The sequence below is a fragment of the Peromyscus maniculatus genome, chromosome 19, assembly GCF_049852395.1.
Source record: "Peromyscus maniculatus bairdii isolate BWxNUB_F1_BW_parent chromosome 19, HU_Pman_BW_mat_3.1, whole genome shotgun sequence".
Taxonomy (NCBI): domain Eukaryota; kingdom Metazoa; phylum Chordata; class Mammalia; order Rodentia; family Cricetidae; genus Peromyscus; species Peromyscus maniculatus.
The window spans coordinates 48,845,808-48,989,986 of NC_134870.1; the positions used below are offsets into that span (position 1 = coordinate 48,845,808).

Sequence of the window (144,179 nt, forward strand, 5' to 3'; positions counted from 1 at the left end):
TTGTTTGTCTGGGTTTTTTGTTTTGTTTTGTTTTGTTTTCTGATAATCTGGGTACAAGGGACAAGAACAATAGGAAAATACTGACAGTTAGTGTCAAGTCACTTCTCTGTGTGCAGAAGAATTCAAACTAAGAATTTGCACATTGGGTATGGTGGTACACACCTTTAGTCCCAGTACTTGGAAGCAAAGGCAGGCAGACCTCTAGGAGTTCCAGGATAGCCTGGTCCACCTGAGTTCCATGCCAGCCAAGATTACATAGTAAGAACCATGTCAACAAAACAAAAGAAATGTTAACTCCATATGGTGGGCTCACACCTTTAATTCCAGCACTTGGGTGGCAGAGGTAAGAGGATCTCTGTGAGTTCAAGGCCAGCCTGGTCTACACAGTAAAACCCTGTCTTTAAAAAAAAAAAAAAAAAAAAAAAACAGCACAAAAGAAACTATGGGATCATGGGATCATGCCAATTGAAAAATGAGCCTGGGCAGTTAGGAAGCAAGGCAGATGAATCTCTGAGTTCGAGGCCAGCCTGGTCTACAGAACAAGCTCCAGAACAGCTAAGGGCATGCTAAGAAACCCTCTGTCAAAAAACCAATCCCCTCCACATCAAAAAAAGAAAATGGTCTTTTGAGGAAATTGGACAGCTGGCTTCTCTGTTCCTGGTTTCTCTGAAGGACAGATAAACAGCTCAGTTTCGGCTTGGTAGATCTTTTGAGGCAGTGATTCCATTTGGACTTTTAGCCTCATGGGCTGGGGTCTACTTGGAAGAGCTTAGCACACAACAATGCCCTTCTGTGATTTTTCCTGTGTCAACCAAAGCTAGAAAGTAAAGATTGGTTCATCATGCCCATGAGTCATTTTCCGTATGATGGAAGGTGCCAAAACTGATAAAATTCACATTGAGTAAATACTAAAAGTGATAAACAAAATAATAATAATAGTAGTAAAAGCCAAAACAAACAGTATAAAGTGTGTTATTTGGAGGGGGGCAGTGTTACCTTCAGAAAATGTGTTTTGCTAGTAATTTATATATTGAATATGAGTAAGTAGCCTATCTTAATATGGGATTTCACCCATTTTATCTGTAGTTTAAATGGTAAGTTCTAAGAAACTTATAGGAAAGAATACTACCCATTATCATTGTCCTTGTACCCTTGGGGTAGAAATAAAAATGTTTCCTGATCCTTTCAGAGCATGGAGATTGGCCTCAGGTTTATAACAATAAGTTCTTCTTGTGGCTAAAGAAATGAAGCCATCATTTCGGCTGCAAATGACTTTTATAACAGTTTTAATAAGTTCTTATTTTAATCAAGCCTTTGTTTGTCTTCCTGAAGAAGAAAGCAGAGCTTCCTGACAAGACAAAGAATTGATGGGTCTGAAGGGCCAGGGCTGTTGGAGTAGAAATTGTCCTCACGAGCCTGACTGGACTATGAGGGCCCTGGCCTCTCCATGGATCAATCCTTTGGTAGCTTTGTGACATGGCAGTATTGTTGACAGTAAAGAACAGATAGCAGGACCACACTGAAGGAAGTAGGTCACCAGGGTGTGTGTCCTGGAGGCTGTCACCTCTCTGCTTCCTCCACTGCCACACGTCTCTACAGTCACGAAGTTCTGCCCGACGCATGGGTCTGAGCGACCACAGATCGATCCCTCCACAACCACAAGGAAAGCTTATCTTTCCTCTCTTGAAGTTGATATTTTCCAGATAGTTGTTCACAGCAACACGGAGTGTAATGAATAAAGAGGGAATGGAAGGAAGTGCCTTTAATTGAAATAAGAAAGATAGGGAAGCAGGGTGGGGTGCTAAAAAAAAAAAAAAAAAAAAAAAAAAAAAAAAAGCCTTTAATCCCAGCACTTGGGAGGCAGAGCCAGGCGGATCTCTGTGAGTTCGAGGCCAGCCTGGTCTACAAAGCGAGTTCCAGGAAAGGTGCAAAGCTACACAGAGAAGCCCTGTCTCGACAAACCAAAAAAAAAAAAAAAAAAAAAAAGAGTTCACTGCGGCTGCCTGGTACTTCTTATAACATAATTCGACTTTGGCCTGGGTCCCAGCATCGGTCTGCCTTGGCTCCGGCTCTCATTCTTTCCAGGAGAGAAAGAGAGTTTGCCTGGACTTGGAGCCTGGTTGCTTCGTTCTCTCAAGCCCACGACATCCTTCTAGATCAAGCCTCTATGTGCTCACATTAGAGATCATCAGTCACCTCTTCCTGACTTCTCATCTTGTAAATATTTGGCTTTGTCCCAGAGAGCCTGAAAAGACCAGTTGTTCAAGTTGAGAGGACAAAGTTTTCACACTATTCATCTAAGGAGAGGAAATGAGGTGCTAGGGAACAAATAATCACGAAACTAAAAGTACTCAGCAGATTCCTTAAGAGCACACCGAGCAAGGGGCGATATGTTAGTGTCAGTGGTTTTTCAAATTCTGAAAACAAAGTTTCCTAAATTTTAAAGTAACATAATCCCAAACTTGACACAGGCTACCCTTTTAATATATGCCTTGAAATTATAAAGTATGAAGTTAGCTGTCACATTTATTTGAATCATACAGTTAACCACTGTAGGCAGATTTTTCTGTCCCACCTGCCAGCTTACAAATAGCCACATGGAGATTTGTTATTGACTATGAAAGCCTGGCCCATAGCTTAGATTTGTTTCTAACTAGCTCTTATAACCTAAATTAACCCATGTCTTTAAATCTATGTTCTTTTACTTGGCTTGGTCACCTTTACTTTGTAAAGCCCATGCTGCTTGCTCTGCATCCCCTGGTGTCTCTGCCCTTCTACTTCCCAGCCTCCCCTCTGCCTGGAAATCCTGCCCAGCTATTGGCCATTCAGCTTCTTATTAAACCAATCAGAATGACACATCTTCACAGTGTACAAAAAGATGATTCCACAACAACCACTGTGATCATTCAATCTAACTGACTCCTCCTTAACACTTCAATTATCTTGGTAGTTAAAAAAAAAAAAAAAAAAAAAAAAAAAGAATGCCTCTTGTCCTGAATTACCCAGGTAATTATGATTGAATTCCCAGGCTCTTGTCTTTTCATCATAAACGATGTTTTAATTTGGATTGTCACTCTCTTTGATGACATCCTAAGGTTCAACTTCTTTCCTGGGAGACAGAGAAAAGTTAAGGAAGATTTCTGGGACTTGGGGGGTATGTGTGTCTCAGTGGGTAAACCTTCTACTGTACAAGCATGAGGATCTAAATTTGGAGCTCCAGAATCTAAGTCAAAGCTAAGGGTGGTCGTGTATTGATGGCCCTAGAGCTGAGGGAATACAGACAGAAGGATCCCAGAAATGCACTCCCCAACCAGCCTAGCCAAATTAGGTACAATGAAAGAGCTTGCCTCATAAAATACAGCAGAGAGTGATAAAGGAAGATGTTTGACATCAATCTCTGGCCTTTACATGCACATAGGCAAGTGCACCTGAGCACATACATACATAACCCCCCCCCATACACACACATACACACCTTGTATTATAACATCTGAAAATAAATCAGAAACCAATTCCATGTCCATAAACACAGAATTTTAAAGTAATCTCTATTCTCCTGTATGTCAACAGAATTCTAGTTCTCTAAAATGAAATAACGTAATCAAATGAAGATGTGACCGGTTTTAAAATAATCTAATCATGTATTTAGTTGGAAATTGAGATCACTTATGATAAATATTTCCCAGGGTTGTCAGACTAGTTCTTTCTCTTGCATTCTACCAGCTGGTTTGCAAGCTAGCTGGCTGCTGACTGTATTTTTATTCGAGTCTCCTGAAGGATCAGTAAAGAGTTCTCAGCTCTGGAATTCACTTCCTTGGTGGTCCCACCCACTAATTATGAATTTACTATTCTTCAGGGAATGGCATTAAATGTTTTCTTCTTTGGGCAAATCAGTCTCAGAATTCAAATTGGAATGAGATTTCCATATCAACTAACTAACTAAAATATGCTTTAAATCATTTTTATGGGTTAAGGATGTAGCATAATAAAGTACTTGCCTAGTATGTATGAGGCCATAGATAGGTTCTCAATACCCAGCTCTAGTTCAACAAAATGCAATAGAAAGAAAAACCTTGGCATTTTTGTGAGAAACATATAGCATGTAACTTTAGCAATTAGTAAATAATTTTAATGCATTCATACATACTTCTTACATATTTGTCTAGCAATTACTACTTCAAAAGAAAGAATTACATTATACTACACTATATGTTTATATTCCAACACACTCATACATCTCAGACTTTTTTTTTTTGTCTCAAGTAATCATTTGCCCAAAGAGTAAATCAATCTGGGTGTGTTGTTTTCAACATCCAATCTCCACACTTGGGAGGATGGAGCAGGAGGATTGCCACAAGTTCAAGGCCTGTATCGGGTACATAATGAGTTCAAGGCTAGGCCTGGACTACAGAATGAAGCTCTGTCTGTCTGGGAAAAAAAATCAACTAAACAAACAACAAAAAACCTCATATTATCAAGTTAGGCAAAAGACAGTATAGGCAATTTATATACTTCAAGGAAGTACATCCCTGCTATAAGCAATACAACCTCATATCCAAACTATGTAAGTCGATTTGACCCTCTATCACACATACCATGAACTAGGTAGCTCTTAAAGAATGTAGAACTATTTCTCAAAGCTCTGGATGTTGGAAGTCCAAAATGATATATCAACACGGTGAGGGCCCTTTTCTGAGTTGTAGACAGACACTTTTTACATCTTCACATGGTGAAAAGAGGGCTAGCTGGCTTTCTGGCCTCTTCTTGTGAGCTCACTAATCCCTTCATGAAGAATTGACCTCCCAAAGGCTTGACTTTTGAACACCAGTGCTAAAAATTAACGTTTCAACACATGAATTGTGCAAAGACTGAAATGCAGTCAATCCCACAAATCTTCTGACCCATCTTTACCATATTAAGATTTTGCTTGTTCTGTTCCTCTACAGAAACATGAAGAAGACCCAGCACTATCAAATTGCAAAACTGTGATGCATGTTGACAAGATGCATTTTTCCCACTGACCCCTAGTGCCCCGCTGAATGCCAAGCATTTATAAATGACTGGTACTGAGGGAATTGCAAATGCAGACAGAACTCTCTGTTTCTCCTCTAATGGTCAAGAAGCCAAATGAAGCAAAGAGGATGTAGGTAAAAGAAAAAACAAAAACAAATAACCAAGCCTTGAATGACATACCCCAGAATGTCATTCACAAGAAGACAGACAGAAACTAGGAAAGGTAAAGAATAAATCTTAACAGATGTTAAGATTTGTAATTGTAATTGTCCTTAAATTATTTAGGACAACTACAATGGATTCTAAGTCTGTAATAAATTGGTTTGGATGAATTAGACTGAGAATATAACTGAGCATGAGCAAACGGTGATGACCCAGCAAGGCATGAAGAGATGTGGATCCAGTACAAGGCAGGCTGGCTGAGATCTAGTATGTTAGTCAATGTTAGGACAAAAATTCACCATAACTTCTCATCCGCTATTAGTGTCAATGAAGAAAGACCAGTGTCCAAGAATCAAAAATGAAAGCAAGTATTTATGGGGTCTTGAGCGCAGAGCACAGCTGGATGACCTTAGTTGTCTCATAGCAGCCTAAGCATTTTCTCATGGTACTCCAGATTGACACACAGATGAAACTTCAGACACTTGAGATTCAACAGATGCAGAACAACTTCTTCTGAGATCCTCCCTTATCTGACTAGAGGCAAAAACTTCTGGAAGTAAGGCTGCCATAAATCTTGTTGGAGAGAATGTTACTGACCAGGAAGCAGAAAAGACCACTGACACCTGTAAAAACAAACACCATCCCAAATCTTGCCTCTCCTTTGTTCTCCCTCCCTCTTCTATCAAATTGTGTGTAGAAATCTCCATCCTTTGCTAACTGGAGACTCCTAGTTTTCTCTGTGTTCCTACCCAGGAAAACAAACAAACATTTATTATTATTATTATTATTATTATATTATATATTATTATATTATATTATATTATATTATTATTATTGACTTATCTTTTTCACATTTAAATTATAACTTTGGGGCTAGGGAGCGGCTGTCATTAATGTGTGAATCAAGCCTGCACAGCTGGAGGACCTGAATTCAGAGCCCCAGCTTCCCAGGAAAGTGAGTGGTAACTGCCTGTGATTCCAGTGCTGAGGAAGTGGCCCCTTGACTCCTTGGAGCTCAAAGACAAGCCAAAGCTAGTCAAATTGATAAACCACAGGCTTAATGAGAGACCCTGTCTCAAAAAAACGAAGGCAGAGAGCAAAAGGAAAAAAAAAATCTGATGTTGACCTCTGGCCTCTACATCATGTGCTCATGTGTGCACACACATACAAACCTGTAAATTCCCACCTGGACAATGTTACACAATAAATACTTTAATTAATTAAATCGCTACTCCTAAGTAGTGAACCTGAGGGTGGAGGAAACATATTTCCTCCCTTACAAACCCTATGAGAGAAGTAATCTAATCTCCAATACTGACATAAGAAAAGTTAGAGTCAAATTCAGGAAACTTGCCCACTTCACTGAAGCAGTGTGAGGATTCACTATGCTGCCCTAGAGTCTATGCTACACTACATCAGTAAATTATTCATACTGGGTCTAGAAGCTGCAGTCGCTCATGCAAACTGTCAGATAATTCAGGCATGTCAATATTTGTTTCTTTCTTGCTGGGGATGAACCAATGACCAGTATGATAGGCAGTCACTCTTCTACTGAGTCCCACACCACTTCCAGTCTCAAACTTCAGATCATTTCACTCTTTGGATTTTTTTTTTTTTTTTTTTGAGACATGGTCTCTCTATGTAGCCCTGGCTGTCCTGGAACTCATAGAGATTTACTTGCCTCTGCCTCCTGAGTGCTGGAATTAAAATTGTACATCACCATGTCCAATCCAAACTTCAGATTTTAAAGGTAATCTCTACAGAGCTGGGGTTGTAACTTAGCAATAGAGTATATACATGCTTAGCATGCAAGAGTTTCTGGGTTTAATTCCGGTGCAATGCCCTCCCATCCCTGAGGAAAGTACACACACACACACACACACACACACACACACACACGCACGCACGCACGCACGCACGCACGCGCGCACACACACAACCATAACATAAACAAAAACAAGCAATCCTTACACTTACTATCAGATGTGTCAATTCTGAATGCTTTTGTTCATACTAGGCAGGGCCACTATTTATTTGGGTGACTGCAAAGTTCACTCGAATTATTTAGTTAAAAAAGCAAAGATAAATGAAGCATTTAACTTTATTTCACTTCCTGCAGAAACCGGTTTCTAAGGTTGACATGTGTTCTCACTGGGAAAAAATTCTTTACATACAACTGAAAAACTGACTCAAGATGAAAGAATCCACCATGAGTAAGATTCACAGTTTATCACAAGCCAGTGATGAGGGAGTTTAAGTGAAGAGAGACAAGACTGAGAACAAACTGAGGCCATTGCCTCCTTTGTATTTCCAAGCATCTCTGCAGAGGGAGAAGCAGCCCGGGTGTGCCTATTCTTAGCAGCTCTGAGGAAGGGAACTAGCCAGGGTTGTGCAGAATCAACCGTGGCAAAGAGAAGGATTAACGAGGAAGGTCCTGGGGGTGGAAAGTGAGCTGCAGGTTCAAAGTTCAATCCTGGCGTATGAAGCGACTAGAAGAGCTTCACAGAGCTGACTGTGGAAGAAGCCAGGCTATGTGAGAACACATGTGTCAGAGAGAGTGGGTGTGCATATGAATACAGGAACTACTTTGTCTTTAAAAGCCCACAAAATAGGACCGAGGGTACAGAATAGTGGTAGAGTACTTGTCTAATATAAGTGAGACCCTGGGTTCCATTCCCAGTACTGAAAAAGAAAGTGAAAAAAAATCCACAAAATGATATACATACTTCCAAATGGTAACGTATGGATGTCCATTTGAATATGTTTAGAAAAAAAAAAAGCTGGAGAGATGCAGTTTTTTTTGTCAACTGGACACAAGCTAGAAGTCATCTGGGAAGAGGAATCTTCACTTGAGAAAACACCTCCATTGGATTGGCCTGTAGACAAACCTGTGGGGCATTTTCTTGATGAATGATGGATGTTGGAGGGCCCAGCCCATTGTGGGTAGCGCCACTCCCGGGCAGGTGGACCTCAGTTGTATAAGAAGGCAGGCTGAGCAGGCCATGGGGAGCAAGCCAATTAGCAGCGTTCCTCAATGGCCTCTGCTTTGGTTCCCATCTCCAGGTTTCTGCTTGAGTCCCTGCCCTGAATTCTCTTCACAATGGACTATACGCTGTAAAGATGAATAAAGCCTTTCCTCCCCAAGCTGCTTTTGGTCATGATGCTTCTCACAGCAATAGAAAGCAAACCAGGGCAGGTATCACGGAAATAAAGACCACCCAAATGAGAATAACCAGAGGCTATTTCTCTCAGGCTTGTCTTACAAGGGAATCGGGAATCGTTACTTATGCTTGGCAGAGACTCAAAAGCAGGCAGGGGAGGGTTCCATGTCAGGAGGCTTTATAATAAAAGAAGAAAAGTTTGAGTACACTCCAATTCAAATGTCTATTTGAATATGTTTAGAAAAAAATATATTCAGATGGGAGTTCATATTTGACTTTCTTCTTGGGTCTCTGAGGGAGTTGAAGCCTAGATAGTTATAGTTTTCCTTGTTGACAAATTCAGAAATTCAGAAAAGAAATTCCCTAAAGAGGTGTGAAGTGTATAAGTTTGAAAGACATCAAAAGATAGCTTTCAGTTGGTAATACAAGTTAGGATAAAATACGAATTAGGCACAACACTTTGGATTCACCAAAATAGGATAGATAATGGAGTATTTTCTCTGAATTTATCAAATGTTTGTGGACTAGACATTGTTAATGTAATTCTTGGCTGTATATATTGTATATACTTATTGTATGTTTTTCTTATATTAGTTATAACCTTCTTTTATTATTTTAGACAACAAAGGGAAAATGTGGTGATATGTTGTTTACCCTAATAAAATTTGCCCAAAGATCAGACAACAGAACAAGCCACTAAATTAAACATAGAGACCAGGCAGTGGATCTCTGTGAGTTCAAAGCCACCCTGGACTACATGAGATTGACTCAGTCTAGGACAGAAAGCAGAGCCAGGCAGTGGTGGCATACACCTTTAATCCCAGGAAGTGATGGCTGTGGGGAGAAAGGTATATAAGGCGTGAGGAGACAGGAACTAAGGGCTTTTCAGCAGAAGCGTCCCTTTCAGCTAGGAACTCTTTCGGTGGAGCTCTTTGAGGCTGAGGAGTTGGTGAGGTAAGAGGTGGCGGCTGTGGCTTGCTCTGCTTTTCTGATCTTTCAGCTTTTACCCCCAATATCTAGTTCCAGGTTTTTATTATAAGACCATTTAGCAATCCGTGTTACCCTCTGGTACCCAACATAACATGAATCTTAAAAGGTCTTTTAATAAAAAAAAAAAAAAAAAACCCTGAACCAGATATTGTGGTAAATGCTGAAAGATCAGAGAGACAAAGGAACAAGCCATAGCCACCACCTCTTACATCACCAGCTCCTCAGCCTGAAAAATCGTCTAGCCGAAAGGGGTTCCTCAGCTGTTTCCTCATACCTTATACACCTTTCTCCACCCTGCCATATTACTTTCTGGGTTTAAAGGCGTGTGTGCTTCCCAAGCAAAGGCATGAGATCTCAAGTGCTGGGATTAAAGGTGTGCGCCACCAGTGTCTGGCCTCTATGTTTAATCTAGTGGCTTGTTCTGTTCTCTGATCTTCAGGCAAATTTTATTAGGGTACACAATATATCACCACAGTTACATTGGGGAAGAGGTTATGCTTTTGTTTCCACAGGAAACAAAAGGCTGTGAATTTGTTCTAGGTTAACATGGATCATGTTTGATTGGGGGAGATCTCCTGAATCTTGACAGATGATATATATCAACAAAGGTTACAGCTGGTCTTCCCAGGACTTGGCCATTATCTCAAATTTTCTCTCTGGGACCCTAAAGATACCTTCACCCACAGACAAAAGGAAGAAGTCTAGAGAACATGACTCCCACATTCGAAGAGGTGGCGTGGGTGGTCTTTGATTATTTGGTGGGTTACGGATGTTTGTTATCATTTAGGGGAATATAGACTAAAAAGACAACTATTAATCTCAGATACTTTGCATTGGCATGGATTTTGGTATATTGATACAAATCTAAAGTTATTTTCATTACACTGTATATATGTTTCTACTCTTGTTTGGGGTATTGTGCTTATGCAGCTCACTTAAAAATGCAATTTTTATAATTAATTAAAAAAAATTTATAAATAATTAAAAAGTGAGGTTAGTGGCTAATCTATAATAATCAAGCTTGTAGTCACATTAGGTATGTTTTCAAGGTTAAACATGTATATTTTAGACAGACAGATGGTTTTCAAGTACTTCAAAGATCTATAGAATATGGCATTTAAGATGTTTAATAACCTAAGGTTTATCATGACAATGAGACACAGCTGCTCCTGGCAGCACCAATTTACTTCATAAAAAGATGATGGGCATCAAAGAAACTCCATATGGAGTTTACTTTCAATGTGGCAAGGCTAGCCATTTGGGCAAGAAACTGTTCTTGCCTTGACTGTTGACAGTATGCTGTACAGACTGGACAAGTGGAGCATAGGAAAAAGTGACTGTTGAACTTTGCCAAGACAAGGTAGACAAGTCCTTTGAGATTCTTGCTTCACAAAAGAGTCTGCCAGATACTCTCCAGGGCACAGAGGAAAGAGACTAACCAACTTTGCCAATACAAGGCAAGACAGTCCTTCAAATTTCCTGCTTCACTGAAAAGTCTGCCAGATATTCTAGGCCTGAAGGCCAAAGATCAATGCCCCAATGTTGCAAAAGAACTTTGGGTAACTGTCCAGGCAGCCAGATGTCTCTGTTGTTAGAAAATATTACATCCTTCTGGGGTCTTTGATGGAGTTAAGGACTAAATACTTAGAGTTATGGTTTTCCTTAGTTATGATAGACAGGAAATTAGGTATAAAACTTTGGAATCACTAAGACAAGATAGATAATGGAGTATTTTCTCTGAATTTGCTAAATATAAATGGTCTGAATATTGTAAATGTAATTCTTACTTGATAACTGATTTTGTTGTTTATAGTTTTACTATGTTAAAGTTAAAATCTTTCATTTTTATTTAGACAAAAGGGGGGATGTTGTGGAATATTAGTTTAAGGTTTGTTACATTTGTATATGCTGTAGAATATTTGTTTAGATGCAAAGATGTGTTACAGTCTTTTATGTTGCATTTGTTAAACTCTGTAAAGCTACGTTACTTTGCCTGCCTAAAATACCTGATTGGTTTAATAAAGAGCTGAACAGCCAATAGCTAGGCAGAAGAAATGATAGGAGGAGGCTGGCAGGTAGAGAGAATAAATAGGAGGAGAAATCTAGGGAAGAGGGCAAAGAGTGAGAAAAGGAGAAAAAGAGAAGGATGCCAGGAGCCAGCTACCCAGCCAGCCAGCCAGCCATGGAGTAAGAAGAAAAGAAAGGTATATAGAAGAAAGAAAGGTTAAAAGCACAGAGGCAAAATGTAGTTAAAGAGAAACATGATAATTTAAGTTAGAAAATCTGGCTAGAAACAAGACAAGCTAAGGCCAGGAATTCATAAGTAAGAATAAGTCTCCATGTATTTATTTGAGAGCTAGGTGGTGGGCCCCCAAAGAGTTAATTTAAAAAAAAAACTACACATTTGCATATTTCAGTATGCACCAAAGTGATCTTAGTAGTTACCAATGACTAGGTAGGAAGGTGTAAGATCCACAAAGGCTAAATTCATGATTTTTTATTCTTAATGTTTTACTTACATAATTTTGTGAGATTCTTGAATAGTGTGGCAGAAAAAAAATGGTAGTTGCCTTTTCTATGGTCAACATGGTCATGTCCTTATTTTACAGTTAGAGAAACTAAGGCACCAAGAAGGTGACCTGTCCAGACACCACTGATAAACAGCAAGCAGAGCTGAGTTCCAAGAATACTCTGTCCTACTCACTGCTACTCAACCTGACATGTTATGGCCTATAGAAATACAGTCATGCCAACCATGAAAATGAGGATGCCATTTGGACTACACAGAACGTTGAGCAGAAGCCATGCTGGGCTACCACACTATCAACACCTACCTGTTGGTAAGTTATAGTGTAGAAATGGCTGTTGCCCTGGGCAAACTGATTTACCCAAAGTTGCATGGAAATCCTTCATGAATGAGAGGGAGTCAGAGTTTTGAATTCCCCACAGGGGAGCTTTGGCTTTTCAAAGAGAGCCTTTCTTCTTTAACTCTGTGTGTGTGTGTGTGTGTGTGTGTGTGTGTGTGTGTGTGTGTGTGTGTGTGTGTAAACAGTGCTGGAACCTTCTGCATACTAAGGATGCACTCTATCACTGGATACAGTTACAGGTAATGACAACGTAGGAGAGTGGGGAACTTCTGTGCATCTTTTAGAGAATTCCTTTCAGGAGATCATCCATCACCCATATTGCTGATGACATGCTGTTTTCAGTTTCAAATCTGGGAAATGCAGAAAAAAAAAACCCATCCCCTGGGTATTTGGAGAAGTTATAAACAGGCTGATTCTCTTCATGTGTTCACACAACTAGCCTCAATTATTTACTTTGCAAATTAAGAGCCTCTTAAAGTACTGTGTTTGTCTATGGCTTGTGGAGTAGAAAACAGTAGGGCTATCCTCTTTTATTTTTAAAAATCTTTCATTGGAATATGGCACTGTGATGATGTTTGTTCTTGAGACAGGATCTTCTCTCTTAGACCAAGCTGATGAGGAACTCAAAATGCTCTTGGACAGGAGGAATGCTGAGGGTTACAAGTGTGTGCAGCCACACAATGCTAAATGCACAACTTTTATTTGAAACTTCCAAGTTGTTGGTGGTTGTGCACACACACACACACACACACACACACACACACACACACACACACGAGCACACATTTTAAAATGTGCTTGTTCTTGAACAGAGATGGTGTTGCTGCACAAATTTAGTTTTTGTTCCTTTTGATGCTATATGGATATGGTCAGGGTCCAGAATAACCCCCTAAATATGGTTGTTTGGGTCACAATGAGTGATCTGTTGTAGAAACAGGATTGCTCTGTAGTTCTCTTATCTGTATTAAGACCAAACCGAGAAAGGAAATGAAATTGCTTCCTTTCCCAACACAAATCCCATTTCCCATCTCCTTTGGAAATTGTCTAGCTCCAGATAATCCCTATCTCAAGCTTATGCCTGTGTCCCAGGTTCAGATTCCAATCTTTTTACAAACTTCTAATTCCTCTCAATGTCTACTTACAGTCCCTCCAAACTCTCTACATACAAAAAGATACATAAGTTTTTGAATGATGTTGACTACATGCTAATCACATCCCTGTGATTTTCCTCTTTTTGTAAACCAATAAATATGTTAAACCACCCCCCCCTCACCTTCACCTCCGGACCATGTGTGGTGGTGAGAGACTGGGAGTTGGATTCCCTGATAGGCAGACAGACAGAGAGGGAAAATGACTGAATAATAAAGACGGTGGACTTCCAAGATGGCTTCTTCCTCACCCTCCTGAACTGAGACAAAAGCCTGGAGTTTTAAAACAAAGGCCCTGTGGGCTTTTTCTCCTGCCTGTGGAGCCTCTACTGATGGAATGGTACAACAAGGTTGAGGCCAGATCATGACATGTGTACACAAGAATTGTGAGTCAACCATCCGTCCTGTTTTTCTTCAAACTGACAAACCCGAAATTAGGGAGGAAAGAGGCTTCAGAGAGTCCGGCCTTAGACTCTCTGTACTGGGGAGGGTCTTTTGATCTTGTGTGCTTGCCGACACTGAGATGCTATAAAGCTGATAACGGTGCCTGGGGGGCTTCTCCTTTGCCTCTAAGTTGTAACCCTTGGGTCACAGTGTTCAAAGTTAGCCAGTTGTTCATCCTGGCTCTTGACTAACAGGTCTGAAACTCTACCTGTACTTTTAACCATTTGAGCAGGCAGGAAACCCTGGGCCATGCTCTTCCATTGTGTTCCAAGGAAAAAGCAGCCCAACTTCCCACGTTTTCTGAGTTCACTTTGAGATACTCGCTCACCTTTTTTTTTTTTTTCCCAACAGGGACTCACTATATAGCTTAAAGCTCACTATAGGCTGGCCTCAAATTTACAGATATCCATCTTGCCTCTGCCTCCTGAATGCTAGGGTTAGAAGTATGAACCACCACACCCAGTCAACCCTCACACTTTTAAAAGACATCTTAAGCGTTTTTAGAAGGAAAGTTGATTAAAAACAGTTTAACCCAACAATACTATCGACCTAATGTTTATTGTCTGAGAAATTCTGTTCACACAAATTATAAGAATCTCACAGATGAAAATGTGACCTTGTTTTGAGAAAAATATTATATTGAGATAAACTCTCCAATAAAACTCAGCATCAGTTACTATTGATTGTGTTATGTTACAGAGTGGATATAACAAAGGCTGCCTGTAGCCTGAATCAGAGCTATCTGCTCCACAGGTTAATGGATTTCCAGGACTCATAGCTGGAAGAATGTGGTGGTTTCTGTTCATAATCTAGTTCTTAGATAATAGTCACATTCTACTTCCAAAGAGATGGGTAGCTGTGCTGCATTCATTGTATTATACTGAGTTACAGGACATATGTGTTGAGTCATAGGAAAATTGTTTTTGAAAAAGAAAACCAAAAAGGAGAGGATATGAAAGTGGGAAGGAGACATATTAGGGTGTGTCTGAGAGGAGTGGGTATGGGGAGTTGGGGTGGACATGATCAATGCAAACATGTGTGAAATTGTCAAAGAACAAATCAAAGATTTTTTTTTTTAAGAGAAGAGAAGCTATCGTGACTCAGAGCTCTGGGAAATGCCTGGGACAGCACAACAGCCCTCTGGCCAGGGCATGCACAGTGGAGGCCAGTAACCTACAGCCCATGGGCCAAATCTGGCCCTCAAACTGCTTTTGTAGGGCCTGCAAGCTCAGAATGGGTTTTACATTTTCAAGGGACACAACAACAAAAATCAAAGATGCTCACCTAAGAGGCCGCCTATTATCTGTCTGTCTCTCTGCAGAAGAATGTCACGCCTGCTCCCTGTCATTTGGTCACGGCGATGGAAAGTCCTGAGATTTTATCTTACAAGCTAACGAGATGCGTCGCTGCAGTTTCAAGGGTCTAGCAGGAGAGAGAAGAGTCCAGGGTCAGCAACTATGGACTAGTTTCCAGGCAGAGCAGCCGTCTGCTGCAGTTACTTAAATGCAGACTCCCAAAGAGGGACATGGAGAGATCCATGAGACAGACACCTGCTTGCACAGAAGGAAAGGAATCCTGAGCTCAGAGACTCTGAAGCATTCATAAAGGGCCATCAACACACCTGCTTTGTACCAGCAGGGAGATCTTATCTGTCTCCTGGGGCTTTGGCCTACACATTTAAGAACAGATAGTTTGGACTACCAGTCAGGTCTGTTTGTGAGACATACAGAAGCCCATGAGGAGATGGAGAAATGTAGCGATCTTAGTTTCTTTTCTGGTTGCTGTGATTAAAATATCAAGATATAAGCACTTGAAGGGAGAAGGAGTTTATTTCAGTTCACAGTTTAAGAGTTATGCCAGAGAAGTCGAAGTGGCAACAGCTTAAAGCTGCTGGTCACGTGGCATCCGCCATCAAGGAAGATAGTGATGGATGCTGTGCTCAGTTCATAGTCTCCATTTTCAGAAAAAATAATGAAAAATTCCTAGGTTGGAGAAAGAGGGTTAAACCCTGTAAGCAGAATTCTTAATAGACTGTCTTAAGAAGTGTTATAATTACCATCTAATTTCTAGAAGCAGAATAGGATAAGCAGTTTTCTCAAAGCATTATAAATAGAAGAGTATCTGTAAAAACTGAGACAGTTTTTAAAATTCTATTGTTTTTCAACTCTATATACAGCATTTAATTAAATGTTTAATGAGTTTTCTTTTATTGAAAACAATAAGCATTTTAAATGTAGATCATCTTTTGACATAAAATAGGAGGTGGGCACCAGAATTCTCTTATTCTAATATGAAAGGATTCGGTCCAAATGTCATCATGCTGCTACCCGTACAATGCTGGAGAGGCCAGGTCACTCTGACGGTGACAGCCAACCAAGACTGCTCTGTACTTTTCAGTTCCCAGCCCGCTGAAGCAGAGCTGCAGAAAGAGTTTGATGTTTCATTAGTTAATCTTACTTGGTCATTTGTAAACAGCTTCACAACACATAGGAAACAAGAACATATTAATAAACTAAGAAAGACTCGCATGGTTGGCTGCTCTCTATGATCCCTTAGTGTTACTATTTTGATTTGTCCAGTGTTTTTCGGTGGGTTAAACTTGAAGTCATTTTTGCCGAGAACTAAGTGGGGGCTAGGTACACATGGAGTGTGTCACCCAGATTGTTTTTATATAGTAAAATACCAACTCATTTAGACACCTTAGTGTTTTGTTTAGATTATATTTCAAGTATTCTATGAAACTGACATAGGGTTTTTGTTTGTTTTAAGGCAAAGCCTCAATAGGCTGGCCCCAAACTTGCTTCAATCCATTGGCCTCTGCCTTTCACAAGCTGGGGTCACAGGTTTGAACCACCAAACTCAAACCATAGACAGGTCCAGATGAATCTGCTTAATTTCATTCCAGCAAGCCAATAGTTAGCTGTGGATAAAGTGAGTACTTCTGGCCCGTGATATGATGTCTTCAGTAAGGTGAGGGCTGTTGGTTAGAAGGGAAGCTGGACAGGGTATTCTTATTTTGACCAGATAATGTTTGATAATATTTTTTGTAATAAAATTTTGCTATCTATTGGCTTTTCTGGTGCTTAAAGGAAGGAAGCAAAAGTTGCTTAAATGTTGAATATATTTTTGTTTTGATGACTCGAACTCACAACACTCATGCATCTGCAGGGTTTCTTTCTAGGAATGTTCTCACAGACCTTGAAAAAGTCGGAGGACTAATTTATAATTCAATTCATGTCATTATTACATGACGACTCATAAAACTGGCTTCTAAGCGATTTGAATGTTATATGTAACTGAAATAATAAAAAGAATATTAACAAGTACAAAAAGGTTACAAAACAAAATGTGAAAAAATTAACTTCGAAATTAGAAAAATATTTGCCATAAAAAAGAAGCAAACTTAAAAAGCTAGTTTCTTTAATTTACCAGTTTTACAAATCACTAAGAGAGAAAACAAGAACAATGTAATGTTCTGAGGAGAAACACGAAGCATACAATACAAGCATTCATGCTGTCTGAGGATTAGGATAGTAAAACTGAGAAAATGATAATCTTCTGGGAGTAAAGGAAAGGTATGATCTTGAAGGGACACACTTGGACTTTGGGACACCTGGAAATATGTCTCAAGGCTATATGGTGACTTACATAGGTTTTTTTTATATATAATTTTAATCAAAATGCACATTCATGTTGAAACACTTCTCTGTTTATATGTTTTGCATGTCATAAAAAATAGCCCAGTGCAGCGGAACATACCGTAACCTGCCCACCAGGGAGAAAAGGTAAGACAATCCAGAGCTCAAGGTTGTCTGGGCTACATAGTGAAACCATATTGCAAGAACATCAACAAAACCAAGATAAAATAGGGGAGAGAATATAGTTCAAAAGCAGCATATGGATCTAGCACATTCAAGGCCTTGGCTCAATCTCCAACAGCACTAAACAGCTTCCCCAATAATATCAAAACAAAAACCCGACAAAATACAAAAGTAAAATAAAAAACAAACAAACAAAAACCTATACTAACCACTCAATGAACATACTATAGTCAAAGACCTGTAGACTAGTAGTCTACAATTCCAAGAACTGTCTTATGCTGGTGTATGGAGTCATGCATAAGCTTGCAGGAAGAATCCCAAGGTTTACACATTAATAATCCAAAAATAAAGCATAGAGAGGCTAAATATGGAACCATGTGCAAATCACCACAGCAAAGGCACACTCTAGTCCCAAGAAGAGGGGTTATATTTAGATTAGAAGATAGAATTTCTAATTCCTCTTTCAGGACTAGATTTCTAATATTCATTCCTAAATTAGACACAGGACAATCTTTTTCAAGGACATTACATTTCATGATAAATTTATCTCATAAATTGTCAAGTTCTCTAATTAATCATACTAATATAGTCTATCATAATAATTATGTTGAACAATGAACTGAAAATATATTTATAACTATAAAGTGAAAATATGCACCTAACATTTTATAATAATTTGTCCTGATGGAATGTGTGTGTGTGTGTGTGTGTGTGTGTGTGTTGTGTGTGTGTTGTGTGTGTGGTGTGTGTGTGTGTGTGTGTGTGTGTGTGTGTGTGTGTGGTGTGTGTATGCATGAATTGTAAACTTTCCTTCCTTCTCCTTTTCTACCACCAGGACCATGTATCTAGCCTGCACCTAAAGGACCTGGGAGTTGAAAAGTATAAGCACATGGATCTGGTAGTATAAGCCTGTGATCCCAGCTACTTATGAGGCCAAAATAGGAAAACCATAAGTTCAAGGCCATCTGTGCTGTATGAGAAGTTCGAGGGCAACCTAGACAACTTGGAGACCCTATCTTAAACTAAAACCAGGCAAACAAATAAAGGACTATGGACTTAGCTGAGTGGCAGAAACCTTCCTAGCTGGTGTGCTCATAGAGTCAACCCCCAGAAAACAGAGGAAAAGGAAAAGGCACAAATATGTGAAGTAGCCATCAGCATATGAAAAAGCGCCTCTAAAATCATGCTCCTTATGCAAAGGTATAAAGAACTGTGGTGGTAATCTAATTGTACTGAATTATTATTTTGATTGTATGTTAATAAATAAAGTTGTCTGGGGGTCAGAGCTATTAGAGCCATAGCAAGAGTGTGGCGGTGGTGGCACACGCCTTTAATCCCATAAGATCTCTGTGTGTTCAGGGATACAGTCAGCATTGGAGACATATGCCTTTAAGACCTAGGGGGCTGTACATTCAGACAGTGACGAGGCAGTCATGTGTTTGGGTTTACAACCAATGAGAAGGCAGAACAACATACTATAAAAAAACAAACCGACAGGAAGTAGGTCTCTTTTCGCGAAGCTGGGACAGCAGGAGGAAGGGTGAGATTTTAGCTCTGAGCTCTGACTTCTCGGCTCTCTCTTTTACATTGTTTCTGTGTTTCTTATTTAATAAGACGGTTGGTTACATCTACAAAGAACTGTATATAGTACTCCTGATAGGAAAGGAGAGGAACAAAATGTTTAGAATTCTTACCCTCCTGCGCGCACACACACGCACACAAGTCTTGAGGAGAAGCCTTAGAAAACGTTAGCTATATCTTTTTCACTTTACAGTTGTAAGCACATTTTCAATTCCATATTCATCATAATTATCATTTTGACAATAAACATTTAAACATTAAGCAAATGTGTCCTAACCCCTTAAAACAGGTTTTTACCGGCAGGACTCCACATTGTAGAAGGATCCCAGAAATCTGTGTGCTTTGCTGGCCATATGACTGCCAGGTAACTTCTAATGCATGTGTGCTCACATAAACACCTCAACAACAAAAAAAATGAAAATCCCATTTTCTCAATCTGCTATGTAAAGTGTTGAGGCAAGTGGGGGATGTGCTGGGGGAGGGGCTGGGGTAGGGGTGGGGGCAATTGTTCTCTACTCTGTAGTTCCCCCTTCTCCCGGGTTGCTATTTTCCAACCTGGTGAAAAGGAGGCCTGGCCTCCTTCAGAGAGCCGGTTCTGGATTGACTGTTGTCTGAGGAGAATGTCAGCCCTGAAATCTGAGCTGAGTCTACTCTTACAGCAAAACATAAAAGTCTAAAGACTCAAAATATGTTCTGTGGATTGTTACATTATTGCTGTGTATTAAAATAAAAATCACTCCAATAATAGGGGGTAAAAAGCAAAACTTTATATATACACACACACATATATAATTTATTTATAATTATATGCTCTTCTGACTCATTTTATTCATATGATTTTTGACAGCAAAGGATTTTTCCAAGCATTCAAAAGCAGCCAAAACCTACTGATCTCACTAACAACTGAAGGTTAACAGCATGATAAGTAAAAACTACAATGTAAGAAACAAACTAGAGAAAACCAATTGAGTGTAAGGTTTGTAGCCAGAATCCATAAAAATCAAAAAAGCACTGCATATATGCTGATTCTTGGTTGCAAGCCAACAGTGTTTAATTAAAACGGGCTAAATCGCTGGATGGATATTGCTGCAGGAAAGCTAAGAAGAAAGAGCCAGGTGCGAAGGGGACAAGAGAAGCCGTTCTAGAAGGTCTTGCAGGGACAGCTGTGCAGTCCTCCGAATGCTGTCACCAGAACCAGATGGGCAGTCCCTGGAAGCAGACTGAGACAGAGACGGGAGGAGAGAGGGGAGGAGAGAGCTTTCTGGGTCTCAGGCTATGTATCTCAAAAGAAAATGGCAAGGCAGGATTTGCAGAGGGTCAGTCTAAAAGTAGGAGGGTGCTGAGGCCTCAGCCACTCCCATCCGCTGCTCTTTGCTGGATCCTTTTACAGTTGTCCCAGGCAGCCAAGGCTTTTGTATTCTCAGCCAGCCTGTCAGTCACCCACAGTGGACTACCCCGGGCGCAGCAGTTCACTAATGAGGAGGCAGGGAGTTAGGACGAGGTAACAGTTATAGCAAATTGACTTATTTTCTTATTTTTGCATCATACCACCCGGACTTCAGAACATGAAAGAGCCAGGCTGGCACATTTTGGTGATGTGCTCACAATTTGGCTGGAGCAGGCAAGGTCCTAATTTTGTTTTTCCAAAACTGTACACAGAGGCAATCATCCACCCTAATAAATAAGTGTGTGAGTATGTGGGGGAGGGGGGTATTTAAACAAAAATAAGGATCAAAAAGCATTTCTATGTCCATATCAAGACAGGATGGAAGGCAGACTTTCAGGACCCAGAAAATGTCTACTGCAGGTGTCAGCAGGCGACTCAAAGGTAAAGGCAGACAAATGACTACTAAAGGCTGTTCTTTGGGGGAGGGGTGGTTCCTGAGACCAAGTCTCACTCTGTTGTCCTGAATGGCCCTGAACTCTGAAGACCCCACCTCACTTGAGTAGCTGAAACTCAGGTATGCACCACTTCGGGGTGGGAGTCAGGCTAATAAACTTTAAAGAGTACATCTTTAGACTACTAAATCTGAGATTAAATTATCTTTCGGTGATGAGGTCGCCATGGGCTGAGGAGGGGGTCCTCTCCAGACATTATAAAGTAGCAGAAAACAGAAGACAGATACAATGCCGACAGAGTGACAGACAATCTGTTTTTGCACTGTGTGTCAAGTTTTAGAATGTACACATCCTATAATTCTATTTCTAGGAATTTATCCTTAGGGAAAATCAATCAGGGAGAAAGTTATAAAAGCCCAAAGTGGAGTCTGCCTGAGGCAGAAGGATCATTTGAACCTAGGACTTTGAGAGACATCTGGCCAAAAAAGGCAGGCATAAAGAAATAGGGCAGGCAGGGCACGCACACAAAGGCATTACATGCAACTTTTCTTCATATTATTTACAAAGAAAATAAATGTTCAAACATGACAGATTTAGTGGATCCAAATGATGCAATATTATGAAGCCGGCAGAAAGCATGCAATTGTAAGACATTCAGGTTTCCACGTGGAAAAGTGACCATTTCATCGGCAAATTTTAAAAACTAGAAAAACGTATAAGAAGTTTTATTTTTTAAATATCAAAACCAAAAGGTGTTACATTTAGGTGACATTATTGCAAGTATTACTTTCATTTTGTTTTCCTATGTCTATTTTATAACTATATTGTGGGCTAAAGAAAGAGTTTAGCAGTAGAGTACCTGCCTACCATGCACGAAGCTGTGGGTTCAATTCCCAGCACTGCAAAGCACAGTGCAAATGTCACCCTGTATCATGTTTATAATTGTAAAATGATAAGTAACAAATGCCTAATTACTTGGGATCTTAAATGAAATGCCATATATATATATATATAATTTAAGATATATACATATATATTCTATAATTTCATATTTTAGAAACTGATTATAATAAAGGTGGATTTTTTAAAATTTATTTTAGTGCATTGGTGTTTTGCCTTCATATATGTCTGTATGAGGGTGTCGGATCCCCTAGAACTGAAGTTACAGACATCTGTGAGCTGCCATGTGGGGTGCTGGGTGTTAGGATTTCAGGCAAATGCCTAACCAGCACCCAGGGTCTTATGGCAGTATGTCACGTAATCTATGCGCATGTGCTGCATGGCTGCATAAGCCTGTATACGCATGTGCATGCTTTAGGATCTACACCACCACCACCCCTGTCCCCCCCCCCCCACATACACACCTTTAAAGGCAAGCTCCACCCATTCCTCGCTCTCTTTCCCACCGCTCCTCCCAGAGGCAGGCAGGCAGGCCTTTGCACCTCTCCCTTTTAATCCCTCCCTCTCTTTCTCCCTTCTTCTCGCCTCAACTGTTGTCTCCCCCTTTCATAAACCCTCCACGTGAGCCCTGTGGCATGGTGTGTCTGTCTGCTCTCGCCCGCCCACTGTTTTGTAACAACACTGGGAATTGAACCTGAGAATAATATCCTGGTCCACAGGCTGAGAGAGAATTGACACAGGGCCTGGACTGGGCTTTTGAGACCTCAAAGCCCACCTCCAATGACCACACATTTGCTCCAACAAGGTCACACCCCCCAGTCCTTCTAAGCCTATCAACGAGCTCCACTCCCTGGTGACTAAGCATTCAAATCTATGAGCCTCTGGGGAGCATTCTTATTCCAATGGCTACACTCTGGCTTACCTAAAACTTACCATCCTTCAGTGTCAGCCTCCTGAACAACTAGGATTTTTACCCACGTGCCAACACTCCACACGCAGCTTGCGGTGGATGTTTTCTTTGAGACAGGCTCTCATGCCATAGCTAGCTGAGTCTGTCCTGGAACTGCATCGTATAAGCTAGCCTGGTGCTTGTGGCAGTTCACTTCAGCTTCCCAAGTGGAAGAGTTAGATGTGATTCTTCATGGTGAGCTTGCAAGGTTTTTTTTTTTTTTTTTTTTTTTTTTGGTTTTTTGAGACAGGGTTTCTCTGTGTAGCTTTGTGCCTTTCCTGGAGCTCACTTGGTAGCCCAGGCTGGCCTCGAACTCACAGAGATCCGCCTGGCTCTGCCTCCCGAGTGCTGGGATTAAAGGCGTGCGCCACCAACGCCCGGCTGAGCTTGCAAGGTTTTTTGACCAATTGAAGAGTTGATACTCAGGGACATACTGGAAGTCAGCTGATATAGTTGTTTTGTTTCCTGCTTCCCATTTTTCCACGTAGCCGATTGAACCTAGGGCCTTATGGATGCTGGGCAAACCCTTTACCACCAAGCTACAACATCCACCCAAGAGCCCACTAATGGAATTTACGTGTGTGTGTGTGTGTGTGTGTGTGTGTGTGTGTCCACATATATGTCACAGTGCATGAATGTAGGCCAGAGAACAAATTGCAGGAGTCAGTGTTCTTTTTCTACTTTATGGGTTTTAGGGCTTGATCAGGTCAGTAGGGTTGGTGACAAACTGTCTCTATGCACTCTGCCATCTCCCTGTCCAAGATGAGCTTAATATTAAATGAAAACAGTTACTTGAACTATAAAAGCTTTACAATCATTTGGCTTGCATTTTAAAAACTGGAATATCAAACCTAATAGTTTTGCCTTACGTTTAATGAAACATTAAATTACTTGGAAAATGCAGAAGCAAATGATAAAAAAAAAAAAATCACTTGCTTAGAAACTGTGTTCCATAAGGACACACAGGAGAAATTCAGAAAATAAAACTGGAAATGAGGTGGGGTTTTTTTTGTTGTTTTTTTGTTTTTGTTTTTGTTTTGTTTACCGTAATATTTGAACACAGTAAGAAAGAAAAAAATATGAATTGTTTGTTCTAATAACTTGCGTTAGCCACGAGGAAGAAGACCCTATTAAAGATATACTGAAGTGACTTACATATTCAATGGTTAAAAAACCCAATGTGTTTTAGTGTGTTACTACAGACAAAAGTCATCCCTTTGAAGTATTAAATGTAGAATTTTTGTTTTGTTTCCAGACAGGGTCTTACTGTGCAGCTGTCCTGGAACTCGCTCTGTAGAGCAGGCTGGCTTGGACCTCATAGGGACCCACCTGTCTCTGCCTCCTGAGTGCTGGGATTAAAAGCGTGTGCCACTATGTCAAGCTAAAAATCTTGTTTATTATTTTTGAATGTTTTATCCATTTATTTATTATTTTTATGTGCATATGTGTTTTGTCTGTATATATGTCTGTACACCACATGCATGAAATGCACAGCGGAGGCCAGAGAGTAAATCTGATCTCCTGGGACTGGAAAAACAGACAGTCGTGAGCTGCCCTGTGGGTGCTGGGAATTGAACCCAGGTCCTCTGGAAGAGCATCCCAGGTGCCCTTAATTGTTGAGCCATCTCTCCAAGTCAAATTCTTCTTCTTCTTTTTTTTTTTTTTTTTTTTTTTGGTTTTTTCGAGACAGTGTTTCTCTGTGTAGCTTTGCGCCTTTCCTGGGACTCACTTGGTAGCCCAGGCTGGCCTTGAACTCACAGAGATCCGCCTGGCTCTGCCTCCCAAGTGCTGGGATTAAAGGCGTGCGCCACCACCGCCCGGCTCTTTTTTATTTATTTATTTTTACTTCTTCATTCATCTATTTAGACAGGGTCTCTCTCTACATAGCCCTGGCTATCTTGGAACTCACTGTATAGAGAGGGTTGACTTCTGACTCAACAGAGATCTGTCTGCCTCTGCCCCCCAGTGCGGGGATTAAAGGCTTGTGCCTTCATGCCCAGCGTTTTTTTTTTAAAGGTAAGTGCTTACTCATACCCATTTAAGATCCTTTCCAAGGTCTGAAGTTGTAACTTAGTGGTAGAACGCTTGTCAAGCATAGGTCAGGACCTGTGCTTGAGCTCCAGCATTTAAAAGAAAAATACTTTCCACATCTTAAAACATTTATAAAAATATATCTGAATTGCATGTATGGCTTTTTGAAAGTGACAAATGGATTAATCATTAAGGAATGCACTAGAAGATTAAACTATTAAAGATTTTTCTCATTAATGTTGACAGACATGTAGGTATGCAGCTCAGTGAGGGAATGTATTACATTATTCAGTCCATAAAGCACGGGAAAGGGTAAAGTAGTTATTAAGAGGTGTGCGTTTTGGAGAAGTCTGGCCGAACTAGAGGCTGTACCTCTACTGACTAGCTTTCATAGTACTATGATGGACTCTGCATTCTACCAGAGGAGAAAGGTAATCACCAGTCCAGCTACAAATGCTGTGACCCACAATCGTGACTTGCTTGCGACATATCTTGGTGCGGTAAGAGTACAAACGTTGTGGAAGTAACCAACCACTCTCTGGATTTAAGGCCCACTCCAGGAGACAGAATCCATGCTGGGGTAGACAAGAGTCTGAACCTGGATAGGCCACGGGCCTAGGGGAAAAACCAAAAATGACTGTTCTGCTCAGAGAACATAGTAACACAATGAATCCTAGTGACATTCTGCTGTACACATAGATCAGACCTCACTTAGCCATCACCGGAGAAACTTCTTCAGTAGATGGGAACTCTATAGGGACCCGCCACTTGGCAATGTGCAGAGTGTGAGAGACTTTGGAGCACTCAGTCCTTATGGGATGTCTCCGTCAAATCCCTCCCCTCAAGGATCATGAAACACTACAAAAGAGGAGGCAGGAAGATTGAAAGACCCAGTGGGTATGGAAGACACCAAGGAAACAGTGCCTTCCAGACACAGCAGGACTAAAACACAGGAACTCATAGAGACCATGGCAGCATGCACAGGTTTCAGCTAGATGGGGTCCCATGGCTGAGAGGGAGAAGTTGCCATGAGCTCCCATCCCTAACCCAGAAGCTATTGCAATTGATTCCCACTGATGAAGGAAAAATTAGTTTTCTCCAATGGAGTCTCAATGAGTATATTAACCACTCTTTAGAGCAGGCACCATGCATAGGAGTATTCGGCCAACACAAAAAGAACTCAATGGTATTTTTGTAGACTTTTTTTTTCCTTCTTCTCATTTTACTTTGTTTAGGCATTTTTTTTTTCAGTCATGTAGTCTTTGGTCTTTTGTTTGTATATTTTGGTTTCTGGTTTTGTATGGTTGGTTGTGTGGTTTTGTGTGTGTGTGTGTATGTGTGTGTGTGTTTCTTGTTTATTTTTAAAGAGAGAGGAGAGAGAGAGAAAGGGTGTGGAGTTGGGTAGATGGAGAGGTGAGGAAGATCTGAAAGGAATTGGGCTGGGGAGAAACATGATCAGAATATATTGTATGAGAATTTTTTAAATTATAATACATTAAAGATTTTTATCATTTTAAAAAAGAGGTTCATGTTTGCACTGTGAAAGAAGGGAACCAACTCCCACAAGTTGTCCTCTGACCTCATAATGCATGCACACCTCATACATACATACCCACACACCTATGAAAAATAAATGCAATTTAAAATTTATTACAGGTGTTGTAAGTGTCAATGTATGTATTATAACTGTTTTTGAAACTCTAGTACAATTCAGGGAATGTGGTTTATTCTGCAGTACATTAGATTCTATAGTGTAGTGCAATTATATATTAGGCCTCTGTAAGTGTATTAGTACCCATTAAGCTCTGTTTTGTTTTAAGTCAAGGTCTCACTGTGTTTGCCAGGTAGTCCTTGAACTCAATCCTTTGGCCTCAGAGTCAGCACCTATTAGTCTTAAAGAGAATAGTGAAAAGATTTGAAAATGGTCTGAAAGAAAATAAAGAATCATGTACAATGTGGATGCTGCTTGAACTTCCACATGAAGTAGCTGAATAATGACAGTTATGAACTGCTTTTAAAAATTCATTACAAAAATTTTATTACCAGAATTCACAAACAAAAAATGCATCAAAACAGCATTTATGTTGTAATAAAAAAAATGCTTAAATACCCCTGAAAAGCAAAAGGAAAAAACTAAAGAGACCCCCTCTCCCACCATGTTATGAGATATTTGAATATACTGTTTAAAAAGATATGTCACTGTGATTGGTTTAATAAAAAGCTAAACAGCCAATAGCTACACGGGGAGACTAGGCAAGACTTCCACACAGAGAAGAAGTAGGAAGAGGAATCTACTTCAGAGAGAGACAGAGACTGAGTAAAAGAGAGAAGAGAGAGAGAGAGAGAGAGAGAGAGAGAGAGAGAGAGAGAGAGAGAGAGAGAGAGAGAGAGAAGGAGACACAGAAGAAGCAGGATGGGCTGTGTGTGACAGAATGTAGATTAATATAAATGGATTAATTTAAGTTATAAGAGCTAGTGGGACAAGCCTAAGCTAAAGCCAAGTTTTCATAATTAATAATAAGTCTCCATGTCATTATTTGGGAGCTGGCTGGTGGGACAGAGAAAGCCTCATTATACCCTCACACACAGAGAGACCAAAGACATCACTTAAAAGACTTACTTCATGGCCATTTCTCTGATTAAAATATCAACTAATTTTTGTTGTTGTTTTGTTTTGTTCTGTTTTGTGTGTATCTCTGGCTGTCCTGGAACTCTCTTTGTAGACCAGGCTGGCCTTGAGCTCAGAGACCTGCCTACCTCTGCCTCCTGGGTGCTGGGATTAAAGGTGTGGGCCACTAGGCCTAGCTTTGAATTTACAATTTGGATAAGAGCAACATAAAATTAAAAAAAAAAAAAAAAAAAAAAAAAAACGGGGCTGGGAAGATAGATCAGTACAGTGTGTACCCCATAAGCGTGAAGGCCTGCATTTGATCCCTAGCACCCATGTAAAAGGCCAGGCATGATGGAGTGATTTGTTATCCCCGTTGGGTGGGGTGGGGTGGAGACAGGCAAATCCCTGGGGTCTGCTGGCCAGCCAGCATGGTCTAATCAATGAACCCAAGGGCCCAGTTAAGAGACTCTCTCAAAAAACAAGTTAGACCGCTCCTGAGAAAGGACAGCTGAGGTTGTACCATTACACACACACACACACACACACACACACACACACACACACACACACACAGAGAGAGACAGAGACAGAGACAGAGACAGAGACAGAGACAGAGACAGACAGACAGACAGAGAAACACGCACACAGAGGCACATAGATAGATAGATGATAGATAGACAGACGGACAGATGGATAGCATTGGGTTATCCATTATATATTTTAAAAGGGATAACTTATAAACATGAATTTAAATATTGTGCTTTGAAAATGGATAATAAGGTTTGGATTAATGTTGAATACGGACTTGAAAATATTTACAATATTTTTAAAGAAAGAAGAATGTGAATAGGACTTAGGGAAGAAAACAAAATAACAAGTACAGCATGAACAAGCTTCTCTAGGGCAACTGCTTGCTTTTTTCCATGATAGGATAATCACTTTCTTTCTCAAGGGAAATACTGTTGACTTCATCCGTGTGCTTAATGCCAGCTAGTGAAAACGGAGAACCACAAGCAGGTAGAATGGCAGTTTGTCTAACTGAACTCACTGGCTTGGGGTGTGCGTGCATGTGTGTGTGTGTTTGTGTGGGTGGGTGCATGCTTTTGTGTGTGTGTGTGTGTGTGTGTGTGTGTGTGTGTGTGTGTTTGTGGGTGCATGCTTTTGTGTGTGTGTGTCTGTGTCTGTGTGTGTGCATGTGTGTATGATTTTAAAGGTTCCACATTAAGTGAGGTGGTAGCTCATACTTTTAACCCTAGCACTTAGGAGGCTGAGGCAGGAGAACTGAGTGTACCTCTGAGGACAACTTGACCTATGGAGTGAGTTCCAGGCCAGCCTGGGCTCCCGTGAAACCCAGTCTCAAAACCAGACCACTGACAGGTTCCACGTGGTTTTGAATCTCACTTATTCTCACACTGCAGATGCAGAGCTATAGAGTCTAACCAGAATTTATGCCTCCAGTTAGAGTACCTTAGTGTTCTAGCTTCCTTTCCTCAGCTGGGATAAAAACAGTCTCACCAAAAGCGACTTAGGGAGCAAAGGGTTCATTTGATTTAGACTTCCCAGTCATAATCCATTGAGAGAAGTCAGGACGAGGAACTCAAGCCAGGGGCAAGACAGTAAGACTGCTTGTTATTTCGTGCAGCATTAACTCCCACCAGGGAAGGTAATGCTCGGCTAAGTTTTCTTACACAGCCAAGCACCATACTGCTCACAGTGGGCTGGACCCTCTGTATCAATTAGGCATCAAGACAATGCCCTACAGACATGCTTATAGGCTAATCTGATCTAGGTAATTCTTCAAGTGGGGTTCTTTCTTTCTAGGTGACTCTAGGTTGTAGCAAGTTGACAATAAAAACTAACCAGGACACTTAACATTTGTAAAGTGAGAAGTTTGATATAACAACCTAAGACCTATCTAGCCTCCAAGTCTAATTGCATTTGGTACAAACTGCTAAATTTGTTGATACTACATTGGCCTGGGTCTGGGCTATTAGCCAAAGGTGGATAAACTAACAAAATAGTGCAACGTCCTCCTCTATGTCACTGAAGATGAATCTGTTTTTATGGCCAGTCCCTTAGTTGGCACCTGGCAAATCTGACAGCCACATGACTGACAGTTAACTAAGGGAGACACCCCCCCCCAGCCCTGTGCCCCCACCCCACACATGGAGGCCCAAATTACTCAGGGTCAGAGAATCTGAGCTTGCTTTACCCAGCAGACCTGCATAAGGGGATGATTTGACCATGGGCATGGTTGCCAGGTGTTTGGAAGAGTCTGCACTTGGCTGTACAGTGTGCTTTCATCTAACAGGGGGAGGTCTTTTGCCCCTCCCCTTGGCATTATTATAAATAGCCCTTTTGAATAAACTTCTGGGCCGGTAGATTTTGATCCAGGTCCTCCCAAAGCTATCCTGTGTTTCTGTCTGTCTCGTCTCTACTGTCCTCCTATCTAAAAGGTTCTTATTCCTCTCTCCTCATAGGAACCCTTGAAAAGGTGGGAGCTGGCCTCCCCACACCCCCCCACACAGTGTTTCTACATGTTTCATGTGCATATTTCGATTGTTTCTCCTGGAACTATACCAACTCCCATTCCCCTGGCCAATACTGTTACATAATTCAATATATTCAACTCTTCTCTGTCCTGCTTCCAAATGACTTTAGCTGGTTTTCTTCTCATCTTTTAGGTCCCTTATTCCTCCTGCCTTTTCTATCCTTAGTCGTTGAGTTTTGGAATTACTCATTTCTCTACTGAACTAAGCTTTTCATATATAATATGAGGTTAATGGCATTTTATTCCTCACAGTATTGTGCCATTAAGATTATGGTGTAAAGAATTTAGTACGGTATCCCAGACATACATTCTTCTAAAGTCGTGCTACTCCTCCTCAAGTAGGTTGATGAAGGCCTGCGTTCTATTGTTGATTCTTCCTCCTCCACTCTGTTGAGAGGCTTGTCATGTGCCCCTGTATATCTCTGGAAACCCAGTCATGGTTTCATGGGGCTTTTAGAAAAAAGACAGTCTCATCCTCTGCCACTCTTGCCTCTCTGATGCTTTTTATCAAACAGACTTCAAGGTCCCTGGGCCATGTTCACTCCAGGAGGGCTCTGGTCCACACTGTTTCCCTTGTTTGAAATACTCTGAGCTAGTTGACTTCTGGGCATCTTTCAGATTTCTTCTGAAAAGTCACTTCCTCCCAAGTCTGGCTGCTCTCTTTTGCATTCTCTGTTAGCACTTCAGTTTGCAGCACAGGCTTGCACAAGTGATTATTTACAATTCCCATATATTTATTTTTGACATCTCTAAGCTCCCGTTAGATGTCTCACTCAAACCTATTCCTTTCCTTCTGTTTTCATCTCAGAAACTCCATTATTGTTTCAGTTGCTTGGGCCAAGAGCCTTGGATTCTCATTTCACACTCACGGTTTCTATCTGCAAATGCTACCGCTTCCCCGACCAACCACTTACTGCCCCACCCCACCACTTACCCCACTTTCTACTACTAACCACCATGGCCAAAGCCACACTGTCCACTTGGGGATTGTTCTAGTACACTTTCACACATCTTGATCTTTCTCTGCCACTGACCTCCCTGCCTACAGAGCAATTACATTGGTCCTCTGTGTTGGCTACCTAGAGCGACACATGTGTTGTTGGGTAATTTTGACTGATCACTGTAGAATGTATGTACTCAAACCTACACGGTACATAGTTTACACCATACATGCACGATGCGGGCATAGCCAGTTTCTCTTAGGCAACAAAACTTGCACAACCTTAGCGATCTGAACACTGCATGCTTAATATAATGCTACGTGTGTATCCAAACAGAAAAAAGTACACTAACATAGGGATATGGATTTTTCAGCTCCGTCATGACATTAAGTGACAGGTTTCCTGAACCATCACTAAGCTGGACATGATTTCTGTATGTAAGATGTTCTTCCTTCCTGGAACTCTTCAGGGATTCGACAGCTGCTATGGACTAAACTGTGCAGCCCAAGCATTTGTAGTTGAAGATACCTCCACCCCCACCCCCATATGATTGAATTGGAAAGGAGGTTTTTCAACAGTTACCTTAAGGCTAAATGAGCTCATGGGGATGAAGCTGGGGTCAATACCATGTGCCTTTATGAGAAAAGGGGGCAGCAGCAGACGGGTCGCTCCACTGTGTAAGGCCGAAGCGAGGAGGCAGCTGTCTGTCATCAGAGTCCTCACCTGAACCTAAGCATGCCAGGACCCCGATCTCAGACTCAGAGAACCCCAGAACTATGAACAAAAAAAAGTATTTTCTGTTGCTTAAGCCATCCAGTCTGTGGTATTTTACTACGGAAGCCTGAACTGCCATTCCACTCAGAGTAAAAGCCAAAGTATATCCAACAGCCAGAGGCTTGACGCATTCCCCATGTCCTCAAACACTGACCGCCATTGCCTTTGATTCTTCCCGCCCCTTAAGTTCCAGTCAGAGTGCCCTGCATGCAATTCCATGCCAGGCCTACTCCCACTTAGGGGGCCTTTGCTTTCTCTCTTTAGATCGGTCCAAAATATTTGCATAATATTCTTTCTCGCTCAAAGGTCGCCTCGATGGTGTCATCCTAAGGAAGATTTACCATGCCAATCCCATCCCCTATAACCCTTTCCCTTAGCATTTGCTTCTGATAGACAGGCGTTGCATCTTATCTCTTTACCTTAACCATTCTCAAAATGCCCATGAGATGGATTTAGCTCTTTTTCACGGATTTTCCTGAGAGCACAGGGAAGCTCATAGCAGGTGTTTCAACATTTGTTCAACAAATTAATGTTGCATTCTAACAGCCATAAATTAGCTTTAGGCTGAAAGGCTCAATACAGAGCTGTTACTAGGACAGCGTTCCCTAGTAGAAAAATTATACTGCTTGAAAGAACACGTGATTTTTCTGGCCTCTTCTGGTTTTCCGTTAATACTAGGAAAGTTCAAGGGGGTTTTAGAAGCCCCGAGTGCAAGAGCCAAGATCTGTGCTTTTTGATTTCCATCTTTAAAATACAGATAATGGTAATAAGCTGATAAATTGTCAAGGGCAATTAAGATCGCAGCTGAAGGTTTTTAAAACTTTGGCTGCGTTTTCCATCTTTTCGTTTTTGCAAACCAAGGCTCTGAGGTCTTTGATACTTTGATCTCGCTTAAAGTATTCGGCAAGAGGTGGTGTTTATTCCTACAATTCTCTAAGCATGGAGTAAACACATAACATAGCAGACAATGAGCCCAGGAAACTACTTGCAGTGACTCACTTTCTCTTAGGGCTTTGGAGAGGTGGTAAGTTAAAGGCGAATACTGAGACTAAGACAGGTGTCCCTCCTTTACATTTTCGGAGAAATCAAGCCTGCAGAGCAGGAGTGGCTTTTTGTGTCCAACCTGAGGAATTCTTCCCCACCGCAGCCAAACGGAAAACCCCCTTGAAATTGTAGCATCGGTTGCTGCCGTCACTTTATTCCGAGAGAGCTGCGTTTCCTAACAGCGAAGTTAAAAATTGTCTTCCAACCTCGGAACGAGGTTCCCTGGCCACCTTCAAACCCCGGCTTTTTAAAGAAAAAAAAAAAAAAATCAAGGTGTCACTCCAGCGTGGACACACCCACCGCATCGCGGCTGGAATTACTCTTTGGTTATGCAAATCTAAAACGCGGGCGCCGGGTACCCGAGACCAGCTGGGCGCTCGCCCGCCCGGAATGCGCGAGCGCGCTCACAGGCCCCCGCCGGGAGCGCGCACGGCCAGCGCCTCCGGAAGCGCGCGCGCGCGCGGGGTCCAACAGGAAAGCCCCCCAGCATCACCCCCGCAGCCAAAAGCGCCGCGGGCCTGGGTACCACGCGCCCTCAGGGAAACCGCCCACAGGCCCGGGCGGCAGCATCTCGCGAGATCTTGCCTGGCTCGCCCCAAGTACTGCGAGTTTAGAACTTAAAAAAAAAAAAAAACAAGCAAAAAAGCGAAAGGAGTCCGCAGAGCCGGTGCTGCCGGGGGTGGGGGGCGAGCATCAGCGGCGGCGGCGGCTGGCACCGGGGCCCGGGCGAGCGGGCGGGCGCACGGAGGAGAAGGTGGAGCGGGCAGCGGCAGCGGCGGCGGCGGAAGGGGCGGCGGTGCGCAGGTCGGCGGCGCGGAGGCGCGTGCGGCCGCGCCTGCTCGCTGCGCCGCGGAGGCCGGGCGCTCTCCAGGGTCGGCGCTGCGAGGCTGGCCCGGCGCAGGGCTCGGGGCGGGCCGAGGGGGCGGGCTGAGCGGCCCCGCCTCCCGCGTGCTGCACCGAGCGCCGCGGCCCCGCCGCGCCTTTAAACCGCGGGCCGGCCGCGCTCGCGGGCACTCGGCGGCTGGCGGCGAGCGTGCCGCGCGCCGGCTAGTGGCAGCAGCGGCGACAGCGGCAGCGGCGGCAGCAGCAGCAGCAGCGGCGCTGCGACTCTCGCATCCGGCTCCTTAAACGGGATCGCGGGGCCAAAGGACCCGAGCCGCGCTGTTGGCAAGCGTTCACCGGCTCGCTCCGCAGGTTTTCCCCCCCGAGCGTCGGGCGGCGATGGAGCCCCGGCCCGCGGCGCCCTCGTCTGGCGCACCGAGGCCCGCCCGGGATGGGGACGCGCCGCTGGCTGCCGCCGCCGCCGCCGCTGGGGTGGACCTGCCCGGCACTGCCGTGCCCTCCGGTCGAGAGGATGCTCCGGCTGGGAGTCAGGCCGGCGGGGTGCGCGGAGAGGGAGCCGCGGCGGGGGGCGATGGGCTGGGCAGACCTCTGGGGCCCACCCCCAGCCAGAGCCGCTTCCAGGTGGACCTGGTTTCCGAGAACGCCGGGCGGGCCGCGGCGGCGGCGGCGGCAGCGGCTGCGGCTGCAGCCGGGGCGGCGGACAAGGGGACCCCGGCGGCCGGGAAAGCCGGTGGTGAGAGCGGCACTGCCAAGGGCAGCGAGGAAGCCAAGGGCCGCTTCCGCGTGAACTTCGTGGACCCGGCTGCCTCGTCGTCCGCGGACGACAGCCTGTCGGATGCGGCGGGGGTCGGAGGCGACGGGCCCAACGTGAGCTTCCAGAACGGCGGGGACACGGTGCTGAGCGAAGGCAGCAGCTTGCACTCGGGCGGCGGCAGTGGACACCATCAGCAGTACTACTATGACACCCACACCAACACCTACTACCTGCGCACCTTCGGCCACAACACCATGGACGCGGTGCCCAGGATCGACCACTATCGGCACACGGCTGCGCAACTGGGCGAGAAGCTGCTCCGGCCCAGCCTGGCAGAGCTCCACGATGAGCTGGAAAAGGTGAGCTCGCCCAGACCCTCCTCCCTTCCCATGCCCTGGTGCGTGCTGGCCTCAGGATGCAGCCGCTGACTCTCCCTGGTGAGGTGGCAGCACTGGACCCGAGGAGCGACTCGCTGGCATCTCTGGATTCAGCTGTCAAGTGTGGAATTGCAGCGGAATGTAACTTAATCCTTCAAAAGTTTGCAGCGGGTTAGGCTGGTTACGCGATACAGCAGAGGCAGCACTTAGCAGCCTTTCCCATCCAGTTATATGGCTTGTGTGCCCTGTCTTTTTTCACCCCGTCTTGACAGTGTGTCACCTCTCTGAGTTACGCATGTGTTTATAGAGCTCAGAGAAAGGAGTGTGGAGGAGGTTTAGAAGAGGTTCTCTCTTGGGACAGGGTGGAGAGAACCTACTACCATCTGGGTCCTTTTTAGATTGTAGTGTATGGCTTATGTATATCCATTAGGGATCCAGAGTGGAAAGGTTGGTGTTTGAAGGAAAATCCTAATAGCATGTATTTGTAGTCTATTAATTATTAAAGCCCAGTTTTTGCAATCTTGAGTATGCAGAGGACTATAGAAATCTTTGGTTCTTTTCTTCCTTTTTTTTTTTTTTTTTTAAAGATAGGGTCTCTGTGTATAGCCCTAATTGTCCTAGAGCTTGCTATATTGCCAGGCTGGCCTTGAACTCACAGAGATCCACCTGCTTCTGCTTTCCAGCACTAGGATTAATTTGCCAACATGCCTGGAGACTATAGAAATCTCAGATCTTGGGAAAAGTTGTGCCTGATAAGAGCATGACCCTGTTTGTTTGTTTGTTTGTAATGTACACTTTTTGAAAGAGGGCTCCGTCATTGCTGGGTGGTGATAGAGAGATGGCTCAGAAGCGAAGAACACTTGTTGCTCTTGGGGCGAACAGGGAGGGTTCAGTTTGCAGCACCCACATCCTGTAACTCCACTTCCAGGGAAATTCTATGCCTTCTGACCTTGGTAGGCACCAAGCATGCATGTGGTGTATGTCCAGGCATGCAGGCAAAACATGCATACACATAGAATATTTACAAGAGGGTTGTATTTCTAAAAAATGGCGTGGATGAGTCTTTAGAGAAAAAAGGAAACACAGGAATTTTATTTTATTTTCTTCCCCTTGAGGATGTCCAGAAAAATAGTCTGGAGTCTTTTTGTGCAAGCCTTTTCCTTTATAAACAGAAAACCCTTCTCGTACATTCTTACTGGCTTTTCCTTCTGTTTTTTATGGCCTCATAAGGCTTTTATTTCCTCAGGGTTCAGATAATTATTTGAAGATAACATTGATGCTTTTGAGAGCTGATTAATATTTAACTTTTTTATGAGTCGAATTACTTGACATCTGCCTCAGCAAGTCTATAATGGAATTTTATGACTTCAGAGTTGGTACCACACAGGTCGAGAGGATCAGTGTGAAGAAGTTTATGTGATTTGTTTTGACTGTGATGGTTTGATCTCATACATTCGTGTCTTCTAAGATTGCACTTGTCCTAGTGTTTGATAAAGTAACTATCACCGTTTGAAGTAAGTGCGTAGGTCCCAACCCTTACAAGCTTATGGATTGTTTAAAAGATTGGCGTCATTTAGCCTTAGATAATACTACTTCCCTTCTGTTGTTGTATTTTGTCATATCAGAAGCTAAACACTTCCTGAAACATTTATTCACAGTTAGGTTTTTTTTTTTTCCTTCATATCCATTCTTTTTTTCTTTATAGGCTCAAGTAGAAATGGAGTTGATGAACAATATTTTATTGGAGCATTTTTAGTATTCATAATTTTTATACAAACACATTTCAGATTTATTTCAGTAAAGCCAAATTTAGCAGTATACCTATAAGTTGTAGAATTTAAATTGAAAGGTGTCACATTTTTGAAAATTTTTGTTGTTCTCATTTTGTGAGTAATAGTACACTTCAAGTCCCCTAAGGCTGAGTTTGGTTTGTGTGTGGCTTGTAGCTTGGGTTCTGGTGTTTTTGCCCAGTTTAGAGCATCTAAAAAATAGACAGATTATCGGTTATGTGGTAGTTGAAAAAGTCACCTGATCCCTCAACCTCAGCTTCCTCAGCTTTCAAGATTATTGTAAAAATTAAAGAAGAAATGCAACAGATATAATGGACCATGGCCGTGCTAAGTTCTTGGAATATTGCTATTGTGGTTCTTATTTTATCTTGCATTGACTCCTCAAGGTACAAGGCTAAACTCCTCAGATTTCAGTTTTAGACTCTCTTAATTACATCACCAGATGCATAAGTTTATAAAATGCTCGATTCAGAGTCGCAATTGTGCAATGAGTATCGTAATGAATTCTTCAGTTTTATCTTCCATAGCACATGCTAGAGAGATGCTATTCACTGAGGTGGGCCCCCGGCCTCTACTCAAATTCCGTATAGCGACCAGAAGTCCTTGATGGTGTTAACTAACTAATTAGCAAATATGAAGATAATTGCAGCAAGTGGGTTAAATACCTGCCATGTTGAATAGTACAGAAATGCTGCTCGGTACTGTAGGAGGCGCAGGCAAAGGTGTAACACACATGACGACGGGGTTCTCTGACTGGATCTCCACAAGTTGTTCCTCATCCATAGTGATTGACAGAAACTTGAGTGCTGTTAGCCCTTAGTTAATAATGATACCTAGAATTTCTGTGATGCTCTCGTATTTGATTGTCATATGCTGTGTGTGCTCTGGTGGCCGAGTGCTGTACTATCCATGAAGTGTCTAAGGCAGGTCTAAGGAACGGGTGCTCAGGATGATGGCAGATGAGAGGGAGATGAGAGGGGAGATGCTCTGCAAACTTCCTGGGAAAAGGACGAGGCCGTCTTTTGGTCCCTGGCCTTTTCAGACTGTCTCCCCAAACATCCAACTGCAGGAGAATAAATAATACCCTTGCTGTGTTAGGGGCCCTTCTAGAAAGAAGGCTGGTGGCTCTCCAGTTAGGAGCTGTTGGCTGGGTAAGGGTGACAACTGTCGTCCACAGTGCTCTGGAACTCTGGGATGATGGATGGTGAGTGAGGGGCAAGTCAGATGCTGTGTCTGCTTGCACAGACATAAAACAAATGAAAGTTATTACTAACATAACAAATAATAGTTTGTTTTTTCCAGTGCAATGAAAGGAAACATCACCAATCAGGATATAAAAACCCACTTTTAACTGGGCTTTGGGAGGAAATAAATGTGGCATTGAGGCTGAGACCTGAATGATAAGTCGATGGGTAGAATGACATTCCAGAACAAAGACTGTATTTATAAAGGTAGTGAGGAGAAAAGTGCTATGTTCATGTAGCAAACATTGAAGGCCAGAATATTTTACTGTAAATGTAGTGGGAAGCTGTTGAGGGATTCTGTGTGATAGAGTACACGGTCTCTTTTATTTGAACATCTTTGCTGGCCCTAGAAGGTGTTCTAAGGTGTGACTGGAAATGAAATCTTAAACTGTTGGCCTGACTTAGAAATTCTAAGGATTTGTACAGAACAGATTAGAAATGAGAAAGGCCAACTCCCAGGTTTTGGACTTGAGTAATTGAATAGTGGGCTGGGGTTCTGCTCCCTGACTTGGAAAAGACGGAAAGTGGAATGGATTTGGTGTGATGAGGAGATTTCTAGTTGTATTCTTTGTAAGACACCTTACTCTGAGAGTCACGGAGTGTGGCAGAAAGTTTGTGTGCGTGCGTGTGTGTAAGTGGAGGAAGTACCTTAGTTATGAGTGAACGTTTGGGTTGATCAAGGAACAGAAAGCATGGTCCAGGATTGGGCCTGGAGGACATCTAAAGTTGTGATGGGGACCTTTAGTAGCCTGGAAAGCAGTATCCTGGAAGGGCAGAAAAGAGTTTAAAGAAGGCAGACACGAAACTAAGCCAGGCACAGTGGCGCCTGCTGCAGCTCTGGGAGGTTGAGGCAGGAGCACCTTTTGGGGAAAGGCCAGCAGCCATGGCTGTTTAGATGGTTCTAGGCCAGACTGAGTTAAATAGCGAAACTCTCTCAAAGGGGTAGAAGCTCTAAAAATGGATGTTAGGAGTTGATTTTAAAAAACTTGCCCCCCCCCATCAAAGTATCGATTTCTCCTATAGGAAGAAATAGAAATTGGAGTATGAAAAAGAAGATGGATGTTAAAGGTTTAACACGTGCGATTGGGAACACAGTTACCAAGTGTGGGGTGGTAAACAGTCTGCTGCTGCTGGACTCAGCATCAGCATCCTCGTCCTCATCAATCACCATATTTTGTAACTACAGTTAGAACCATAGGAAAGTGTTTGGATGGAGCGGAGCTACCACTGTGATGGCACACACTGTAGTCTGCAAGTGTGTGTCAACCTCAGGTATTGTTCATCGGAAGCCATTTACCTGGGCTGACCTAGGCTCACAGATGAGGCTCAAGGCTAGCTGGCCACTGAGCCCCTGCTCTGGGATTACAAGCATAGGCTTGCACACCTAACTGTTTTACTGACTAAGCCAGACTTCACCCCACCTGTTCTTTTCCTCTTTTAAAAATAACATCACCTTTGCAGTTGTTTTTAGACCCAGGTTTAGAATCATTTTGCTAGTGTTATGAAGTCATGGGATGCCATTGCCTTTCTTTGTCATTAATAAAAGGGGAAGGGAATAAGGAAGCAGCAGGAGTTTACCACTGAGCTTTTTTTTTTTTTTCATTTAATTCCTAAAAAGTCTTTTACACATTTCCTAGTAATAAAATGGTCTCATAGAAACTGAAAATGGTTTATTAGCCATTTAAACTATAGAGCTAGACTTTATACTTGCTTCCCTGTCTGATGCTAGAATATTTTCCAGGGTCTTTCTCTGTATCACATATCTCGGCTATCTCTCAGACCTGCTGTAAGATGCTGGAGCTGCTGGAAAGGAGACTTCGCCATCATCACTTGAGCCTGCTGACATCCTGAGAATAAGGAGGGAGGATGCTCTAGATGATGCAATTGTTAATTAATCCTTCACCAGAATCAGAGCTTTTGGTCTCATTAATTTTCATACAGTGATTAGGTACTTAGAACAGATCTGTTCACTGGATGTATCAGGGCTGGCAGTTCCTGTCACTTAACAAGGGCTTTAAGTAAAACACTGAACAATTGCGGTATTGCCTCTAACACTGAGCTGCTTCTACACCCTGGTAATTATTTCAGGATATAGCTTGGTTCCTTGAAAGTCAACCTGAAAGAACAAGAATAGGTCACAGCTTGGGTGGTATCTGTGAATAGTTTCCAGATGTGAGTAAAAGTGTGACCCTGATAAACATTTGCATATAGCAAAGTCAGATTTCAGTTTTGCTGGGGCCCCAACTTGCTAAATCCATGTTACTGGCTACTGTAGTCTGGCTTCCGTATTCATTCTCCAAGTAGATGTAGCTAGCAACTGACTACCAAACAAAGATAAATTTGGGAATCTAAAATGAGGCAAAGGAAAAAAATCTGTACATTACTAGTCAAATTTGAGGCAGTATCTATGTATATTTATGGTCATGCCTATCCTGTGAAACTAGAACCTGAGAGATACAAGTTGAATTTCTTGGTTCTCAGATTTGGTATTTTTGCTTGCAGTGACTTTTCCTTGTAGTTCGCATATGTTTGGGAAGTTCATAATACCAGTTGAGTTAGTTCCTTGCTGAGTGACATGGGCATACATGCAGTTATCCACCAAATCCTTACTGAACATCAGCAGCATCACTTTCCTAAGTGTGGGGGATATAGCAGCAGCCAGTAAGCAAAATAAAGCCACAGGACTTTCTAGTTGCAGGAGACAATATGCAAATAGGTCAGATGTACTACTGTGAAGGAACTAAAGCAGGAAGAGAAATTGGTGGCCCAGTTGCCGTTTTAGAGTAGTTGGGGGGCGGTCTTAATTAATAAAAGACACTAGCCAAGAGGAAAGGGATCACCCCATGCAAATACCAGGATGACTGCTCTAGACTCAGAATTGGCAGGTGTCTGAGACTGAGGTGGGAGTGTGACTGGTGTGACTTAGAGACCAGGGAGGTCAAGACTGACGTGAGAAGACAGTGACAGAAGAAGGTAGAGGTTGGTGTTGAACCCTGTGGAACGAGACAAAGACTTGGGGTTTTACTCTGAGTAGCATAGCGGAGACATTGGGGGGGGGGGCTTTGAGCTCAGCTTTGATGGGATTACACTTAGGACTTAAAACTATGACTGATTACCATGTGGAGAATATGCTATAGGGCTTAAGGGTGGGAGTCAGGACAGCAGAAGCCGAACATGATTTTTACAAAGGTAAGCTGTTTGGTAGGACAGAGGTTCAGATGCAAGTGTGGTTTTTTTTTTTGTTGTTGTTGTTTCAAGATTTATTTATTATGTGTACAGTGTTCTGCTTGCCTGCCAGAAGAGGGTGTCAGATCTCATTACAGATGGTTGTGAGCTACCATGTGGTTGCTGGGAATTGAACTCAGGACCTCTGCAAGAACAGCCGGTGCTCTTAACCACTGAGCTGTCTCTCCAGCCCCCAGATGCAAGTGTTATTAAGGGAGGATTATAGGGCCTTTGCTGGAGTTTGGATGAAATGTATATGGAAAGAGAAACATTGTGGTTTTTAGAATGGAATTACTATTTATGGAGGCAGGCAAGCACTGGGAAGAGCAGGGTTAGGTGGATTCAGATGGATATAATTCTGTAAATCTGTTCTGCAGTGGGGCAAATCCTAGAAAATGGCAGCTACTAATTAATTAGAACTTGAACAGTGTCACATTGTAGCTGTTTGTAAGACTTTCCCCCTCTGAAGAAAAGGCACCGAGGTTCTCAGATGTGTACCATGCATGGGGCTAGTGGTACTTGCTCTACTAGGTATAGTGAATTATTCAGCTGAAATGGAGGAATCGTGAGAGAATACTTCCCTTGCCTTTGTCATGGTCAGATCAATGGTAAATCAACAATGCATTGCTGCACTCTTCGTTTTTTAACATACAGCTTTATAAAAACTGAGGCCAGAATAACTCCGTTTAGAAATGCGTTCTCCCATTTAACGTTACATCCCTTCCTTGAGAACTTCGTGTCATAGGAGCAAGCTACCAACACATAGTGTTTTCCTTTAAGATGGCTTTCATCCACACTTGATAGTTTTGCAGATGTAGCCTTGGTGGAGAGGTTCTCTCTGAGCCCTTTGAGGACACTCTTCCATTGCCTCTGGCCTCCATTGTTGCTGGGAAGAAGACAGCCAACAGCAGAGGGTGGGAAACATCTCTAGGACTGAAGGTTTTCTCATGACCTTTAACCTCCCGCAGTTTGTAGCGACGGGTACTTTCCTCTGTGTGTGTCTTTTCTAGGTTTTTTAGTTTCTTGCATCTGTAAATTAGTTATTTTATCTATTTTCTCTTTTCTGTCATCTCCACTCTGACCTGAAGTCCATTCAGTGAAATTTATCACTTCAAATATTGTGCTTTTCTTTAGAATATACCAACATCTAGGATTTCTGAAGTTTCCAATGAAGCTTTCATTTCTCTTTTGGATGCTGTTGGTAATCAGATTTACCTTTGACTTCTTTTATAGTCATTTTGAAGTGTTTGTGTCCTGAAAAGAACATTTGGTTCCTGCCACAAACACTTGAATGGGGAACATTTTCTCGTTTGTACATCTACTAATTTGAGGAGATAATACATTGTGATGACCTTGAATTGTTATTTTTAATATTTTTAATATTCTGGAATCGATTTCCCTTTTCTTTGTTGAGACAGTGTCTCACTGTGTATTTTACACTGGCCTGGGATGTATTATGCCGCGCAGGCTAGGCTTACAGGTGTGTTCCGCCTTGCTGGGCGCAGACTGTGCACTAACTGCTATCTCTGTTCTATACCTGCCTCTGCCAACAGCTGTTGTTTGGCCCCCGGCCAGCTCAGATATGGGGACCTACCCTTACTGTTATTCTTCTTTTTCTAGAAATTCAAGTGAATTTCCCAGTTCCTCTGCTCATTTGGGGCTCTGTTCTGATATTTCAGACTGGTGTGGCTTCTCTGTTACCAGTGTAAGCCACAGCCAGTTTGAGAAGATGAGTGGAAAAGAAGCAGACTCCTGCTTTCTCTAGTGCAGGTCCATCGGTCTGTTTCCGTCTGCTCTGTACCGTCTTCCTCTTTCTCTGGGTTCTTGTCCGTGAACAAGTGGGCAGTTCTTGACCATTGGATAAGTCTGGATCATCCCACTTAATACATCTTCAGAAAAAGGATAAGTCATCTCTGACTCTGAGTTCTGAACTGAAAATGGGAGAGATGACAGAAGATAGCATCCAATCCTGAGAGAATCCCATGGAACACCCAGTGCAGTCTGTCCACTCCTGGGTTTCCATGCAGATTGCTTTTCAGTGTTGACTTGGTTCTGATCTGCTTATTAGGTTTCTCCAGGTTCTTCTTAATTTTGGGCTTTAGAAATAAAAGTTGCACAGGGCTACTGCTTCTTGTTAACAGAAGGTGTATGTTTCCTGGGAATTTTATTTAAAAATATTTCAAGCTCTTTGTTGACATTCGCTAGTTGTGTGGGATTTGAAGTAACGCCTGTGTTATTATTTGTGAAACATTCTTTTGTAACTCAGTCTTGAAGTTTTGGTAAAGAACATGCAGAGCTAGTTCTAGTACTGAATTCTTTGACTTGGGTCAGCAGTTCTGACTTGGTTCATTGTGAAGTCACATGGTCACACTGACCACTTTTATCTGTGGCACTTGAGTTTTGAGCTTGCATTAATGCCACTGGATATTAATAGAGCATTGTTAACTGAAGAAAATTGGATTTGTGTAAAACAATACTTTGTTTTGAAAGCGTAGTCTGTGTGGGGAGCATTACACTGAATACACCAATCACCGACGGCACGGATAGGAAGTCTTGGTGGCTTTGGGATGATACAATTAGCTAGTACTTGCTAAAAAAATCAGAACAAGGATTAGATAAGCCCTTCACTTTGGCATCTAAGTTTGCATATATTATATATATAATATATGCTACATATACATGCATATATACAATATTTTATATTTTAAATGCTAAGTAAGCTGTTTTAATGTAACATTTTGGCTTAGACTTAGCAGCTGCTATTAAATGGCATGAGAACTATTGCTGTTTTAAGGATTTTTATCAGTATTTTAACTCAATTATTTTTAAGATTTAAATAGCTTTTTGATGAACATTCACATTTTTAATATATTAGTTTGGATTTATTTAAAGCAATAATAACCCAGTACTCAGAGGCTGTGAGTTCAAGGCCAGCTCAAGCTTTCATGATGAAATCCTGAGACACAACTTGAAAATAATAACAGCTTTTCCCTTTTGAAGTTATTTTTTTAGCTGGTATGAGAGCTTTTATGTTGTATAAAATCATCACATTTTTCATTTTGTCTTTTCAAACATGTGATAGGTATCCCATCTCACAGGTGTGGAGACCAAACTCAGGGGTTAATTGTAGAGGTCATGAGTAGCAGCGCTAGGATTTGAACAGAGCTGACTGGAGAGTTAACCCTTTCACTTCAGGGTATTATTTCAAGGTATCATTTAGAGAACAGATTTACCATAAAAGCTTAATGTTGGCTTAACTCTATTTTAGTTAAAATGACAGGAAAAGTGTCTGTTTCAGACATTCTGGAAGAGTTGAGGTGAGTGCGTGGATCATAAAATTTGAATACTGTCCTTAAAGAGGACTGCCGCATATGATGTATGCCATGAAGGAGCTACAAAAGCATCTGTAGGGTGGGACTGACCCAGTCAGTGAGGCTGGGTTTACTCTAGGGTTTGGGTTGAGAAAGTGCTAGGTCCCTTTAAGATAAACTGTAAGCAGGGAAGTTCAAGCTGAAAGTCCCTTAGGAGAAATAGTTTAAAACCAACTTTTCAGATTGGGAGTGGTGGCATGGGCCTTTAATCCCTGTACTCCAGACACGGACACATGCACAGCTCGGAGTTCAAGGCCAGCCCACTCTACCTAGTGAGACCACTTCTCGTTAAACAAACAAAAACCTAACTTATCAGTTAAATATTTGATTTGAACTTGCAATAATTTTCTAATTTGAAACATAAGAATTGGCAGGGGAGGAGTGTCAAAGAAAATTAGAATTAGAGCTGCCTTGGGTTAGAAAAATATGAGGACTTTCTTTGCTTTGTACATGTTGTGTGTGTGTGATTTTTATGTTCACTTCTGCTTGTCTCACTGGGCAGTAAACTCTGAAGACACTGACAAAAATTCAAAGTCATGGTTTTGTAGACTTGACTAGAGAAAGTCTCAAAGTTAATATTTCCCTTCATTCCTAAAAAGAAAGTGTGTGTGCTCAATAGAAAAAGTGAGAATTTCCCTCCTGTTAGCAGTCTAATGTTTATCTTTAATCATGTCAGATATTATTTATTAAAAAAAATTGACAAATTCAAAGAATTCAGTGTGGATACTTTATTTTCCCAGCCTTCTGGGAAAGGCACGGACACGTTGGGCCCCGGGGCCAGGCTTGTGATGGGAAAGTGTGCGAGGGACTAGGAATACAGTGTGACCAGGAACAGTGATTGGAAGGAGGTAGCAGGTTTGAGTGGCTCGTTACAGCCCAGACACTGAGTGACTGGCCAATTGGACCGACCTCCACCTACCAAAATAGCCTCCACATAAACTTGGAAAGTTAACGCACACGCCTGTTTCCTGCTACACTTTTGATGTCCCTTCCTGAATGGAATACATCTGGACAGATAACAGTTCCATCTCTGAAGGTGCTGGGATGCAGCTGTCTGCAGTCATTGTGTCTTGTTGCTTAGTGGTAAAACAACAGCAACAACAAAAACCTGTGTCTTGCTGTGTGAGGCACAGAAGATCTAGTGTTTACCACAGGAAACCTGAGGTGCTTTGGGTTGGAGTCTCTGCCAGAGTCTGCTCCCCAGATTTGGAAGAGCCAGATTATTCCTCAGCCTAGAAGCCAGCTTTTACCACTGTTGAAGTCTTGGAACACTAATGGGGAAAGCCGCTGATTCCCACTGTCCTTTCCAGGAGCTTGGGGGTTGGAGGCTGTAGTGGAGGACTTGAGAAACAGATGGGGTTGTGTAGAGCTGGGAAGCCAGCACAGTTCACTACTTTGCCTTTTCCATCTTGTTCTTACTTGGTGCACGAGTTTTAACTTGTGATATCATTTAAAGCTTAACTCAAGAAAGGATCATTTTGTTTTATTTATGTGTATGCCTCTTTACTGTTAGAGTTTTTTTGTTTTGTTTTGTTTTTTTGGTGATTTACAGTTGCCTGAAGTGTTTATCATTCAGATAGTTTGATCTCCAGAATAATCTGCAAAGGGATAACCTGAATAAGGGTATGGTTTTGACTTCGAAATTTCTTTTTTTCCTCCATTATAGGTACTATCCTGTATTCATCCATCTCCTGAGTGTTCTGTTCTCCATTTTTGTCTCTGTTCAAGTTTCTTTGCTGCCTCTTTAAGTTACTGTTTATAAACTTTGATTTACCATATAAAAGGGCATCAATAAAATTGTGACCATAATCGAGACTTATTTCATGGATAAAGCATGAGAAAGGCGTTCAGTGTAATAATTCCCTTGTCATCTTTTATTAGGGGAAGGGGGTATTGAATTTATCTGTCACGTCAGGACAATGCACCATATGCTTCCCAGTACATATAATTTTGACTTAGTGAAAAACTAAAAACCTTCTATATCCAACTTCCTTACTAGAATTTTTCATCTCTAATAAACAGCCATCCTTATGTATTTGCTCAGTGAATGCCCTTTATGGCCTCCCTACTCACTATGGAAAGTGATACATTAGTTTATGGTTCATTTTTCATAGAGGATGCTGAAAGGAAAACTTGTTCCTCTTAAATAAGTATCTCTTTGCCTAAAAGCAGGCTTGTTTGTTGTCCACAAAACCGATCAAGGATTGATCATTGTGTATTTCGGCTGTGGTCATCTGCGAGCGGAGGGGAGAGTACTGGGTGTCCTGCTTTTGATCCTCCTCATTAGATGAGCCAGAGCTTCTAAGCAGGCGTAGCATGAGCAGAACTGACCAGCGCCAGTACCTGTAGTCCAGGAAGCTGCTTCTTCGCTCACTTAGGGTCAGCTGGGTAAACTTTCTCCTTCTGAAGAGTTGCCAGGGATTGAAAAGGCAGGTCACCTAAGGACAATTCTCCCACTGATTGCTGATTAAAAAAAAATACCAAAGTCTAGCTATCGATTTGACTTAAGAACTGTCACACATGAAATATGACATTGACACTTCAATTATAGTTTTATAATCATGGTGTGTCAGCTCAGTAGCCAAAATAGACAACTCACCTGCTTTATATATGCCTGTGTATTAGCTAGAGAGCCCACAGCCTTCCAGGATATGGTGTTGGTGGACAGGAATTATCTCCATTTAGATGAGGAAACCAGTTCTCCGAGAGGGGTTGTAATATGAAAAGTAAAGTGGGGGTATTATTGAAAAAAAGGCATGTAGTTTATTGTTGACAGAGCTAAATATTTACTGGAGGCTGCATTGAATATGGAAAGGGTCCTAGTGAGTAGAAGGCTATTGAAAAAAAAAAGCTAGTCTCTATTGAAAAAAAAAATCACACTTTTCAGCAGGCTGGGAGGTACCTAGCATGGTGACTGATAGTGTGTTAATATCTGTGTGCCCAATGAATGAGTGAGTGAGAGGGTATGGTTATTATTTATGCCCAGAAACTGCTTTTGCAAGTGCAAAATCTGCACAGGGTGGAAGAACCTGAGTTACTGGGACTGATTCTTGTTGCACGTTGGCACCATTAAGTTAGGGACTGGCCCTTTCCCTGCTTAAGAGGTATTGATATTTGGGTGGCTTTAAATTACTCTGGAGATAATGCTGTGGTAGCTTCCCGAGCCCCAAAGAGACACTTGGATACAGCTTCGCCCCACTGTTCTTTAAGACAACCCAAACACCCTCTTTCCAAGTTACAAAAGTATACAGTTTATTATCTTTGCCTAAAGTCACCAAGTATACTTTGTACAAAAAGCACAATAAATTTGTACTAAAAATGAATCTATGCTAATAAACATTGCCTGAAATCTGATTTAATAGTGTTCCCACTGTACTAAGGGGCTGTTCTCCTCAGTCTTAATGCCTTCTCTGGTGCAGGGAGGGGGCATGAGACAGAAATAGTTTTGGTGGATGAACGTGGTTACACATTTCTATAATCCAGCACATGGGAGGCTTCAGTAGAGGGATGGTTGAGTTTGACCATTTGAACTTGAGGACCAGAGTCCCCCTTCCAACCAGGCATGGTGACATGTCTGTGATACTCATGCTCCTTAAACAGGTGAGATGGGAGGCAGAGACAGTCCCTGGAGGCTTGTGAGCCAGCTAGGTGCTTCCTGTGAAGTAGCAAACAAAGGGACCCTGTCTCAAGCAAGGCAGAAGCCAGGGACCAGCATCCAGATACCCCAGTTCGTCCTTTGACTTTTATCCATGGTTGAAGGGGAGCTTTGAATCCTCAAGAAAAACAAAAGACAGCACCCAGTCTATAAAAAATTCTTCCTTTTTCTACTTCCCACAAAGAAATAATAACCATGGGACCTAGAATTCTTCCATTCTCGTATTTTCTCTGTCCTTAGAAAAACACTCACCTGCCCATGTTTTCTCTGTTTCTGTTTCCATGCAGTCACCCACTGACATCCCTGGCCCCTCTTCTAAGTGCCATTCATGAAATTGAAGCTGCCTGATCTACTCTTTTGTTTCCTGGTCCCTCCTTCTGCACACTCCATTTGTATCTTTTCCAGTTTCCCTTTAGACAGAATCTTGCTTTGTAGCCCAGGCTGGACTTACATTAATAATCTTCCTGTAACCTGAGTACTAGAATTACAGGCATGCTGACATATTATTTTTTAGTTTAATATGATTCACTAGTAGGTCTGTTTCTTTTATGAGGAATCCTTCCTGTTACAGTTGGTGTAACTTACGTATGTCTTCCATTATTTACTGTCTCTCCCTCTCTTCTGAGTTTATTTCCATTGCAACCCCAAACTCAGAATCACAGTGCTACTTCTTTGAGAGCTTTATTTCCTAGAATAATGCTAAATTAATTTTGTCTACCTCATTAATCTTCCATTAAGTAGTTTTTACTTTTACTTACTATTGTGGAAAAAGTAGTAAGTATTGAACATTGTTATTTTTGTACCTTTGTCTTTGCCTAAATACGTAAATTTGTATTTGAATTTTTATTTGTTAGGTTTTTATGTAATTTTTTTGAGGTGGATAGAGTGTCAATCTTGAGAGTTTCCTTGTTCTTGGAAACCCATACATTAGACAACTGTAAGCTGAGGATGTTGCTCAGTAGTAGTAGAGTTGGATACCCAATATCACCAAAATAAACTCTGGTTTCTTTTTATTTCAGGAAATTTAGTTCCCACCCCAGTTTCATCACACTTAAGTCCATTTATTCAGCCACCAATAGCACACTTATTTGATTAACTTTTGATGTTTGGTTGCAACATCAAACATTAGGGTTGGTCTTCTAGCCTTGGGGGAGCTCAATGTACATGTCTCAGACTCATAGCAACCTTCCCATGTCATCCTCGTGAATGCTGAGGTTATAGGTATGCACCATTGCCTCAAGCTTTAGATGTATTTTGGAGATTAATAATAAAACTTTTTAAAGGAGATTTGCTAGAGGATGATTGCAAAGGTAATTTTTTGTTTTCTGTGATCAAATCATTAGTTTTCTAAAGTAATATTTCATATAAACTAGAAAATACTTGCTTCTTGAACGGTCATCCACAGTGTTCACACTGTGGTACAAACAAGTGTAATTGCCAGCTCTTCAGCTTTGATCTGAAATTCTGATAAGCACCCACAGCAAAAATTTTAGGATGCCTGCATACTTTTGCATTGTTCAAAAGACACCCACATTGCTGTTTAGCCTTGGGAAAAGTAGCTGATTAGGGACATACATATTCAGTTTCTTATAACAGAGATGGAATGAGATGCCTTTTCTGTGTATATCATAGACTTTCTATTGCAGTGTGAAAACTAAGGATTTTTTGCTTAAAGATTAATACGTTGACAGGCTTGTTTCTCCTTGTGGGTTTATCTGACTAATTGAGCAGCTGAGGGGATTGGTGAAATCTGGATGAAGAGTCTCTGTTTACTGTTTGGAATCAGCATTGACCCTCTGCTGTGTAGGAAACATTGAACAATGGGGTAAAGCCTGACTGGGGTTGTGATGCCTTGACATCTGGTCAGGTTGAAGAAAAAGCTATTTCTACACATTTCTGTTAAGGTTAATGACTGCTTGTTGCCATGTTTACACCAGCTTCTACATAAAGAGGAGAACAATAATAGGCAAGTGAAGATTGGATGAGAATCAATTTGGCTCTGGTGACACATAACTTTCCATAACTCTTTTCTTTTAATTATAATATTCAGAAGTTCAGATGTTGAAGCACTAAAATCAGTTTTAAAAATTGGACTTTGTACATATAAAGATTTAGTGCTCAAAATATAGCTGTGCTTTATTCCCTGGTGGTGAGAGTATGGATTAAGAACCATGGTGATGGTGGGAAGGATGTATCTTTAGACTTAGAGCATCTATCTTCCATGCCATTTCCTTTTATCCTTCATGTTTTCATTAAGTCTTTGTAATACTAGTTTGGAGATGTCATACCTTGTGTCCCAATAAGGACTGAACAGGTAGTGAGAACTATTGAGAACAGAAAGTAGAGAATAAAAAAATAGAGTTACAGAATTAGACATGAAACTTTACCTAAGAAAGACAGAATAATATGGAGAAAGCACTGTGGTCTCTGCAGAAGTCATTAGAATTGAATGACTAAGAGCATGTAGAGTCAGTATAGAGATGGGGTGCTGAATGAATCTTAGGAAATTCGGGAATCTTCTGTATTGGTTGATGTGGTAGTACACACCTTTAATCCCAGCACTCAGGAGACAGAAGCAGATGGACCTCTGAGTTCTGGCCTTGAACTCCCAGTCCTTAGTGTCCTGAGAGTATTGGGATTATAGGCCCATCTTACCATATGCCTAGCAACAGCTCTGAATTTATTGACCCATCTAGATTAACCCTGGCAGGCAGTAGTCACTGCATACTTCAGATACCACCAGAGTATAAAAACATTATTCTTTTCATTATTAGTTCAGACTGGATTGTGCTATGTTGCCTTATTGGTGTCCAGATTTTGAACTCAAATAATCAGTCTCTGCCTTCTGAGTCTCAGAATATAAGTTTGTACCACTAGGCCCATTTAAAAAGTTGGGATCATTAAAATGGGTTTATGTCAGAGTGACACCTAATTTTAGGTTTCCTTTTACTTTATTGCTTTGATTTTTTTTCCCTAAGGAAAAATATTAAGGGACTTATTTTTATATTGAAATACTTTAGTCAGGTTATTTAGCAAGAAAGGCTTATTTATTAGCTCACAGTTGTGAGTGCTGAAAGCCCAGATGGCATGTTGTAGGCCTTGGTCAGGGCTTCCCCTTGACTGTGCCACCTAATAGTGCAGTCCAGTAGAAGAGCTTGTACAAGTGAGAGCATTACATCACCCGCATCCACATCCAGGAGACATGCTTGCAGGGTGGCTTCCCTGGTGATGCAGAGACCTTGAACTAGGCCTCTCTTTTTGTGGTTTCACACCCCCAGTACCACTATACTGGGTACAAACTCCCAATTCATGAAGCTCTATAGGAAATAAACTGTAAATTATTGCATTTCATTCTTGGAAGTTTTTGTCCTCCTAAGTATGGTTAACCATCTTTCATCATGTTTGTTTGTATCAAGTAATTTAAGATGATCTAATTCTTAATTTGCATTCATATTTCTTTCTGTAACCAGGAGCCTTTTGAGGATGGCTTTGCAAATGGAGAAGAAAGTACTCCAACCAGGGATGCTGTGGTTACCTATGCTGCCGAAAGTAAAGGAGTTGTAAAGTTTGGATGGATCAAGGGCGTATTAGTATGTATGCATAGATTCTATATGATGGTTATAGTCCTGATGAGAAAACCTAGCTGATGTTCTCAAGATAGTTACTGTTCTTCTGCTTTTAACTGTTTGTGAGGACTATGGGGACTCAGTTAATGACTTGTACGTTCTTTCTTTTGTGACATTATATTCATTAGGGAAGAAATGTTTATTATTATACACATCATCTTGATAAAATTGGAAACTCACAAATTTTTATTTTTGGTAGAGAGGTCCTTTCTATATAGCCCCGGTTGGCCTAGAACTTCCAAAGTACACCTGGCTGGCCTTGATCTTGTCATTGTTTTACATCTGCCTCCCTAGTGCTGAATCAGTTGTAACAATACACAAAGAGGAACACAGAATAAAAAATTAACATATGCCCAAGTTGTAGGAGTATCATATTTAGTTTAAAGTTTTCAAAAATGGTGTGATCCATTGACATTTGTGTTGGTATCCATACAATACTTAACTCTGCCTTAACCATTCATGACCGATGTTATGAATGCACAGGCAAAACTTGTATGATAAAGACAGATTGTAACTTTGTTTAGAAGTCTTAGCCAGGTGTGATGGCACAGGTCTTTAGTTCCAGCACTCAGGAGGCAGAGGCAGGTGGATCTTGGAGTTCAAGGCCAGCCTACACTCTGTAGTGAGTTCCAGAATAGCCAGGCCTACACAGAATCTGTCTTCAAAAAACCAAAAGGACTCAAAGTCTTAAAAATAATCTGCTGTTGTGTTTCTGGCACTCCTGGTGAGCACATTTGCTTTCAGACAGACTTATATGGCACTTATTTACCTCAGACAATGTAAGCTCCCAGGAAGCCCCTTGGACAAACTTCAGGAAAAGGAGATAGATTTCAAAGTGCTTCCATAGTTTCAAGCACATTTTATCTTTTGGCTTGTTTAATTTTTATTGTTGTATCATTTTAATTACATTTCTTTATCTGTGATGTGACCTCTTTTTCCCTCCTAGGTACGTTGTATGTTGAACATTTGGGGTGTGATGCTCTTTATTAGATTGTCGTGGATTGTGGGTCAAGCTGGAATAGGTAAGTGACGTTTTACACCCCTTGATCTATATGTTAGAATACCCATGTCTTTCTGCAGGTGCTGACTAAGCTGTGTTGCCTTCATTATATAGATTGCTACCGTAATTGACTTCCGTAATTTTGACTTTATTTCTCAAAAATGAGATTAGCATTAGGTAATTTATGGCCTATATCTTAGTTACTTAACCTATTTCTGTAAAGAAATGCCATGACCAAAGCCACTGGTAAAAGAAAGCATGTAATTGAGGGCTTGCCTACAGTTTCAGAGAGAGCCTGTGGCCGTCATGGGGGGCAGCAGCATGACAGCAGGCAGGGCGGGCTGACACTGGAGCAGTAGCCGAGAACTCACCTCTGACCCACAAGCAGGAGGCAGAGAGTGGGACTGGGTCTGGGGTGGGCTTTTACACCTCCTCTAAGAAGCCCACACTTCTAACCCTTCCCAAACAGTTCACTAACTAGAAACCAAACATTCAACTACGTGAGCATAGGGGGGCCATTCTCTTTCAAAACACCACAGTCCAGTTCAGTGCTGAGCCCTGCCAGTTCTAGGTAATGGCAGGTTTAGGAGGATAAGGTTCTTAGCTTCTTTCTCTTCCTTCAAGGTCTCTCGGTCCTTGTAATAGCGATGGCGACTGTCGTGACGACGATCACGGGACTGTCTACTTCAGCAATAGCCACCAATGGCTTCGTAAGAGGAGGTGAGCCCGGCTGGCACAGGCCCTGTGTGAAGGACACGGTCATGCCTTCGAAGTTACTGGAGCTTCTGCCTAGAACCTTCCCTGTCTATAAATGGAATCTGTGCTCCTGAGAGCTTGAGTCCTGTTGATTGTGCCCTCAGATAATCTGCGTCTCAGTCCCGTCACTCAGACCTGCATTCCTGCAGTGCACAGAGCAGGCTCTTCCCGTCTACAGCTGAATACAGACTGAAAGAGTAGACAACCACCACAGGCACCTTTAAGATGAACACTGTAGATTTTATTTGAGCTTACCTCTGAAATGAGTATGTATTCGCCTATTCTGTGGTTCGGTGAACTGTATTTGACTTGTACTTCAGTCAGTCAGAAAATTGTTGATCACCTTGTGGCACGTGCTGGGTTTGCAACAGTGTCAGGCAAGATCCAGTTTTCTAAGGACGTAAGATCATACAATAATAGTCATTGCTGGAAATCTAAGGGCTGGGAGTGATACCGTGGTTTTGACATATATTATCTTGATGAATGCCACATTACTGTTTATTACTTTTATCTTTTGTATGACTAATGAGACCAGAAATGAAACAATCATAGTCATGTTTTATTAAAAATTGAAACTTGATGGAGATTATGCAGCTTGGTCTCAAATGTCTAAAAAAATTTTTTTTTCTGAAATAATTGAAAGCCTCCTCATTTTTGTATCGGTAAAGCCAAAACATTGAAATTGAGGAAATCTTAACATTTTCTTATATGTGACTAAAACCACTCTTAGTAAAATCATGCTATCATTGGAGGTCAAGTTTTTTGTCTTTAAATCCACTAAGGACCACTAGTATTACCAAACAAGAAACTCCATAGTTTGGCTGGGCGGTGGTGGTGCACGCCTTTAATCCCAGCACTCGGGAGGCAGAGGCAGGCGGATCTCTGTGAGTTCGAGGCCAGCCTGGACTACCAAGTGAGTCCCAGGAAAGGCGCAAAGCTACACAGAGAAACCCTGTCTCGAAAAACCAAAAAAAAAAGAAACTCCATAGTTCTTTCCTGTGATAGATAAATTCCTTCATATTTTAACTTTCAGATCAATGAAGTATTTGTAGAAGCTAAAAAGGTAGTTCTGAAATTCCTGTTTTATTAATGCAGTTTTTGCTACAATACTTCCTGTAAACATGAGCAGCTCAGATATGAGTCTTAGGGGTATTTCTTTCTGAAAATACACTCACCCACTTGGCTGAACCTGCTTTGTGAATTCCTTGGTGTCATGAACAGAATTGTTGCAATTTAAAAGCCTAACCTTCCATTCTTTCTCTTAGGGGGAGCATATTACTTGATCTCTAGAAGTCTGGGGCCCGAGTTCGGTGGCGCCATTGGCTTGATCTTTGCCTTTGCCAATGCAGTGGCGGTTGCTATGTATGTGGTTGGGTTTGCAGAAACGGTGGTGGAGCTGCTTAAGGTAATGGACCTCATCATTCACTTGTCAAGTCTTCCTGATAGGATACACACATACACACACACACCTTAACCTGTATGTGAACTTCAAAAAAATGCTACCAACATGATTAAATCTTACAAATAATGTTGCTTATGGAGTAGGAACTGTGTGGTTTTGATAATAGCATGAAGGTTTGTTCTCTTTCCCTTTGTATCATAAAAGACGATTAAAACGAGTTCATTAATCACACCAAACACAGAATACATTTCTATTGTGCCACTTTATAAAACCTAACAGTACCAGTCAGATTATAATTTGCTTGGTTAGTAATTCTTATTTTTGACTTATTGGGTCCATATCAGATATACCAGTATTTGTAATTTAATAAGACATTAGATATATAAGGTAACTGAATGACAACTAATAGTAATTAGGTTTTTTTTCCCTTGATTTTGAGACAGGGTCTTGCTTGTCGCTAGCTGGGAACTTGTAGTATAAATTTTGAAATTTTGATAGTCCTTCTGCCTCTGACTCTCAAGTTTTGGGAACACAGGCATGCACCACCATACTTATCTCTGTCCATTCCTTTAATAAGCATTGATTGAATGTCTATATCTAAGGAGCTGTTCATTGTATTTCTCTTGTGTAGGAACATTCCATACTTATGATAGATGAAATCAATGATATCCGAATTATTGGAGCCATTACAGTAGTGATTCTTCTGGGTATTTCAGTAGCTGGAATGGAGTGGGAAGCAAAGGTAAGTCGTGACAGAGCATCTACAACGTTTAGTCCACAACCCCAATCTTAGGGGAAACTAAACAGACTTTCAGAATCTAGTGGAAAAGTGGCCATTTTTATAGAAGTTTATGATATATATAGGTTATTTGGCATTTAAAATGATATATTTGAAGATAATCCATTTTAAATCCAGTAGAAGACTACCTTCCTCATTTATATGCTGTTTTTGAGTGCTTAAGAATTGAGCCTAAGGCCCCTTGCATAGTAGGCTTTATGTCTCCCACTGAGTACATCCGGTCCTTCATTCATTCATTTACGTATGCAACACATTGATTGTATTGAGAAGATTATAATTGCATCCTACTTGGGCCATAGTTAATGTATAAGAATTCCTGCTGGGCCATCAAGATAGTCGAGTAGGTAAAGGTGCTTGCTACAGATGCCCTATGGCCTGATTGGATTCCTGGAAGCCACAGAAAGGTGGAAAGAGCGACCCAGCAACACCCAGAAGTTGTCCCCTGAGATCCACACATCACCGCAGTACCTATGGCTCCCCTCCCCTTCCCATAGGAATCCTATTTTAAAATGCTTTGTAAACATTTTGTCTGCACGTAGTATTTCCCCAGTTGTTTTGAGCAGCTGAAGTTGGAGAAGGGCTGGTGATCTCTCGGGCTGTCTGCCCTCCCTGTGTTGCTCCCCTGAGTGCCCACTTGGTACACAGAGCAGTTGCAGGCATACACACCTCGGTGTTTGGAACTGATCTGAAACTTGACTGGGCACAGGCATAGTCTCCCTTCAAGACTGTAGTCTCGGCAGACAGGTAGGGGAGAGATGTATAGAATGGAAAGCCTGTGGTGTGGGTGGGGATGGATAGACCCATCTTTATGACTTATTTTAGAAATGTGTAGCATGATTCTACCCATAATTGAACATTCTCAGATAGTTTTGGTTGAGGCAGGATCTTACTAACTCAGAACTCAGAATAGTCTCAGACTTGTGGTCCTTCTGCCTCAGCTTCCTGACAGGCGGGAACTTCAGGCTTTAAGACAGGTCTTTAAGAGTTGTTATTTATGTTAACAGCATTTATTGAGTACCTGCTGAATGCTTTAAGACATTTGACAGAAAGGCAAAATGAGACAGACTGTCTGTAATGGAGGAGAGTGTGGAGACAGACTGTCTGTAATGGAGGAGATTGTGGAGACAGACTGTGACTTTCAGGGTTTGAACCGTAGGCTCAGATCGTCCTCCTGGTGATTCTTCTTCTGGCCATCGCTGACTTCGTCATAGGAACGTTCATCTCACTGGAGAGCAAGAAGCCCAAGGGGTTCTTTGGCTATAAATGTAAGTACAAAGAATGGAATACTTCTGCAAATTACAACACTCTGCTGTTAACTACATTTAGCACATTTTAGGTATTTTAATTGTAATTAAGTTTGGTCTGGTGATTCACACTAATTCATAATTCAGTTTTTGTCCTCTTTATGTAGGCTGTACAACTAGAGTAAAGTTGCTTTCATTTCCATCTTCTGTTTTTCAATGACAGCAAGAACAGGTGGGTGAGTGTAGAGAAGCCAGTTTACTAAGGAGAAGAAGGTGCCTGCATGGCTCTCATTATATGTCCAGTTATGTGTTTCTTGGTGATGGGAAGGTGAGAGATGTGCCTTTAGGTGATTTTATTGTTGTACAAACATCTGAGGGGACACTTACCCAGACTATGATGTCTATGATGTCATCAGAGCTTACAACCCATTATGTATATTGCCCATCATTGACTAAAATGCTACTTGGCATGTGACTTTTTAAACATAACAATTTTAAAGTGCTATGGATTGTGAAAGCAGATTGAAGTTGCAAAAATATGACTTTTTACCTCTAAATACTTCAGCTTATATCTACTAAGAAAGAGGGCATCAGGAAATTTATCTTTGGCACGATGCACAGATGATGCATAGATGTTTTTCAAGTCTTCATGAGGATCCTAATAGCAGCTTCAGGTTTCCTTGTCTAGCATAAGTCACATTAAGTTGTTCACTTTCCTTTTTAAAACAAAACAAAACTGACTCACGTCATCTTCAGTCTCATAAGGCTTTTTTTGTCTTCTGTGATGCTGACAGTTTTCAGGATTACAGGTGTGTGTGTGTGTGTGTGTGTGTGTGTGTGTGTGTGTGTGTGTGTGTGTGTGTGTGTGTGTGTGTATGTGTGTATTGGGGTCATCTCTAGCTGGGTTGTTTACATTATAACCAATGTGTCTCAGCACCCGGAATTGAGGGTCCAAATGGTCTCAGCTTTCCCCACTTGGATGATGTGAGTTTTCATCTCTTTATTAAGGTGATGACGAAGGCGTCTCTGTTGGGAAGTTGCCATTCATTGTCAGTTAGTAAGTGACACTTGGAGACAGTGCACAGTCGTGCCTCCATATGACTTCCAAATGGTTTTATTAGTAGTCCTTCAGCGGGCTTCTGTCATGTCCCAATGACGTGGACCAGCATAGATGGTTTTGTCTTCCTTCGTTAGTCTTCTCCGTTCTGGAAGGCTCTCCTTGTTGGCTGACCAGTTGATGCTCTGCCTGACTCAGTGCTTGCGGTGTCTCTTCCTTCTCTTACTTGTCGGTCTCAGTCAGGGTCACTGTTGCTGCAGTGAAACACCATGACCAAAAGCAAGTTAGGGAAGAGAGGGTTTATTTGGCTTACACTTCCATATCACTGTTCATCACTGAAGGAAGTCAGGGCAGGAACTCAAACAAGGCAGGAACCTGGAGGCTGGAGCTGATGCAGAGGGCATAGAGGGGTGCTGCTTACTGACTTGCTCCCCCTGGCTTGCTCAGTCTGCTTTCTTATAGAACCAGGATCACCAGTCCAGGGAAGGTACCACCTACAATGGGCTGGGTCCTTCCCCATCAATCACTGATTAAGAAAATGCCCTATGGGCTTGCATACAGCCCAGTCTTATGAAGGCATTTTCTTAATTGAGGTTCCCTTCTCTCAGATGACTTCAGCTTATGTCAGGTTAACAAAACTAGCCTGCTCGCGCGCGCGCGCTCTCTCTCGCTCTCTCTCTCTCTCTCTCTCTCTCTCTCTCTCTCTCTCTCTCTCTCTCTCTCTCTTTCTCTCTCTCTTGTATTTTTTCCTTCTTACTTTTTTTCTTTTAAGAAATTTTCTACTCACTCCTCATGCTATCCACAGACCCCCCCTCCCTCCTCCTATCCCCCAGCCCTCTCTCCCAAGCCACCCTACATCCCCACATCCCCCAAATCGAGGTCTCCCATGAGGAGTCAGCAGAGCCCAGCACGCTGAGCCTAGACAGGTCCAAGCCCCTTCCCACTGTACCAAGGCTGTTTGTGGTGGCACACTCTTGTTCTCATGCACACAGTTGTGTTCACCATGGTCCTGGCCCTCCCAACTGTGTTCTTTATTTTGGTGTGATCTAGCTTATTGTTCAAAGTAACTTCAGGAGATTATCTTGTTTTTGTTTTTTAATTGCTCTTTTAGACCATTTCTTTTAGTCTTTAGCTCGCTAAAATTATCTGGCTGAGGAACTAAGGAAAGCTATTTTAAAAGTCTAAATAGGTAGTAATGGAAGTGGGTATTGGAGAGTAGTTAGGGTTGGCTCCAGATCAGTGTTTCTTTTGTTTCCCTACCTCCTTTCTGTGTTTTTTATTTTGATGTGGGGGAAAGTGTGGTCAGTAATCTATACTTGTGATTTTTGTTTGAGTTAGTGATAATTAAGTTTGGAGATTCTTAAACAATTACTGGTAAGAGGTACCAAAAGGTAGGATATATCCTAGATTAGATCACCATTTTGATAGCAAACCATTCCTTCACGCATAGATACTGAATCAGCATTACATAAGAATGACCAATTGTGTAGAGACTATATATACTAACTACTCTTGACTTAAATTATTTTGGTCTCATTTGCTATCCAGTAATTGCCAAAATATTTTGTCCTCTGTAGCTGAAATATTTAATGAAAACTTTGGACCGGATTTTCGAGAGGAAGAGACTTTCTTTTCTGTATTTGCCATTTTTTTCCCTGCTGCAACTGGTATTCTAGCTGGAGCAAACATCTCAGGTGATCTTGCAGTAAGTATTATAAAGTACTGTATTGAGTACTGATGTGTTAAAATGCTATCTGTGCATTTATTTTTATAGACTAAAAAAACCTTCTTGTCTTCTAGGATCCTCAGTCAGCCATACCCAAAGGAACACTCTTAGCCATTTTAATTACTACAGTGGTTTACATAGGAATTGCAGTGTCCGTAGGTAAAGAGCCTTCATTTCTTCAATGCCTTAGAAATTTTGTGATGTTCATAGCCTAAGTAGTAGTTTAGCATTTTCTGATTTTAACATTCCAAAATACGTTAGGTAAAAAGGCATAGAATTAGTTGCCTGTTTTAATCCAAAACTAGTTGAGGAAAACTAGTGGTGACTTACAGAGAGACATAAAACTACCAAGTGCTTTGTCGGTTCATATCTAGCATTTATTTATTATAGTAAATTAGAAATATCTGGAAAACCTATAAACTCACACTTTATTTGGATATATGAGGTATGTTCACACATGGAAGTAAATTTTACTCTTAAAGTTATAAAGATTTGGGAGGCCCAGGCAATCCTTGCATACTGTTATGCATGCACCTGTTCATTTGCATACAAAATTATAAGCTCTGAATTTATTCCTTTCATAGTAAGAGGTTTCCATGTACATTTTACTGTGAACACTTCAGTTTTACCACATTTTTTCTTTGTTTTGTTCAGAAATACTGACAGAACTCTATTTCCAAATTTTGTAGCTATTTCTCAGGGTAATTTTGAAATTTGACTGAACAAAAGTTAGAAATGCTGATTGTATCATGATGGGCCAAATTGCCTTTTTAAAATGGTTTTGGATTTAATTTTTTTTAAATACATAATAATGAAATTCATTTGAGAAAACCAAGTGTTTTTTCCTAAAACTTTCAAATATGCTTATATAACATATAGCCTAGCTAAATAAAATTTGTTTTTAATTTAAGTTATGGCATAACTGATTATGTTCCAACTTTTAAATTTTTTTGTTGCCATTGATAGATTTCTGCTTTGGTCTGACCCTCTGGTGTTGCTGGACCTTGTATTGACTTCATTCTGTTGTCCTCAGTGAGCAGTGGGACTGCCCCTTTCTTTCTGTGTTCAGGAGTGGGCTGGGAAATTCAAAGCAACGGGCCCTTTATCCCCCAAACTGTCTGGTACAGCACACGAGTGTGATCCTAGTGCTCAGGGTTTTCCTTGTCAGTGTGCCCAGGCCGCACTGCACAGTGACTGACAGGACATGAAACGTGGCTGCTTTCAGGCTGATTGGAGTCCTGAGTGTTCTTTCCTCTCTCTCCAGTCCGCTAAGAATTCAGAGGTGCATTTAGAGGGAGAGATGCTTTTGGAAACAGTCAAAAGGTAGAGAAAAAAATAGTAACCAGCAAAGTACTATGTAGTCTGTCTAATCTTTGAAATATTTATACAAGGTTTTCCAGTATTTATGTAATGCTGGAAATGTAACACTTTTTTTAATAGAAGGTTCAGTTTCATTGCTTAAATTTTAGTGACCACAAAGCTTCTCATACTTCATTGAGAGTAAAGTTCAGTATACATGCAGTGCGTGCTATTATGAATGTGCACCTAGACAGCACTGTGACTTCTTTATGAATGGATTGTAAGGGGAATGCATGGATGAGTTACTCTGATTGTTGCTTGTGCTTCAGGTTCTTGCGTGGTTCGGGATGCCACTGGGAATGTGAATGACACCATTACAACAGAGTTCACAAACTGCACTTCTGCCGCCTGCAAACTGAACTTTGACTTTTCCTACTGTGAAAGCAATCCTTGTTCTTATGGGCTAATGAACAACTTTCAGGTGAGCATTGCGTTCATGTTCTATAGACATTCTGTATTTACCTAACGGTAAACCACTATGAAATCTGGCCATTCAGAATATAGCTGTACATTAGAGGGGGGGACAGTTGATACTTTGTGCCCCTCCTACTAAATTGTATCATATCATCACTAAGTAGGCAAATGGAAAGCATGAAAGAGAGAATAAACTCTGAGATGACTCATGAAGAAAACAAAGCCTTTGAGAGTTATACTTTTCTAATAGAGGGCATAGTGTATATACATGTAGAGTATGGATATACTATTTCAGAAAACCAGGGAACAAGCATCTTTTGTAAAAGTCACTTGTGATGGTCTGTTTCTGGGTTCTGTCTGCTCTGTTCCATTGAGCTTTAGGTTTGTCTGTTCATGAGTATCAGTCCTGATTCACATAGCTATTATATAATAATTCTTAAAGTCAGATTAACTCCCTCTTCTAAAAAAGTTCTAGCAATTTTAGCTTCTTAGTAATTAGTGGTACCCTCATTGCTACTTTATGGATGAATGCGCTATTAATGTATACTGAGCGATAGAGCTTTGTTTGTGGCTTTATTGATAGGTGCTTTTGCTTAGCATGTGCAAAGCCTGACTCAGTCCTCAGATCACACGCACAGGGTGAAGTGGCACATTCCTGTAATCCCCAGCCTTTGAGAGGTATAGCAGGAGGGTCAGCTCCAGGTCATCCTTGACTATGTTGTTGCAAGTTTGAGATCAACTTGAACTACATGATACCTTTTTCAACATCTATATTGATTGATATGAATAGTAATGCTAGTTAATTAGGTGTGGTCTGTGTAGGTTTGTGCTTTACCAAACCACCATGAACAAGAGAATTAAATTATGAATAGATGCTTAAAAGTTAGAAAATGTTTAAAACATGTGAACTGTATAAAGATCAGTATTAGTTCTTAGGTTTTTGGAGACTTAATTCTTTGTTGTTTATTATTTACCTCTGTTAAGATTTTACATGCAAGTGGCTGAGGAAACAGCTTAGTTGGAGCACATGGACATGAGTTTGGTCCCCAGAAGCCATGTGTAAAAAACTGGGTGTAGTGGTATGTGCTTGCCATCCCAGAGCCAAGGAGGTGGAGATGACGAAATGCTCAGCTCAGTGGGAGAAAACCCAGGCCTCCTGGTGCAAATTTAGGCCAGTTTTGAGATTGTCTCAGGAAAAGCTGGGCAGTACCTGAGGAGTGGCACCCAAGGCTGTCCTTTCCCCTTCCTATGAGCACGCTCACGTGTTCATGCACATACGCACGCATAACAAAAAGATGGTGGCAATGAAGTGAGCTTTTAGTGTGTCAGAATTGCAAAGATGACCAAAACAAAAACATACACGTGTGGACTTCGGAGATCAGTACAAAATAGTAATTTTATAGAATATGGATTTTTGTTGATCCCAAGTAGGAAAATAGAATTTTTGTTACCAAAACATAATTAACAGAGTAGTGAAAATCTGAATATTTTTGGAGCTCACTATTGCTATTTATAATATGTAAATATTTCATGATACAACTTGTTGGTATTTTTTGTTCTTTTGGGGGCCTGCTACCCAGCTCCCAAATCACGAATGAAGGTTTATTCTTAATTATAAATGCCTGGCCTTATCTTGACTTGTTTCTAGCCAGCTTTTCTTAAATTATCCTGTCTACCTTTTGCCTTGGGGCTTTTATCTTTCTCTATTCCTGTATAACTTTTCTTTCCTTCTTACTCTGTGTCTGGCTGGGTAGCTGCGTGGCTAGCCACTGAAGTCCTCCTCCTCCATCTCTTGTTCCTTGATCTTTCTTCTTTTCCTCCCAGATATCTTCTATTTATTCTCTCACCTGCCAGCCCAGCCTATCCTTTGTCCTGTCTCGCTATTGGCTGTTCAGCTCTTTATTAGACCAATCAGGTATTTTAGACAGGCAAAGTAACAGCTTCACAGGTTAAACAAATGCAACATAAAGGAACACAACACATCTTTGCATCATTAAACAGATTTCCACAGCATAAGCAAATGTAACACATTTAAAAATAATATTCTACAACAACTTTCTGAACAAAAATTTTAATGGCATTTTATTTTCAATTGTATAGTTTCAAGCAGTTTATTTGTAGTAATTGTGTTAGATTCAATTATGTGAAACACATTTGTGTTTTCTAGTCACAGGATTAGGCAAAATTGTAGAAATGACAGTATTCATGCTAAGCTAATGATTCACTCCAGTTTTGACATTAATATTGTGTATAAAAGGTACAAACATTGGTCTCTGCCCAGTGATGGAGGATGCTAGTCTGATTTTTGTGTGTTTCTGGAAATACACTGTGTTCTTTATGATCTCTCTTACAGTCTCTTTTGAGTATAGCTTTGTTTTAATTTAAATAAGTAAGACTTTTAATGCCATGGGAAGAAATACAAAATGGTGGTAATGGGGGAATCCTGTATAAATCCTGTGTTATTTAGAGAAGAAAGCATGATCAGTAGAATACTAAACAATATGTAAGTTACATACTGAGTTAGTGCTCTGCTGCTGTACTGTGATCAAGACAACTCTTATACAGGAAAATGTTCAACTTAGGGCTTACTTACAGTTTCAGAGGCTTAGTCCATTATCATTGTGGTGAAGAGCATGGTGACATGCAGGCAGACATGTTTCTAGAGAAGTAGATGAGAGCTTTAATTTCTGATCCTCCGACTGCAGGTGGAGAGAGAAACAGACACTGGTATAGCAAGCTTTCTTGGACTGCCAGCCAACAAATCATGACACGGAGTCTTACTATTAATTATGAATGCTCAGTCTTAGCTTAGGCTTGTTTCTAGCTAGCTTATTTTTTTAAACTTAACTCATTTCTATTCATCTCTGTGCTGCCCCAAGGTTCATTTACCTTATCTATGTACTGTCCGTTCTGCTTTCCTGCTTCCTCCGCATCTGGCTGCCTGGCTCCTCTGTTTTTCTCTGTCAGCCCTGCCTGTCCCTCTTCTGCCTAGCTGTTGGCTGTTCAGCTTTTTATTAGACCAGTCAGGTGCCTTAGGCAAGGTGAAACAGCAGCATATCTCTACATAGTTAAACAAATACTCGATTCCACAGCACATTGGGCCTGGTGTGGGCTTTTGAAACCTCAGAGCTCACCGCCAGTAATACACCTCTTCCAACAAGGACATATCTCCTAGTCCTTCCAAACAGTTTATTAACTGGGGACTAAGCATGCAAATATTTAAGCTTATGGGGCCCATTCTCATTTAAACCACAACAGATGACTATTATGAAATCCACACGGGCCCCACTTTATAATGCTCTTTTATATATATAAATGGCTTTATGCTTAAGAGAATAGAGGCATTTAGGATGTCTTACTGGTTTTAAAATTTGAATTATATATGTGTTTTGTCTCATTACATTATTTTGATATCCTCTGAAACTTTTGACTTAGCGTATTGCATGATGTACAAAATGTGAGGGTTTTTTGTTTTTGTTTTTGCCAGCCAAAGCTTCTCATACCTGATCTGTGACAACCCTGTTTGTCCTGTGCTGGGTCACTGTGTTTTTGCAAGTGTATGCACACATGCTACCATTCCTTACCTCCTCTCAGTGCTTCCTTTGGAGCGCCGTCTTGCCTTTCGTCTGGGCTGCTGTATGTCGTGGACCGCACTGATGTCGGCACTGTTTTCATTCAGTGTCACTCTGTCCAAATACTCCTGGTTCACCATTAGATGTTAAGACATGCTGAAGTTTGGGTAAATATTAAACTGGAAAGCCAGAAGTCTAGTCAGCTTTCCCTGCAGTATTCCCATGACTAAGCATAGGATGTGGATGCTGATCTGTGCAAAGGACAGTGCAACCAGAGAATGTGTCTGAGGTTTTGACGTTTATTCTGGAGGAGTGCACATATACACAGGCTCATGGGCCCTCATAGTCAGTGTTTGGACACAGTGAACTTCCTTCATCAATTTCTCAGTGTGTGGTTAATTGTGTTTTTTTTTTTTTTTTTTTTTTTTTTTTTTATAACTTCTTATATCACAGGTTTTTTAGAAACAAAAGTAGAATTTGTATCACAACCTTTTGGCTAGATGTATTTTTACTTAAGAAAACTCCATACCCACAATCCTGTTGCAACCCCATAAAAAGCAACCATCTTAATGTGGTACACTTTGACAGGAGCCTCAACCTCAGCCTGACTCTGGCTAGATCTAATAATCAGTTTTCTAGAAACTAGGATGAGAGGAGTGGGTTTTCCATAACAGAGATGCGGTCAGCACATTGCAGGATACAGGATAAAAGCTCCAGAGAATGGCAGGAAGAAATTAAAGAAGTTGAAAAAATATGAAACTATATATTAAAAATATTGAAAAACTGAATCAACCAAATATACTAATCACTTTTGAGAGCTGGTTGAAGAAAAACCCAAGAACCTGTTTTAAAATGACCAAGAAAACAGGGCAGTTGAAGCTGTTTGGTTGCTGACTAGATGTGTGATGCTGTGAAGAGATGGCCAGATCATGGAGCTGGGCCAGGGCCTTTGGCTACAGCTTCCAAATGTCTGCCTGTTCACAGACACATGCTGAACCTTTGCATTAAAAATCTAGGCTTGGAAGTGACGTGGGATTGGCTGAAGTTGTCCATGGTTGAAACCTAGTGACAGGTAGTTGGTGGTTCATTATCATCTTTTTTTCTGCCATATGTTCATTTGGAAATTTACAAGAGAAAAGCATTTTTTAGTGGTAAATCTGTTTTAATAATTTGTAATTTTCTTATCATTGCTATTTACCAAATTCCTCTCTGATTATTCCTCTATTAGTTTCCTTTATTAGAATCATCAAATTGTGACTGTTCAATACTTCACTCTTTTTCAAACCATTTTTATGACTTGCTTTCCAATTTTGTCACTTCATTTAAGGTGATGAGCATGGTGTCGGGCTTCGCACCCTTAATCTCGGCAGGTATCTTTTCAGCCACACTTTCATCAGCGCTAGCCTCTCTCGTGAGTGCCCCCAAAATATTTCAGGTAAATGTTTTCATCTTATAATTTGTATTGAGGGGGCTGTTAAGATATTTCAAATTTTGTATTGTTGTTTTATTCAAATAGGTTACCTTTATCAACCTCACGTTTGATATGTTTGCATATATGTATATCAAAATTGGTATAAATTTTATGTACATAAATGCTATACAGATCCATACAAACATTTGTGCATTTTTCTAATGTCAAGGTACATGCTTAGAAAGGGTGATTTGGGGGTCTAGAAATATGGCTCAGCTGTATTGGGCTCATGCAGAGGATCCAAATTCAATTCCTAGCATGTACATTGGGTGGCTCCTAACTACCTGTGACTCTAGACACATACATAATTAAAAATGACAAACAAATATTTTAGGGGTAAAAATGATGGGTTTTGCTTCTTGATATACTTAGCATAAAAGTCTAGGGTTCTTTTCTTTTCAAGTATTAGGAGTGTGATCTAAGACTAATCAGAAGTATGAATAATGGTTTCAGTTAGCAGGACGCCAACTTCAGTGGTTTATATGGCTAGCGTTACATTAATTGTAGTAGGTGCATTGATAACGAGAATGAGCATTAACTTCCTGTAGTGACCATTAAGCAGATAATAATGATTAGGATATCATTTTTAATTACCAAGTCAGATAAATTATTGGTTTTCTGCCTTATTCTTAATATTGGTAGCCAAAAAGTATAGTAATGGTGTAGAATATGCTTTTTAAGGCAGCATCTATTAAGATTTGAAGAAAAGTGGTTAAACTTTATATTTGGGGCTTTTAATCTGCTTGTAAGTTGCAGATTTGAACTTAGTTTTCTTAAAGCCATGGGTATATTATACTTACTAACTTCCAAGTTTCTTTTTTATTGTATTATTACTTGAATGTCTCCTCCATTGGTTCTTCATAAGTGGAGTTTCAACATGGGTGATGTAAGACAAATAAAATCTTAAACAGTGTTATAAACCAACCACCCTTCTGCTATTTTAACTGTTTATATATCCTTTATAGTCTGTAGGTGAAGTACTGTGAGGTAGAAAACAAAGAAGATCAGAAATGAGAGACTCGGGCTCCATTCTTTATTAACCGGCTTTTAACTGTTAGGAGATTTGTGTATTTTAATTTTCATGTATTTCATTTTATTTATTTTTTGATTAGGCTCTATGTAAGGACAATATCTACCCAGCTTTCCAGATGTTTGCCAAAGGTTATGGGAAAAATAATGAACCTCTCCGTGGTTACATCTTAACATTCTTAATTGCACTTGGATTCATCTTAATTGGTTAGTTCTTTGAATGGTCTATCATGTAGGTTTTGGTATGTTTATAGCATTACCTATAATCATGAATATTAAATTGTTAACAAAATGTGCCTTGCTTTAGTATACTAAATTAACTTCTAATCAAACAAAGGAGTAAGTAAAATATTACAAATAATAGTGTCCGATATAATTTATTAAAATTATTGCTATTACATAAAATTACGGATAGAAGAGATTACATTTTTTTAAAGACTCATGTAGCCCAGGCTGGCCTCTTATTATTCACAATTGTATCCAGAGATAATCCTGAATTCCTGATGGTCCTGCCTCTATTTCCCAAGGACTAGGATTATAGGCATGTACTACCATGCCCTTTTCCTAAAATATATATGATGTAAGGAAAAGGACATTAGTGTATCCCAGGAAGGTGATACCTCTATCTGATCATATGTAAAGCTGTGGATTCTTCACTGCTAAAGATAACTTTAGACTTTCTAAAGAATTTTGTCTAGATCCTTAAATTAGTTGACTGAAAGTCTCATTATACTATCAATTGTAATGGCAAGATATAAGTATCAGTCTGTGGTAGATTTATTGGTATTTATTATGCTATTCAAAAATTAGGAATATTTCAAAATTTGAAGTTTTAAGTACCATTAAACTTATTTCTTTTTTTCTTTTGCAGCTGAATTGAATGTTATTGCTCCAATTATCTCCAATTTCTTCCTTGCATCGTATGCATTAATCAATTTTTCAGTATTCCATGCATCACTTGCAAAATCTCCAGGTGATTTACATTTTAAAATTTTATATGTACTAATGGCTTTGATTTCAGAGGAAACAAAATTTCCACTTTTCTAAAATGTGATGTTTGTGAGTTTATTTCATTAAAGTTATTTTCTTTTATAGTTATGTCAAATTCAGTGCTCAAAGAGCTTTTTATTATGAAGTACACTGATAATAAGCTGTTTCTTTACAAAACATTAAAAATAGCATTTGTCATGTTAAAGTATTATTTCTTATTTTTTAAATTTCTTTACCATTTGCTTACCTAATTCAGTTCTCATAACATTGTCATTATTTAATAAGCTTTCCAATTTGTTCTTTTTGGTGCTGAGAATTGAATCTGGTGCTTCAAACATGATAAGCACACATTTTCCTATGGAGCCTAAGTGCCAGCCCCCATCGTGGTTTTTACACAGTGAGTTCTGTGGAGTTCGGACATGAGGGGCTCTATGAACTGAAGAGGAAGTACCATGGGGCTTTTGTTAAAAGTGGACGAGGGGTTGAAAATTGGGCAAAGAATGGGAAGTACGGAGGAATTCAAGTTTCTCAGAACAGGACACATAACGTGGGGTTTTCAAAGAAAAAGGACATATGAACACATATGTTTTAGCTTCAGTTTTACTTTCAAAACAAACTTTTATTGAAGTAATTAAAAACTATTTTTGGTTATTAGTGACAAGTTTAAAACATGGTCTTTTTAGTATTTTGAGTAGTTTTAATTCATACATACTAATGGAAAGGTATGAATTTCTTGATTTCACACCAAGATTTTGTTACATGGGTAGGTTGCTTGAAGTGTTTTATATAGTCATTAGAACATGGATGTCTCATGCTGAATACCGGAGGGTAAAGCTGCCTCACTGAGGAGAAAATCTGAAGCCTTTCTGTTGTGTGATGCTTATCTGTTTTCACTCTGTTGGGTTGATTTAAAATTTAAAGGATTGTATTGACTGAAAGTCTGAGAAGATGCAGTAATAGGAAAATATTATCTTCACAGTCATTAAGAATTATCAAAACTAATTGTGATCAATAACAGCCATTGACTTTACTGTTAGATATTAGCCTTGTACTTTATATTTTAAGTCATCTGAGTGTGGAAGCCATTTTATATGTAATTACATACCACTGTATACAGCAGATGAAAGTCTGAGTGGCGTTTCTGTGTGTCATTGTTAGGATGGCGTCCTGCGTTCAAATACTACAACATGTGGATATCCCTCATTGGAGCAATTCTGTGTTGCATAGTGATGTTTGTCATTAACTGGTGGGCTGCCTTGCTCACGTACGTGATAGTTCTTGGACTGTACATTTATGTTACCTACAAAAAACCAGGTCAGTAGTCTTTTCTGTTTAGTATTTCAAGTTAGAAAATGTTGACAAATTTTTGTTACTTTTTATTCAAACATCTTTTGTATATTTGGCAAGGTGTCACATGTAAAACTTTCAATACCTTCTTTCCAAATAAGTTTTTTTGTAGTACATTTAGTTTCAATGAACTATTTTAAAATGTTTTATCCCTGTAAAATTTTATTTTCACCCATAAATTAAATATGACTAATGTTATTTTAAGAAAAATAATAAACTAACATTCTGTTGTATTTAAATGTTTTAAAATTTGCAGCACTATAGTAACTACTAGCCAAATATGTGTCTATATTGTCTCTTGTCATCATCTTAGAACTGCTGTAGTCAGGGAATTCAAGCACTGGAAAGATGTATCTTTCCCAAAATATGCAAATATAATTTGTTTGTTTGTTTGTTTCTTTTGAGACAGGATTTCTCTGTATAGTCCTAGCTGTCCTGGGACTCACTTTGTAGATCAGGTCTCAAACTCTTTCTCTGTATAGTCCTAGCTGTCCTGGGACTCACTTTGTAGATCAGGTTTCAAACTCACAGAGATCTGCCTGTCTCTTATCTCTTGAGTGCTGGGATTAAAGGCGTGTGCCACCACCACCCAGCTAATATAAATGTTCTTAGCTAAGAAATGATTAGTGATTATCATCTTCCACATTGATGTTGTCTAGGTAGGTCTCCATGTAAGTGATGAGGGTAATGATGAAACATTTTTGATCTGGATGTAATGATGAGTTTTGAATTCAGATGGTGGCTTTAGAAATGAATGGACAAAAGACCTGTATTTTTAACTTCTAGGAGCAATTCTTCTAATATACCAATTAAGCATACATTAATGTGTTTAAAAGCACTCAGGGCCCATCCTTTTTAATACACTGGTAGAGGACATTTTCATGATTAAATAGCTTGAATGTATTTGCTATATTTATAATGTGCCCTTCAGGTCTTTGGCTGTAGAACAAATAATTTTAAATGTTTTGTTGAGAGATTGTTTCAAGTTAGGTGAACATGTGAGCAGTGCCATCAACATGCCTGTGTTAAGTCAGGCCTTTTTTCAAGGGCAGTGATGGACATGATGATAGTCTCAATGTGCTTCTATATACTGGAACTGTGCAAAGTTACAGAATAGTAGTTTATTTTAGCGCTTGACTTACAAACATAAAAAACTGCCCAGTTTGCTATCAGTCTCAGTGGTTTGAATCGGCTGCAATGGTGTTATACTACATGACCCTATTTCCTTACAGATGTGAACTGGGGATCGTCTACACAAGCCCTGACTTACCTGAGTGCACTACAGCACTCAATTCGTCTTTCTGGGGTAGAAGACCATGTGAAAAACTTCAGGTAAGAGACGCGGCACCACAGAGGGAGGTATCCTCTGCTCGCTAGTCCGTCAATTCTAAACTATTCATTCTTCAGTAACATTCTATATGGAATAGTACAAAACACGCTGTTTTGTTTGGCTGGTCTTGGACAGTTAATCATTCCAAACCAAATCATAAAAAAAAATTTACCTCCCTTCAAAAAAAGATTATGAAAGTTTGGGAACTGTCATTTGAAGAGAAATATTTTTTTCTCTTTATAACCATTAATGTTATATACCTATTTATAAGTTTTTTAAAATTTTTTATGTGTGGATGTTTTGCCTGCATCTGTGTCTGCACCACTTTCATGCCTGGTGCCTGCAGAGGCCAGAGAAGAGCATTAGACTCCTGGAACTGGAGTCACAGACAGTGGTGAACTGGTATGTGAGGTGTTGGGAATTGACCCACAGAAGAGGTATTTTGTTTATTTGTTTGAGACAGGGTTTCACTGTATAGCTCCAGCTGGCTGGGGACTCACTTTGTGTAGACCATGCTGTCCTTGAACTTACAGATCTGCCTACCTCTGCCGCTTGTGTGGGGCAAGCACAACCATGCCTGCATTGGCTTGTTTGGATACACCTGGTTTTGTGATTTTACTATTGATACTGAGTTATTCACATTTTTCAGCAGCTAACTGGAAACCACTTGCAGTGATAAGACTCTGCTTTAAGCTAAGGAGTACTTGCATTGTACTTCCCTCAGCAAACAACTTTATCATTTGGTCTATTAGTCATCAGTGAGAGTTCTGCAATATACTGCTAATAATGGAGTAGATCCAGTTACTAAAGCACTGTTGAGAGCTGGCTTTTCTACATTCAGAAATATTATTTATGTATATAAAGTCCAGGAAATTTTAGCTTAGTTATACTTAATATTTCCATAAAATTATATTTTTTAAATTGATCAAATTGTTTAGCTGTGAAGAGGTGACTTTGGTAATGAGTCATCCCCTTTCATTGGCTTCTGTAACACAGACAGAGTTGTTCCAGAAAACATCTTTGAAGAAGAGATACGTTTCAGGAGAGAATTGCTCTGTGTAGGAGGAGGATTTGTGTGTGTTCTTTATGCTGCTCCTTTGGGCACCTGCTCACCCACTACCCCTTTTCTGTAGAATAAAAAGTTCCCAGAGACCACACTTTGCAAGTGGCGGGGGGGAATGAGAGCCCTGGTAGAAAAACTTAAATTTTTAGCATAGTTTGGGTCGTTGATATTAAGTATGACAGAGATTGTAAATTATTCTTTTGTGGGTTGTGTGACATAAATGAAGAGATCAACAAAAGTCACAGTTAATTTTAAATCAGCAAAAAATTGCTTGGACTTACTATTTTTATAATTGGAAGGATTTTTTTTAAGTTCTTTTTATACCAGTTTGGTTTATTGCTATTTACTAATTTATCGGTATAGCCCAACTATTCTGTAACTCAGGGTACTCCTGCCTCTGCCCCTCAACCAAGTCCTGAGATTATAGGCATGTGCATTTTAATTTTTTATGAAAATTAAAATAAACACAGCACAAAGAGGAGAATTTGTAGACTTTTGCATGAAAACCAATGCTTGCCTATCCTCTTTGTTCTTTTCCTGTACCACAGGCAGCAGGTTCGCATTTGGCTGCCTTGTTACCTGTTTGTTTTGACTTCATGAAGATATGCTTGTCTTGCTATGCATTCTGATTTTTGCTTGGCCTCTTTCTGGCTACAGTCAGTGCATGGATGTGCTCTTCCCATACTTCCAATACATTTTATGATGTTACTTTGTTTAATTCATATTTAATATTTATATTTTTACGATGTTAAACAGGGTCAGCAGAGTATTAATTTCTTTTTCTTGGCTTTTTTTTTTGTTTTATTAAAACTAGTAATTCTTTTTTCCATATTTAATTTTTTGTATTTATCTCAGCCTTCATCAGAGTTGCCAAAAGTTAGAGTTACTTGAAGTTTCTTTCTCATTGTTTCCTTCTTCTTTAGTTTGGGCTCTGGACTTTAACTCCATCTAAAGTGCAGTATCTGTGCTTTTTGACAAGAAAGTTCTGCATTGGTGGTCAAGCCCTTCCTTGCCAGTCAAGTCCTTAATATAGATTAATGTGGCTTTGCCATTCTTCAGGGAATTTAAGTCATCTTAAGGGCTTTCTTTTTGATCTGATTAGATTTCTCAGAAAGGAATTGTTTAAGCTGTCTGTATGTCTTTGTTACCAGAATTCTGAGAGCAAGGTAGGGAAGAAGGTGGAGCTTTCAGCCCATCAGCAATCTTCTAGGCCCTCCTTTTTAGATTGCCGACTTCTGCCCCTCGATATTTTCTGTGTCTGGACCACAGAGATCTCTTTAGCAAGCAGCCCTAGTGCTGGAAATGACTTGGCTCTTCCTATTGCTTCTCATGTGCGGTGAGACCCATGTCTTGATTCCGGTTCTCTAACGGCATCACCGCTGTCTCCAGATCCGTGAACTCAGCGTTGTTGCTGCGCTCGAGGTAGAGAATCACGAGTTTCGCAGCATTCCTGTTCATTTACTTCCCGATGGCCAGCGCCTTCGCCCTGCTGTTTGCCTAGAGCTTTCAGTAGTTGAGTGCTGTTACTGCCCTGTGGATTTCGTGGTTTTATAACTTTTAAACATGGAAGGTGTTGGTAGATGTTCAGACCTGGATGGTTCAAAGCAGGTAGGCAGATCTGGTCATTTGGCTCTTTATTCCATTCTACTGTAAGCTCACAGGAAGGAAAGGAACACCTTCAGCATTGTAGGATACTCACAGTTACTTTATTCTAGGAAGGTGGACAGGACGTTCTATAGCCGGAGAATTGTGCCACCTGCAGAAGCTGAGAAGCGACAAGATAGTCAGAAGAGGGCACTAAATAGTCTGCGCCCTGGGCCATAACGTTACATTTGATTGCTCCAAACAGCTCTTTCTCAGTCAGTAGAACTGATTGAGAGCTACTTCACTAAAATTCTAAATAAGTCAATATTTTGAAAAGTCTTTGTTAATATTTTTATTATTTTAGGAACTAGTCTAAAAGTGTTTTAAGTTAGAATTAAAGAAAAAATTAAAGATTTACTTAGTTTTATTTTATGTATATTTGTGTCTTTGCCTACATGTATGTCTGCAAATCAGAAAAGAGGGCATCTGGTCCTCTGAAATGAGTTATAGACTGTTGTTAGTTGTTACGTGGGTGCTGGAAACCCTGCCCTGGTCCTCTGCAAGAACAGGAAGTGTTCTTACCCACCGAGCATCTCTCTAGTCTTTACCTTAGGAATCCAGTCAGCTCTTTACTTTGGTTTAACTATAGATGTTGCTAATTTAAGGAACTTTGCTAATCTGTTTTGATCGGTAAAATGGATACCTGGATATTAAATAAATAAGACTGATTTCCTCTTATAGTTAGTGAAAATCAATTTTTAATTTTCAAGACAGAGTCTCCCTCTGTACTCCTGGCTGTCTTGGAACTTGCTATGTAGATCGGGTTGGTCTCAAACTCACAGAGATCACAGAGATCTCTCAGAGGCAGAGGCCTGCCTCTGCCTCCCATGTGCTGGAATTAAAGGTGTGTGCCACTGAGGCCAGCCGAGTGTCAACAGTTTAAAACAGCTAAATATTTTGTCACCTTCTCATGTTTACAGAGATGCTTGAGTGCAGTTTTGGCACTTATCATTATTAACTAGAATTAAAAGATTTTAGTCCAATAGAACATGTAGTTCAAACTGCTGTATTTGGTTTTACTTACATCACAACAGTCTTAGGTAAGCTATATTAGACAGGGCTGATATGTGAAGTAGATGTCATTGTGGTGAGATGGAACTCGCCTGTTTATATTATGGATTAGTTGTGCTCAGGATCTGTGAAATGACTGGAACATTTATTACCTTTGAAGATTAAAAAAAAATTGTTACGTCATTCTTAAACAAGGTGGTGATTTCTTTAGCATCCTAGAAACTCAGTGTTTAGAATTGCCTGTTGTTTGAGAGGGGCATCTGGTATGGTATTTGTTACTTTTAAACACTTGGTGTAATTTATGTGTATTTGTCTGTACAAATGTCCCTGTGTCTGTGGGGGCCCTTGATGGCCACCGGGGGTTACGAGCGGTCTGGAACTGCCTCCCATGGCTGCTGCGCACTGACTGGGGTCCTCTGGGCGAGCAGCAAGCACTGTTCACTGCTGAGCCGTCTTTCCTGCCCCAAGTAACCCTCATCTTCTTAGAGTTCTTCTGTAGCTTTGTTTTTACAGAAACCACATACAGATTTCAAACTGTTCTAATTTTATTTTATTTTTTTAATCTTAAATTAGGCCACAGTGTCTTGTTATGACAGGTTCTCCAAACTCACGCCCTGCTTTACTTCATCTTGTTCATGACTTCACGAAAAATGTTGGTTTGATGATCTGTGGCCATGTGCATATGGTATGTATCAGTTTTGTTTTCTATAGTAAAACATTTTTTCACTCATCAAACGGATTGTAAGTTACAGACTTTATAGATTGGAAATCATTGGAAAAATTTGGATTTTTTTTGAGATGTTTTCTTTAAAATACTTTTTTCTTTAGACAGTTTCAAAGTAACATTTTTTTAAAAAGATCTAGATATTTTGAACTGTTGTGATTTTAACCAGGAGTAACAAAAATACCTAAACTAATAAAAATAAGTTTTCACCCAAAAAAGTAATGCTTTTTAAAAACATTTTGGATCTTGAAGATAATTGTGAAATGATGTCTTACCTGTTCTGCATAAGAAATTAAGGTGGCCCTTTTTTGTGGCCTGACACCTCTTGGCCAGCTGTATCCAGATGAAGCTGAAGACCTCCTTCCCAGCCATTAGCTGTTGGAAACTCATTGACGTGGACAACTAACTTAGTACTTTGTGTGAGGGGCCCATGGTCACCAAAGCAGCTGCTGATGTTCCAGAAGAGTTTTGTGGTCCAAGTCGGTGGGATTGATAGAATTTTCCCATTATGCAAGATATTTTGATCCACAGCAGAGTGTGCCTGCTACTGAGTGAGCACATTCCTGTTATAGATCAAGGAGGATTTTGGAGAGAAGCACAAGTCTGTTTGAGATGCATCATGGATGCCATCCTGAGGGTTCTCTACTTGGTTACTGTAAAAAAGAGAGAGGAAGATATTCCTGGACAATAACTACTGTGCCTCAGCAGCTGGGGCCCAAAAGAGCTAGCAGGACCTGAAAACTTTTCTGTCTCTCTAAAGATGATGTCTGCCAGCATGTTGTCAAAAAGCCCTTAAGAAGGTAGGAAGCCAAGGACCAAAGCAGCCAACATTGAGCATCATGTTACTCCACGCATCCTGCAACACAGATGCCAATGTACTCCTCTGAAGAAACAATACCATGAGAAAATGAGGAGGCTGCAGAATATGCTAAACATTTGGCTAAGAGAATGAAGGGACACCAAAGAAAAATGCCAGGAACAGATTGCCAAGAGATGTAGGCTGTCCTCGCTGAGAATTTCTACTTATAAATCTGAGTCCAGTTAAAAATAAGTGTAACAAATAAATGATAGGCCCTGAGGGGAGGGTAAAAAAGAAAAACTAGAGTGTCATATTTGTTTTTCCTCAAACTCTGCTCCATTATGTAGTTGCCAGAGTGTGTGCTGTGCATTGTATTGGAACTCTTGTGACAGTTGCTCTTCCTGTATAGTTGCAAAGCCAAGGCCACAAATACCCATGTGTACATCCATGGGCCTGTGTGTAGAGGGCTTGTCAGCATTGACCCCACTTAGGGTACATGGAGCCTTCCAGTTTGTCTCTAGCTGATCCCCTGAAGTCAATGTCTTGAGCACAAGATGCTAGAAAGAAGGCAATTGCCATTCTTAGGAAAGATATTTTTTCTCTACATACTTATTTTTTTTATAATTTATTTATTTTTATGTGCATTGGTGTTTTGCCTCCATGTATGTCTGTATAAAGATGTCAGATCCCCTGGAACTATACACAGTTGTGAGCTGCCACATGGCTGCTGAGAATTAAACCCAGGTCCTCTGGAAGAACAGCCAGGGCTCTTAACCACTGAGCCATCTCTCCAGCCCCCGGCATACTTATTTTTAAGATATGTTGCATAAAGGTATCAAAATGGAATTTTGAGTTAGCAAAGTTTGTTTCCTTCATCTTACAGCAGAAATACATTTCTTACTTTTTCACTGATATTCTCAAGTTACTGTGACTTAATAACCCAGACACTTAGACCAAACAGAAAGCAAAGTAGGGAACTTTCTGTAGAGAAATAGAAGGCTTTATTTTGCATTGTATAATCTCTTTTCCATTTTCAGTCATTGCAAATTTCTCTCATTAATTTAGGATTGAAATACTTTGTTTTCAAATCTTTTTTCCTTCCTTCTCCAGGCCCAGCAGTGCCCTGCCTGTTTGTGTGATCTTAGTATTAGAGAGAGAGAGCTCAGGGAGAATGAAAGACTGTTATTGCCCCTCTCCCACGTCAGCATTTAAGCACATTCTTTCAAACCAGTGTGAGAGGATACCTCTTCTAAGGCTGTAAAAGGCTGTGCTTCAAATAACAGTTTGGATACTGTTTTATTTTAAAGGGCCCTCGAAGACAAGCTATGAAAGAGATGTCCATTGATCAAGCCAAATACCAGCGATGGCTCATTAAGAACAAAATGAAGGCTTTCTATGCTCCGGTTCATGCCGATGACTTGAGGGAAGGGGCGCAGTACTTGATGCAGGTGACGAGTCCTTCAGTTGTTGCATTTGGTTAAAGCTTTTGCTCGCTATTGAATTATTATGGCAGTGTATATGTATATTAGTTCTTGTACCTTTAAGAAACCACTAACTGTTTTGTAGTTTAGAACTCTGTAGACATTTTGTGCCTTCAGGTGACACAAGGCCCGTTGGAAAATCATCTCATCCTTCAGTTAGCTATTTCTCACCTCCTCTACCCACTGGGTTTGTTTTTAAAACGTTGAGTCATAGCCATCTTTAGTTTGTCTTTTCAGAAAGTCTTGTCTTTTGTGTTTCTGTTTATTTGCTAGTTTTAAGTTTAGGCTTTAGGTATTTTATAGGCACCACATAGGAAATCTGGAATCAGTCCCGGCCTTAAATGTTAGTGCTGTTGCTGTCTTACTATGGATTTTGGACCAGACGATTTACTTAACTTCTGAACTCTATCCTCCCTGTCACGAAGGCAATAGGGAGATATCAGTTGAGACAGTGTTTACCAGCTTAATCTTCAAAACCAATCAAACACACATTAAAAGTAAGAACGGCTCTGACCGGAGCTATCTGTTAAAGGTGAGGTGAAGCTCCCAGCACTGTCCTGAGCCCATCCTGCCGCGTGCTTCTTAGAATTTAGGAATAACCCACACAGTCTGTAGGAAGGGCAAGCAGTGAGTAGCTTGCTAAATAATTATGACGTTATTATATGAAACGGCTGTGATTCAATGATGACAGCAAATGGAAGGAATAGAGGCCACTTACAGACAGTTTACTGTATAAGTGGCTTTGAGAAGGTTGTCAGTTAATAACGGCTGTCAGTGGAAACGGAATGAAATCCTTACAAAGATTATGCAGAAATCATTTTGACGCAAGGTTTGGTGTGTGCCTATGTAATCCCAGAGCAGGAGGCTGATGCTTGCCATTAGTTGAAGACCAGCTTGGGGTACATGCTAAGATCAGGCCTTCCATGGCTGCAAAACAGAAAGAGCCAGATGTGGCAGTGCACAGCTGCAGTCTCAGGACTTTGGAGGCTAGGGACTATCCCATGCTTTTGGCCAGCTTGGTATATACAGTGCGTTTCAGGCCAGCCAGGATTACATAGTGAGACCTTGTCTTAAGTAAAATCGAAACAAAACCATTATTTTTAACATAGATTAAAGGCCTAGAGATAAAATGCAAATTTTAGAAAGTAGGAGATTATATAAAATATTCAGAGAATAATTTCCTAAGTGAAGCCTAGAAAACAGAACTGGGAAGAATGTCAGTATTCTTTTGGAAGTTGAAAGTTTTGAGATTTTAAAGGACACATCAAAATGAAGAAAAAGTCCCAGATTCTGGGAACATAATAATCCTGAAGTGCAGAGTGTGTCCTGCAGTACTGTTAAGTCAGTAACAGGGATGAAGAAAGGTGAAAGACAATTCACAGAGGAAAGATAGGTGACAGGAATAAGTGAAAACCAGTTCTGCGCCCATGGTGACCAGGGTCACTTCTGTCAGGTAAAGAGAAGTCCGTGCCGTCATCACTAATAGACAAGAGCCTGGCAATTTGGAGGGCTTTTTTTTTTTTTTTTGTAACACTGGAGAACAAGACTAGGCTTCATGCAGACCCCTCTTCACGTGTAAAGAAGACTCGGTGCAGTCTTAAGTTCCAGGCACAAGAAACCTCCTTTTGAGTGGTTGGTCAGGCTGTCTAAGCACTTCCCCAAACAGAATATTGATGGAGCCCTTGGCTGTCTCTCAGGGATTGAGGGTCGGCCTTTATTCCTGATGACACCATACGCTTAGGACGTGTGAGACTTAGATGATTCCATCTGGGTCTGACCCCAAAGCCTCTTTTCCTGCAGTCCAGCTCCCATGGTTCCAGAAAATACTATGTCAGATGCTAAGGGAGGGAAGCTGTTAAATAGTTGAACACCACTGCAACATCTGTGAAACAGGACGGTTTACCAGCATGGCAAGGTGTGCACAAGTGGATATTAGATAGAAGGTCTACTCATCAGGAGGGAAATCATCCCTGGTACTGGAAACCTAGCCGGCTTACCCAGGCTAGTGAGGTCATGGACCTTAGGAAAGAATCCATTATTGCCACTTGGCAGCAGCATTTGTAATGGACTAAACACAATTATAATTAATTTCAGCAAACATGAGATACTTTAAATGTGACATCTATCATTGTATAGAATTCTGCATACAGGTGAAAAGAACTGCACATATCCCTGTGGGTAAATCTCAGAGTTAAAAATAGCAACTCTTAAAAAGTGTATGAAAAATGGAGGTTGAATTTTTAAAAATTGCAAAATGTTCCCTGGATATGTCCCTAGATAATAGAATTGCTAATAGATGTGAAAAGTGCACGTGAAGACACATGCAGTCTTCATGTGTGTTTCTGTTGTCTGAACTGTGTGCTTGTTGCTGTGGGCTGTATAGCTTTTGTAGTATGTAACATTTTAGTACTTGAGGTGTCATGTGATGCCTGGTTGCCAGGTTGTGATGAGTTAATCCTGCTGGCTTTTGTGAAACTTACAGAAACATTTTGATAACCGCTTACATATGTAATCCTTTTTATGAAAGAAAACTCACTAGAGCAGATTCTTGTTTTCCTCTCACAGTGAAGCAGGTTTGTGGTAAGGCCCAAGAGTCTCCCTTTCTCCTGAGTGTGCAGACCATGCTCAATTCGAATGCCTCCCTGGATCATGAGAGTTCCTCAGTGTGGGGCAAAGGCAGGAGAAGCAGAGCAGTATCGTCTCTTGTGATTGCCCGGGGTGCCCCTCAGCCGCAGCACTGCCCCTCTGGAAGGGAGGGCCCAGCCAGGAGGTAGCTGTTGTTAAGAATGTGCTGCCGACTGCTTCTGTAGAGTTCGGAAGTCAGAGTATTGTCACTGCGAATGAGTGTTGGTTCCCTTTCCGTGTGGAAGCCTGTCACTTACGTGATAGGTTTATCTTGGTTTTTGTTTTTTTAAATCATTGTCAGGAAGTGCTAAGTACTTGTTTTTCTTCACTGCCTTGTATTCTAGCAATGTGGTTTTAAATAATTGATTCTTCAATAGAAATTACGCTCTACACTTCTGATTTCTCTCCTTCCTTGCTGTCTAGCTAGTCTTGACCATCAGAAGTGATCATTAAACCAGCATAAGGATATCAGCCTTCATTACAGAATTTTAATCTCTAGTTTGCTAATGAGAACTTTAACAGTGAGACATTAGCATGGTTCATTTCTTCATTTATGTTTTGGATTTTCTTTTTTCTTCTTAAAAAGGCAGTAGACATCTATTCTAAAACCATTTTTAAATCTATATTTTATATAGCAAAATGATATTGTTCTTAATGAACATTCCAAATTGCTTCATGATGGCTCATCACATCAATTGCTTACTTAGAATTTCAGCCTAGAATTATCTTGTGTGGCGTCTTCTAAATGTTCTGACGCTTCCTTGGTCATATGCTGGAACCAGTGGGTAATGGCGGTGGCAGTTTTTGTTACGTCACTGTTCTGTCCTGGACCTCACTGTGTTGACCCGTCTGGCCTTGAGTCACAGTACGTGATCCTCTTGTGTCCGAATCTGCAGACTGGTTTTTTGTCAAACACTAATGAGGTGTTTTCTGGAAAGATATCTTTTTTTTCAGTAGTAAACTGTCTTCTTAAATGCCTACTGCTTCATGGAATGTTGAAATAATACCTCTTTTGTAATGGCTACACTGAGTATAGGCTTTAAAGGTGAAAGAGATACATGTGGAAATTTAAAAAAAAAATTGAGTAATCCTAGGGCGAGTTACTGCAGTAATGCCATTGAAAGCCTGAGTACACAGGGTCTCACAGCTCTTTATTCCTTATTTTATAAAATTGGAGCTAAGTGGTTGCTTGCATCCTTAGTTTGTGTGAGACCCTGAGCTTAATCCCTCTCACCAAAACAAACAAGCCATTTTCATTATAGTAGGATTATGACATGATGGTTTTTTCTCCCAAGAAAATGGCCTTGATAGTATTTTGTACCATCAACAAGTTCCTGGCTGTTTTGTGACTTAACTCTGTTAAACAGCTGTTGTACTTTAAGATAATGCTTGGTTCTGTTCAACACCTTTGACTCCACCTCTACCCTGAAAAAAAAGAGTGGGACTGTCGTAGTTACACCACCCAGCAAATAGTTTTGCTTTTAGAAGAAGGTGGGATATTCTTGGTTGTCCATTTAGGGAAAGGATGTTTTAAAACCCGAGTAAAATCTTGATCTCTTAAATTTGTACATGAGAGTGATGAATGCATGCTTGCAGGGTAGCTTACTTCCTACTCCTTAATTACTGAAATGCTTAGGGCGGTGGCACATGGCCAGGCCTCTGATAAATATTTGAATTCATGTTTTGAAAAAAATGATTTAAAGTTGTCACTTAGAACCATAGACAAAAGCAAACTAGAATGTATTTCCAACATAAATGAGAGCTAAAGCCATAAAACTTAAAGAAAACAGAGCTCAGTTTTCCATGACCTTGGATCTGGCAGTGGAGTCAGTTATGACACCAAAAGCATGAACCTTAAACAGAAGTAAACTGGACTTTATAAGGAAAGTGAAAGGAACTTACTGAATGGGAGAATATGTCAGTGAATCCGATAAAGGGTTTTGTCTTAGAGACTAAATAACTTAGTAACTGTTGTTGTGATGAGACACTATGATCAAGGTAATTTATAGAAGAAAGGGTTTATTGTGGATTTATAGTTTTAGAGGGTGAGTCCATGACCATCATGGCAGTGAGTATGGTGGCCGGCAGCGGCAGGCGGGCAGAGAGATGTAGCAGTAGCCGAGACCTCATATCCTGACCCACAAGCACAAGGCAGAGAAAGAGCTTACTGGGTCTGGTGGGCCACCCCCCAGACACACCTCAACAAAGCCACCCCTCTTAATCCTTCCCAAACAGTTCATCAATTGGGATAAAGCATTCATATATATGAGCCTATGAAGGCCATTCTCATTCAAACCACCACAGGTTTTGATATCTATAATGTATATTTTAAAACATCTGAAAGTAATAACCAAAACAACAGAATTGTTAAACTTGTAGCTAGAGCTTTCCTGCCTTGCCCACAGTCAGGACAAATCTCTGTCACCCGCCAGTTCTACAGCCCCTCAGACCCAACCAAGTAAACACAGAGACTTATATTGCTTACAAACTGTATGGCCATGGCAGGCTTCTTACTGACTGTTCTTATAGCTTAAATTAATTCATTTCTATAAATCTATACCTTGCCACGTGGCTCGTGGTTTACCGGTACTTTACATCTTCCTTGTCCTGGCGGCTGCTGCAGGCAGTGACTCCTGCCTTCCTGTTCTTTTTTTTCTCCTCCCTGTTAGTCCCGCCTATACTTCCTGCCTAGCCACGGCCGATCAGGTTTTATTTATTGACCAATCAGAGCAACACATTTGCCATACAGACCATCCCCCAGCACAGCCAAGTGCAGACCATCTCAGACACCTGCACTCAGGCCCGTGGTCCTAATCATCCTCTATGCGGACCTGCTGGGTAAAGCCACGAGGAACCTAAGAACGGGCTCCCACAGGACATACAGAATATCCCACAGCACATACAGAATATCCCACAGCACATACAGAATATCCCACAGCACTTGGGTAAAGAAAAAAATTATATATGTCTCCAGTAAACATGAAAAGATTTTCAACATCATTAATTATAGAGGAATTGTAAATAAAATAAAAACCACAATGAGATACTAGGTCAATATATTGGGATAGCTATAATTTTAGAAATAGAAAGTATTAGTGGGATTGTAGAAAAATGAGAGCCTGTACTTTGCTGGTTGTGAGTATAAAGTGATATAGATGTTATAAAATTAAGTTATTGTTCCTCAAAAAAGGTATAAATTAAAAGCGACTTTATGACTATCAGTTGTGCCACATTCTTTGACATTTGTCCCTAAAAACTGAAGGAACAGAGTTAGTTTTTGATGCAGATACTTGACACTGCACCATCATGCACAGGAGCCACAAGGTACAAAGTATAAACAGCCGCCGAAGTGTTCGTCATCATATAGACGGATAAGCAGCTGTGACACATGGAGCTGTAAATACAATAAAAGGCTGTTTGTCTGTGCAAAGGAATAGAGCTGTACTCATTTTTGCATTAACCTAGGAGACGGCCTGCTAAGTGATGTAAGCTAAACACCAGAGTTCTGGGGTTTTGTTCATGAAATAACTAGGTAGAAGTATATTACATGTCATAAGGGAGAGCATGAATAGCTATGAATAGCTACTACATAGCAGTTGTGGAATTTCTGATTGGAATGATGAAAAAGTTTTGGAAATAGTGAGTTATTACTTGTATTATGGACATAATAAATAATACTTGACATGGTAACTTTCTTAACTTTATACCATAATTCATTTATGTGTGTGTGTGTGTGTATGTATGTGTTCATGTGTGTGGACTTGTATATCTAGGCCAGAGGTGTGGTGATATATTGTGTACCCTAATAAACTTGCCTGAGGATCAGAGCCAGCCACTAGATTAGACATAGAGGTCAGGCAGTGGTGGCACACACCTTTAATCCCAGCACTTGAGATCTCATTCCTTTACTTGGGAAGCACACACGCCTTTAATCCCAGGGAGTAATATGGCAGGGCAGAAAAGGTATATAAGGCTTGAGGAAACAGGAACTCACTCTCTTGAGTCTGAGGATTTCGTAGAGGTAAGAACTAGTGGCTGGCTGCTCTGCTTCTCTGATCTTTCAGCTTTCACCCTGATATCTGGCTCTGGGATTTTACTAAAAGACCATCTAAGATTTGAACAACACAGGGGCCACCCTCAGTTGCCATTCTTGTGGATGTCATCCACCTCTTGTTTTGTTGTTTTGAGACAGGGTCTTTGACTCTTTACCTGGAACCAGCCAGTTTGTCCAGCTTGGCTGGTCAGTGCGCCCCAGAGGTCTGCCTGTCTCTAGCTCTATCACTGGGGTTACAAGAGTGTGCTGTAAAAACAAGGCCTGGGTTTTTACCTGGGCTCTAGGATTGAACTAAGGTCTTCATGTAAACTGTCTCCTCAGCCCTTACTACAATTTTTAAAAAGTCACAGCCTCCTCCCCAAACTTAGGTGTTGTTGCAGTCCCAGGATATAATTTCTCAGTGTACTTAAAGAAACAAACAAAACCTTAGAAAAGAGATTTTATTGGACTTTGAGGGATAATTGTTAATTATGTTCAATTGCAAGTTTTTGTGTCTGTTATGTGTTTTAAGACAGGATCTTCCTATCTGCCTCCGATACTATGTAGCCCATGACACTCACTATATATAGACCAGGCTGGCTTCAAACTCTTGGCAGTCCTGGCTCTGCCTCCTGAGTGCTGGGATTACGGGCATGCACCACTATACTTGGCCTGCATTGTAGCTCTTGGTGAGATTGCAGAATACTTGAATTATTGTGGGATCCCACACAGATTTCAAAAAGAACATTAGCGTGATTAAAAGAATTCAGTTTCCTGTTGGTGGAATTCAGAACTCCAGACATCAGACTTATATCTAGGCATTAGTGACTATTATTAAAATACATCATGGAGGTGGAGAATACAACTTTTTTAATTAAATACGTTATTTTGGTTAGTAAAAGTACAAAATGGTTGTGTCATCAAGATATAATAATGAATTGAGTAGTTTTCAAGTATTTTATTGTAACATTTTTATTTGTGTTTAGTATAAATAATTTGGGGTGAATTTCATACATATAATTTACAAAAAAAAACCCTATCAATTTGGAAGTACATCATCTTTTAAAAAATTCTTTTATTAGTCTGTATTCTTTTTTGTTTTTTTTTCATTTTTCTTTATTAAGAAACTTTCTACTCCATATACCATCCACAAATCCCCCCTCCTCCCTCCTCCCACCCCCTAGCCCTCTTTCCCAAGCCACTCCACATCCCCTCATCCCCCAAGTCGAGGTCTCTCATGGGGAGTCAGCAGAGCCCAGCACACTGAGCCTAGGCAGGTCCAAACCCCTTCCCACTGCACCAAGGCTGTGCAAGGCGTCACACCACAGGCACCGGATTCCCAGAAGCCTGCCCATAGACCAGGGATAGATTCTGATCCCCCTGCCTAGGTGCCCCCCAAACAGTTCGAGCCAAACAACCGTCTTCCGTATCCAGAGGGCCTGGTCCAGTCCCATGGGGCTCCACAGCCACCAGTCCACAGCTCATGGGCTTCACCTTGGTCTGCTGGCAGTGGTCCAGAGGGTACCTGGACTGGTCTACTCTGGTGACCAGCCTAGCAAATAACCTAGCTGTCATCATAGAGCCTTTGGCCAGTGACTAAATGAAGCAGATGCAGAGATCCACGGCCAGGCACCAGGCTGAGTTCCGGAAATAGTCTGTATTCTAAGTTGTGTTTATATATTTTAGGCTGCTGGTCTTGGTCGAATGAAACCGAACACGCTTGTCCTTGGATTTAAGAAAGACTGGTTACAAGCAGATATGAGGGATGTGGATATGTATATAAACTTATTTCAGTAAGTATGCTCTAAATTGTTACGTACTTGGCAGAAAAAATGCTAATTTTGAAAGTATTCCTTCATTTTTTTACCTTGGTTTTTTTATGTAGTCTGTCTTTAATAGGTACATAAAAATTAAAAAGAACCCTATGAATTGTCTAGGTTTTAAAATAATGATCTTTTAGCAAAATACTGATCTCTTTTTACACAAAACATATATACAAGTACTTATGTATATGTAAAGATGCAAATACATCTACAAAATAGCTTATATATGTGTAAAATAGTTTGTTGACCTTACCTTTTTATTGTATTTTTATTAATTCTTTAATAATTTCACTGTATCTGGGACATATTCACCCCCTTAAACTCTTCACTTTCTATCATCCTTTCTCACTCACCTTTGAGATTACTTCTTTTTTTCCTTTTCCCGTGCCCAGCTGGTGTGTGGTCAGCCAACCAGGGATCCCATTAAGAAATACTTGCTCTCTCACCTGCTCCCAGATGCCAGTAGCTCCTCAGCTAATGGTAGGGTTACAAGTCCACTATCCTCTCTCTGGCTGGAGCTTGTGCATGTTGTCATTTCACTGTGAGTTCATATGTGCGGCTTTCCTGTTTTCTCTAGAAGACTTCCTTGAAGTTGTCCACCACCATTAGCTCTTACAGTCTTTCATCCTCTCTTTGGCGAGGATTGCTGAGCCTCAGGGTAAAGGGTATGGTATAAATGTCTGACTTCGAGCTAAGCATTCTAGTTTTTTGTTCTCTGTGCATTCACCAGTTTGGAGTCTGTTAATTGCCATCTACTGCCAGGAGAGGCTTCTGATGGTGGGTAAAAGATGCTCTAATCTGTGGGTGCAGCAATCAGTCATTAGAGGTAGTTTTAATACTCAGTTCTCTGTTCGTTTAACAGACTAGTATTGGGTTCGCCCCTGGGGCCTATGATCTATCAAGCTATAGATTCCTTAGTCCTTTTAACAGTGCCATGTATGAGTTCTGTCTCATAGATAAAGCCTTAAATCCAGTCGGAAAGTGGTTGGTTACTCCCATGACATCTGTGCCGCTCTTATACCAGTGGGCATTATCTTGTCAGCCAGTCATTGTTCTAGCTTGCAAGGTTGCATAGCTGGGTGAGATTGAGGCTTGCTGTTTCTCCTCTAGCACTGGGCATAGAACCTTCTTCCAGCACATGATCACTCGCCAGTAAGGATGAAGCTAGCAGGTGAATACCCACTTGATGTCTCCATATCTGTAATTCAAGTATGTGGTATCTTCAGCGGGTTTTTAGCATCAAGTTAAGGAGGTTAGCTTGTAATTCTTGGAGGTCTCTGTGACCCCATTGGCCAACAACTCAAAAAATGGTAACCCATTCTTGATACTGGGGTAATGTGTTAGATAGAATGGGATACTAGTTGATATCCCCCCTCCCCATTGTAGGGTTAACACCATTATACCTCTTTATGTCTATAGTTTGTGAAGTGTCTACAGTCAGTAGGATTCCATTTTTTTTAAAAAAGGACTTATAATATTAGTTACCCCTCCTCCCCATATTCTCTCCTCTACCCTGCCTCCCATCTTCCGTCTGTTTAATCTGTCTTATTCCATTGTTCCCCTTTAATATTTTATACTACTGTGCTCTATCTCCACATTCTTGAAGGCCACTTCTCCCCAGTGCCTCCTTAATAAATTCCTGACTTCTGTGGGTATTACACATGGAGCACATGTATCTGAATACTCAAAGGTAACATCCAGAAATGAGAGCAAACATACGCTGTTTATCTTTCTGGATTTAGGTTACCTTATTCGGAATGAATGTTTCCAACTCCATCAGTTTACCTGTGAATTTCATAATTTCATTTTTCTTAAGAGCTGAATAATCTTTCATAGATGCATGCGTTAGATGTGAACAAGGATGGTGTGTACAAGACCCTGCTTCCTGTGTAAGCTGGCCGGCTTCTTCCTGTGCTTTTGCTGTGGCTGAACAGTCAGATGGCGGAGTATCGCTTTGTAAGGTCTTCATGTGTCCTGCACTGAGCGGCTGCAGAGATGGATTTTGTCCCCATGCTGGTCTCTGGTTCATCCCTTGAGTTACTTGTTTGCCTTTTCCACGTGACGTTCTGAGCTGCTGGTTGGTTCTCATTTCCTCTGTCTTGGTGGTTTCACATCACTCTAACTTCTTACAGCTTGTCTGCTGAGTTCCTTTTATTCTCTTGCTACTTTGTTGTTCTGGTTCATAGACTTTTGCGTATATATTTAATCTTACCAGTGCTTTATAGAACTGAATTATTTAATGAAAGAATTTTTTTTTGTTTTTGCCAGATATACTTGTTAATACTTGAAAAGTACTTCCTTTTCCTAGTATTATGGGATTTGTTCAACAAATCTAATTTACACTAACAATTCTCACTGTGCCATTATCATGCAATATTATCTTGCATATAAACAGTTGTCTTTCAAAACAAACATCAGTGAGAAAATCCTGTCTTTGGCAAAGTGGTTCTCAGACGGAATTCACAGGCCCATTTTCCTGTGAATTCTGATAGGGGTTACTTGGAACTCATTGAAGTCATCGCCTTTACTGATTTCCTGCTATGTTTGTCTAATAGCTTTTTTTCATAGCTTATTTGAAAAGTTTCCGGAAATGATCAGAGGTCATAGTTGATCTTTGAAAAGGTCCATGTTGATTTGTAATACACACAGGTGACACACAAGAACCCTTCCATTGTTAGGTGATTTCAGGAAGGTCAAAGGCTGTGGAGCTTGCGCATTCTGACCTTCTGGGAAACAGACTCCCACTATAGCTGTCTAGTTCTCTACTTTGTATATGTAGTGCCTCAGAAAAGAAAAACGGTACACATAAAGATTAAATCATGAGCTATCAAAGTGGGTGAGTTATGCTCTTTTCCTCTCAAGGATCAAGAGCAGTGAGATGGAGTAATTACCCTAGAAAATAGAGAAGCGGCACTTGGAAAATGGTTATTACACACCAACTACATTACTAGTAGCTGTAGTTGATCATGATGGCCCTGACGGGTCTGTCTTAATGCTTTGGAAGTTAGCATTGCTCTGTATGTTGTGTATCATTTGGCCACTTGCAGACAGATAGGGAAGGATATTCTCTAGCTTTCAAAGCCATTAGAAGTTAATGACCTTGTTGTTAATGTTACTACACTTACTTACATGTGTACATGCATGGGCATGCCTGGTACTCGTGTGGCGGTCTGAGGACAACTTGCAGGAATAAGTTCTCTTCTCTTACTATGTGAGTCCCAGGGATTGAATTAGGGTTGTTGGGTTTGGCAGCAAGTGCCCATACCTACTGAGCAAGCCGTCCTCCCGGCTCTCAGTGTTATTTTTATGGTTTGTTGTGTAGTACTGGAAATTGAAGCTAGGATTCTGCACATGCTAGGGATGTATGATGTGCCACTGAGCTATGGAGGGTTGTACCCTCATTCCTGCAAAACCATCCAGGCTGGTTTCGAGCTCACTGTCACTGAGGCTGATCAGTCCTCACCACCCAAAGGCTGGAATTACAAATGGCGTTCACTACCACACCCAACCCTTTCATTTTTTTGGGGGGGGCGGGGAGAAAGGGTCTGCCACTAAGTTGCTCAGGCTGCTTTTAAACTCAGTCAGCAGCCAAGTGTCTCACCCGACTTTGTGATCCTCCTGACTCAGCTTCTCCAGTAACGAGGATTGCGGGTCTGTATTACCAGACCCAGCTAATGGCAGCTTTAAAGCATGTTACTGCTCAATCTTTGTCTTAGATAATTATCCCTTAATGATTTCTGTGCAGTTTTAAATATTTGTATAATCGAGTATGCTTTTATATATTTTATTAGCAACATGTAAGACCTGAAACAAAACATTTCCTATAATTTATAGCAAAAACATACAGGTGTTTTATCTATGGCAAGTTCGAAGTTTATTTCATGACATTCTCTAAAGAAAATTGGCAGTTGATTTTGTTGATTTACTATATACTTAAAATAATTGGTTACTTCTTTAGAATTAGATCCTTTAAGATATAATTGAGAAAGTAATCTCTATTAAATTTCTTTTTACAATGACTCTTTGACCTTAGTTAACTAATTACAAGAACAAAACTAAATAATCTCTACCCCCATAGATAAATAGATACATTGATACATAGGTAGATACATAGACAGACTGACTCACTGACTGACTTTGTTATACCCTAAACAGTCTTCATTTTGTTTGTAACAGCAGCAAGTGCTCTTAACAGCTGAGCTATCTCTTCAGCCCCAGTTTTCAAAGTTTTAAGTATGTGCTTAGAGGAACCTTCAAGGTTTTGGTGTGTATAAATACATCCTTGCAATACTTTTTTTTAATTTGATTAAAATTTTTTGATAAACTATATTTTGATCCTATTTTCCCACCTCCCCAACTCCTCCCAAGTCTTCCTGCCTCCCTTCCTACCCAGCTTCATGTTCTTTCTCCCTATACTGGCTAGTTTTGTGTCAAAATGACAGAAGCTATAGTCATCTGAGAGGAAGGAACCTCAATTAAGAAAATGCCTCCATAAGATCAGGCTCTACATAAGACTATGGGACATTGTCTTAATTGGTGTTGGGGAGGGCCCAGCCCACTGTTGATGGTGCCATCCCTGGGCTCATGTTCCGGGGTTCTATAAGAAAGCAGGCTGAGCCAGGCAGGTGGTACATACCTTTAATCTCAGCACTGGCAGGCAGAAGTAGTTAGACCTTTGAGAGTTTGAGGACAGTCAGGGCTATTAACACAGAGAAACCCTGTCTCAGAAGAAAAACAAAACAAAACAAAGGCATGTGGAACAATCCAGTGAGCAGCACCCCTCCATGGCCTCTGCATCAGCTCCTGCCTCCAGGTTCCTGTCCTGTTTGAGTTCCTGCCGTGACTTCTTCAGTGATGGACTGTCATCTGGAAGTGACAAAGCATAAGCTAAAATAAACCCTTCTGGGTCATGTTGCTTTCATCACAGCAATAGTAACTCGAAGACACTCCCTCTCTCTCAAAAAGAAAAAGAAAAGAAAAACCAGAACACCCAACCAGACACAGATTGCACAAAAATAATACAACAAAACCATGGAATCCATTTTTGTCTTGGCCAGCCACCCCTGGGCATGGTAGAAAACCTTAGACTAGAGAGGTCCTGGGCCCTAGGGGAAAGCCTACCATTAATGTTCTGCTAAAGAAACGTAGCAATAGAATGACTGCTGATGGTGTACTGCTGTGCCAGAAGCCAGTGCTTTGCACCACCCTCACTAGAAAGTCCTTGCAGAAGACGGTAGTTAACAGACTCACCACTGTACAGCACGCTGACAGTGAGACTTGGAGCACGAAGCCCTAAAGAAGTCGTTATCAAACCCTCCCCTCAAGGCTCAGGGATCTGTGTGGAAGCAGAGGCAGAAAGAGTGTAAGAGCCATGGTGATGGGTGACTCCAAGAAAGCAGCGTCTTCCAGACACACACAGCAGGACTAGGCCGCAGAGAGACTGACAGCACACCCCAAACCCGCACAGGTTCAAATCAGACGCAAGACTAGCTTCTAAAATGTAAAAGTACTTTAAATACTACCCTTAGGGTATGGAGATGGCTCAGCCGGTGAAGCGCTTTGCTGAGAAGGTGTAGGGACCTGAGTTTGAGCAAATCTCTAGCACTCATGTGAAAACCTGGGAGTAGCAGTGCGCCTGTAACCTCAGCCTTGGAGAGTGCCGTGTGGGCCAGCCTGGGCTGTGTGGGCCAGCCTGGGCTGTGTGGGCCAGCCTGGGCTGTGTGGGCCAGCCCGAGTTGACGTGACAGGCTCCAGGCTCAGACAGTTGTAGTGATTGAGGAAGACACTTGATGGGGACTTTGTGGATTCTGCAAATGTGCACAAGTACCTGTACACACATACATTAACACACTCACAGATAGTATCCATTCAGAAATGTCTTCGTACACTAAAAGCTGTTCTCATTCTCAGTAAGATCCATTTCTTCATCTTCAGATGTTTCTCTTAGCTTCAAAGGAATACACCTAAGTTTAAGTGCAGTAGGATTGCTGTAATGGTTGTTTTCTGTCATATTGCCTTGCAAGATAAAAATACTGTTGGATGGGGCTAGATGGTACAGTGGTTAAGACCATTCAGCTCTTCCAGAGGACCCAAGTTCCATTCCCAGAGCCCACTCCAGGTGCCTGTAACTCCAGTTAGAGGGAGATCCAGTCCTTCTGGCCTCTGTTCTCATAGACACTTAAGTGTGCATGCCTCCACACTGACACATAAAGAAAAATAAAATAAAATCTAAAAATAAATAAATAGCCAAACAGCAACAGTTACCAAACAAATCTGCTCCTGCTTTAAAAAGCTGCTCCATGGGTCCGTCGTGGTGCTTGATGATGGTGTGAATTCTGGGAAGTACATTGTGAGCTGGCTTTGTTGAGAGTAGGTACAGAAAACTAGGCTACACCTAGGCTATATGGCATGTGAAGGTATGCATATGGTATGTTCCTTACCAGCGCATCATGTGGCACATTACTGTAATATAAACTTGCATAGTTTCAAGGGTATGGTAGAAGTGTGGGATTAGGAACTAAGGTGATTCATTTCTCTCTGACTTTCAAAACATATTAAAGAAAACAGAGCAGAAAGTCATTTTAGAGGTCTGTGGGTCCTTTCACTTTTTATATAGAACATAAACAATTTTGTGATTCTCCCTTCCTCTGCTGTAGTGATGCTTTCGACATCCAGTATGGAGTTGTGGTTATCCGCCTAAAGGAAGGATTGGACATATCACACCTCCAAGGACAAGGTCAGTGCTCCTCAGATGAGATTTTATTCTAAAAGTGTCAATTACTTTGTTAAAAAATTGTGCCTATTGTTACACGATCTTCACTGGCTTGGATGTTGCCATCTTCATGCTTCCCATCTTAGGATCAGATACGCTGGGAAGCCACCAATGTCTGCATCTTAAAGGATGGCTGATGATTATTAATGGAGGATAAAATTTAGTATAAGTCATAACCTTAAGAAAGGCAGACATTAGTTATGATTATAAATTGGCCAACCAATTTTTTTTTAAAAAAACAGGATGAAAAAAATATTTAAACCACTACTAAGATACTTAAATCACTACTTAAGCTGTTAGTTAAATAATACAACGAATACATTTAAAGTGATGGTTAGGACCCAATTTAAGGTATAACTTTCTTGCTGATTTTATGAAAATGGAAATTTCCATAGCCTTCAAAAAGATTTGCTAATTTAAAAATATTGAATAGCTACCATTTCCCCTTACCAGTTAATTAATGAAATCATCAGATTAGCTGAGGTTAGATAGACAAGACGCATATAAAAACTTGCAATCTGTTCATGATTTGAACTCTTGAAACAAAGAAGCTTAGCTCGCTGAAAATGTACTGTCTTTTTCTGGAGTGACTGGCAGCACCGCATCTGAAGTCTTGAGACCGTGTTTAGAGAGCCTGACTCACGCCCGTTGACACTGCATGATTAGAAGTGGTGCCCCTGTCACCCAAGAGAACGGTGGATTATTCAGTTCTGTTATTTACCGGGCTTTGAATGGGACTGAAGCATTCAAAAGTACTATGTGTTTGTGATTACTATGAAGTGCTTTTTTGAAGGCTTTGCCCATTGCTAAGATCTGGTCATAGGCCCAGGTAGATGTCTTCTAAAACTTGCAGCCTTTACCCGTAATTTTGTAGCCTGGGCAAGGGGTGGCTTCTGGGCCTGTTTACTTGTCTGTTAATGCCTAGTGATGTACCTCATAGGGTTGTCCTGAACGGTGAAGAGGTCAGGGCTTTAACCCTTAGTTTAGTGCTGGGACGTGGCTCCCATAGCTTCTGTTGTCCTTCTCCACCCATACAAAGCAGTGAGGAGGACTAGGGACGGATTACCAATTCTGTATTGCATTGTCTTTATATGTTTTACAGTTGAATTTCAGTATTTATTAAGTATTGGCCAAATCTGAAAATGCTTTAGGAGGAATTGGTACCTTCCCTGGACTTGTTAGGAAAAGGTGGTACCTCTGACACTGGCTTTGTAGTTATGGAATAATTTTCTAGGGTTACTTGACCTCTATGTGAATGTGAACATTTGTCACATTTACATATTTTTATATTGAAACTGCCTTTGAGAGTAGAGTTTCTTGACAGCCTACATATCATCGTTTTGCCTACTGTATTGTTTTTATGTGGATTTCTCATTCACTCCTTACTCCCCAGAACCCAGCTTAGCCCCTAGCAGCTGACATATTTACATAGATAGTCATTTTAAACAGCATGGTTGTTTCTTAAATCATTTATCAAAAAAAAAAAAGAAGAAAAGAAGAAATCCTCACACCTTACTATTTCACAAGGGATACTCGTTATCTTTTTACTAGTAAACCATGATACTTTGAATAGTTAAATTATGATTTTGATACTGTTTTAAATACTTTCACTTTCATATCTACAGAAGAATTACTGTCTTCACAAGAAAAATCACCTGGTACCAAGGATGTGGTAGTAAACGTGGACTACAGTAAAAAGTCAGATCAAGACACTTGCAAATCGTCTGGTGAAAAGTCTATTACACATAAAGGTAATTTTCATTCAAACAAGATTTTTTTTTAACAGTTTGTTTTCATTTGGAGGGGATTGGCTTTTGAATATAATACATATTACAAAGTTCCTTTTGTTAAGCTAGACATTGTTTGCAATTTTAAAGTGTTGCTTTCCTTAAAACAGAAGTCATGCCAATTATTTAGTGACTGACATAGTTTTAAGTAGTTTGCTTCAAAATATTTTTCTTTAAACTTGGGAAGAGCATGTCCTTTTTCACGAGGCTTGCAGATAATTTCATCCACACACTGTGTGTCATGCTGTAAGAAGACAAGGGATGACTTCCAAATCTTACTCTCCCGCCCTCACTCTCCAACCTCTGGTCAGACTCGTATCTCCATCTGTCCTGTTCCAGCTGATAACGCAACCAGAAAGAAATCTGCACTGTAAATCACCCAGCCTTAGTGGACTTTTGATTTCTCTAAGATGACACCATCTTCTGTATGAAACTGATAGCCTTGGGCAAACCCTGTCTCTGCACAGTTTATCTTTTAGATTATTTGAAAGCATTGATGTTGCTCTTCATTCTCTCCTTTCCTGTGTAACCTGCCTAGTGTAGTAGTAGAAAGTTGGCTTCCCACAGTTCTCCTCCCGGGCCTTAGTGGCTTTGTTATTCTGTGTTTGTGTTGTCCATACACTTCATACGCTGATTCTGTTCATTTGTTTTTGCATTTATTTTAATTTATTTCTACATTCTTTTGCCCTTTCCCATTTTCTTGCCTGAGACAGACCCTTTCTGTCTAGTCTATGAAGAATCCATGCATGCAGTCATATTGATCGTTTCCTAAAAGCTACTCTGCACTCACATCTAAGTAGATGCAAACACGTACATTAACTCAGTGATGTGTGCTACAACTTCATATTTTTAAAGAATAGGAAACTAGATTAGTATATTTCTACTCAGTTGTAAAATTGTAAATGCATTTAGCCTAATTTAAAGAGTCATTTTGGTGGGTAAGAAGGCTCTGTTGGAAAAAGGCATTTGCCGCTAAGTCTTATGACTTGAATTTGATTCCTGGGACCTACAGAGGGGAAGGAGAGAACTGACTCCTATGAGTTGTCCTCTGACTTTCATACACCTGCAAAGATAGGTGATATTATAAATAATTTTAAATGCCACTGTGTCTTTGACATTTAAACTCCTTTAAATGAATATAAACTACTAATCACTATATGTTCAAAAGCAGATATTAAGTATTACTTTATAACAGTAGTATTTAAATTTTAATTAGTTATTTTTCCAAAACATGCATAAAAAGTAAAAATTGTATAGCTTGATTTTTCTGTCTGTTTTCTATTTGGCAAATTCTCAAAATCAGCACAGATACTATAAGAGAAATGGATACTTTGTTAAAAAAAAAAAAACACCCTTCAGGATTAGGAACATTCTAATACAGTTATATAGTCACAGTATTTGGTTTTATCTGTCTTGCTTACTGAGGCATAAAATATACAAGGGGACAAAGAGAGAATGCTCTGTAAGTACTTGTTTTGCACCAGCCTAAACTCATTTCAGCAATGTCTGCAATTTCAGAGCCTTAAGAGGTAGGTGCATTTCTACCAGTGAGAAAGCAAGGCATCAACTAACCTGGTCTAGCTCATCGAGGATAGTGTTAGAAATGCTGTGAAAGCCTGGGAGTCTTACTTAGGATCCCACTGCAGAATGTTCTTTTTAAACTCGAGTTCGCTTGCCTTAAGTAAATTTACATCTATGGGGAAAAAGAGTTAGAAAAACTACTTACCCCAGAAAACAAATTGGTGAATATTAAAATATAAGCTGGTGAATATATGCACACATATGTATATGTACATATACTTTATTTGAAGAAAATGACTCTTTCATAAACTGGCATTTTACTCTGATCAAATTCCCTAATATTTCCAGTTCTGATTGACTTGTGCAAATACCAGGTGCCTTTAGTCACTTGTGTGGTGATATAGTGGCGCGTTTAAAGCCTTGTGTTACCTGCAAAGATGGCTGCTCAAAGGGCCATGCTTCTACTCTGCACGCTGTACTGTGACATTCTCAGCTGATTTCAAGTCTGAAAGCTTAACGTTTACAAAATCTGTTGGCTCTTTTGAATAATTTTAAAGAAATAAAATTTCAGTGTGGGTGTTCATCATTCACTCTGTATGGTCTTTATTAAAAAATGTGATTTTAAAAAATATTAAACACTCAGTATAGAAAATATTAATTTTTAGTATTAATCATTTCTCATGGGCTGTTTCTTCACACTGTCTTGTTTATAATGTGCTCTATTTACATTTCCATTACTTTATGATTATAAAGGCAATTAACTTCATATTTTGTGTTTTTTAAACATAATCTAGATGAGGAAGAGGATGGCAAGACTCCAACTCAGCCACTGTTGAAAAAAGGCAGGCATTGTTCATCATTTTATTTTAATCCCCCTTTCCATACTGTTATCTCTTTAATTCCAACCCTGTTATTTTCCTTTTATTTTAATTTAGTTTTTATTTCCATGGTGAGGTGATATTACAGTTATCTATTAAATGCAGATTAGCAAAATTAATTTTATTTCAACTAAGCATTATGTCTCACTGGGACAAGCTATTGTTTCACAGTCTTTTGAATTGTCATGGTGTTTCTGAAATACACAAACCTGGAAAGGCAGGTGTTTTGTTTTTTGGGTCTTTTTCTTAATTTAAACTGCATGGTTTAGATGATAAGTAGGGACACTGGAACAGGTGATTCTACAGTGTCGCTTACACTCTTTACCATCAGTTGTACCCAGCCAAATTCTCAATTTTGATACTAATATATTTTTCGTTTCAAAAATTGCAATATTTCTCACAGTCGTGCTGCGTTTGGGAGATACACAGTCATGTCAGCGTACATGAGTTTTATGAGAAGGAGATAGAGGTGAGAGTTATGGAGCAGTGTGGTTTGGTAGCCATATTTCATCATGCAAAATCATTTGTCATATTTGCTTACATCATGGCAGCATGGAAAGTGAATGACGGACCTCTGGGAAATGACCAGAGATCCTCCTGTGAATTTCTGTTTTTAAAATTGTGGTAGTGGAATTTCATAATAGCCATTTGCTTGCTCACAGAGTCAATGCTGATTTTTTTTTTAAATTCCTAGAAATGTAAATGGGAACTCCTTTCAGACCTGCAGCATATCCGTACCCTTGCCAAGGAGTTCCTAACATCTTTCTATGATTCAGAGAAAGATGTGGTTATGTGGCTTTACAATTGGGCATCACATATTGAGGGGACAGTGATCAATGAACACATTTCCCTGGTAATGACAAGAGTGTATTGCTGTTAATCTAATCATCTTGCAAATATGGCTTTTTATTTAATACCTTTGAATTCTAAATCATTGAGATAGCAGATAATAAAAGAAATCTCACAGAACAAGTGTAAAGCTTGATTTGTTAGCCTAAAATAGATCTCCAGGAAAATTAAACTCTATCAGTAAATGTTTGGTATTTAGGATTCCTGTGCATTCACCAGAATACTTCAGAATACTAGACACTAGGGCAATTTGAATGAGTTTACCTATTGTAAAACAGAAAGTACTTTTTTGTACTCAAATTATATCTGTTATAAGCTACTGCAGGCTTATAATGGAAGCCATATACAGCTAACTGCATATAAATATCTGAATTTATAAATGCTAGGAAAGTCTAGGAATACAGTAAAAGGAGATTTAACATTTACTTCCTTTATGTCATAATTTTTTGCTTAATCCTTCAGAATCCAAAGGCCCTGTTGCACCTTTAAATGTAGCCGACCAAAAGCTTCTCGAAGCTAGTACACAGTTTCAGAAAAAACAAGGAAAGAATACTATTGATGTCTGGTGGCTTTTTGATGATGGAGGTAAGATGTATTTTTCAAATAATTAGAAATTTGCTGACATGTAAGACTAGTGCTAAGAAATGGCATACAGTTTACCACATTCAGGTTTTACCAGCATGCTCAAACAGCATGAGAATCAGTGTGAGAGTCATACATAGTGATCATGTCCCTTCAGGATTCTTCCTATAGAAGCTGCTGTAGTCCTGTCTTGAACTTTGTGACAATGCCATTATATTAACTATGACTAGTTTATGTAATGTGACTCAATTTGGAATGCAGTCATATTGGTCACAATCAGTTTCACGTTGTAAATCTTTGGCAAAAATAGCACAGAAGTGGTACTGTGCTCTTCTGTCTGTATCTCACCAAGAGTGGCATATTGGTGTAAAGTAAGCTGTTGAGTAACGTGTATTTTTTCAGACTTTTGGCTGAAAACTCATTTTCCCCTCTTTATGATTATAGATGTGGTGGTGGGGTTCTTGGCAGCTCTGCAGATATACTGTTCTTCCTCAACTGTTTCACCTGGGTTAACATTCACTCACTCATGTTTCTCAGTTGGCTATTGTCGTCCTGGATGATGCATTTTCACCCCCATCATTCCTTCCTCAATGATTGGCTGACATTTTATTAAAAGGAGAGCTTGTCTCTTCATTTTAAGGCATTGCTTCTTAGTTTATCCAAAGGGCTCTCTGTCATCGTTTGTTTCATTTTCAGATTGTCCACATCTAGCACCAGGGTCTTCCCTTGGGTGACTTAATGTGTTCATTTGACGGAGGGAACTCGTTTTGGAAGTTGCTTCCTAAAATAAGATGGTCTCCTAGACTTATCCCTTCCTTGCTATGAAAAGGACTTTTTACTCAAAGTCTCCTTGTTCTTCTGGTCAGGAGTAGTACTTAGAAGCACTATGCTTGCGGCTTCTTGGATAGTTCTTGGTTACCAGGCCCCCTCAGTGGATGAGAAGCTAGGGAATATATAATATGTATGTGTGCATGGATGTACTATGTAGAACCTGAAAGCCAGTGCCAGTCAGCTTTTCCCTCTCATCTCTCCCATTTCAGTGTGAAACTTGCTCCTATTAGGCTACATTCATTTCCTTCCCCTTTCTGTCGGCAACACATTTTCTACTGCCTACGCCACCATCCGATTATGGTGCTTAAAGAACTGCAATCCTGGGACTGAACCACAACTCTTGGACCTCCCTCCTTGATGGAATTGTCAAGGGATGACGAATTTTACTTTACATTGAGTTATAATAAATGTGTTTTTTGAGACCAAGTTGAAAATAATTTTTTTGTTTGAGATATTAGCATTTTAAAAAGGACTTTATATTTTTATAATTCAGGTTTGACCTTGTTGATACCCTACCTTCTGACTACCAAGAAAAAGTGGAAAGATTGTAAGATCCGAGTATTCATTGGTGGAAAAATAAACAGAATAGACCATGACCGGAGAGCGTAAGTTTGTTTTAAGTTGGAGACCATTAATCAAATAGTCCTTTCATGATAGAGATTTGATACAATAAAAACCATATAGACTCTGAAGTATTAACCATACTGCAGAAGCCTCATTAAATAGAACCTTATCCTCTTTAATTTTTTGACATCCATATTTAAACTATACATGCATAATTTTCTTAGATGTGGTAGTTTAGCACATTGGCATTTTAGAAAGTCTTTATTAATACCTGTACCGTCAAGTGTTAGAAGCAGATCTTTAATCTTTTGAAAGAAAGTACATAGAAATGGCCTTTTCGTATATAGAGAAATTGTGTGGACTTGGAGACATCAGCATACTATTGTCTGCACTGCCATGAGTCTGGTTTCTGGTGCTTCTCTCCTGGCCTTGTCCCCGAAGGGTACTGCACACATTGCTTCCAGTTTCCTGTAGAAAGTCTGAGAGTTTTGACTGATGCTCCCACAGCCCTGTAACCACTTCTAGACAGTGTGAGTGCTGCAGTGTGGCGTCAAGTTTCTGGTACTTGTCTTGTCCCCACTCCAGATACGTCCTGCATGCTGTCCACATTTTGGGGATTTCAGGCATTTTTGGTCTACCTTTTTTATCTCTTATATACATAGTTCTTCATTTGCCTCATTCCTCTATGTAAACGTGTTGTGTGGCAAGACTTTTCCTGGGGAGATGAGCACACACATCTACTCACCCCAGATAGGGAACCTATGACAAGACTACATGGATACTACCAAAGTCCAACTTAGTGAACCAATGAGTTTTACTGGGCTTACTTACAGGAGTGTGGTTGAGGAGTTACTTAAGGAGCAGATATGACTCAAAGACAGCTGCCTCACCAAGGCCCACCCCAGCATGGTGTCAGCTCACGAACGCTGGAAACCTGGAGCTCACTGCACTGCCTGCAGGCAGCTCAACTGGTTGGAGAGTGTCTGTGCACTTTGCAAGTGACCCTGGTCTAATCCTCTGTCTGGCAGCTTGGCTGGCTTTTGCTTACAGGCAGCTAGTCTGGTCTGAGTCTTCTTTGCAGCTTGGCTTCTCTGAGAGTGACTCTCAGCAGCCTTATTACTTACTCTGGGAGGGAGGAGCCCAGTGAATATGGTCAGTTTCAGGAACTTCCTGGTGCTGTTGTGTGTTGTTTATCTTCCTGCTTAAGGAGCTTCTTTGCAGGATGGAGTATATCAAACTTGGAGGAAACTGTTATACAACAAAATGCTGCATTCTTTTGAATCCAGCTCAGTTCTCACAGTGCTGGGCTCCCTATACTCCCCTTTCCTCTCTCCAGCACATTTCCTTCCTGAATAGTTAACATTTGAATCCACTTACATCACTTTCTTAAATTTTAGCAGGGATAGAGAGGGTTAGATGATAGTCATCTCTACCGAGGCAATTTCAGTGTTTTCTTTTTTAAAGGAGAGTATGGGCCAACTCAGGAAATTTGTGTAGCAACTGATAGACTTTCCGTTTAGATCATCTTATCACATATGTAGTGAATAAGAATACTTAACATCCTTTGCATGTCTGAATACTGTTTGTTCTTTTTGTCATAGGATGGCTACTTTACTTAGTAAATTCCGAATAGATTTCTCTGATATCATGGTCCTAGGAGATATCAACACCAAACCAAAAAAAGAAAAGTAAGTTGCTGGATAAATTACTCTATATAAATTTCCAACTCTTTTGGCCTGTGCAGACATAGATAATTTAACTTGAAATGATTACCAGAGCTTTTTCTCTGCCCCGAGTTATGTGAAACCACATGGTGATTGGCTTGCCAGTGATACTGAAGAAAGCTTAAAGAATTCTCAGTTTTCAGAAGGGATTTCACTTTTTTTTTTTTTTTTTTCTTCGAGACAGGGTTTCTCTGTGTAGCTTTGCGCCTTTCCTGGAGCTCACTTGGTAGCCCAGGCTGGCCTCGAACTCACAGAGATCCGCCTGCCTCCGCCTCCCGAGTGCTGGGATTAAAGGCGTGCGCCACCAACGCCCGGCTAAGGGATTTCATTCTTTAGACATGCTTTCTGAAAATTTTTAGTGCCACAGAAATTGCAGATAGGTTTTAAATTCCAGATATTTCCTACCCACGGTCACTAAAAGCATTTGATCCTGACTTTACATACGTATTACTTCCATTGTTTACTTTTATAGTGAAAAATCTGAATTTCCCGATAATAGTTGCAGTCAAGAGGCTCTTACTCACAGTTTCTATTTTTGGAATAGTCTTCTTGAAAATAGCACAGAGAGGCAGTTACTGTCTGTGTGTATTTTGTCAGGAATAACTAATTATTTTTAGGCATGTGTTAAGTGAGTTAGAGAGCTGGGATAAAGACCGTTTTACATTGAGTTGGAAAAGATTTGCTATTTGAGCAAAGATGTATTTTACTCATGCTCAGGAATCATTTTGGCTAATGTGATACTCTTTAGTTTGAGAGTTGACACAGGTAAGGGCAGATTACAGTGTGACAGACTTTAGCTCCAACTTTGTTATCATCTGTGCAGTTCGAGAGACTAGAAATTAGTTTTCTAACTAAATTATAAAAATGATTACAAGTTTGTAACAAGTTATAATTTCTACTTAAAGTTGTTCCTAATACATAATTCAAAACAAGATTGAAAGTATTCTTTCTGTTCTTTAAAGTATTGTCGCTTTTGATGACATGATTGAGCCATACAGACTTCATGAGGATGATAAAGAACAGGACATTGCAGATAAAATGAAGGAAGATGAGCCTTGGCGAATAACAGATAATGAGCTTGAGCTTTATAAGACTAAGGTACTCTTCCCTTCTCTCTTTTTCAGTAGTCTTACATGTGATTTAATAGAATTACTGATGCTGTAAGTACCAAGTGCTGTGATTTAATACAGGGGAAATGGTTATGTAAATTAAACTTCCCTTAAGGGTCATTTTATATTTGAATGGTGGGAAGCAGCCATCTAATATTTTTTTTTTTTTTTTTTTGGTTTTTTGAGACAGGGTTTCTCTGTGTAGCTTTGCGCCTTTCCTGGGACTCACTTGGTAGTCCAGGCTGGCCTCGAACTCACAGAGATCCACCTGGCTCTGCCTCCCGAGTGCTGGGATTAAAGGCGTGCGCCACCACCGCCCAGCCCATCTAATATTTTTCTAAATGGTATTTTATTGTACAAAATTTGTTTTTGCTACTTGTTTTAAAAACCATGGTAGTCTCCACTTCATCTTGTTCTTCTTCCTCCTATTCTTCCTCCTTCCCCCTTCTCCTTTTTCTTTGGTAGTGATGAAGATCTAGCGCATGGCTGCATGGGCTCACACACTGTATACTGAGCTACAGTCTGCCTTACAATTCTGATTCTACCCTTCTCCATTTCAGACATACCGGCAGATCAGGCTAAACGAGTTATTAAAGGAGCACTCGAGCACATCTAATATTATTGTCATGTAAGTATTATTGGAGAAGGTTCGGGCTGTTTTCATGAAGGTGCATGAAGGTGCCAGAGGCTTTTCTGCATCCTGTCCACTTACAAAATAATCACTCAGAGGCTTAGACTAATTATAAATGTTTGGCCGATGGCCCAAGCTTATTACTAACTAGCTCTTACAATTTAAATTAACCCATAGTTCTTATCTATGTTTAGCCACGTGGCTTGGCACCTTTTCTCAGTATGGCATTCTCATCTTGCTTTCTCTGCATCTGGCTGGTGACTGTGACTCCACCCCTCTCTTTCCCAGCATTCCTGGCTCTTACCGTCTTTCTGTCCCCTCTTCCTCAGTGCTCTCTGAGCCTTGGTTGGGAGTGGACGGCACATGTGTGATAAGAGATGCCCATTCACAGCCAAGAACTCAGTCACGTACTCAATATTTTGATAAGTTATGAGTCTCTGCATTAACCACTGCCCTCTGCTGTAAGCTTCTCAGAGCAACGTTGAGGGCGAGCAATTGTAAACACGGGTGTGAACATTTAGAAGGCAGTCTGAGTCCATGATCATTTAACAAAATCATAGAAGTAACCCCTAGGACCACTGCCATCCCAGCCATGAGCTTTTGACCCTGTTCACAGTAGCAGCCATAATTTCCTTCCTGCAGAGCAGGCCTGCCTCTGATGCAGTCAAATTGCAGGGGTTCCACTGTAACAGTCACACACCATTGGGGTGCTTTTTCGTTTTGTTTTTAATCCATAGCCCAGGCTGATCTTAAACTTGGAGCAGTTCTCTGCCTCTGTCTGCCAAGTGCTGGGATTTCAGTCCTGTACTACAAGGCCTGGCTAATAAGTGCTTAAAAAGTTTATCAGAAGGACATTATCTATAAAAAGGAAACTCACACTCTAAAATATGGTTGCCTTCAACATGTGGAGCTAGCATTTAGGCATGAACAAGAGATACACTACCTACCCTTGTATCCCTCTAATTAATTTCTTTTGATAAGTTATTCTGAACTTTTATGTTCATATTCTTTAATTTCCTTTTCACCTTTTCAAAAGTTTCTAGCAGGGCCACAGGTGTGTGAGGCATAGGGGGGTTCACAGTAGAATTTGGCTTCCAGACAGCTTTCCCATAAAGCTAAGTGTAAAGGCTGCATAGAATATTGACCTGGTCCAGCAGTTCCTGTCTGAACCCACCCCGTTTCTCCTGCAGCTGTGTACCGTGTGCACATGCTGTCTTTGAATTAGATGTAGTTCTATGCGCACATGCTGTCTTTGAATTAGATGTAGTTCTATGCGCACATGCTGTCTTTGAGTTAGACTCAGTTACTGGTCCCACCTGAGCCTCTCCCCTGTGAGCCATGTTATTAGAGATAATGTGAACCTGGATGTTTTTAGTTCTGAATCCTGTGTCCCTAACAGATAAGAAAAGCTCAGGCACCCAGAAACCAAGACAGATAATGAAATGTGGGGACATAAAGAACTGTCAGGGTAACACCAAACACAGCGTTTTCAGTTTGTGCTGATGGTGGGCAAACTTCTAGAATGAAAGACGCTAAGCCATAGAAATTTAGAATGAATCCTTAGAGGTCAAGAGGTCACTCCCATGCTCTATAAATAGAAACTAAAATTCACAAGAGAAGGTAAAATTAATACACAGTTAATTATACTTTATTTTCCATCTATAACTACTGTCTGGATTCTAATACAAATACATTTTTTCTTCTAAAGAATCCTATCCTTATTGAAGGACTAGTTTGACTAAATATTAATATTATTAATAATAAATATGAATTATATGTATTGAAGTTCACATACTTACTCTTATGGACAAATGTTTGAATATTGGTTGAAACCTAAAAATCTGGGGATAATGAAATGAGAGTATGTATAGTAGTTACTGTTGTATCTATGCAGAATTTCCCTCCATTCAGGTTTTATCATGAGAATTGGGACCTAATTAATAATTGCTGTTTCATTTTCTTCTCCAAAGCATTGCTCATTGTCTTCTCATTCTGATCCTAGGAGTCTCCCAGTCGCACGGAAAGGTGCTGTGTCCAGTGCTCTGTATATGGCTTGGTTAGACGCTCTATCTAAGGACCTGCCACCAATCCTCCTAGTTCGTGGGAACCATCAGAGCGTCCTTACCTTCTATTCTTAGTTATTCTGCACCATGGACTGCCCTCCAGGAATGGTACTTCAGTGCCTAGTGAAAGCGACTGAAATCGTCAGTAACACCAGATACCACGGTGGTGAACTGGGACTTTGTTTCAGTACTTCATTGATTTGAAAGCACATGGGAACGTTGCTCCATTGATAGATAGATGGAGACTTGAGTTTTAGTCAACTCCATATCAGTGACTGGTAATTCTTTCTTGGTGGACTGGAGTTCATGAGAGTAAAGTTGTCCTTTGCTACTTGGAAGCAATAAGAGTGTGTTATTTTGTGATTGATGAGAGGGGTACAAAAGCCTTTAGCCTTGAGGTGCCTTCTGAAATTAACCAAATTTCATCCATACAGCTGTCGTCTTTTGTAAATTTATAGAATGGTAAACTTTGCCTTCAGATGTTTTTATTTCTAATCTGTCACCTTCAGTGGACACTCCTTTTCATCTTCCATTGACCAGTCAGTCTGGAGTACTGTGTGTTTTGTATTACTTTTGTAAAAGTATCTGTTAGATACTCAAGATGATTAGGACAAACTAATAAAATATATGGGGGAAAATACCAAAAAATGGAGCCCAAGGTTAGGTTTATGTGAGTATATGTACATGTAGAGCAAGGAAATAGAGGCCCAAACACCATTTTTAACTCTCAATTGAAATTATGTATTATTTCTTAAAAATCTTAGAAAAGGGTGAAGATCTACCCAGCACTACTTACATGATGCTGAAAAATCACATGTCCTTTTCAAACAAAACCCAAGATCATTTGTATTATTTCTAAAAGATCTGTTCTAATTTAGAATTCCTCTCAAATGTGAGGGACTTTTAAGACATGGTAACAGGTGGTTTTGGAGGAAATTTAGACAAAGAAATGCCATTTAATAGAACATTTCAATAAACACTATGGGACTTTCACTATCCTACGCCATACTTTATTTAAAAAAAAATCATTAAAATTTTATCAATGGTTAAATGGACCACTGTTTTCTTAGTGGAAATGGTTTTAGGCTTAATTTATTCAAGTATCAAGTACATTTAGTCTTAATACACTCAGGTTTGAACAGATTATTCTGAACATTGAAATTTAATCCATTCTTAATACTTTAAAACTTTTGTGTTAAAGAAAACTGCCAGTTTGTGCGTTTGACCTTGTCGTCTACTCGTGCACTTGACAGTGCGGATGTGCTGTCCTGAAAGCTTTATATACAGTTTTTAATGTGAAGTTTCTCATTTTTCAAGGAAGGACTTCCTAAACACATTTCAAGGGATTCGTGTCTACATGTCTGTATGTGTGTATGTTATGCATACACAGGTGCATATGTGTATATGTAAAGAAATTTTGGTTGCTGGTGTTTCAGATTTTAAAGTGGTCACAGTTGAGTAGATTACATTTTTTGTTTTGTTTCAATAAACATTCAAGTCAGATTAAGAGGTTACAGGTGTCATGGAGGACAAAGACAATTTGAAGATTATAGTGAAACTTGATCCAGTTATCCAGTTAGGTGCAGTGCTGTTGAGCAGTTGATCAGTGAGTTTCAATGGTGGAAAACAGACACAGACTTCCATCATCTTAGGGAAATGTTAGATAAGCATTTTCAGTGATGCAATATTTCTGCATGAATATGACCTAAATTAATACCAGCTGGATATCTGGTTGTTTCCATTCAGAATATTAAGAAAATGAAAAATGATTTTTCTAAGTTTTTCCTACATTAAAATTCAATATTGTTCCATTTACTTTAAATTCTGCAGAGTTTGGAGGCAATATAGAAATGCCATATTCCATAAACCATATCATGCTTGAGTTTTCTGAATGGATAATAGGGCATGGGCTGAATGCTGCTATCTTGACATGTGCACAGGTACACTTGCCTTTTGTTTCTAAAGGTTTTTTTTTCCCCCATTCAGGAAAACTTCATTGTGACCTGTACTACAGAAACTAAATGTCATACACCATACATTTGTGTATAAAGTACATACAGTGGATCTCAATACACATACTAGGGAGGGTAATATTGTTTGTGAAATAATGTAAGAAGCTTTCCACTTTTAAAAACATTACGTTCACTTAACACTAGATACCAGGTCAGACATTTTCAAGGTTGCAATAGTACTCTAAACTGAAAATTTTCAACAATTCTTAGAGATGCTAGCTAGTATTAAAACTATTTTTATTTTATGCTGAATTTTGATTATTTTGATGCCAAATTATTTTTAGTCCTAATCATTGATAATAACTTGAAAATAATTATGCAGTGGCATTTGAATTCATTGTTATGATAGGTAAAAAATTCAGTGGGTTCAGAGAGAATGTTGGTGTTGATTATTAACAGTTACTAAATCAAATATTTATTTGTTGCAATGTTTCCTTTGTGCTTTAGGTTTTCCTTTACACTCTTTTCATATTGCTTTCTGATATACATGTTTTTTTAAGACTATGAAAATAATTGAAAGAGTTGAGCTCTGGTGGGTGATTATCTGCTCAGTTTGAAAATGTAATATTTTGATAATACTGTACTGTACCTGTCACAAATGCTTTTGTGATGTTTTAACCCTGAGTATTGCAGTTGCTGCAATAAAGGAAGTGGAGTCATTCAAACTTTACCATCTACTCTTCATTTTACCTGTTTTCTGCCAGCTTTGCAGTCTCATCCCACGTCAGTGGCGAATACTCCCTAGCGCCTGTGGCTTTGAAGTGGCTTTGGGGAAACTGAGTGAATTGCTCACCACCTCCAGTCTCCCCAGAGTGACGATTGGTACTGACTTGACTGAGCAAAGTACATACAGCACAGTCTGGTTGTTTTTAAACTGATTGAGATTTTCTAATTCTTAATTTCGGGCCAGACTTCTCAGGGGAAACTAAAAGATTAAAAAGGATTCATATTCCCTGAACGTAGGTTGATCCTTGGCTCCTGGGGTTGGTTGGTTTGTTTTCGTTTTGACAAGCTGATCTGCAGTTTTACAAAGCATTTTCCCTTTCTCATTTGGAGCCTTTCCTGGGTGTGTTTCATGTGCTGGACTGTTACTTACATTGCGTTTACTCTTGAGAAAGCAGCTTAGAGAGGTTAGGAAGTTTGCTAAAGGTCATGGAAATTGCTGAGGACATTGGCGAAAGCCAGCAATTTGTCCTGCGTGCACAGTGCTGCTCTGCAGGGCCACTGAGGTGGAGCAGGCATTTGCACTCCCCTCCCACCCTGCTCTGCAAGTCTGCCCCATATTCATATTACAGCCGCAAATAAATACTCCAGATCGACATCATAGATCTGAAACCAAGTCCACTTGTGCTCTTTGTTTTTATTCTCAAATAAGCTGCTGTTCCTGCCACTTTACTCTTTGGGAGCTTAGTAAGGAATTCAAAAGTTACTTTGACATTTTGATTTTAAACAGAAACCAGTAGGGTTTTGTTAATCATTTCAGCTGAGGGAAAAGTTACAGTTGATAGGCAGTCAATATGTACCAACAAGGTAATTTTCGAACCTGAAGAAACCCATGGTGAAGATAGTGCAATCCTCGGAGGCACTCTGTAGAAAATTTTATCTTGCTGCAGTAGTTCACATAGTAAATACATAAGATGTGTTAATGGGCTAAGCATTGGGGGTGTTATATGAATCAGTTTAATGGTTTTTATAAATATGGTGGCAAGATAAGAATTTAGAGTCATCATTCTAAAGAAAATGTGACTTGCCACCTCCTGGTGAATAGATTTACCTTTGCAGCTGTCCTCACACACCAGGGACCCATATCCCAGTCCAGTCAATACACAGCATCTGCACTGCTGTTTGCATATGAAGACAATTGTCTAGTATGTTCTGCCCACAATTAAAAACTAAACTTAACTTCTTTTGATCCATGAAGTAGGGTGAATGATCCTTGGATCTTGGATTAAGAGCCTGACTCATTTCTTGGTAAAATTGTATCAAAATATTGCTGAAGCATTTGTTAGAGAACTGTTAAGATTTTGCCCTAGAAGAAGATATAATTTAGTCTAAAGAAAAACATTTCATAGGCTAGCTTCGATTCACCTTTCTCATCTCTAGTAACAGAAATACACAAAGATAATATTAAAGTTAAGAAGGCAGTATTTCATATTTACAGAGCTACATGGAAAAAGATAAAATGAACAGAGTATGCTTGCCAGTCTACATTTTAAATCCAATGAAACCAATTGTAAAGGCAGGAATTCTATTTTGAAAACAAGCAATGTTTAGGGCAGTGGTTCTCAACCATGGAAGAATGGCCCTTTCATGGGGGGTCACATCAGATGTTTACATTATGATTTATAACAGTAGCAAAATGAGGAAGTAACAATGAAAATCGTGTTATGGTTGGGGGAATCCCCACATGAGGAACTCGATTACAGGGTTGTAGCATTAGGAAGGTTGAGAACCTAGGTTCTTCTTTTAATTAAAATTGTTTTCACACAGTGTATTTTGAAGTTTTTGCCCTCCTCCAACTTCTAGATTCCCCACACATTTCTATCCACCCAACTTTATATTCTTTTCCTGTTTCAAAGCAAAAATAAGCCTATAAAGTCAAGCAACCGACCAATAAGACAAATAGTTGAATAAATAAAACCAAAAAAAATCCAAAATGTGTGTTTTGTGTCAACAACTCCTGGACATGGGGCCTGCCCTAGAGTGTGGTTGGTATATCCAGTGATCCTCCAGTGGAGGAAACTGGTCTCTTTGCCGACAGGTATCAATTGCATATAGCTTCTTTGTTAGGGATGGGACCCTAGTGTCTGCTTCTCCCTTTCAGTGCTGAGATCCCCTCTGGCTTGAACCTGTACAGGGCTTGTGTGTGCAACCACAGGCTCTGTAAGTTCATAAGCACCCCAGTCCCATTGTGTTAGGAAGATGGCTGTTTCTTTGGGGTCACCCATCACCTCTGGCGTTAAAATCTTTCCATCTTCTCTTCTGCATAGACCCCTGACTCCTGAGGTGTAGGGTTTGATCTCATTTAGGGTTGACTGCTCCCAAGTCTCCCATTCTCTGCACAGGGTCCAGTTAGGGGGTCTCTGTATTTTTTTTTTTTTTATCTACTGCAAGAAAACAATTCACTGATGAGGCTGGAGGGCAGATAATTGACCTGTGGACAAGGCAGTATGTCATTAGGAGTCATTTTATTGCTTTATTCCTTTAGCAGAGTAAAAATTTTCCTCTAGGCTCATGACCTATGTAGTCTCAGGTTCTTGGCTACTTTACCAGTGTCATATATGGATTTCATCTCAGGGAGTGGGCCTTAAGTCCAACTGATTGATCACTCCCATAATATTTGGGCCACTATTACACCAGTATATCTTGCAGGTAGGTTGCTTATGTAGGTCTCAGGATCTATCAGCTGGGTGATACTGGTAATCATTCTCCAGTAGTGGGAAGAGTTCCTTCCAACACCATGAGCGCTGGTCAGTAGGGGTGGAGCTTTTTTTAGGCACCAGTTTTGTGTTTGATGACATAGTATTGTTTTCAGCAAGAGGCCCTTAACATCAGGTTCTGGAGAGCAACTAATAGCTTTGACAGTAACGTGATGTTTGGGGGGTTCCTTGGGATCCCTTTGGTCAACTACTCAAGATGTAACTCGTTCCTTGCACAGTAGTTGTTACTTATGGCATAAGAGAGTTGAGGCATTGCCTCCCCTGTTATTGGTGACTCCTTCATCTGTGTATGTATTTTAACAAGCTTCTGTAGTATTAGGTTTCCATATGGTGTTTGTTTCAAATGAGATTTATAGCTGTCACTCCCCGTGTTCACTCTTTTACCCTTCCATTCCCTCCCCATTTAATCCACCTTTTCTAGTTCCCTCCTTGTATCTTTATAACACTATATTCTATTTCCCCTTCCTTGGAAGACTCTCCCCACCTCCCTTGTCCCTTACTGGGTACCTAGTATCTGTGGCTATTCAGATTATAGCACACATACGGAAAACTTAAAAGCCAACATCCACATACAAGAGAAACTGTGCAATAATTGTCTTTGGGGATCTGAATTACCCCCCTCAGGATGATTTTTTTCTAGCTTCATCCTCTTATAAATTTTAATTTTCTTAGGAGCAGATTTGTGTAAAGTGCTATATTTTCAATATCCATTCAATAGTTGATGCACATCTTGGCTGTTTCCAATTTCTGTGAACATGGTTGAGCAAGTGTCTCTGTAGTAAGATGTGGAATCTTCAGGTATATGCTCATGAATGGCACAGCTGGATCTTGAGGTAGATTCATTGTCAGCTTCCGGAGGAAAGACCATACCAATTTCCATAGTGCCTGTACCACTGCACACTCCCACCAGCAATGAGTAAGCATCCCCTTCCCCACATCCTCACCAGCATGGGCTGTCATTTGTTTTCTTGATCTTGGTCATTCTGACTGGGTCGGATGAAATCTCAAAGTAGTTTTGATTGGCATTTCCATGATCATCAAGGGTGTTGAACATTTCCTGAAGTGTTTTTCAACCATTTGTGTTTCATCTTTTGAGAACTCTGTTTAGTCCTGTACCTCATTTTTTAATTTGGGTTGTTTTCTTGATAGCCAGATATTTTAGTCCTCTATATATTTTAGATACTAACCTTCTACCAGCTGTATAATTGGTAAAGATCTTTTCCCATTCTGTAGGCTGCTGCTTTGCCCAAATAATAGTGTCCTTAGCCATGTAGATGCTTTTCAGACTCATGAAGTCTCATTTATTAATTGTTGATCTTAGTGCCTGTGTTATTGGTGTTCTGTTCAGAAAGTCCTTCCCTGTGCCAGTGAGTTCAAGCCTACTCCATACTTTCTCTTCTATCAGATACAGGGTACCTGTCTTTATTGTTGAGGCTCCTGATTAATTTGGAATTTTGTTCAGGGTGATAGATGCAGATCTATTTCCATTATTTGACATGAAGCCATCCAGTTTGGCAAACACCATTTGTTAAAGATGCTGTCTTTCCCTCCATGCCTTTTAATCAGTTGGTGAGGCTTATCTCTGAGGTTTTTGTTTGACATCCTGAGTTTTTCTGGTTTTATTTCAGTGTGGGTTTTCTTTCGTGATTCTGTTTCTTTGTTAAATCTCACTTTCATGTCTTCAGTTGTTTTCATTATTTCCCTCAGCTGTGTTTTCGTGGTCTTCATTAAGGCATCTATTCATATCATCTTTAAGGTTCTTGAATGTATTAATAATCAACTGGCGCCCGAACTTGGGGCTAAAGAAAAAAAGGGTTAAAGAAAAAAAAGGAAGAAAAAAAAAAAAGAGGGACTAAAGAAAAAGGACAAATGAACAGGGATAAAGGCCGGTGTTATTAAAAAAAAAAAAAATACTAAAGACAAAGTCCCTTAACCAAGAGGCGCTCCAATAAAGTGTGATCTGAGAAGAATCCTCGCGTGGTGGTAAAGAGGATTCAGAACTCAACACACGGAGTGGTGACGTCAGTAAGTTCTTCAGGAACAGTGACGTCGGTAAATGCCCCACAGTTCCTAATTCTCTCTCTCTCAAATGAGCGGCAGCCGCCGGTTTGAGTTACTGGCGGGTTCCTGGGGCTTGGAAGAGAGAGGAAAAGGAACATAGACAGTAATATAAAAAATATAAAAGTAATATAAAAAATAAGCCATGTAAAGATGGATATCACACAGAGAGTTTGGATTATATTGTCTTTGGGATTTTTAACTGCAGAAAAACATTTGATCGTAAAAGATGTTGAGTTAAACCAATATGTATATATTAAAGATATCTTGACTTTAAAATTTGGATATAAGGATGTGTTACTTTGGAAAGGAGACTCTGCTTTTGTCTCTACAGAAAGCCAGAGGCTATGGATTTGTTCCAGATTAAGATACATCAGGTTTGACCAGCCAAGACCACCTGAAAGGTCTCCGATGACACCATGGCCCAGATGATCCAGCATCCAGAATCGTTTCAAGGCAACTGGCTCAGACGATACGGTCTCACGGACTACTCCATGATCCTAAAATTTTCTTTGCATCCCCATAAGATACAGCGCCCCCCTCCAGCAGGAAGTAGTAAGAGAAGCTACGCCCAAATTCCCAAATATACCAAGCTGACTTTGGAGATGTGTAAAAGTTAAAACCTTCCTTTAAAAAAAAAAAAGAAAGGGGAAGTGCTGTGGGATGTTCTGTAGGTCCTGTGGGAGCCCATTCTCAGGTTCTTTGTGGCGTTACCCAGCAGGTCCGTATAGAGGATGATTAGGACCATGGGCCTGAGTGCAGGTGTTTGAGATGGTCTGCACTTGGCTGTGCTGGGGGATGGTCTGTATGTCAAGTTGCTCTGATTGGTTAATAAATAAAACCTGATCGGCCGTGGCTAGGCAGGATAAAAGGACAGAAAGGCAGAAGGAGACGCTGCAGCCGCCGCAATGACCAGAGAGGCTGCAGCCGCCGCCATGACCAGCAGCATGTGAAGACGCTAGTAAGCCACCAGCCACATGGCAAGGTATAGATGTATGGAAATGGATCAATTTAAGATAAAAGCACAGTTAGCAAGATAAGGACAGTTAGCAGGAAGCCTGCCACGGCCACGCGGTTTGAAAGCAATATAAGTGTCTGTGTTTACTTGGTTGGGTCTGAGCGGCTGTGGGACTGGCGGGTGACAGAGGTTTGTCCTGACTGTGGGCGAGGCGGAAAAATCAAGCTACAATCAACTCTTTTCAAGTGTTTGTCTTAGGCTTCAGCTGAATTACTTTTCTCCGGGCCTATTGCTGCAGTAGGGTTGCTGGCTTCCAGAGGATGCATATTGTCTTAGCTGTTCATGTTTGTGCTTTTGCACTGGGATCTAGGCATCTAGAGTTACAGTGTTTGAATTATTTCTCCATGTAGATAGCTGGTCTTCTCTTTATCAGGTGGGTGTTTGTCTGGGTTGCTGTTACCCACTCTGGATCTAGGCAGGTGTGGTGGCTATGAAGTCCCTGGTAGAGAGTATTTGTGTGGGTCAGCACATGACACAAAGGAATGGAGCTGGGCTTGCAGGAAAGGCTGAGAAGGGCAGCGGGGAATAGAGAGGGAGATCGTAGGTCTGCACCAAGAGACCAAGTCCCCGGAGAATATAGGTGAGGTGAGAAGAAGGCTCCTGCAAGCAGCTGTAACAGGACTGTGGTGAGATCAGAATGCCTCCAGGAAGGATAGTGTAAATCACTTGCCTCATCGCCAAGGATGGGTACTGGGGCTTCCCTGGTGGAAAGTGTTCCTGAGCCTTGGTGGATGACACAAAGAAAGAGGAGCTGGCAGGGAAGGCCCAGACAGGCTGCCAGCAGGAGCTCAAGTGCCCCTGAATCTGGGTGGAATCCCCAGCCGGAAGTGACACTGAGAACTTGCTGGTCTACAGTTGTTCTGCTTAAGCCATGAGTAAGTACACCTTGAGTTCCTAAGATGCTCTACTCAGATATTTAGAAGACGATAAGGACGATTTGAGAATGGGAAAGGACACCGATGGCCTTGGATGGGAAGTCCGGCCCCAAGAAGTTCATGGACTCAAAGATTTGCCTTTAAAAAAATTTTAAACTGTCAGAATTCTATTTTCCTTTGGAAAATAGTAAATTGTAAAGAATGGAGGTCATTTTATTCCCTGATTTCTTTTTTTTTTGAAAAAAGTGTTGATCATTTCCTGTTAGTGACTCCATCCCAGTCTCATAATGATAGCCCACATTGTGCCAGTGGCCCGCTTCCTGGATGCATCCGTGAAGGTAATCTTTGCTTATGTTCATACACCTGGGAGGTGAGTGTTGACATAAACTTCACAGTTGACTTTTTCCCCTCAGAAAGCTGATCGTAGTAAAGCACAGGTGTGTTGTGTTTTGAAATACTGATGAGTGGTTCTCAAGCTGTCACCGCTTAGCTTACACCAGAATCTACCAGAGGGTTCAGTAAAGTTCACTTAAGCTACCAGCCTAGCATGGGCAAAGTAGTTTATGCCCAGCACCACACATAATCATACTTCACTCCTGGTGCATCATGGCTATCTAAAACAAAGGTCTCCGCATTCTTCCTTCATAGAGCTCGCCCTCGTGTGGAATTGTCTTTGTCACTTTTTCTATGGGATACAGTCATTCCGACTTACCCACCCCACCCTCTTTTTGTTTTGTTTTGTTTTCTGAGACAGGGTTTCTCTGTGTAGCTTCGGAGCCTGTCCTGGAACTTGCTCTGTAGACCAGGCTGGCCTCAAACTCACAGGGATCCACCTACCTCTGCCTCCTAAGTGCTGGGAATAAAGGCGTGCGCCACGACTGCCTGGACTCCGAGTATCTCCCTTTTAATAGCAGCTGTGTATTAAATTATTGAAACTTTTATTAGTTTTTTTATTTGTTTGTTGTTTTGTCTGTGGCCAGATCAAAAACTAAAAGTTGCTAATAGGAAAGGAAGTCCAGGAAGGCAGCCAAGTTATTCGCTACATTATGTGAGAGGGCTTCTTGGGAAAAGCCCCACTGAGTCCTGGCTGCTTAGCCATGAGGGCAGTGAGAGGATGAGAGAAGAGCGTCAGTGAGCTCTGCTTAGCAAGTGTGGTCCCTCTGACTTGGCCGTGGCATTGGGTAGACATGAATCGTATACCTACCTGCCTGACCTGCAGTGGGTCCTCTGTACAAGTGAGGAAGGAGAGGGACTGGGAAGATTACACAGTAGATTGTGTGGCCTGTGACCTCTTGGGACTGCTTTAAATCATAATGGTCCTGCTTCGGCTGAATATGAGAGAACCTGAGTCACCAGCTGTTTGGGAGTCTAGTTACCAGGACTTATCAGAATGTAGAGTATTTATGACGTTCACTTCTGAATGTGGCTCATTATAACAGAGCAAACTGAATGGCTAAAGGATACTTTCCCTCTAATGGGCCTGATGAGGGCTGATGGTGATGTATCAGATGGTTGACGTGTTTTTCCTCATTTAGTCTTTAACAGGCGTGATCTGGTTTTGAGTCTTGGTCATAGGTAAAGTACCATAGAGCCCAGATAAAGGCAGTGTAGCTGAACCCTGTGCTCTTAACCTTCAGCCACCCTGCTTCCAGCTCATATGCTATTGTGAAGTTATGGTTAAAAAAAAAAAAAAAAAAAAGGAAAAATTGCCTTTCATATGAGTCCGTGGCTGGCTGTGCCTGTTCATTCCACCCTCTCATTCTTGTCTTTCATATCTGTGTGAATGTGGGTTCCCTTTGGCTGCTCCTGTGAGCCAGGGGTGAGCCAGGGGTAGAGAACAGCTCTGAGGAAGTCCCAGCTGCTCAGTCCCAGGCCAATCGTTTTCTGGTCAGCCATACTCTTGACTTTTCCAGACCCTAGCCTTTGGGAATTGCAGGACAACGCCAACAACTGAAGCCAGACCCTTTCTAATTTTGTTGCTTAAATTGTGTGTGTGTGTGTGTGTGTGTGTGTTTGTGTGTGTGTGTGTGTTTGTGTGTGTGTGTTTGTGTGTGTGCGCGTGCACCCGAGCACAGGTATCCCTGCAGGCCTCAGGACTTGGATCCCCTGGAGTTGAAATTACAGGTGGTTGTGAGCTGCTTGATGTGGGTGCTGGGCATTGAACTCTAGTCCTCTGGAAGAGCAGTGTATGCTCTTAACTATTGAGCCATCTCTCCAGCCCCTGAAGTCAAGATTCTTGATTTAACATTTCTCTAATATCTAATGAGGCAGGAGCTCAATATATGAACTGGATGAACTGGCCACAAAAATGGGAGAACGAAGGACGTAGTTTAACAACTGGCGAGGCACTTGCAAGGTCATCAGTGGCAACCCTGGCCAGCACCAGTGGCTAGCAGATAGTCACAGTCAGCAGCCAACAGAAGCTGGGCACTGGCAGCATGCCATCATCTCCATGGCTGAGCCAGAAGAGTCTGCACAGACTGTCTGATTGGCACACCCTGTGATGAGCCCAGTCCCACTAGAAATTAGTCTTCGGCCAGTTTCTGACTTGAGTTTTATAAAAAAGCCCCAGGGACATGCAGCTTATGTCCTTCCTCTTGGATTTTCTCCTTTTCCTGGTTTCTCACTTTTCCTTACAAAGCTTTGCTTTCCCTTCGCATTCTCCCTCAAGTCCATGTGTTTAATTATCACTTGCATGAGACACCAAACCCCAGAGCCACTGACTCACATTGACACCTTGAGTCCTTTGGTCACATCTGGGCAGATCTGGAAGATCTCCCGATCCACATTGCCAATAGTGTTTAACATGCCTATAACATACTAAACACCACCTTTAACACAGCCCTGGACCCACTTTATATGCTAATTACAATGCTATGAGGAAACTGTATTAAGTCAATTTTTCACTTTAGAAAATGCCCTTATATGTGTACCTTGCCTATCAATCAGAAAGTATTTTAGGGCCTCTATACCATAAATATAACTTTTTTTTTTTTTTGGTTTTTTGAGACAGAGTTTCTCTGTGTAGTTTTGGAGCCTGTCCTGGATCTCATTCTGTAGACCAGGCTGGCCTCGAACTCACAGAGATCCGCCTGGCTCTCCCTTCCAAGTGCTAGGATTAAAGGCGTGTGCCACTGCCACCTGGCTCATAAATATAACTTAATAAGTTTTTTGATTGTAAATCTAACAGAAGCTTAAAGTTTCTTATTTACTGAGAAAGTATGTAATAGCTGTTAATTAGTTTCCATATTTATTAACCTGTCTTTTTCTAATTTTCTAAGGAAAGAAACAATCCATTGGTTTTAGGAACCCAAACCTTGGCATTGCTCCAAATAAAAGCAATAACCATTCTTCTTTCCTACTGTTTATTCTAACATTGCCTATCATAGTAACCATTAATAATTTACATAGCAATTCCTTATTTTCACTGCCTGAGACCCTCCTTCTAATACATTTCTGCCTTTACTCTGATTCCAGTCTAATTCCCAGTCAGGCCGTGTGAAATCATTACTTCTAACTGTCAGTGACTAGCCATCCAGACTCGGTTTACCTCTTTGTCAAGCTAGACTAGTTTTCAGTAACATTTATACCCATTGCTCTCAAGTCATTTGATCAATCTTAGTTTTGTGTGACATATATACTTCAAAAATTTACCAATTCATTAAATATTTATATTCCTTATCTCTATACTGATCCTAGTTACTGTGAACAAAACTATTTCAACTTTTTTTTCCAGATAAAAGATATTGATTGGTTGACAATGTGGCCGGCCACACTCATGGCCAACAGACACTTCTGTAGCAATTTAGACAACCGCATTATAGACACTGATGGAGTCCATGGACCCAGAGGAGAACCTATTACTGCTACTTTCCTAAAGCAGCATAATTTCTAAGTGCATCCCAAACACCCATTTGCCCACAGATGCATGTCACCCTCACTCTTCACCAAAGGAGCCTCTTCTTACAGCAGATGGAGCCCATTACAGAAATCCAAACTGGTCAAAAGGCAGAGAACCACTGACCATGGGATTCCCCAACCCCATCTGATAATAACCCCACACCACTGCTCTCAGACCTGAGGCTAAGTAGCATCATGGAAAGGGGACAGAAAGATTCTAACCAGAGAAGCAGTGTGTTTGCTGTGAGATACTACTGTAGGACAAGGAAGCTGTACCCATGAAATCTCAAAGCTATGGTCACCTAAACAAGACCGACCCAGTGGCAACACCTGTTGACTGGCTGGAGGCACTGTTTCTAGTTAACATTCTCTACTTCCTGCTTGAGGTTCAAATGGGAGCTCTCAGGTTGCTATTACAGCTGCCATACCTGCTGGTTCCTGTTATGATGATGACCACTCTGGGACCAGGAACCCAAATAAACTCTTCTCTAAGTTGCCTTGGTCATGGTGTTCTATCATAGTAATAGAAATGTAACTAGTAGAGCCCAAGTTTGGTAATACTAATACTGTGGTATTATTAACCAAAATGGAGAAATAACTTCTGTAGGTCAGCCAAGGAGGAAGCCCACAGCCTCTCTAAAACTTAAATGCATCTTCAGGTATTCTGTGAGTCTTCTACTTAAAGCACGTGAGTTGTTTTCATGCACTATGTGAGTATTACCACATAATTCAGGGAATGCTAGGATCATTATCAAGGTTTTGATGCTGTCAATTACCCTGTAGCTGAACTTGTAGTTGAATATTCAAGAAGTTACATGTAAATCATAAGGTGCTAATCCATCCATGTTTGATAGACAACACAGTTTTACAAGGCATATCATCTGCATAATACTACATATATGTAATGTGTACACACATACATCTTCATATACAGATGCATTAGGTTTTACAAACCAGCTCTACAATCCCTACCACATTTCCTTACATCTTTAAATGCATCACTAATAAACTTGTATATTACTATAATACATAGGCTTTTATTCTTGCCAAACCCCTAAGACCAGAAAAACATATGCATTAGTTGAGGATAATTCCATAAATAGGAAATTAAAGTACAACATCAACCAGCAACAGATTTCAGCCTAACTCATAATTAAACCATCTTTGAAAACTCAAAAGCTTTATCTATCTCCGAGCTTGTCAGGCTAAAACTTTTTATTTTTCCTTGAGAAGTTACTGAAAAGATTTCCCCACACTAATCTAGCACTTAAACATAGCATCTTTTTTCTTTTTTCTCCAAGGGTGTTTTCTCTAGATGCGATTTTTTTTAAACTTAATTACAACTTCAATTTGAAGCAGGTTTTATCCTGACTCACACAAAGTATATTTAACTTTCCCCATATAGCTAACATAGCTGAGTACATAAAACTAGGCATGGGAAAGGCCTAGGTGTGTTTTGTTTGTTTGTTTTTAATAATTCCGTTAGCTATAGATTTGGTCCTGGCATTTTGACGAATTTCTAGTATGATTCTACATGCAAACTGCCATATGCCAGAAAGAATGCTTCACAGCTCTTGAAGGTCAGAAGGAGGAAGCAGGCATCAGAGCATTCCCTGGTAGATCAAACACTGCCCTCAGCCCCTCAGCAGCAGTATGAGGAAGAAGCAGTTAAGTGGAAGTTGGCTTAGTATGTACCACTGTTGGGGGTGGTAAACAGAATAAACCCATATCAATAAAACCCAGCATAAAGTGTCTTTAAGGACACTCAAAAATAGTAGCACACACCTTTAATCCCAGCACTCAGGAGGCAGAGGCAGGTGGCTCTATGCAAGTTCAAGGCCAGCCTGTTCTACACAGTGAGTTCTAGGACAGCTGGAGCTATGTAGAGAGACCCTGTCTCAAAAAACCAATACCAAACCAAACCAACACAAAACACCAGCCAAAATGTAATGTTAAAAAGGAACCTGTAGAAGTTTACAGATAAAGTAAAAATCAACTACAAAAGTAATTTTAATATATCTGACTATATAATAGCTAAAACCCAAACTGCTATGCTTAGCGCCGAAGTAAATGTCTAGCAGAATTAGTTGGTGAAGGGCACGCACGCAGTAGTAGCTCAGAGCTCCAAGGACTTAGCTGTGTTCTCTGTCTTCCACAAGAGACCTGTTCTGCAGTGCCTTGCCTCAGAAACTGAGTCTCATTCCTGGTAACGGAATGCCACGGGCAATTCGGCAACAGTAGACGATTTCTGAACAAGCAACAACTGAACACTAGCTCCTTGCACACACAAGACTCCAAGGAGTCTCTAGCAGCACCAGGGTTGTGTCTCACTGCCCCGCAGTCTTGGTTCTGAACACACAGCATGCACTTTGCATTGTGCATGCCATCGTGCTGCACGATGCCAAGAAATACTGCCAGAAGCAGTGTGGCTCAGATTCAAGACTATTGAGCATTAAAAATTTACTATTTTTAGTGTACATACAAAGTTTTCTGTTCAGTAGAAACACGGTGGTTGTATAATGGGCAAAGAGGACTTTTAATATTTTCTAATCATACACACACTAATTTAAAATTTTTTATAACATATCTGATGTCCTCTTTTGGAGGCATATACCCATATGTGCTCATATACACACACACATACACAAATAATTTTAAAATTATGGTTGGTAGTGTTTGTGCCTATCAGTGTGGGTGTCCTTAGAGGTCAGAAGAAGGTGTTGGATCTGCTGAAGATGGAGTTACAGATGGATGTGAACCATCACATGGGTGCTGAGAACAGAGCCCATGTCCCAGCCCTGGTCATTCATATTTGGCTCTAGAATAAACCATCTGTTATTCCTCTTGAGACAAGACTGATGTTTTTGCCTGCATGCTCACTTTGGGAGCCTATTGTTCAAATGACACATAAACCCTGGCGTTCCACTGTGAGAATCCCACACCCCTGGAGGATTTGAAGGCTTGGCTCTTCCCATCTCTTCCTTCGGGACAATGGAATCTCTGCAGAGTTTCTGCTGCCATTTTCTTCTCGGCCTTGTGCTCATCACCAACATCACCATTGTCTTCCAGCGGAACATCTGTGCCTCAATCCAGTCCACACTTGTTACAACCAGACCACACTGCTTTGGTCAGAGGGGTGTGCAGAACAGGACACACTGAGGTTGAGATGGCCAGGAGTCCTAGGCCTCAGGCACCTCCTGAATCTGCCTGTTTTGAATTTCCACTCTTTATTTCTTTGGCTCACAACTGACCACTGGGGTTTTAAATACCGAAAACCTTTTGTTTGATATCATCTAATTATGTTTGTCAGCTGGAGAGCTCTTGGCAAAACCACATCTTGCCCTTTGTCCTTCACAAAAGCCAACATCCACCTGTGCTTACAGAAAACTGGTAGGATCACCAGAATAGCCAAAAGTATGCTGTTACCATGGAGACCAACTACCCAAGCTGCCACAGTGGAAACAGCTTTCTCACTAAGAGCAGGTCCTTGAAGGGAGTGTAGTTCAAAGAGGGCCATCTCTCCCAGGCTGAATCCAGTAGCTTATACAGGACAGGATGATTGCAGTCTGCTCAGCATTTCCTCATAGGTGGAGGTCTGTGGTCAAATGATGCATCTCTGTGCAGGGCCCCTCTGGACACTGGTGAGTTACCCTCCTGTAGTTCTGACATACCACACACACAGGTGAGGGAGGCATTGGGCCAGAGGCCCTTGTGTTGATCACCAAACTTTTGATAAGGGAAAAAAAACAGGATTAATGGTAGAGTAGACTGTTGTGGAGTTGGGAGGAACTAGAAAAAGGAAGACAAAAGAAAACATCACCTGATTATCACTGGATTGTAGAAGAAAAGGGTCTGGTGAGGTTAGTCGGGATGTGAAGGAGTAGGGGCACTGGTCCCAATGCTTAGCTTTAGTGTCAAAATGGAATTTTCCATAAGTTAAACCGTGAAGCAATTGAGCAGAGCATGCTGTCATGGACACTGTGGTTTCATGTTTCTGCAGACCTGATGCCTATTCATTTCCCCATTTTTACATTTATTACTTAGATTTGTTTCTGTTTTCTGAAAGAGATGATTTTGTATTGAACCCTGCTTTTCTCAGTCGTGATGGCTGATGAAATTGACAGAGACTTTCAACTGTAGTTCCCCGCTTATTAGAAATTATGCAAATTACATGGGATATTTTTTATTCAACTCAATCCCAGAAAAAGTCCATGCCTGAACATTAAGAGAGGTCTCTGGAAATAACCATGGCTTTCCCCAAGTCCCCACTGTCTTGCACATCATGATCTGTGGTAACAGTGGAGCTGATCTTACATCTTAAACAGGCTTAACCATTTCACAACATCAAAGTAAGTCTGTTTCTAAAAGGATGGGACAAGTTAGCTGCTCAGGCTCAGATCACACAGAGTTCACATGTTCCGTTGGACGTACTTGACCCAGACGAGCTAATGATCGGTTTTCTCCTGAACATTTAAAGAGTGAGGAGATAGAATGCAGCAGCCTAGATCTGTGTAAGAATGCAGCATTGCTTTCTTCTGCAACCCAAGGCCATTCACCTTCCTCTGAAGAGAGGTGGGGCATTAAAATACCCCAAATCCCACCTGGGAGAGAAGAGAGAGGCTTTACAGGAAGCTGACCTCAGTCTCATGCTGACCTCACTAGTCCCCATGGCCAGGGGCATGTTCCTTGGCCTTTGTGAACTCTTCAAGTCTAGCATGAGGATGCTATCTCCCCATCAGAGGGATTCTAAGAGGCTTCAATAGGCCAACGAGGCTGGCACAGTCACTAGTAATTTCTATGCGCTCTCCCTGCTTCCCATGTCTCTGGAATCCTAGGGAATCAGTGGAGTTCTTGACCACAGACTCTAACTTCTAGTTTACAGCCAGGAGTGGTCCCTTACCGGATCCTGTTGTTTTCTTTTCCCTCCTTCTCTTTATCCATCCTTTTGGCTATGCCTTCATATCAGATATCCAGCCCAGGGACTGGCTAAGCCACGGCTCCTCTCTCCCTAGAGCCTTCCACCCATCTGCCTTGTCCACGGCAGTGCACCCAGGAGAATTCAGAGCTGTGTGCCAACCTGGTGTTATTCTGTGGCTCCTCCTCAGTGCTCCTTTGCTGGTTTCTCAGCAAACTTAAGCACGGGTCTAAGAAACTAAGCATAAATCATTTTAGTACTCCAATTCTGATTGGGGATTTGTAGATTGACCAATTTCAATATTTTTCTCATGTGAGTAAAAAAGATTCTAATGAATCTGTTTCCTCCCACTACCCATTCGGAACTGTCCTACACTAAGTCAGGGTGAGGCACATGAGATTGGATTGCTCCCCCCATATTTTAACAGAGGTAATCACCTGAATGGAAGGCAGGTACCTTCATGGACCCATTTGAATCAGGCTCTGGACTTTCCTTAGCTTGATTGAAAATCCATTTGTTTGTTCTGATCTGGTTAATTAAGGATCCTAATTTGATAGATGCCTTTATTGGCCTGCCTTCAAAGTATTTAGTTTAAAGTATCTAAGACAGCATGTGCCACTTATTTTAGCTTCTTGCTAGGATACCACTATTTCAAGAAGGGGTTATTTAATAAACTGTGATCTATTGAATATGTACTGGTCTAACATGCCTACCACTTCGTACAATATCTGCTACATACTAGGCACTCCATAAACATTTTTTTGAGCAAATAAACAAAATCAACTCATTTAAAAATAGAAGCCGATTTTCTACACTAGTCCATATGAGTCTGAACAAGGGCTAATACACCATCTAAGCCAGAAGCATCTCCTTTACCTCATTTCCCATGGGCTCTTGGCTTTTGGACAAGGAGCTCAAAGAGATGGGGTGCTGGGGTAGGCACTGGCTGTCTGTCAGGGCTCCTCATACTCCATTTGCAGGTTCTCATTCTGCACATAGGGTACGTCACTATGTATTGTATATGGATTTTTCCTTGGGCTGCCAGCTCACAAATAATGAACGACACAGAGACGGTCTTAGTTTGGCTTTCAATTGCTGCAATGAAACTAAGGCTCCTTCCCTCTGATGACTCTAACTTGTGTCAAGTTGACACACACAAAACCAGCCAGTATGCTGACCCCCTGTCAGACACATCACTATTAACCCACAACTCTTCCTTCTTTATTCATCCCCAAGATCCGAAGTGGTGTTAAAAGTCTCACAGTCTTTACAAACTCAAACACATTAACACTTCAGTCTCTTGTTAACCAATCTCCTTTAAAGTCCAAAGTTTTTTAAAATTCAAAGTCTCTCAACTGTGGGATCCAGTAAATTACACTCTTACTTCAAAAGAGAAGAATCAGGGTACTGTCACAATCAAATCAAATCAAAACGAAATTCCAACCATCCAATGTCTGGGATCCATTTGCGCCCTTCTGGACTCCTCCAAAAGGTTTGGGTCACTTCACCAGCTCTGCCCTCTGCAGCACACACAGCTTGTCTTCTAAGTTCAGGCAGGCTCCACCACTGCTGCTGCTGTTCTTGGTGGTCAGCCATGGCACTGGCATCTCCAAAACTCTGGGATCTTCAGCTGCAACTGGGCTGCACTCTGACCAATAGGCTCTTTTCATGGTGCCAAGCCTTAACTTCTTTGCATGACTCCTTCAGTCCTGGCCCTTCAACTGCCACTAAGACTGCACCTTCACCAATGGCCTCTCCTGGTCTCTCACAGTGCCAAGCCTCAGCTGCTCTCCATGACCCCTTCATGCCTTCAAAACCAGTACCACCTGGGTGACTCTTACACATTACCAAGTCTGGCTGCCAGCATGAGGTACAACCTTGGCCACCTCTGGAACACAGCTTCTCTGTGCTCTCAGGAAACACTTCCCAGAAGATTTCACCTCAGTGACACTGGTTCTACTTAATCATCACTAATTTCTTAGCTCTAGCCGACCAACATCAGTTGTCCCAGTAACGTAAAGATTTCACTTCATTAGTTCAGGTATCTTGTTAATCACAGCTAACTGGAATCACAGGATCTTAAATCTGTAGATGGAAGTTTTCCTGTGTCCCACAGCTGTTTGGTCCCAAATAAACACATGGAGGCTTATATTAATGACAAGCTGTTTGATCTATGGCCCAGCCTTATTACTAATAAGCTCACTCATCTTAAATGAACTCATTTCTGTTAATATATGTATTGCCACATATCTCGTGGCTTTATCTGAGTTCTACTACATTTTGTTTCTCAGGCAGTGGCTCACAGCATCTCCTCTGACCCTGCCTTTCTTCTCCCTGTATCTCTCTTTGGATTTCCCTCCTGACTGTAACCCATCTTGCTATAGGCCAAGGCAGCTTCTTTATTAACCAATGGTAGCAACACATATTCACAGCATACAGAAAGGCCCTCCCATAGCAAATGGTCCTGATAGAGTTTTTTTTCTTTTCTTTCTTTCTTTCTTTCTTTCTTTCTTTCTTTTCTTTTTGAGACAGAGTTTCTCTGTGTAGTTTTGGTGCCTGTCCTGGATCTCACTCTGTAGACCAGGCTGGCCTTGAACTCAAAGAGATCCACCTGGCTCTATCTCCCAAGTGCTGGGATTAAAGGTGTGCACCTGATAGAGTCTTTAAACTTCCCTCTGAACTTTCACAAGCCAGGCCTCCATCCTCTGCACTTCTCTCAATATTCTTATCTTCCAAGCTCTCATAGATCACCCCACTGAGGTTGTAACACTTAATGGCTTTTCTAGCCCAGTGTTCCAAAGTCCTTCCCCAATCTCCCCTAAAACATGGTCAGGTCTGTCACAGCAATACCCCACTCTTGCCAGTACCAAATTTGTCTCAGTTAGGATTTCCATTACTGCAACAAAACACCAAGACCAAAAGGCAAGTTGGGGAGGAAAGGGTTTGTTTTACTTACACTTTGGCATTGTCTTTCATTACTGAAGGAAGTCAGGACAGGAACTCAAACAGGGCAGGATCCTGGAGGCAGGAGCTGATGCAGAGGCCATGGAGGGTTGCTGTTTACTGGCTTGCTATGGCTTTAGCAGCCTACCTCCTTATAGAACCCAGGACCAGCAGCCCAGAGATGGCACCACACACCATGGGCTGGGCCCTCCCGCACTGATCATTAATTGAGAAAATGCCCTACATCTGGATCTCAAGGAGGCATTTCCTCAGCTGAGGCTCCTTCCTATGATGACTCTAAGTTGTGTCAAGATGATATGTAAAACCAGCCAATACAGAGACTTATTAATCACCAAAGCACAGCTTTAGCTTATGCTTGTTCCTATCAAGTTCTTATAACTTAAATTAACCCATATCTTTTAGTCTATGTTCTTTTACATGGCTTGGTTACCTTCACTCTGCACTGCCCACCCTGCTTCCTCAACATCTGGCTGGTGACTCACTTTCTTCTTCCCAGCATTCTCTCTCTGCCTGGAAGTCCTGCCTGTCTCTCCTGCTTAGCTATTGGCTATTCGTCTTTTTATTACACCAATCACAGCAATACGTCATCACGGTTGTTTTAAAAATATAGGGGTGCTGTTACTGGGCAAAAAGGTCATGAGACATGACAAAACCCAGTATCAGAGCTTTATTAGGAGGAAACGGGGGCGGGGGGTGGGGGAGGACAGAAGAGAGTAACCAGGCCTGGGGGAGACACACATGCAGAAAGAGAGAGGTGGGGGGAAGGAGAGAACAGAGAGAAGAGAGGGTAGGAGTCTGTGTCCGGCTTTTTAAGGATTCCCCTGCACATGTGCAGGTGGGCTTACAGAGACATGCCATGCATGCGCTGATTGCATGACCATGCTGCATGCATTTGCGCAATCATGCAGCACACTGATGATGTAGGACGTAAGACTCCTTAAGACTACTTACTTAGCCGGGCAGTGGTGGTGCACGCCTTTAATCCTAGCACTCGGGGTGGGGGTTGGGTGGGGGGCAGAGGCAGGCAGATCTTTGTGAGTTCGAGGCCAGCCTGGACTACAGAGCAAGATCCAGGAAAGGCACAAAGCTACACAGAGAAACACTGTCTCAAAAAACAAAAACAACAACAACAAAAAAAAACTTTGCTTAGCTACTGAACTGTGCATGTGTAGTCATGCAGCTGGAGTGGCAAAATCCTAACAATCACAGTGTACGAATACTGCACAACAATGTATATGACCTATGTAAATAATCAACTTAATTAATATTGCAAAGATTTATTGAACCACCACATGACAAATGCCATGTCAGTTGCTACAGCATGGAAAGGAAGAGGCCACTGTCCTAACTTTGAGAAAGTCACAACCTCCTGCTATAAATAGCTGCAGCTGATGTCAACACCCAGGCACAGCAAAGTAAGGTTTTTGTAGAAAAACACTTGTTGGAAGAAAAGGTCAGAACTCTTGGCTTTCTTTGAGAGGTACGCACAGACCTCAGGAATTCAGGTTACCTTTTCTGTTTACCAGGTTCCCAAACTGGGGACACAAAGTCCAGTGGGCTGCTAGACACGGACACAGGGACCCAGGAACAGCCAGCTACTGTGCCCATGTACTATTTCACAGAAACCCCTGACCTCCAAGTTCCCATTACTGTGTTACTGCCCAGTTTCACACAGGGAAAGCAGCTTCCAGAATCAGTGATGGCCCTTATTCCCATCTCAGGGGAAAATGAGGGTGGCATGCTTCTAGGCACCTCAATTCTGGTGCCGCAGGCTCGGGAACACCTCTTGCAAGAGAGTGTTTGAGGATCTAGGTGTTTTTTTTTTTTTTAATTTAATTTTATTTTACAATACTATTCAGTTCTACATAATAGCCACAGATTCCCTTGTTCTCCCCCTTCCTGCCCCCCTCCCCTTCCCCCCAGCCCACCCCCCATTTCCACCTCCTCCAGATCAAGGCCTCCCCCCGAGGACTGAGATCGACCTGATAGACTCAGTCCAGGCAGGTCCAGTCCCCTCCTCCCAGATTGAGCCAAGCATCCCTGTATAAGTCCCAGGTTTCAAACAGCTATCTCATGCAGCGAGCCCAGGACCTGGTACCACTGCCTAGATGCCTCCCAAACAGATCAAGCCAATCAACTGTCTCACCTATTCAGAGGGCCTGATCCAGTTGGGGGCCCCTCAGCCTTTGGTTCATAGTTCATGTGTTTCCATTCATTTGGCTATTTGTCCCTGTGCTTTATCCACCCTTGGTTTCAACAATTCTCACTCATATAAACCCTCCTCTTTCTCGCTAATTAGACTCCTGGCACTCCACCCGGGGCCTAGCCGTGGATGTCTGCATCCAGATTCCTCAGGATCTAGGCTTGAGGACAGGCTGGGACTGCCCAACCCTGAGACCAGTTGTGCCAGGGCAAAGTGCGTAGTCTTCACATTAAGAGATAGGGATGGAGCCAAGAGTGTTGATGGATGGATGCCTTTAATCCCAATTGTAAGGAGGCAGAGGAAGAAGGATCTCTGTGAGTTCAAGGCTAGCCTTGTCTTCATAGCACATGAGAACAGTCAGCGCTATATAGTGAAACCCCATCTTAAAAAAAAAAATTACAACAAAAAATCCAAACCAAAACAAAAGATGGGGATGGCCTTGAATCTCTTTCCCTGTCCAGTCTCAAAGACTAGAAGAAAACTAGGGTAGAGAGGTGGAGAGGCAGCGAGGGTGGGGAGAGCAGTCACAGAGCTGCCTGGATAGGAGAAAGGAGAGGGAAGCGGTGGAGGGAACAGAGGAGGGGTAGAGGCCACGGGAACTGAGGGACAACCGAAGAGAGGCTGAGAAAATCGGGAGGAGGAGGCTGGATGGGGGCATCTGGGGCAGGGGCATCTGGGTGGGGGCATCTGGGGCAGGGAGCCAGGTCACAGGCTTCTGTAAAGACAACCTTTTCACAGTTGTACTGGCCTAGCTGTCCCCAGGACCCCAAGGACTCCAGCAAGTGAAGGTGTAGATGTAACCACTCGGGCAGGAGACTAGATCCTCTAAAGAGACACTCACAGCCCTCTATAGCCACCAGACTGTTGAATCAATGGACCCTGGACAACTAAACATTCCCCTGGAGTCCCTTGTTGAGGGGAAGGAAAAGCCTTAAGTCTTCAGTCAGAGGAGGAACTGTCCTCTGGGAAAGATTTAACACGGTTCCGACCACTGAAACCACTTTTCAGGAGCACCCGGGATTGAGACAATGGCTGCTCAGTGATTGGTAGGTCCTGAACCAGGACTGTTGAGATATGCATATCTCTTGCCCTCTAGTTAAACATAAACTTCCTGTTGGTACCCCAAAACAGACTTGCGGGGAATCACTGGGCCTCCTCGTCTCTCTTCCCAGTGTGTTCTCATTGTATATATCTCCTTGTGCTTTTCAATATTTCTTTCTCTTTAGTCGGTGCCTTAGGGACTTAGCAGAGGGACCTTGCTTGTTGGGGTTGTCAAAGTCAGGGCTTTGCCTCCCCAAACTCCAGGAACACTGGGACTTGGTTTGAAATGCCTTAAGTCAAGAAGGAAGGGAGGTAGTATTTAGCTAGGTGCCTGAGTGTTTGCTTAAGGAATTAGCTACCTGCTTGTCCAAGTTTGGGCACCTTCAAAGGCATCTTGGTGCCTTTTGTTCTTTGAGGATTATTGGATAATCCAGCCCTACAGGTGCCTACTGTTTTGAGAAAACTTTGCATTACAAAGCAGTCGAATGGAAGTAAATCCTCGGTTGCTGTTCAACCTGCCATCTTTTTATTTATTATTATCATTGAAAACAGATTCTTCTCTCATACAATACACCCCAACCACTGTTTCCCCTCCCTCTACTTTTCTCAGCTTCCACTCAGCTCTCCTCTCCCTCAGATTCCCCACCTCCATTTTTTTTTCTTCTTCAGAAAAGAGCTTGTCCCCCGAGAGACAACAGGACAAACCAGGATACAATATGACAAGGCAGAAGCCCTTCTATCGAGGCTGGGCACCTGCCGTTTTTCAAGGGGTCCTCTGCTGAGGCAGCTGACACTGAGATTTGACAGAACTGGGATATTTTGTAAAACTGCGGTTGCCCCCTACTAAGGTTCACGTCAGTAAAATGTGTCTCCCCCGCTCCCACCCTGTTCCCTTCCTTTCTCTGTCCTCTCCTCCGTCCTTCCCTTCCCACTCTGTTCCCGTTCTTCTTTTGGGGTTACTGTAGCTGCAATTCTAAATTATTCCCTTCTGTCTTCTGTTTGATGTTTCATGGTTTGGGACACAGGAATGTGTTTTGAGGGCATGGTGTGACTTGAAAAATGTTTAAAATTTTATTTTTTAATTACTTCTAAAAATTAGTTTTTCATTTTAACTCTTCAGTATGGATGTGTGTTTACATGTGGGTATGTGCAGGTGAGTGCTGATGCCTGCAGAGTCCAGAAGGGAGTGTCAGATCCCTGGGAGCTGGAGTTATAGGAAGCTGCGACCTGCTGGATGTGGGTGCTAGGTACTGAATTTCAGTCCTCTGGAAGAACAGGACTCACTATTAATCATTGAGGCATCTTTTCAGCCCCTTATTTCAACTTTTTAAAAAGCATCTTCCTTTCCTATTTTGTCTTCAGTTTGACTGAATGCAGCTTGTGGAGAGAAGACTTGACCCACGGGTCGCTAAAGCTCCCTGGAATGCAAATCTTTCGCTCACCAGTTTGGAAGACCAAGGGCTCAGAATCACGGCCAGGGGGCGCCCCCGTGTGGTGCCAGCGGATATTAACTCTGCATCTTGGATGCTGACTAGGGGACCAAGGGACATACATACCTCAGTACAAACAGAAGACATAATGGTTCAATCTCTTCCCTACCTCCCTTCCTCCATCCCTCTGTCTCTCCCTTCCTAGGTCTCTTCTACTCCTCTCTTTCTCCCTCTCATCCCATCCCTCTTTCTACATACCTCTCTCCTTCCCTCTTTTTTCTCTCTTCTTTCTGCTCCTTCCCCCCTCTCCTTCCCCCCTTCCCCCTCTGTCTCTCCTCCTCTCTCTGTTTCTGATCCCTCCCACTTTCCCCTCTCTCTGTCTTTCTTCTCTTCCTTCTTATGTCCCTTCTTGTCACCCCCTTTCTTCCCTAGCCCTAACGCCTCTGTCTTCCTAGGAGTAGAAGAGCTTTTCAGTTTTCTCTAATGTCACCTAACTTCAAGAGACATCCTCCGGCTTGGAAGACAGTTGGGGGCAGAAGCACCGTAGGACGCCTGGCTACTCTTTACCATTCAAGTGAGTGGAGGGGGAGAGATACAGATGAGGGAATGCACGCTTGGTGCCAAGCGGTACAAGCTTGACTATGAATACACACACACAAACACATACACAAGTGAGTATTTGTAGAACTACCCAATCTTCCTTTCCCTTACTTCTGCTGATTCATGGTTTGGGGATTGAAAGAATGCTAAACAATACTGGACTGTGTCATGAATGGCTTCATCCAAACTAAGAGTGGGGAAAAGCATCCAGTTGTGTTGACAAAGAGCTTTCACGTGGGAGATGTGCACAGCGAATATTTTATCTGTGTTTATATGTATTGATTTGTGTGGGGGTTTGAGGGGGGGTATGTGTGTGCCGTGGCTGAGTGTGGACCCTTGAAGGAGCAGGTTCTCTTTTTCTACCATGGGGGCCTCAGAGACCAGACTCAGACTATCAGGCTTGGCAGCTAAGTCACCTCTGGGGCTGTTTTTATTTTTCTTTAAGTTTTAGAATTTGCATTTGAACCCTGAAGAAATAATGACCATGGCTAGAAGCTGAGGTGGTGAATGAAGCTTCCTCCTTTCCTGTCTCTGCAAATGGGAAGAGTTGAGATCAGTAAGGGGACTGTGTTCTCAGGAGACAAAGAGGAAGAGCCCTGAGAATGAGGAAGTATTAAGACAACTGAAAACCAGAGGAACAGAAAGGCAACACACAGGAAAATCTTAGGTAGTCCACAGCTCCAATTGTGATCCCAAAGAGAGCATGAATTGGAAGCCAACGGCAAGGTAAGACAAGCAGCCATGGTGATGATAGATTGGCAGCCCCAGCCCAGCTGAGAAGCCCACTTTGATATTGCTTTTTTTTAAAAGTTACTTTTATTTTGATGTGCATTGGTGTTTTACCTGCACAGATGTCTGTGTGAGGGTGTTGGATCCCCTGAAACTGTAGTTACAGACAGTTGTGAACTGCCATCTGGGTGCTGGGAATTGAACCCAGATCCTCTGAGAAAGCAAGCAGTGCTCTTAAACACAGAGCAATCTCTCCAGCCCCCGGGATTTGTATTTTAAATATAATTATTTGTATTATTCATATTTATATTCTGAGTCAAAGGAACCTGAACACTTTTTGTGTGCCATCCTTGGCATGTACCTAAGTTCAGGAGTTAAGGCCAGGGAGGGAGGTCTATTTTTTTTTTTTTTTTGGCTCAGAGTGTTGAAAAATTCCCTTGTAATTGCTCTCTGCTGTAGGTCATCATATCTTTGGACCTAAATACTGTCTGAGCCACGTTTTCACAGGACCGTCGGGCTAGGACAATATGTTCAGTGTAGGATGCAGCACTTGCTCGACTTAGAAGGAAAAGAGCTGCAGTTTCTCCATCACGTTCACCAAGGAACCGGACTTCCCTCAGCTCACCTTGGAGGGCCGTTCTGTGGCAAGCAGCCCTACTGCTGAGTCGGGTTCAAGAACAACTGATAGCCACCAGCCACCCAAGGGAATTCATGCCTTCACCACTCCCGGAGCAGGCAACTAGCTACACGTAGGTGAAAAGCTGTTGTTGTGCGGCAACCGTTTTCCCCCCTATCATTTGTCCCGTGGAACTGGGACACACCAGAAAGACCGTTTCAGGGAGGTAATCCTCCATCTTTCCTGATGCAGCTCCAAGAGTGCAAGCTCCTTGCTTCCTGCATTATTTTCTGATAATTCTCAGTCAATTTCACTGCTGTGAATTACACCCCAAATCCGACTTCACATACTTGATCCCGTTTCATGATGTAGACAAAGCAGGTTTGTGGCGTCCTTCATGTAACTGTTCACACCCCTCTTTGGCTTCTGAAAACAAGGACAAGGTCATTTCTTGCCTTGTGTAGCCCCATCCCTGGGTATTTCATTAGGAATTTATTTGACTGTTGTGAAATGCTCCTTGCAAATAAGAATGGCGATTTTCTTGAGAAATCACACCAAAGATTGAGTCAAGTTAGAGAGCTATCTTTAGAGAATTAAATGCTAATTCATGTAAGTAAGCAAACCCAAATGTTTATCCAGGAAAAAATATACCCCCTGGCACAAATTCAAAGAAAAAGAAATCAAATTGAATATGTTATTCACAAGTAAGTTAGGAAAAAAATCTCAACATGAAAATAATATATGCTAACATTTTTCTACTGAATCTGATTTATTTGTTGAGCTGTCTTGAGATCAATATGACAATGCTAATTGTGTGTGCTAAAGGGTGTAGCCAAGTTCCACCATGTAAACATTGGCCCTGCGTACCAACGAAAGTCACTATCTTATAATCTGTTTCAGAGATTTTTCTTTTCTGAAGGCCAATGTGCAAAAGAAGTTAAAAATTATAAGTAAAGATGCTGAGGGCTTCCACTCCTGGCAACTGTGCAAACTTACTCACCTGAAAATCTTCCCATTACAAACATCTCAAACTGCGGTTCTGCTAAAGGAGCAGAGCAATAAAATGGCCGCTAAGGACGTTCTGCTGTACTCGTAAGTCAGTGTCCCGCTCAGCCTTCCTCAGAGAAACTCCCTCTTGCAGTATGAGAACAAACACAAAGACCAGCAGGTGGACAGTGTGCAGAGAGGGAGAGACCTTAGCACAGCTGGTCCTAAATGGGATGAATCTATCAAATTCATCCCCCCAGGGCTCAGGAAAGCCCATGCAAGAAGAATCAGAAAGATTCTAAGAGGCAGAGGGGATGGTGAATACCAAGAAAACAAGACCTTCTAGACATGCAGGACCTACACACATACGAACTCTCAGGAATGGTGGCAGCATGCACAGGGCCTGCACAGGTCTAAGCCAGAGGGGGTCACAGTGTTGAGAGAGGAAGTGGACATAAGCCCCCAACCCTAACCCAGAAATTATTTCCAACCACTTGTTATCTCTGATAACCACTTGCAAATGAAAAAATTAGTTTCCTCCAACAGAGTCTCATTGGTATACAAACCATTCCAAAGGCCATGCTCAGCAGCAGATGGCCAACACATGATGAACTCAATGGCATTTTTGGAGGGTTTCATTTTGTGGTGGGGGAGTGTTTCTCCCAATGCTTTGTCTGTTTCTTTTTTCTTTTCTTATCCTACAGGTGTTTTGTTTATGTATTATGGTTTCCAATTTTGTGCCTTTATGGGATTTCTTTCTGTGCATGCAAATATGTGTGTTTCTGTGTCTATATATGTTTGTTTGTTCTTTTGGCTCTATTTTTTATTATTTGTTTGTTTTGTCCTATTCAGGTTTGTTTGTTTTTATTTTATCTTCTTTTTTTTAACTTGTCTGTTTGCTTTCTAATGAGAGAAACAAAGAGAGGATATGGATTTAGGTGGGTGGGGAAATGGGTAGGAGCTGGGAGAAGCTGGGGGGAATCATAATCAGATTATATTGCCTGAAAAAAATCTATTTTTAATTTAAAAATAAAACCAAATGTCTCAAAAGAAGAGGCAAACTGCGATGTGTGATAAGAGAACTCAAATTCCGTGCATCAATGTAGCCAAGTTTATAAAATGTAGTTAGAAAGCCCTGTACACATTGTGATTACACTTAAGAAAGACTCTAAGTGCTCAGCAGTGGTGCACACTGTTTGTGGATGTACTTGCTTATCTATAGGAAAAGCATAAAGTCAGCTGGAGTACCAGCTGTCAGAGCCCCAGACAGGACATAGGATGGTGGATGCAGCTCAGGGCACATGAATGACAGGAGTCTTGTGTACAGACCGCTTAGGTCTCAGCCAAACTGTCAGGGAAGAGCGGGTCAGAAGGACGTTTACCCAACTGTTAACTGTGGAAAGTGAATGATGGATGATTGCCTGAACACGGTGAAAAGGGAAACCAGCAAAATCCAAACGGCAGCCAGAAAGCCATCTTGACAAGGCTTTACAATCCAAATGTTCAGTATCTATGTGGTCTAAAAATCTCCATCTATCTATGAACTTAGTTCACAATCGCTTAAGAATATTGATGCCTCGAGTGTTAGGAAAAAGCAACACTATTCTTCCTGGATGATGTTCAGTTCTACTGCTCCACGGATTCCCCACCTGTGGATCTCTCAGGAACACTAAAAATAACTAGGCTCACCATGCAGAACTTGTAGAAACAAAAGCACACAGAACCCCAGGAGAGCCTCCTGCAAGAGTTCTCAGACTCAGACTAGGAAAACTTTTTGTTACTTTTTTGAACAAAAAAGATAACCTAGAGAAACCTCAAGGGAACAGAAAACTATAAGAAAAGAAGATCAAGAAAGAACTGAGCTTCTTGAAGTCATAAAATGCTTTAGACTTTTAAGTAGCACAGTAGGTGTAACCGCAGATCCAACAGAGATGGGGAGACGGGGAAACACTGAGGCAGAGCCAGGGCGCAGACAGGAGATGGAAACAGCAACAAAGACTGCAGGGGGAGAAGGGGAAGCCAGACACACTTGTCAGGGCTTGGAGACAGCAGGAAAGGGGCTGTGAGAAAAGGGGGCTGGTGGAGAGTTCAGCAAAGACCCTCGGCATTCAAAAATGCAAAGCAGAATAAGGAAATAATTTAGAAAGGTTTTTTTTTAAAAGGAGGACAAGGAAAGGGGATGGAGGTAAAGGGAGAGGGAAAAAAGAGAGAGAAAAGGATGAAGGAAGCATCGGTGGGGGCCATGGAGGAAGAGAGATGACCTAGAATGGGACAATAGTGTCACAGCCATCTTTTCAACAGCTGCCACGGAAGCATATAATAGAAGGCATTGAATGTGTTAAGAAAAATGGAAGTGCTGACCTGGAATCTATACATAGCCAAAATACCTTTTAAGGATGGGGATGAAGTACAGGCACTAACAGGAAAAAGAAAAGAAAAACGTCCATCAGTCTTCCCACCTTCCCGCTCAAATGATTATTTGGAAATTTCACATCATGCCAGCCTGATCACACACACTAAGTCCTCTCAGGTCTGCCTCCAATCCTTGTGACCTCCAGAAGAAGAAGAGGGGGAGGGGGAGGAGGAGGAAGGGGAAGAGGAAGAAAAAGAAGAAGAAGGAGGAGGAGGAGGAGAAAGAGAAGAAGAAGGAGAAGAAGAAGAAGAAGAAGAAGAAGAAGAAGAAGAAGAAGAAGAAGAAGAAGAAGAAGAAGAAGAAGAAGAAGAAGAAGCTCATAATTGCAATTTGTGTTGCCTATATAATCACTGAAGCGTGGTCAAATTCCTGGTAGCCAACCCCTTAAAGAAAATTGACTCCTTCCCCACCCACTCCCTGCCAGAAGCCCTGAATTGTGGAGAGCTGCACTTCATCATCCTTGTCACAATTTATTAAGAGTTCCCTTTGGTGGTTTCTTGTTTAGGCTGTTACTTTTTTGGAGGTGGGGTTGTCACCAAAGCCTTCCATGTCCCCTTTCTCCACTGTGAATCTGCAGTCATTGATGCCACTGAAAAAGTAGCTTTCTTGCCTTTTACAGTCAGCAAGAGCATGGATCATGGAGTTCCCCGTGGTTTCCTGCTGTGGGATGTTCTGTATGGCAAATGTGTTGCTCTGATTGGTCAATAAATAAAACACTGATTGGCCAGTGGCTAGGCAGGAAGTATCGGTGGGACTAACAGAGAGGAGAAAAGAAAGAACAGGAAGACAGAAGGAATCACTGCCAGCTGCCACCATGACAAGCAGCATGTGAAGATGCCGGTAAGCCACGAGCCACGTGGCAAGGTATAGATTTATGGAAATGGGTTAATTTAAAGTATAAAAACAGTTAGCAAGAAGCCTGCCACGGCCATACAGTTTGTTAGCAATATAAGTCTCTGTGTTTACTTGGTTGGGTCTGAGCGGCTATGGGACTGGCGGGTGACAAAGATTTGTCCTGACCGTGGGCCAGGCAGGAAAACTCTAGCTACAGTTTCCGGTGATAGCTCCAAAATGCAGACATGCACATGGTCTCTGGCATCAGCATGGTCTCCAGTGGTAGTATTGACCATGGACATCAACATGGCTTCAGGTGGTGGCACAGATCATGGACATCTGCATGGCCTTTGCTGATAATATGGGCCACAGACATCAGCACAGCACAACATGACCACAGACTCATACACATAGTCCTCGGCAGCAGCATGGATCGTGGACATCAACATGGCTTCCAGTGGCAGCACAGACCAGCAGATTTCACAAAAGAAATTTGTGGAGTGTATTCAAGGCAGAAGTAAGAACCGCTGTTCCTGCCCCTTACCAGCTACAACACTTAGGAGAGAGGCCCCCACACCTCTCCTGGGCAGCATGGTAAAGCTGGCTCTGAAGCAGTAGGTGTGGGAAAGCTGACCCTGAGGGCATGAAAGCAGAACTGGCCACACCCCTTGCTCATTGTTGCAAGGGTGCACTAGCCAGGGCAATGCTAGAGAGCTCCCCCTAGTGGTGAGGACAAGGGAAAGCTGTCAGACTGACCAGCCCTGCAACTACCCAGGCTCAGAACCAGGGTTAGGAGTTGGCCCACCCCAACAACCACCCCATCTATAATCTACTGGAGCATGTGAGGGGCCAGCCCTGCAGACCCAAAGCTGCAGGATCTCCACAACACAGGACAACAACAGGATATCCAAGAAGAGTCCCAGTGAGGGCCCAGCATCGATAGTGTAGCAGAAACCAGAGGCCTTGAACAAGACCAATGACTCTGCAATGAATACTTTCGAGTAAAGATATATGGACAAAGGAGTTCACTACGTGACTCACTGTGTCACACTGCAGCTTCCAAGACGAGAAAGACAAACATGGTATGTACTCACTCAGAAGTGGATGCTAGATGTAAAGCAAAGGATAACCAGACTGCAACTCACAACTTCAGGGAGGCTACCTAGTAAAGAAGACCCTAAGTAAGACACAGGGATCGTCCAGTGACAGAGAAATGGATGAGATCTACATGAGTAAACTGGGGGTGGGGGAGTAATGGAGGGCAAGAGTTATGGGAAAGAGAGCTTAGGGGAGCGGGAGGTCCCAGCTGGATCAGGAACAGAGTGGGAGAACAAGGAAAGAGAGACCATGATAAATGAAGACCCCATGGGAATAGGAAGAAGCAGAGTGCTAGAGAGGACCTCAGAAATCCACAAAGATACCTCCACTATAGACGACTGGCAATGGTTGAGAAAGTGCCTGAGCAGACCTGGTCTGGTGATCAGATGGCCTAACACCAAAATTGTCATGATAGAACTCATCCAGTGACTGATGGAAGCAGATGTAGAGATCCAGGGCCAAGCCCCAGGTGGAGCTACAGGAGTCCAATTGGTGAGAGAGAGGAGGGATTATATGAGCAAGAGATATTGAGACCATGATTGGAAAAAGCACAGGGACAAATAGCCAAACTAGTGGAAACTCATGAACACTGAACCAATAGCTGAGGAGCCCCCATGGAACTGGACAAGGCCCTCTGGATAAGTGAGACAGCTGATTAGCTTGAACTGTTTAGGAGGCCCCCAGGCAGTGGAACTGGGACCTGTCCTTGATGCATAAGCTGGCTTTTTAGAACCTAGGGCCTATGCTGAGACACTTTGCTCAGCCTTGGTGTAGGGAGGAAGGGACTGGACCTGCCTCAACTGAATCCACCAAGCTGGGCTGACACCCCAGGGGAGACCTTGCCTTGGAAGAGGTGGGAATGGGGGGTGGATTGAGGGTGAAGTCTGGGGGGTGGGAGGAGGGAGGACAGGGGAATCTGTGTCTAATATGTAAAATTAAATTAATTATAAAATAAAAATATTTAAAAATTTATTTTATTTTATTTTGTTGGCGGATGGGGGGGTGATTTGCAAGGGCAGAGAGCAGATACGAAGGAACAGGAAATGAATGGGATTGCGACACATGATGTGAAAGACACAAAGAATAAATACAAAGAAACTTCTCTATAAAAAAGAATCCTCCAGTCAGAACAAAAAGAAAAAAAGAAAAAAGAAAAAAGAAACTAGGAAGAAGAACACCTTAAGGAAGTGTTGTGTAACAAGAGACAAACGTGGGCTGGAGAGATGGCTCAGAGGTTAAGGGCACCAGCTGCTCTTCCAAAGGTCCTGAGTTCAATTCCCAGCAACCACATGGGGGCTCACAACCATCGGTAATGAGATCTGGTGCCCTCTTCTGGCCTGCAGGCAGACGTGCAGGCAGAATACTGGATACATAATAAATAAATAAATCTGAGAGAGAGAGAGAGAGAGAGAGAGAGAGAGAGAGAGAGAGAGAGAGAGAGAGAGAGAGAGAGAGAGAGACACGAACGTGAATCGTTACAACAGAAGGTGCCGAAAGCAAAAGGATGGGAATGTGTAGCTCAGGAGACTAAAGAAAAAGGGGTCTTATAACTCTGTTACTATCAGATGTCAAAGCTTTCCTGCAAGAAGCCTGACTAAATAGCTAAGCAACTTGATCTTAATAGATTGGATTTCATACAACATCTAGCATTCTTGAACTTTCCATGCACTTAATAACGCATGCATCTCCAAAGCAAACAGTATCTTCAAGGGAAATCTGTACTCCAGCTAATAGAAGAATATATGTCGGCTAGAATAAGCAAAGCCTCAACCATCTATGGTGTAAGGAGAGACGATTCAAAGTACTCAAAAATACCAAACGTTCAAAGCGCAACAGTGCCATTCACAGCAGCACTGTTCACAGTGGTCAGGATATGAACACTCTCTGGGTGTTTGTTGATACATGAATGGGCAAAGAAACTGTGGCATACACAATGAAACATTCAGACGTTTAAGAAGGAAGTCATTTTGTGACAACCTGGGCAAAACTTGAGGGCATTGTGCTAGCTGAAATAAATCAGACAGAAATGATCAATATTGTATTATCTAACTTATATGTGGAATTTACAAGTAAGCAAGATGGTGACCCCCAGAATGCAAAAGTCAGGGAACTAGAAAAGCATCTGGCAAAGTGTACAAACACACAGGCATTTGATGGGTGTGGTAGAATATTTTAAGGTGTGCTACTTCTGTTTATGTTGTATTTGTTTACCTCTGTGAAGCTGTGTTACTGTGCCTGTCTAAAACACCTGATGGTCTAAAAAAGAGCTGAATGGCCAATAGCGAGGCAGGAGAAAGGATAGGTGGTGTTGGCAGGCAGAGAGAATAAATAGAAGGAGAAAACTGGAGAGGGGGAGAGATAGAGGATCCGAAGAAGGAGGAGGATATATATATATCAGAAGCATCCCATTATGCACAGTGGAGTTTCAGATGTCAATCATCCCTCTTGGAAGCTGGAAAATAAACGTTCCATGAGAGAAATAACTACATAAATAAGGAAATAAACGGAATTTACCTGCATTAAATAACATAGTTTCTAAGCAAATAAGTAAAGGCCTACAGGCCTAATTGCTAGACATAGACAGCCACTAAAACTATAGCAGAGGTTTGAAATTTTTCTTAATAGTTAGTCAACACATGGAATAATTGGTTTCATTATAGCATTTTAATGCATATATCATTGTATATTTCTCATATGTGCTCCTTTATGGAATCATGACCTGTTCTTCCTACCACCCTCTCTCTAGTTCTTTCCTACCCCAATATATGTCCTATTGTAAATTCCTGTCATATATGTAAATGTATATTCATACATATATATTTAAATCCATATTTCACCTATGAGAGAAAGTGATCACTTGTCTTTCTTCCTCAATGACCTCTCTCGTCCCCTCCCCGACTTGTAAATCTTTCTGTTCCCTCATAGTCTCCTGTCAACTTTCATGCTATATGTGTGTGTGTGTGTGTGTGTGTGTGTGTGTGTGTGTGTGTGTGTATCTAAATTTCACAACTGAGGAAAAAAAAACATGATATTTGAGCCTGCTTAGTTTGTTTATCATTCTATTCTTTTTCACGTTCTCTATCCATTTCCCTATAAATAACTTCCTTTTATTCTTCTTTCTAGCTGAGTAAGAAAACCCTGGTGTGTATGCATTCTGCATCTTCATCGCCACTCATCTACTGATGGCCATCTGGGTTGATTCTTTGTCTCGGCTGCTGTTAGTAGTTCAATGAGCATATAACCAGATATGCAGGTACATGTGTGGCAATGTGACTCAGAGCCCTTCCTGTATGTGCCAGGAGTGGCGTAGCTCTGTCATGTGATGGCTCTGTTTTCTTTCCTTCCTTCCTTCCTTCCTTCCTTCCTTCCTTCCTTCCTTCCTTCCTTCCTTCCTTCCCTCCCTCCCTCCCTCCCTCCCTCCCTCCCTCCCTCCTTCCTTCCTTTATTTATTTTCCTCCTTTTTTTTTTTTTTTTTTTTTTTTTTTTGACACAGGGTCTCTTTGTAGTCCTGGCTGGCCTGGAACTCAGAGAGATCTATCTGCCTGCCTTTCTATTTTCTGTTTCTTGAGAAATCATCACACTAATTTCCAAAGGGACTGTACCAGTTCACAATGAGGTCATCGGTATATGTATGTGTAAGTGTATATGTGTGTGTGTGTGTGTGTGTGTGTGTGTGTGTGTGTGTGTGTGTTTCTCTTTGCCTGTGTTTTGGACAGCATTTGTTTTCTCTTATTTTCCTGATGTTAGCCATTCTGATTGGGTAAGATGGAATCTCAAAGAAGTTTGTGGTTGTTGTTGCTGTTGTTTTTAAGAAAGTTAATTTTAATTAAATTAATTTATTTACTTAATTTAATTTCTTTAATTTTATGTATACAGATATTTTGTCTGCATGTAAAAGTCTGTGAATCACATGTGTGCAGGCAGTGCCCATGGAGGTCAAAAGAGGGCATCTGATCCCCTGGGACTGGGATTACAGATGATTGTGAGTTACCATGTGGGTGCTGGGAATTGAAACTGTTCTCAACCACTGAGGCATCTCTCCTGCATCTCAGAGAAGTTTAAACTTACATTTATTTCCCTGATAGCTAAGAATCGTTAGCCTTTTCCCCAACAAACTGTATTTCTTCTTTTGATAACCATTTATTGAGTGGATAGGTTTAGGTGTTTACTTTTTGGAGTTCTTTATATCTTCTAGATATTAATCCCCTGACATATGGATAGTTTGCGAAGACTATTTGTGATTTTATTGGGGACAGAATAGAGCACAAAGCCTTTCCCAGCACTCTAACTGAGCTCTGTCTACAGCCCCACAACATTAGTTTTTCTTGTTTGTTTGTTTTTGTTTTTTAACAGACCTCCTTTTGTTATTAGTAGAAAAAGAGAAACTTGCAAAGAAACACACAGAGAAGAAAATACTGGTAGGATTGTGTTTGACTTCAATTTAAATTAGTTCCCCAAATTTAAATATATAATTCCCACTACACTAAATGCAGGATCTGGATGAAGCTTCTGTGGTTTTGTGTTCCCGGACTACGTGAGTCCGAGCATCCCCTGCATTCCCACACAGCCCACGTCTGTGAGTGATTATGAGCAGCCGCGGAGGAGGAAAAAATGCATGCATCAGGTGTTAACAGCACTTTCCCCAAACATTCCCCTTCCTGCTTTCCCTAGTAATTCTGGTTTTGGAAAGTCCCTCGTGTGGGTCTAAAGTAAACCAAACCACCTCTCCGGAGAGTGTACTGCAGCCTGGCCCTGTACTCCGACCACTTTGATCTTGATTCCTGAGGGGAAATGACCCCGAAAGGGAGCTGAAATTTCGAAGGGCTGCCATCTGGTCCTGTGGTGGAGACAAACACAGTTTCAGAGATGTGAGAACTCCCACTCTGTGGAAGCCACCTTGCTTCCTACCTGTGGTATGAAAAGGGGCCTTGTTCTTTGTGGGTCCATTCCAGAGTGAGGTAAAGGCACTTTATATTATTTTATTGTCTGTGCAAAATGAGCTGACGCCTCCCGGATTGCACAGGATTCTTAGAGTTTTGCTTAGTGTATGAGGAACACGACCTGCAGCCAGAACAGCCCACCAAGGACCCATCTAGCACTGACACGTGGAAGGGAGCCATAACAAGATGAAAGGTACTTTCCTGTGCGGAGTGAGGCGATGGAAAAATAAAATGCCGGACAAGTATGTACACAGACCGATACGGAATGGAGCCTCCTCGCTGACTTGCGCAGCACTTGACTTTGCAAAGTGCCTTTCATGAAAACCGCTTCCAAAACCACTTTACACTTAATAAAAAGCTCGGCTTGGGGCTGGGAACGTAGCT

At 41.2% G+C, this 144,179-nt stretch overlaps 1 protein-coding gene and 1 long non-coding RNA gene across 3 annotated transcripts; both read left to right on the forward strand.

The window, feature by feature from the left end:
- Positions 1 to 33,915: 33,915 nt before the first annotated feature.
- On the forward strand, positions 33,916 to 108,404 carry Slc12a2 (solute carrier family 12 member 2). 2 transcript variants are annotated; one of them, XM_016001580.3, is made up of 27 exons: positions 33,917 to 34,783; positions 51,557 to 51,676; positions 52,659 to 52,734; positions 53,337 to 53,432; positions 54,734 to 54,873; positions 55,502 to 55,612; positions 56,826 to 56,934; positions 59,548 to 59,675; positions 59,771 to 59,855; positions 61,325 to 61,476; positions 66,369 to 66,476; positions 67,625 to 67,748; positions 68,413 to 68,514; positions 69,690 to 69,845; positions 71,111 to 71,210; positions 75,500 to 75,611; positions 77,757 to 77,897; positions 86,275 to 86,381; positions 93,068 to 93,147; positions 94,809 to 94,934; positions 97,286 to 97,333; positions 98,681 to 98,803; positions 100,125 to 100,236; positions 101,797 to 101,883; positions 102,882 to 103,017; positions 103,589 to 103,656; positions 105,662 to 108,404. In XM_016001580.3, exons 1-27 carry the CDS (start codon positions 34,049 to 34,051, stop codon positions 105,795 to 105,797), a joined length of 3,618 nt encoding a protein of 1,205 aa, XP_015857066.3. In that variant the 5' UTR covers positions 33,917 to 34,048; the 3' UTR covers positions 105,798 to 108,404. The 2 variants fall into 2 exon arrangements, with proteins under 2 accessions (XP_076411404.1, XP_015857066.3); XM_076555289.1 differs by lacking the exon at positions 97,286 to 97,333 and having other exon boundaries at positions 33,916 to 34,783.
- Positions 108,405 to 130,834: 22,430 nt separating this feature from the next.
- LOC143269494 (uncharacterized) lies at positions 130,835 to 137,161 on the forward strand. Its single transcript, XR_013045922.1, has 4 exons — positions 130,835 to 130,996; positions 131,511 to 132,152; positions 132,624 to 132,904; positions 133,367 to 137,161. It is a non-coding gene; the product is annotated as an uncharacterized LOC143269494 (long non-coding RNA).
- Positions 137,162 to 144,179: the final 7,018 nt, after the last annotated feature.

Excerpts from the sequence above, each read along its gene's own strand:
- Slc12a2 (XM_016001580.3), top strand. The coding sequence starts at position 34,049 with ATGGAGCCCCGGCCCGCGGCGCCCTCGTCTGGCGCACCGAGGCCCGCC. Across the intron at positions 59,856-61,324 it reads AGGAATTGCAGTGTCCGTAG|GTTCTTGCGTGGTTCGGGAT; the intron begins GTAAAGAGCCTT and ends CTTGTGCTTCAG. Across the intron at positions 67,749-68,412 it reads ACTTGGATTCATCTTAATTG|CTGAATTGAATGTTATTGCT; the intron begins GTTAGTTCTTTG and ends TTTCTTTTGCAG.